This window comes from Coffea arabica, chromosome 3c (assembly GCF_036785885.1).
Source record: "Coffea arabica cultivar ET-39 chromosome 3c, Coffea Arabica ET-39 HiFi, whole genome shotgun sequence".
NCBI classification, from domain to species: domain Eukaryota; kingdom Viridiplantae; phylum Streptophyta; class Magnoliopsida; order Gentianales; family Rubiaceae; genus Coffea; species Coffea arabica.
This window is the reverse complement of record NC_092314.1, coordinates 32,173,896-32,318,074: the sequence shown is the minus strand read 5'-3', so window position 1 is coordinate 32,318,074 and position 144,179 is coordinate 32,173,896. Positions and strand designations below refer to the sequence as shown.

At 36.1% G+C, this 144,179-nt stretch overlaps 6 protein-coding genes and 2 long non-coding RNA genes across 14 annotated transcripts; 6 read left to right on the top strand and 2 right to left on the bottom strand.

Annotated features, from left to right (window-relative positions):
- Nucleotides 1-7,152: 7,152 nt before the first annotated feature.
- Nucleotides 7,153-7,572, top strand: LOC140037908 (uncharacterized). The gene has a single exon (XM_072083073.1). The coding sequence runs from the start codon at nt 7,153-7,155 to the stop codon at nt 7,570-7,572; it is 420 nt and encodes a 139-aa protein (XP_071939174.1).
- Nucleotides 7,573-15,868: 8,296 nt separating this feature from the next.
- On the top strand, nt 15,869-17,999 carry LOC113733722 (uncharacterized). 2 transcript variants are annotated; one of them, XR_003459123.2, is made up of 2 exons: nt 15,869-17,040; nt 17,712-17,999. It is a non-coding gene; the product is annotated as an uncharacterized lncRNA (long non-coding RNA). The 2 variants fall into 2 exon arrangements; XR_011841668.1 differs by having other exon boundaries at nt 17,698-17,999.
- Nucleotides 18,000-19,364: 1,365 nt separating this feature from the next.
- On the top strand, nt 19,365-20,072 carry LOC113735813 (E3 ubiquitin-protein ligase MPSR1-like). The gene has a single exon (XM_027262796.1). The coding sequence runs from the start codon at nt 19,365-19,367 to the stop codon at nt 20,070-20,072; it is 708 nt and encodes a 235-aa protein (XP_027118597.1).
- A 994-nt stretch (nt 20,073-21,066) lies between these two features.
- LOC113733776 (early nodulin-like protein 4) lies at nt 21,067-22,257 on the top strand. Of its 2 annotated transcripts, XM_027259955.2 has the most exons (3): nt 21,067-21,404; nt 21,530-21,739; nt 21,878-22,257. In XM_027259955.2, the coding sequence occupies exons 1-3, from the start codon at nt 21,224-21,226 to the stop codon at nt 22,018-22,020; spliced, it is 534 nt and encodes a 177-aa protein (XP_027115756.1). In that variant the 5' UTR covers nt 21,067-21,223; the 3' UTR covers nt 22,021-22,257. The 2 variants fall into 2 exon arrangements, with proteins under 2 accessions (XP_027115756.1, XP_027115755.1); XM_027259954.2 differs by having other exon boundaries at nt 21,530-22,257.
- A 15,002-nt stretch (nt 22,258-37,259) lies between these two features.
- On the top strand, nt 37,260-40,227 carry LOC113734343 (ABC transporter G family member STR-like). The gene is made up of 4 exons (XM_027260855.2): nt 37,260-37,764; nt 37,856-38,035; nt 38,108-38,376; nt 38,478-40,227. Exons 1-4 carry the CDS (start codon nt 37,405-37,407, stop codon nt 40,114-40,116), a joined length of 2,448 nt encoding a protein of 815 aa, XP_027116656.1. The 5' UTR covers nt 37,260-37,404; the 3' UTR covers nt 40,117-40,227.
- A 736-nt stretch (nt 40,228-40,963) lies between these two features.
- Nucleotides 40,964-77,269, bottom strand: LOC140037907 (zinc finger BED domain-containing protein RICESLEEPER 1-like). Its single transcript, XM_072083072.1, has 4 exons — nt 76,740-77,269; nt 75,311-75,895; nt 41,184-41,557; nt 40,964-41,070 (listed from the first exon to the last, which is right to left on the bottom strand). The coding sequence occupies exons 1-4, from the start codon at nt 77,267-77,269 to the stop codon at nt 40,964-40,966; spliced, it is 1,596 nt and encodes a 531-aa protein (XP_071939173.1).
- A 163-nt stretch (nt 77,270-77,432) lies between these two features.
- LOC140038109 (uncharacterized) lies at nt 77,433-79,012 on the bottom strand. Its single transcript, XR_011841919.1, has 2 exons — nt 78,973-79,012; nt 77,433-78,010 (listed from the first exon to the last, which is right to left on the bottom strand). It is a non-coding gene; the product is annotated as an uncharacterized lncRNA (long non-coding RNA).
- A 1,002-nt stretch (nt 79,013-80,014) lies between these two features.
- LOC113735814 (histone-lysine N-methyltransferase ASHH1-like) lies at nt 80,015-99,246 on the top strand. Of its 5 annotated transcripts, none has more exons than XM_072082551.1 (10): nt 80,015-80,299; nt 86,590-86,654; nt 87,048-87,204; nt 88,861-88,947; nt 89,326-89,410; nt 89,488-89,581; nt 89,729-89,927; nt 93,778-93,812; nt 97,221-97,839; nt 98,830-99,246. In XM_072082551.1, the coding sequence occupies exons 3-10, from the start codon at nt 87,145-87,147 to the stop codon at nt 99,082-99,084; spliced, it is 1,434 nt and encodes a 477-aa protein (XP_071938652.1). In that variant the 5' UTR covers nt 80,015-80,299; nt 86,590-86,654; nt 87,048-87,144; the 3' UTR covers nt 99,085-99,246. The 5 variants fall into 5 exon arrangements, with proteins under 5 accessions (XP_071938652.1, XP_071938653.1, XP_071938650.1 ...); XM_072082549.1 differs by lacking the exon at nt 80,015-80,299 and adding an exon at nt 84,753-85,272; XM_072082552.1 differs by lacking the exon at nt 86,590-86,654.
- Nucleotides 99,247-144,179: the final 44,933 nt, after the last annotated feature.

Sequence of the window (144,179 nt, the reverse complement as noted above, 5' to 3'; positions counted from 1 at the left end):
GGTGTAGTTTAAGACGGTGAAAATATTAATCATGGCCTCTAACTATTGTTCGGCTATTTCCGGATCAGATCCTCCAAGAAATTTCGGAGGAGTAAACTTCTGAAACCTCTCAAGAGCCTTATCTTCTCCGATTTCAGGGTTCCGGGGTTGATTCACGGCCATTTGGCCTTGTTGATCCACTAGTCTTGCCAAGATATCTGTCATTTGTTGCATTACCGTTGCTATTGGGTCTTCGGCTTCAACCCTCGTTCCTTGCTCTTGTGCAGATGTTGTTTCTCTTTCTTCTCTTGACTCTTGAGCTCGTTCATTCCCACGGCCACGTCCATGTCCACAGCTACGTCTCCCATCCATATATATGTTTTCCCTCTCTTTTCTTTTCCCCCAAAAGGTAATTTAGTAAATCAACACGATAAGGTTACTAAAGTAACTATTGAGGGCACCAAATATTCAAATAAACATATACCCATATAACACGCCATACCAAGATGACGGATAAGCAAATACACAAATACATATCAAGTTGGACAGATAACCATGTACATACAGGTATACTAACGTCATGTAGTAACAATATACAGGTATATCAAAAGGAAAAGGTGAAGTCGTCCCAGTATCAGCCCGTCCGGTCTCTCACGTCACTTACTATCCCAACTAGATGTCCCTGATCTCTTGTGCTCATTCTAGTCAGACAAAGCCTGTTCATGTTCCCAAAATGTAAGTCTCAAGTATTTAGCAGCACCTCAACTATAGAGTACTCAGGCACGAGAATCCGAAATAAGATAATTCATATCTCGAGCTGCAGTCCCAAGAGTAAACTATCTACAATCGGAATTCCTACCTGACATACCTATCTATGGTCCTCAGATACCATTAGAAAGATTTAAGGCCTATAACATTCACAATTCATAGCTTCACTTAGTCCCTCATACTTATTCACCACTTAGTCCAGGGTCACTCCACGTAGAAACCACGCGAAGCAACTATAAATTTTATCCCTCAATCGCTTAACTTTCAAGTCCAATCAAATCCCACAGTCCGGTATCCTAATCTTTAATTTAGGATACACTACAGAGATCTGAAACCTAAGCTCTGATACCACTTGTAACGACCCCACCTCCCCCTAAGGCGTACCAGAGGGTTCGGCGGGCCGCCTGCCCAGCTCTCGCCGGGACTCAGTCGTTCTTTAATCAAATCCAGAACAAATCACAAGAATAAATAGGGCAGCAATCCAAACTTAAAGTGGAACTTATATACATCGCTATCTCAAAAGGAAGTACAACCATCAAATGTACAAAGCTTCTCACTTCACCATACAACTAGCCCGTGCCAAGCACTAGGGCGAGAACCATTACAAAAGAAACAAAAGACCTAGACTAGGCTAGTCTATGCTCTCATCCTGCTCGCCGTCCCCTGTTAAGGAAAACAAAACTAAAGGGGTGAGCTAAAAGCTCAGTGAGATTCCAAACAGATAATCAAACAATCAAACAATCAATTCAATACATTAAACATGGAGTATCAATAATTTAAAAAACATTTACAATGGAAAGCAATAGTAACATTCATTAAAAGGATACGGCTCACAAGGAGCAATTCGTTCATTCGTTCATTCGTTCATATAACAAATTGGGTAGAAATTCATCAAGCCCTAGTTCATCATATAAATTGGGGAAAACTTCCAAATTCATCACACCCACTTGCATAATCATGAAATCAAGCCAAAACTTAAGCTAAAACACATCTTAAAGCAAGATTCAAAGCAACAAAGATCATGATCAAATGTTGGTACCTCAAAAGCAAGGCTTGGTAGAGTGATCCTTCACCCCCTTTGATATTTCTTGGTTCTTCAAGCTTCCCAACTCACACTTAGTACTTTAATCGGTTTAGAATTGGATTTCTTACTTGGGTTGAAGCAAATCAAGAAGGAAATTTTGTTTATCTTGCTCTCCTTTTCTCTCTCCCTTAGCTCGGCACTTAGCAAGAAAAAATGAGGGAAGATGGAGCTTAGTTATCTTATAGGAAGACAAGAAGATTAGAGCTAATTGTGACCACAATTTTTGACCAACACTTGGCCTAATCTTGACCACAAAATTTTTCTCTTTCTTTCCCTTGCATATGAGCCACAATTTCGGTCAAGCTTGCTGCCAAGAGAGAAGATATTTTGCTCAAGTTCAATAAATTTGTTTGGTGAGAAAAATGGTGGTCAAGTGGTGCGTTCAATCGGTAGTGCGCAGGACCGGCCGGTTCGCGCCGTTTTTCTTAAAAACTCACGTACTAGGGTTTTTACTTCCCATTCACTAACCTTATATCATTGCTACCAATCACATATTATTTCTCACTTAAAAGTCACTTTTAATCCTCAAATTTAATCCTTACTCTGTACCAAAAATTCATCCGGCGAAAAATCGCGAAAACCCTAATTTTGCTCCAAACTTGAAACCGAAACGTAAAACCCTATTTTCTAGGTTTACTTACACTTATTGTGAAATAATTGGGTAGTGGGCTTTGACAAATAATAATTTTCAAATAAAAGGGTATTTTTGAGAAAAATACCAGAAATTTGCGAGTCCTCACATCAATGATCCAAATTATTGTTGTTATCATCGCCTGATTGGCCACCCTCTCACTAAATGCTTTGTCTTTAAAGACAAAATTATGGAATTAGCCCGTCAAGGAAAAATCCTTCTCGAGGAGGATAAAGTATCAAAAAATTAAACAACAATAATGTTTGGATCTGTGTGTTGTTCGATAGAAGTTCTATCCACATCAAACAGTGTTTTGTCTGTAAAAAGAGAGTTTGAAAAATCTTCAATTGAAAATATTATTGAAGATGATAATTAAGGATGGACTTTAGTCACTCGAAAGGGAGCTCGCAAGCCAAAGATAAAGAAGTATATCTTTTCAAAAAGCATTCGTTCGACAAAAGTTAAAGTGACAATGAAACAAGAAGTGCAATAACGAAACAAAAGGGAGTGGTCACGACACCAATTCCCTCAAATCTTCAACTCCTTCGAGAGGTCAGACAACCTGTGGCACTGAGAGAATTTATGCCCAAGGGGTATTTAAGTGACGATGATGATAATTCTATTTCTTGTAATGTCGTCAAAGTTGAAAATCCTCAAGTCGTACAAATTAGCACTGAATTTGAGAAAAAACTCAAAATCAATGATAAATCACTGGTGGATTGTGCAATGACTATCATTTTTTATGATGACGATTTAACAATTTATTTCAAAATCCACAATCGACCTTTGTTTGTTAGTGCATATGTCCGAGAACAGAAAATAAATCGGATACTCATCGACGGGGAATCTGCTGTCAATATCATGTTCGTACGTGCTATGAAAGAACTAGAAATCTTAAGCGATGAGCTCTCCCAAAACCGCCTCATGATCTAAGAATTTAACTAAGGGGGCAAAGAGCAATTGGCCTCATAAGATTTGAATTGTTCATTGGTGAGTTGTCTTCAAGTGCGTTATTTCATATTATTGAAGTCAAAACCTCTTATAACATGCTCTTGGGAAGACTCTGGACTCATGAGAATGAAATTATACCATCTACTCTTCATCAATGTTTCAAATATTGTCCAGACGATATTGTTAAGAAAGTTACTGCATATGATAAACCTTTCACTGAGTCCGAAACTCACTTTGTCGATGTCAAATTTTATCTTCAAAAAGAAGCGAAAAGAAAAGAATCAGCAAGGGAAGAAATTTCAGATTTCAAAGTGCTTATTTTGTGTTATATTCCAAAATCAAAGAGAGAAGAAGGTCAGTCTTCTTTTATCAGAAATGACACATTAAATGTTCTGCTCATCAAAATAGAGCCTGTTAAAAGTGAGAAAGTGAACTTGCAAGGGTTTGTCCGTCCCAAAGAAGAACTTGCAGTGGAACATTATTCACTATCAACTAATCGGACTCAAGAAGATTTTGATCCAAACGCATATAGACTTCTTGTTAAGGCGGGTTATAACCCAAATGAGAAAAATACATTGGGCAAACTCCTTTCTAAAATGACTGACGAGAAAACTCATGGATTGACATCTATGCAGAAAATGTTGAGAGAAAGAGACTATAATGTTGAAAGTTCATCGATAGGTCTTGATTATCAACAGCCTTCTCCTGTTCGTATAATGATTAAAAGGGCAAGTTGTAACTATGTGAACGAAGAAATGGAGGTCACAAGCCGAAAGAGGTCTGTTTTCGATAGATTGGAAAATAAGGCAAAACGTACTTCTGTATTTGATAGATTTGGTCCACAATTGAAGAATTTGAAACTGCCCATCTATGAGAGATTAGACAGTAAAAAACAAGAGTACCAAGTTGTCAAGAAAGAAAATCTTACTCCAATGAAGAAGAATGGTCCGAAAAAATGAGTTTTCAATTTCTTTATCCATTATGGAAACTTGTTTAAGTAAGGATCGAAACCAAATTTGAAGAATAGGGTCAAGAAAGTATTGTTTCTTGCCATCATATTACAATCAATGATCCTGAAGAAGAAGAAGAAGATGCGGATGACGCTCCCTCTGAATTTGAACAAGGAGTAAAACATACAGTCGATATGTTAAAAGAGATTTACTTTGGTACAAGCGACGACCCTCGCCCAATTTACATAAGTTCTTATATGACTCCTGAAGAAGAGAAAGAGTATGTTGATTTGCTACTCAAATTCAAAGATGTCTTTGCCTGAAATTACTCAGAAATGTCTGGTTTAGATCCAAAGATCGTTGTTCATAATTTGTCTGTTAAGCGAAAAATAAAACCTGTCAAGCAAACTCAAAGACGCTTTCGACCCGAATTAGTTCCTTTGATAGAAAATGAGATAAATAGATTGATTGACACTGAATTCATACGAGAAGTGAAATATCCAACATGAGTTTCAAGTCTCATCCCTGTGAGGAAGAAGAATGAGCAAATTCGAATTTGTGTTGATTTTTGAGACTTCAATGAAACTTGCCCGAAAGACGATTTTTCACTCCATATCACAGAATTGACAGTAGATGCTACAACAAGACATGAAATACTATCTTTTCTCGATGGATCTTCTGACTATAATCAAATACGCATGGCAGCCAAAGATGAGAAGCTCACTGCCTTTCGCACTCCTAAGGAAATTTATTACTATAAAGTGATGCCGTTTGGCTTGAAAAATACTGCAGCGACATATCAAAGGGCAATGTAAAGAATTTTTGATGATATGCTCCATAGAAATGTGAAGTGCTATATTGACGATCTTGTGGTGAAATCAAAGAAGTGAGAAAATTATATTTAAGACCTTCGAAGAGTTTTTCAATGCTTTCGGAGATACCAACTAAAAATGAATCCTTTGAAGTGCGCATTCGGAGTCACTTATGGCAAGTTTTTCGGTTTCATCGTTTATCAACGGGAAATAAAGGTTGATCAATCTAAAATTGATGCCATTACAAACATGCCTGAACTGCGAAATATCCATAAATTGAAGAGCCTTCAAGAAAAATTGGTTTACATCCCAAGGTTTATCTCTAATTTGGCCGGATGATGCCAACTCTTCAGTCGATTGATGAAAAAAAAAGGTACTCTTTGAGTGGGATGAAGCATGTAGAAATGATTTTACAAGCATTAAAACGTATCTCATGAATCCCCCTGTGTTAGTTGCGCCAACTCCAGGCAAACCATTGATCCTCTATATTTTCGCACAAGAACGGTCGGTTGGAGTCTTACTTGCTCAGGAAAATGATGAAGGTAAGGAGAATACGCTGTATTACATGAGTCAGATGATGACATCTAACGAGTTGAATTATTCACCCATCGAGAAGTTGTGTTTGGCTCTTATATTTGCCCTTCAGAAGTTGAAGCATTGTTTTCAAGCACACACTGTGCGACTCATATCCAAGTCTAATCCCATTAAATATGTCATGGTAAAACCTGTACTGTCTGACTGACTTGCGAGATGGTACCTTCAATTTCAACAATTCGAAATTATTTATGTACCTGCGAAGGATGTCAAAGGACAGGTATTGGCAGACTTTTTAGTTGATCATCCCATGCCTGCCGAGTGAGAGTTGACTGATGAACTCCCCGATGAAAAAGTGTTTATGGTAGAATCTCTATGGTTAATGTATTTCGATGGGCCTGCTCACCGTGATGGAGCTGGTACGGGAGTCATCTTTTATACCCCTCAAGCAGACAAATTATCGTATTTTTTCACTTTAACACGTTGGTGTTCAAATAATGTGGCCAAATATCAGGCATTAATTTTCGGTTTTGAAACGGCTGTAGACATGAAACAGTTGCATCTTAGGGTCTATGATGATTCTAAATTAGTGGTAAATCAATTTTTGGGTATTTATGATGTCAAAAAACCTGAATTGATTCCATATTATAAGTATGCAAGACAACTCATGAGATATTTAGACAATGTCACTATAGAATATATCCCTCGAAAATTCAACTAATAAGCTGACTCTTTGGCAAGATTGGCGTCCATGATCATTCTACCTTCTTATCGAAATCAAATTTCAATATGTCAAAATTGGGTCATACCTCCGATGTTCGATGAAGAATATAATGGTGGAAAAGAAAATACTTATCATATTTTTGTCCATGAGATTGAAAAGGAGGATTAGCGTCATCTCATCATTGATTACCTTAATCATGGAAGGTTACCAGAAGATCCCAAAAAAAGGGTGATACACGCCGACGAGCGCCACGTTTCATTTATTATAAAGGGACGCTTTATCGAAGATCGTTTGATGTAATATTCCTACGTTGTCTACGAGAGGACGAAGCTATGCAAGCAATGGAGGAAGCTCACTCTGGGATATGCAGTGCTCATCAATCTGGCCCTAAATTACACTTTCGCATCAAGCGAATGGAATACTACTGGCCAACGATGGTAAAAGACTGCATTGATTTTGCTAGAAGATGTCAGCCTTATCAATTTCATGGTAATTTCATCCATCAACCTCCTAAACCATTGCACCTAACTGTGACTTCTTGGCTATTTGATGTTTGGGGTTTGGATATAGTTGGACTGCTTCTAAAATCTTCTAGTGAGCACATTTTTAATCGGTATGGAGTTCCACGTTATATCATCACCGATAATGGTAAACCTTTTTACAATATAGTAATAAATAAGTTTTGCGAAAAGTTTCATTTCAAATAATACAACTCTTCCATGTACTATGCTACTCTAAATGGACTCGCTGAAACATTCAACAAGACATTATATAATCTGTTGAAGAAAATCGTGAATAAATCGAAAAATGATTGGCATATTCGAATTGGAGAAACTCTTTGGGCATACAGAACTACTTTTCAAACTCCCATGCAAGCAACCCCATACGCGCTTGTTTACGGTGTTGAAGCTGTTCTTCCACTTAAGTGTCAAATACCTTCGCTAAAAATTACGATTCAAGAAGGGCTCACTGAAAAAGATAATGTTCGTCTTCGTCTTGAGGGGTTAGAAGCACTAGACGAAAAGAGGTTGGAATTTCAACAACAGATTGAGTGCTATCAAGCTTGCCTTTCAAAAGCATTCAATAAGTATGTTCGACCTCGCTCTTTCCAAATTGGAGAGTTACTACTCATTGTTTAAAGACCGATCATCCTCACTCATGGTGGACAAAGGAAGTTTACTCCTAAGTGAGATGGTCCATATGTTATCCGAGAAGTATATACAAATGGTTCATATAAATTAGTTGCTGATGATGGATTAAGGTTCGACCCCATCAACGGCAAATATCTAAAAAGGTACTATGCATAATTGGAACAGCATGTTGCTCCTGGCCCGCATGAATTAAAACTGTGGATGAAAACCACCAATAGTATAGTATATAGTTAAACTGTTGAAACACTCCACCAAATCTAAGGTGGTAAACAAATAGATACTCCTGACCCGCATAAGGTTAAAGTGTGAATGGTAGGAATTACGTGTGATTTGATTCCCTTGTTGAGATACGTAGGCAATTTGGAGGGCAATTTCTAAGTTTAGTTACACCACTCCAAACCAAATCCTTTCCCTTTTTCTTTTTTTTCTTCTTCTTCTTGAAAAAAATCTTCTCTTTCTTAAAAAATAAAATGCTACATTTGAGTTCTTTTAACTTTAAAAAAACTTGAAGATAAGGAACGAAACGCATTTTACCATTTATAGAAAATTTCATTACATGAAAAAAAAATGAAGAAAAATTCAGAAAAAAAACATGGTGAAAAGTCTAAATATCAAATGTGTAATCCACTATAGCTATTTTATATGATTCAAGTGCAGACTTCATGTCTTTAAGTTCCTTCACTACGTCATCAGTTAAGATGCTAGCATTTTCAATAGAGAAGAGCTCATTATGTGCTTGGTTTTTCTCAGTCTGCATCTCTTTAAAGGTTTCATGCTTTTGATTGATGGTTGAACTGATTTCCATGCCTTGTTTTTCCAATCAATAAGTTCCTGTTGCAGAACTTTCTTCCTATATTCAATAGATTGCAACTTTTCTTCCAAATTTTGCAAATGCCAAGTTAGTTCTTCCTTTGCCTTGGCTCTTCCGAGTTGGACGGTCACTTTGGAATGGAGTTTTGTATGTGTTTCTCTACTCATCTTTTTCCGTGATGAAGATGCCAAAATATCGTACGTCTCTGCTTTGGCAAACAATTCTATCAAGTAGTCTTTTAAAGGGAAACCATTGGTGGGATCCGTCCTTGTGATTTCTACAATAATTACCTCTGCACATTCTTTTAAAGAAGAGATTTGCTTAATAGAAATATCAAGAATTTGTCCGCGAAAATCCATCCACAAACTCTACAAGTACTTCATTCGATGCGCCTGGATCAATTTTTAGCCATGAAATTCTGAGACCAATGCTACCTTAGGTCTTTTCCGGATCTCGTGCGAACTAGTCAGCTCCTTCTTATGCATTGATGAGATACCTCCACTGGGGGCAAGTTGTTTTGGAATGCTGATAACGATTTCGCCACTTTTCTTGTTTGAAATTATATCATCAGTTTCAAGTTCAATTGGTGAATTGGTACTAATATTTTCTTAACGGAATTCAAGAAATGGGGATTGAAAAAAAGAAAAAAGGGGAAAAAGTTACGAAATTTTTTTTTGAAAAAAAGAGGAAAAAAAAGAAAGAAAAAAAGGTTACAAAAAAAAAGAAAAAAAAGGAGAGATGATTACCTTAAGTGGCGACACTCCAACCGACGGTGGTGTAAAGGAAACCTCCTCCAAATCAGAAGATGCCCTCTTCTTTGATCGGTTCCAATGACGATCTTGACTACTACTGCCGCTTGTCAATAAGCGGGTTTCTCCTTGGGTAGATTCGGTGCCTTAGACTTGAGCTCCTTCCTTTTCAATAGCCTTGATAGAATCGTAATCATCCAACATTTCAATTTCAATGCCTTCTCCCATGGAAGTCATGGTTAAAGATTTTGGAATGGTGGATGGCGCATTCTTTACTGGAGTCGCTAGATTCGTCTCTTTGAGAGCTCGTTGAGAATTCTTTAAAAACTTATTTTTGTGACAACACTTTTCAGGCGAGTGCCTGTCATTTTGCCTTCCTGCAAGATAGATGCAGTAAAACCTGTTACAGTCTCTATAGCTCCATTGTGATGTATCGGCTCATTGATAGAAGTAACATTGCCCTTCTTCGATGACTGTTGGGGGATCTTAACCGTGAATTTAAAGGAAGTTGAAAAGACGCTATTTGACCGTGTTGACCACCAGGCATCATAGTTTTTGATGATCAATGGATGCTTTCTATGCGTAGGTATAGTCATCTGAGATTGCGTCTGCGTGCGAACTGAGGAATCCCATAATTGAATAGTCTCATCCAAAGTATAAGTGTGAATGATCTCTTTCAAGTTATTTGGAATATCCTAACAGAAACTGAATTGTCTGCTAAACCTACAAGGATTATATTTTTCAATAATGAAAATATTATTCTTATATAGAGTTAAGTAGCAAGAGTGTTGACTAATAAAGTAGATCGTGAGTCTTGATGATAAGGATCCATCATCGATCAACACTTTTTTTTCATTCTCAGTCCAGCATAGTTTGGAAAGCATCAAAGGATTCACTTCTTTGAAGATTTTCTCGGCTTCTGATTTACCATAAAATATTGCCATTTTCTCACCGCTAAATCTAGTCATGCGCGCGTGGTGGCTACTCACTTGATTATTCCCATAATATACGTCAAAGTATTGGCCAATCCAAGTATAGACATAATGGATTAGAAAAGTTACCCTACATTCTCCAAGGTTAGAGGCGTAGACAATCTCTCTCAACCCATGATATATGCTCGCAAGAACGGGAATCATGAGGCAAAATTTCTTTCCTGTGGCTATTAGGCATGCAACTTTGAAGACACTTGGGCGAATGCGATCGAACTTTTTGCTTGGCGGAAGAAACTTGCACATCCAACACGCTATGAATGCTGCAATATAGGTTTCATTTCTTAAAAACCCTGGGACATCCAATGTGTCAAAAGGGACGTTGAAGTCCTTTGTATCAGCAAGGTTATGCGGCTTTACGCTTCCAGAAGGGTTGTAGGTCATTTTTGGCTTAGATGTAGTCTTCCTTCTATTCGCCCTATTTGGAGAAGCCCTATGTCTAGCTTCTTCTTTGAACCAGAAGCGGATCCAATCTTTCATTTATACTCCTTGGTCATTCGTCCAAATGTGGTAATAAGCTGAAAAGAGATGCTTGCAACTCTCGGGGAGAAGTGGCTTCCCTTCTTTGTCACAAGTGAGAAGTTCCTACGCTGAAGGAACAATTTCATCAAAGAATGAGCTATCGATCAAAAGATCACCAAGTCGATAAAGGTTCCAAAGTGCGATCGCCAACTCCCCAATGGGCGTATGGAGTGTATTTGTCGAGGGACACCAATATTTGAAGAAAACTCGCAAGATACTTTCACAGCGGTCGTAGGAAAATCTCAACGCGTAGACGGCTTCAAATATGCCAGCACGCGTGAGTACCTCTTTATGCCTTCCAAGAATGTCCTTGACCTATTCCCAATAATAAGAAGTGAAGCACGTCTCGCCCAAGAAAGACGAAGGAATCTTCCATGTAGTTTTGTCAATATTAAATCCCACGAACGGAAGCGTGAATTTAGCTATTTCTGGATTGAGGACCACTCCTTCCCTTGACGTAGTGGAGAAAGTCGATGGTGCTACAACTTCTTTAGTCCACTTGTTAGTCCAATCTTCAAGATGAAAGCATCCTTCAAGGGGTATAAAGGGCATAGCAAAGGCTCCGATTGCTGGCTTATTCATATGTAATGATAAACTTTTCGATTGAGGTCCTCCCCTCTCATCTGTCAGTTAAATATGTGGCAATGGCGTGGTGTAGTCCTTAATTTGCATGCTTGCTGAGATTTTGTAAAAAAAGATGTTAGATGAGGAAGGGAAATTCTTACAAAATTTTGATAATTAAATTACCTAATTGGTTGCCCTTTTCTCAAGTCCCCGAAATTATTTCAAACCCCGCTTCAAGCACGATTTTGGTTATCTACAAAGAAGCAAGTTAACAAAGTTTAGATTGAAATCATGTATGATAGGAATATTTGGGATGCAAAAAACTGGTACGAAAATTGAGATTAAATTTTCAGCCATGAGGAATAGCTCAAATATCATGCTTGGCGTTATTTTAGTAGATAAATCCAAAGGCTAGGCTGTCTTGTAACATGTCGGGGATACAAGTCTAAAGCACATGTTGAGTAGACAAACAATTTCCAAGAACTGATCATATTCAAAGCTTCTAATGATGAAGCATGTAAAAGCCTTGGCCAAAACTTCTTGTAACAATTAAATGTTGCGAGCCAAAACAAAAAGAAAACAAAAAAAGGGCTTGAAGTACCTAGCAAGCGAAAAGAAAGTATTTATTGGACTACAACTAGCGGATGATGATTGTCCCTTGCGGCAACGGCCACTTGATGATGCAGCTGAAGAAAGAAATAAACTCGTTCAAGAGTTTGTGACCTAGACACATCTATTTATGGGGGAAAGTTTGATGTGGATCCGAGCCAAAAAGAAAGTCCTCTTCCATACGAATTTGGAAGAAAGTTGATTCCTTATTGGAATGACTTTATTGATCCGAAATCGATTTGTTAAAGGTCTCGCGAACTACTTAGTAATAGCCGGCTAAGTAGTTTGCTATGGCGAAGAATTCCAATTTGGCTTGGAATTGAGCAATCATAGCTGATGTAGGAAAAGACTTGTGGGCCACGAGAGAGTCATATTGGAAATTGAAGTCATTGGCCTTGGAATATAGCCACGAGAGAATCATCGCTACTTCATTGGACTTGTAATATAGCCATGGTATAGATATTGCATGGAAAGGTTTTGGTCTTGGAAATTTAAACCATTGGCCTCACCAAACTATGCATACATTTAATGTATAGCAGTGATGAATTGGGAAGTCCTTTGCATGGCCATTCTATATCCATTCGAAAGCCACGGTCAGGTGATTTGTAAAACTTCAAGTTTTAGTCCATTTTCTTTAGAATTCCAATGGCATTCAAATCCAATTGAAGGAAAAAAAAAGTTGAAGCTTGTTAGTTCAAATCTTGCTTCGGTCTTCAGCAATCACGAACAAGTTTTGAGGGGGCATTTGTAGACAATGGAATTTTAATTAAATTCTAAAAATTACCATTGATCTATAAATTATTTTTATAGCTTATTTTTATCCAATTGGATATTGTCATATGTCATGTATACTAGGAAAAATTGATTATTAAATGGTCAATTATATTTCGCCACGTGTCAAGTTGAAGTGTTCCAAATCAATTCAAATTGCAAGGATATCTCCACCAACTAAATCATATCATGTCACATGTCTATATGACTTGACAGAATTTTGGATAGATACCTAAATACTTATTTCTTATTAAAGAGATAATATTTAGAGTTGTTTAATCCATATATATTTCTTATATACTGCAATAGCTTGTCTAGGCAAACGGCACCACGTCACGTGTCCCCACGAGTTTGGCCAATCGAGGAATTATTTATCTCTTTATTAATAAATATAAAATGAAGAGATAATATTTAATTAGCACAGTCCTAATATGACTGCACGTCTTGCAAGACAAGTAGAGTGGTGTACATGTTTTCAACCTCTACCTCATACTACAACTATAAATAAGAGTCTCTTTACCAGGTTAGGGGACATACCAAGAGGCATCTCAGACGCACAAGTATTGAAGCTCCAAGCTACGAAGGTCTGGGTCTTCAAGTTCTTCAAGTCTTCCATATATCAAGGCTTAAGCCCTCAAATATTTTCAAGTTCTTCAAATCTTCCATATCAAGATTTGAAGGAGTCGGTGGTTGATCCAAGAACAAGCTGCGAAACCCTTGGATTGGCGTTCGAGGAGAAGAATAGAAGGAAGTTCTCTATAAGTTCGAGAAAATCCTAGAGATTGTACCCATATATTTTTCTAAATTTATATATTACATATTTGTCATATATTTCTTTTTTCTTGCCGTTTTATAGACTTGAAATTTTAATTGCGTACACTACTTAATCATGTACTTTCCTGGCAACTGGCAAGTAAATGAAACTTGGTGTAGTTTCCTCTGCCATTATATGTTCAATCCTAATATAAACGAATTAAAGTGTAATCGCTTATCTGTAGTGTGATCTAGATCATCCTCATCCTCTTTATTTTCATCATCCTTCTCAGTTTCTTCTTCTTCTTTTTCAAGTTCAACAATTCTGGAGAATATACGAGCATATTCATCATCTTAATTTCCAGTTCTGGTAGTTTCAGCCTTTGATGAACTGGGAAAATCAGCTTTTGTTTCACATGAAAATATTCAAGGATTAACAAAAATTTGTCGACGTTATAATGCCAGTTGCAATACAATTTTTGTTTACCAAAAGTTAACTAACTTAAAAGAAGGCAAAAACTTTTCATGAATGGGAAGCGCTTTGGGAAGAAAACTAATTATGAAGGTTAAAATAGCGACAACATTCAAAAGAAGGAAAGGCAAATCTACACGGTTCTATAGCAGAATTGGCATTGAAAATGCTGCTAATCAGCATCTGCACCAAAGCTCCTAAAAGTAATTTGGACCTGGGACCTCATTCCGTTAAACTGGTATGATGATGAAGAAATTATCCATCACTCCCTCCATGACATTTTATATGGTTTGCTATGGCCAAAATCTCACAACTTTTTCTAAACAATGTCTGACCAAACAAAATATTGAAACATTGACCAGATCACCCTGCAATTTGACTAGACAAAGGAAATTAGTTTTTCAACACAAAATTAGTCTTTTGATATGAATAACTGGCATCCAACTAATCCAACTAAGCTTTTCTTTTCTCCATGAAAAGATGATTATTCGCTGTCATCCAAGAAGCTTGCTTATTCATACATGGAGTCTCTAAATATCTCGTGTCTATAATTTGTATGATGAAATAGATCAGCCATGGTTTACAAAAGTTGTTCTTCCTGATCAACAAACATGTCTACAAAAAACTTGAGATCTTCACAGATTTTATCCAAGCTTTGGCACTCTCATGTCTAGAACTTTTAAAAACTTTAATTAAAAAAGAAAAATCTAGACGAAACATCCTTTGAACATGTTTTCAACAATTAGAATCATGAGAGAAACAAATTAAAATTTTTCAGAACTATTACATTTGAAAGAAACATTAAACTCACTACCAAGCTCAAAGCAGACTATAATCTTTATTGACAAGCTAAAAGGAAGAAGACCTGCCTGCTTTAGATACGTCAGCCATAGGATTTTCCTTCACATAGTCTTCAACTATTTCTACAAGATCATCCTGTCACATGAGCTGTGGTGATATCATTTGGCAAAAATTGATGGTTAGTAGAATTATGTTTGTAATTTCTTTTTTTTTTATTTGGTATCAATACCCATTTTCCACGAACTACTTGTCTAGGGGTGCAAACGAGCCGAGCTCGAGCCGAGCTTTGGCTAAACGAGCCGAGCTCGAGTTAATTTTGTGAAGCTCGAGCTCGAGTCAAATTCGAGTCGAGCTTAAAAAATAAAAAAATAATTATTATTATTTTATTTTTTTTAAAAAATAAATATTTATTTTTAAAAATGAATAAAATAATAATTTTTTTAACAAATAATAAAATATTAGGGATATATATGTAATTTTACTATTAAATAAAAAATAAAAAATAAATATATAATTGAGCTCGCGAGCCGCTCGCGAGCCAACGAGTTTAATGTTTTTGAACTCGAGCTCGAGCTCGAGATCGACTTAATTGGCTCGAGCTCGACTCGAACTCGATATTGACGAGCTCGAGTCGAGCTCGTATTCGAGCCGCTCGCGATCCGATCGCGAGCGGCTCGATTCGCGAAACACCCCGATCGCGAGCGGCTCGATTCGCGAAACACCCCTATACTTGTCTAACAATAAGACTTTTCTCTCACCTGGCAAACAAATTTGTTGTCATCCTAAACTAGTCGTGTAAAGGTCCACTTCTGCTCCTTATCCGGAAATAATAAATCCATCATTAATGTCATTAATAAATTCCAATTAATAAGAGTTGAAACATAATATTGCAATAGGCTCCAGTACAAAACATCACATTTGGGATTTATCCACATCTTTCCCCAAAAAAAGGGAAAATGAAGGAATGGTACTTTTGCAATTTCCTCGAGTCAATAGGGTAAATCTGTAGGGTACATCTACTTCTTCTAATGCACATTTAGAAGTCTTCGTTGATTATCTTCAAAAAAAAAAAAAAAAAAAAAGGAAGAAGGCTTTGTTTTGAAGTATTATTTTAAATAATTATTTGAAATAATTATTTTAACACTTTTTATGATATAATATATGTGAGATAAAAAAGTAAATTAAAAAAAATATGTTTATCATGCATGCAAAAAAAATTTTTGAAAAAATTTGATATCCGAACGCAGCCATAAACCATTATTCTACTCGAAGAACGAGAGAAACCTTTCCCCTAGGCTACATACCAGGTTTTGACCCTCATCGCTTTCTATCCAATTTATAGAAAAATTGAAATCATAGAAATTGAAAAGGAAAATGCCAGTATGAAAAGACTCCATCTTTGGCCTAAAAATCCTATCTTGCTTTTCTCCCTCCTCCACTTCTTCTTCATCATCATTATCTTCAGCTTCAGGTCCCAAAAGGGTCTCAGGTGGACTCTTGGTGTTAAAGGCGCAAAAGCTGGTGAGAAAGTGAACATTTGGGGGGGGGGGGGGGGTTCCTAGGATTTATGGAAGTCAAAATTGTGGGAAATTGAAGAAAAAGATGAAGAAGAAGAGGATGATGCAGATGGGTTGGTGTTGCAGGGCTTAAGGGTCTCCTTGAAAGTGCTCAAAGACATGGAAAATTGGAGATTGAGATCAAAATCTTGAATGTTTCTGCAACAATTTTGGTTAAAATTCTGGAGTTTTTTTTTTTTTTTTTTGTTTCTGTTTTTGTGAAAACTTTCAAATGTTTCTGGGGTGTTTTCAAAATATATAACTTGTTTCCGGTAACTGACAAACCGCCTGGCGCCTATTTTGGAGTTTGGAATTTTAATTTCTTTTCTTTTTATTTTTTCTTAAAACTGAGAGATTTTAGAGTCTTCTGTTTTGCTGTGTTTTCAGACTCGGACCGGACCGGCCGGTCGAACCGGGAACCGGCCAGGCATCCGGTCCGAGCTAGTTAAAAAACTCGGGTATTAAAAACTCGGTCAAACCCGGTCATAGACCGGGTTTGACCGGTGAACCGGATAATTTGATCAAACCCGGTTTTTTTTTTTTGCCCTTTCTGCCTTTTTTTTTTCAGTCAAAAGTTGGACTGACCAACTAAAAAAGAGACGAAATTATCAAAAGTTGGGGTCAGCTCCTCTGCTTCTCTTTCCGTACTTTTCTTCCTTTCTTCTTCAGCTCCAATAACCCTAAAATCTAAAAGCCTCCACCGCTGGCATTTGAGATTCACCGATCGTCGCTTAATCAAGGTTGCCGTTAGTCACTTGTCCTTCAATCTCTAGCCTCCACTGCCGCAACACCACCAGTTTCTTCAGATTTCAAGGTTCAATCAAGTAATTAACACGCTGGTGAACCGAAGCTAAATCTGGTAATTTTTATAATCTAAAGCAGTCGTGAAGATGGCTAATTCATTATGTTGAAGTTGACCTGTGACTAAATTTTCAGTATTTTTTTTATTTATTATGCTGGGCATTTGGGATTTGGATATTATGGGTGAGAATATCACGTCCTTATTAGAGAATCTGGAAATTTGAATTTGATTGTCTCTTCTTGTTTTCAAGTTTCTTCCATTGATGATTGGTTACTTTTCTTTGTCTGTTCCATCTGGGTTAACCATTTACTGGTTATAATTCGCACAACCATGCTTATATGTCCCTTCACGTTTCTCTGTTATAGCATCAGTACCAGTGCAAACTGGTTGGATACACTGGATCAAGAATTTTTAAGTTGATAATGATCACACAGTCCAAGCGAATAGTTATCTTTTCGTTTTGAGAATACACTGGATCAAAAGTTAATAATGTCTGTTACATGAATGAGTCTCTTCTGTAGTTTTGTTGACCAACTTATGTGTTTCCTACCTCAAAGGCCGATGGATACAATTATCAGCCGTACTAGTACCATGGACATAAATGGTAGAATAATATGCTACAACCATTTAATGCAGTTTTTAATGTCCTGTGGTCCAATAAAGCAGCAGTTTTAGTGTAATTTCCTACCTCAATGTCTCTTCAGTCTTCTGTAGTTTTTAATGTGCAGCTTGATGATGAGGATGATCTTGATGACATCGATATCGAAAGTTATGAAATTGGAGAAAAGGGTGATGAAGATGAAGATGAAGATGAAGATGAAGATGAAGATGAAGATGAAGAATGGCTTAGATAGTTCTTTGGTTTAGAAATTGAACGTGTTATTTTATTTATTTTATTTAGATTGATATTTATCAAGCATTTGAACATGAGCTTGTTACCTTATTTGGATTGCTATTTGTCAGGGATTAAACATGTATGGGATCTCTATTTTATAAATTTTGTGAGTTTGGATGAATTTGGTGAATTGGATATAAATTTAGATGATTGGGTTCTTTGGTTATATTTTGTAAATTTGATTTGCAGGAATATATATATATATATATAATCTATATATGATGTATATATGACGTCATCCGGTTCGACCCCTATTGACCCCGGTCGAACCCATTGACCCCTGACCCCTGAGCTCGGCCGAGTCGATTCCCGGGCCGAGTCTGAAAACATAGCTGTTTTGGGCTCCCTCAATTTCCTGAGGAAAAAAAAATGAAAAGGTTTCTGAAGAAATTGATTTTCTGATTGGACTACATAGATTTTGTGTCCCTTATAATTCGATTCGCTATAAACAAACCGTGCTTTTAACAAACCGATTTGCTAAGGATTTGATTCAAATTTGATTTTTAATGTATTCAAGTTCTAATTCGAGTAAGAATTAGAATTCATTTATAGTATTAAGTAAGAATTAGGATTCATTTATAGTATTGAATAGAATTTGAACTTGTAGATATTCGACTCATTAAGGCTTGATTCGATTAGAATAATTTTTAATATTTTATATGAAATTGTATATTTATTATTTTATTATATATAATGTATTAGCCATGATTTAATATTAAATATTGAAGAATTAAATAAATTTTCAAGCTCTCGATCGATTTTGAACCGACCAAATATTAAATCTAAATTAAACGGTAAAAAATTCAATTCGATTCGATTATAACCCTGTACAGAGAGTATTGATTTTCATCTTGGAGGGAAGTGTAGGAAGACTTGGAAGATGCTTTGGAGCATAAGAACTTTAATCTTTGGGTCCAAAATTCTATTACTCCCCTAAAAATCAAAACAACCACTTCCAATGATATGCAAAAAATAAATAAAAAATTGCCAATCATACATGTTTGCAAATTTTATGGAAATTTTCAAAGTAATAGACTACATAGATCATCCTAGACAATTCCTAAGATTTTAACTTTTAAGTGGCTGAGAAGCAGAAAGATATTTTGCTACTTTTCTCTTGGGTTGAATGAATGCTGGTTAATGTGGTGAGGAATGATACCATAGCATCTTTGAAATCTAACTCTGTAAGGGGATATCATATGTTCATATATGTTAAATATCCCAATTTGTAAACTCATCCAAGATTTGATCGACTCTTAAACTAATTACTATCCTAATAAAATTCAAGATAAGATTCAAAAACAATATCTTGTTCCTATTTTACCGGAAGTAAGAGTCCTGGTCCTTGTAGAATTTGAAAACTGGTTTAAAACATACATAAATATAACTAAAACCCTCAAACCCTCAAACGCCGAAGCTACGCAATAACCTTATTTCTCTTCGTTAAGTTCTCTCTTTCCTTATTCTTCTCAAAAACTAATCAACTATGGAGTGTGATCAAGAGACTCCAGTTGACGATTTTTGTCATGCATGGGAAGGTAGCTACTTAGACATCCCTCAAGTTGAATTGAAACCTTACGATCAATTCTACATTCAATTCAAAATTGAGTTCACATATGTGATGGCAATGGAGGAAGAAGAACAAGAGGAAGATGATAAGCCTGATTATCTATCTAGTAACCTGCAAAGCATAAATTTTTGTCATCAATTTTGGGAACGTTGTGAAAAATTATCATGTAACAACTTGACTTGGGACACCATCCATAGGATGCTATCAAGATTAGGAGTTCCAACACATAAACAACCTTTTATCATACAAAAAATCTCGGGATGTGCAGATGAAATTGCTAGCAAAGTCGAAAATAGAACACGAAAAGTGTTACCGATGATTGTCTCGATTGGAGTGGTTGTGGATAATACACGAGAAGAACATCTTTTGGCAATGAGAGAATCAAGGGAAGCTGAGTTGAGAATAAACCCTGCGAGCAAAGAAGCAGTTGAAGCTTTAGAGAAAGTCAAGGTTAAAGATTGTGAAATTGGAGCTAGCCACTGTATGATATGTATGGAGAAACTTGAGGAGGGTTGTGAAGCTACAAGAATGCCATGTTTGCATGTTTATCATGGGAGTTGCATAGTGAATTGGCTTGGAGTAAGTAATGTTTGTCCACTTTGTCGATATCAATTGCCCAACTAGGTCAGTTTATTAGCTTAGTTTATTAGTGAGGGTCAATTGGAAGGCATAGTCTAAATTTATTTGTGTTTTTGTCTATGTAAAAAGTCCAACTCATGTATATTTTGCTTTTTCCTTTTATTACCTTTTCTACTGTAAACCCTAACTTCCAGCCTATATATGTATAGTTTGGGACTATCTTTCTATTGTTCAGGAGTAATGGAAGGTAATAAAAAAACTAATATCTTTTCGAGTGTTCATCTTTGTAATTATTATAACAAAACTTATGGCCTAATCCGATAATTGATTACAATCATATTCTATCATGGTTGCGTTGCAAACCTAACCCAAAAAGAACCTGTGAAGGGTGGCCACTCTAGTTTGGACAATAACATCATACTATGACATTTGAAATTCTAATTCCTTTATTCTTACAACCTAAGGGCTATTCTTTTTTTTTTTTTTTTTTGAAACTTGCTTTTCCTATTATTTGCTCATATTCTTCAGACACGTTTCATGTTGGCTAAGGTAAAACTATTTAAGGTTCCAGCAATGATCAAGAAATTATATTGTGGACTTTAATTTGAATCATTTTGTCATTTTTGCTTGTGCTTCTAAGACAGTAATATGGGCCACGAAATTGAAATTAATCCTCAAAATATGTAAAGTGGGCCATCACACCACTTGGACTCTGAAAAGGTGAAGTACAATTAAAAGTCCAGCTTTGGTTCTAATTTATTTCTCTGTCTTTCTTGGAAAAACATTCAAAAATTGGTTCAAAATCGAGCTTTGCTTTGAATTACTTATGACCGTTAAATCTCTCAGATTATGCCAAATGTAATCACTTGCCAAAAATTGCTTACTCATAGTAACGCCAAATTTTGCATTGAAGACTCACACATTTTATTTTCATCACATAATTGATAATACAACGGTAATCTCATTCAAGTTGATAATAAATACCCCACTTTTCTCATTTCTTCCTCCCTAAATTCATCCTAAAATTTCTCAATTTTTCTCTCCAGTCTTCAGTCTTTAGCCATCTTTCTCTCTCTCTTTTTTTGCTAGTGCAAAATACTCGTTTCCATTGCCAACTTGATCATATTCCATAGATCACTACTAAAAGAAACTTAGATATTTCTCAAATTTCCAATAAATCTATCCCTCTAAAACTTATGGAATTTGGTCAACGAATAGCCTTCACCATTTTCTTGGTGACTTTTCTAGGATTTTTTCTCTCCATATCTCAATCTTACACCTTCTATGTTGGTGGCAGGGAGGGTTGGGTCTTAAAACCCAAAGAAGATTACAATCAGTGGGCAGGAAGAAATCGATTTCAGATTAATGACACCCTCAGTATTAAAACCCTTTTTGCTTGTTCATGATTAATCATTGGCCATCTACATATTTCTGCATGCAAAATCTTTTGGTTTTTCATCAAAAATTTTAGCCCTTTAATAATGTTTTCTTTTTTCTTGCAGTTTTTAGATACAAGAAAGGCTATGATGATGTTCTGGAAGTAGATAAAGATGATTACTACAACTGTAACAAGGAAAACCCCTTTTTAGCTCTCAAAGATGGGGAATCAGTGTTCAAGTTTAACAGGTCCGGTCCATTCTTTTTCATTAGTGGTTATGCAGATAATTGCCAGAAGGGTCAGAGGCTTATCATTGTCGTGTTGCATCCAAGAGGTAATCCTACCAATGCTCCATCACCAGTTGCGGCCAATCCTCCCTCTCCTTCTCCTTCTCCTTCTCCCTCTCCATCTCCAGCTCCAATTTTCGCCCTGACTTCTTCACCAGTTAAGCCTAACACTCCTCCTCCTGCAGCCGCGAGTCCCCCTTCGCCAGTGATCGTTCAGCCCTTTGCTCCTGCACCGTCTCCATCTGCCGCATTAACTACTTTTGGTGGCTCAATTGGTTCTTTGTTGGGAATAAGCCTCTTCTTGGCCATATTTGCTTTTGGCTACTGATTTCGCGTAGATCATCTGCATCTTGTATTGCAGAAAAGTAGATTATTTGTAATTTATTACGATTATTGTCCATTTTAAGTTGTTTTTAGGCTATTTCTATTCCTATATGACATTAGTGTTATTGTGTTCTTTCATCTATATATGTGAAAATGTAATTAATTCCTCTATTTACTTTAACGTGTCAAAATGTGAATTTGCCGTGTATGCAATGAAGTAATGAACATTTGTTTTTATTGAGGATTGGGATGAAGATTTTGTTTCACGTGTGGACAAAAGAAATTCATCAGTTGGTTGAAAAAGATGATATTGACTATTAATGAGTGGATTTTTTTTGGAGGTTGTATGAAGGTAATTGATTTTGGAATTGTGTGGAGAATCCAGATGCAATGGATGAAAATATATCTTCAAATTTATAAATACTTGAAAAATTTAGAAAATATTGGACTTCACCAGGAATAAAATCAAATCTAACTTTTCAGTAAAATAAATAAATAAATAAAATTGCAATGAATAAATAAAAGGTATGTGTACAAGATTTAAAAACAAAGTCTACTATTACCAATGCACATGTATGAATTACTCCGGTTACAATAAATCTTTTATATCAATAAGACAAAAAATGTATCCCCCTGTTATGTTAGGCTATGAGTGAGCATGGATGAAGTTTCACACCTCATGTGCTACAATCAATTATTTTCTTCTTTAAGTAAGAAATACGAGTTGTGTTTTAAAAAAAATATAACATCTTCTGCTTCTTCTTTTTCATTTCTGTTAAGAAAAAAAGTCAAAGCATGTAAGCAATATGTCTTTTGATTGCCAAATTGAATTAGTTTTAAAGTTTGACAGCTATGTCTTTCCAAAAACTGACATTCAAACTTCTTATTTAGTTTTCTACACTCCAATTTACTCACTAAAACTATAGTTTTCAAAGACTATTAGAGACTTATTGGGGAGCACAAATATCACTTCCCTTCTTTCCAAATCCTTCGTGAAACCAGGGCCTGTTTGAAACCTGAGTTTTTTGGGAGTTTGTCTAAAACTTTACTGTAGTGCACTGTAGAAGTTTTTGAAAAAATTTTGTTGAAGTTTTTGTAAGGTGAAAATTTTTTTGTAGAAGATTTTGTAAAAATTTTTGTAAGGTGAAAAACTTTTTTTCCTTTTCTTTTTTTTTTCTTTCTTTTTCTCTTTCTCTTTCTTTTTCTCTTTCTTTTTCTTTTTCTTTCTTTCCTTTTTCTTTTCTTTCCTCTCCTTTTTCTTCTTCTTCTTCTTCCTTCCCCCTCCCCTTCCCCGTTACCTCTGCCTCCCACCTCCAGGACCTCCACTAGCACCACCAGATCCCTCTCCCTCCCTCGCCACCCCCAAACTTTTCCACCATCACTTTCCTCTCCCCTCTGCCCGCCACCCCTCTCTCTCCCTCCCCCGCCACCCCCTCTGTCCACCATCCCCTTCCTCCCCTCTCCCCCGCCACCCCCCTCTGCCCCCTACCCATTAGGCCCGCCACCCCTCTCTGTCCCTCCCCCGCCACCCTCTCTGCCCACCATCCCTTTCCTCCCCTCTCCCCTGCCACCCTCCTCTACCCGCCAGTGTCACCGCCTGCATCATCTCCATCCGGAAGCCCAGCGAATTCTCCAGTTCCGATCACTGCAGAGGTTTCATCCGCCGGTGCTAGTGTTCCTTCCACTTCCTTCCATTTTCTATGTCTTCCTCTTCCAACGACAACAGCCGTGTGGTATAGGGCAGAGCGTGGTGGAGGGGATGGAAGTGCAATTGCCGGAGTTCTGACTATTGTAGCGCCTAGGAAATGGAGAATCGCTCAACAAGCTTCTCATTGCTCCACAATGATACTTACTCCGGTGAATTGCTTGGTCGATTTAGGACAGCTTTCTGTGCTTTGAAAGAAAAACCGGGAAGAGTTTTGTGTGCTTTTTGTGAATTGAAAGGGAAAAAACCAGCTTGGACGACGTCGTCTTGTTAAAATGTTTCAGAAAGGGACATTTAAATTTTGGGAGAAGTTTTTGGGTTCCTGTAGCACAAGTTGTTAAAAAACTAGTATAATATAAATTTGCTCAAAAACTAGGCTTCCAAACAGGCCCCAAATCATTTCTTAAACAGGTTTGAAGTCAACTTCACTCTTTCAGATTATGTATAAAGAAGCTTTATAGAACTTGAGAGAGTTTTGTATTCTTTTTGGATAATTAAGGATGGAATCCACTATATACTCCTTTTATATGACGAGATTGAGCATATTCAATATGTTCTTATCCAAATATGAGCATTCACTTCATATCCAGAAAAACAATTACAATCATGTGGTTGGTGTTATTAAACATGGATCTGCAACAAAGAGACATATTTACTGACGTAAAACGAGAGAAAACATATTGTGCAATTTGTAGAGATACAAACTCGTTCGTTATCTCCACCTTCGACTTGAAAAGTTTCAGAATTCTGATTAATCCAAAATGCAGAAATCAAGAAGAAATGTGGAGATTTAATAAGGGAATGGCCAAAATAATCATAAACAGAAAGCATTGCAATAACTTTCCTGGTATTTATGACAATTTCGCCTAACAGTCCTCTTATTTTGAATGTAACACTTCCTTCCCCAGTTTTTATTGTTTGGGTAACAAAACCTCATAAATAGCACAACTTTCAAATGGAATTCCCAAACTACTTTTTTTTTTTTGGTGAAAAAGAAAAGAAAGAAAGGAAATAGAACCAATACGACCACCAACACCACGCTGCACCACTATGCCATGTTTACTACCACCACAATAATAAAAAACAAGCAAACCAAAAAAAAAAGTAATGAATAAATAAAGTATTAACATGGACTTTTTTGGGCTGAAGATTAGCCTTTATGTTAATCAGACAAAAAAAATTACACAAGGATGTAAAGTGGCTTATTAAATTAAAGTACATCAAGGATCACTATAACAACGTACCACAAAAAAAAAACAAAGGAAAAACAAGGTGACCCGTTTCCATTTCCTTTTTCTTTAATTGTATTAGGTCCTCTCATTTGGTTTGTGAATTGAGTTTTAGATAGGGGCGAATGAGTTCATTTGGTAGCAATAGGGAGGTAAACGCAATATTTGAAATAAGAGAGTAATTAAATAAAATTGTCACAAATCTCAATGAAAGTTTCTAAAATTATTGCTAATTAATAAGCTATAGAAATCCCTCTTACCTTGACCAATTTTTTTCATATCTTTAATCAAAATTTCATCTAGCCAAAAAAAAGGAAAAATATAATAAATAACAAATTCAGAAATAGATCTTCACAACATATCAAAAGATAGCTAGCTTGCTCTTAATTTTCACAGCATTATGATCATTCAGTGTTTCTTGGACATCTTGTAATATCAGTACAACCCCTGGTGTATGGATTAGCTGGTCCATGATAATCACAATTGTAATAGGAATGCCCTCTACGGTTACATGGAATGCTGTCCCTCCTCATTGCAGCATAGCAAATAAACTGTTGAACTTGTGCTAAACCTTTTCGACTGTTATCAGACTCCATGATCACCATTTCTTCCCTGTCAATATTCTTGCATTTTCTATGATCTCCACCTATAAATCCCTCACACTTTTGACCAAATGTGCTTGTAAGATGATTAGCAAAATTCTTAAGTAGTTAAATATCGGTGTGCGCAAAGCGTGCAAATGATGAGTTAAATAGCATGACTAGTTGACGAAACAGAATCACTCCATGAATATTGATGGGATATTTATGGCTGGAGAGGGCCATTTGTTTCGGATGAGTGGGAAAAGAGACGGTACTGGGGAGAGTGAGTTGGAGGAAGTCAAGAAATTAGTCGACAAATACTGAGCTAGGAGAAATAAAAGGGGAAGGCTGGAAATCTAGTTTTGTTTGCTATAATACTATACATTATTTTGGGTTTTGACGAAATGGGGGAGCTATTCTTACGGGAATTTAAAACTATTCAAACTTGAGAATCCGATCCTTTCTCAAGCGGATATATAGAATTTAGAGCTGTTATTGGATTGGCCAATAATAGTAAAATACTTGGATATAATAGCATAACTGACATTTAAAAGAGAAAACAACATAAGAGAAATTCTTCGAAAGCACAAAAAATTCATCTTGGTTGAACTTGAGCATAAACCAATAACAACATTGTTACATAGAAAACAAAAAGCAAAAGAAAACACAATAAATTTATTAGAAAACTACAAAGTTGTTTCGAAATTGGTCAGACAACATCATTGATAAATCATTAATCCGACATATTATGATCATTGATCATATCCTTCAAGCCTCCTCATGGCCCTTAGATATGAAACGAGCAAACTTCTTCAGCCAGACTGCAATATACACTAGGGTTGCAGCTCCAAAAAGAGTAACAAGAACGATGTACAAAGTTGTTCTATAAGACTCGTGAGCAGCAATTTCAATCAAGAACCATATTTCTACTGCTGCCATTATTGCAGCACCCAATAAAGTTATGAGTTGCCAAATTAAAGCCCTATAATGCCTTTGTCTTGGACTTGGCTCCAGCGTTTCGCTTGAAGTTATCTGCAGACTCATCTTCTCCTTCTGCAAAATCGATTCAACGGAATAATTAACGACTTAACGAGGGTTGTATAGAAATATGAAGGCTTTTTCGATTTTTATAAGAGAAGATCCATCGGATTTGGTAAATTTAATTTAGTGTTAGGTTTCCATGTTTTCCCTCAAAAAGGGATACGAAAAGATTCTGTTAGATTTTTAAACTATAAGTATTACTCATAACTGGTGGGTAATTAATTGATTGATTTAGCATAGTTCCCATTCCATTACTTGCAGTGGCAATCATTCCTTATTTTGCTTAATAAGTGAATCAATTAGAAATATTTTGTGTGTAAATGAGAATTACTTTATTGAATTCATCATCTTCTAAACCTTCTATAAATCAGAATTTCGGAATCTTTGATATCAAATTTAATAAGCTATAAATATTACGCGAATTTGCAGAATTCTTTGAAGAGGACATAAAATTTTGTTAGACAACGATTCCAGAAGCTAATTTGCCAATGTTCTTTTTTTCGGCATGGCACTTGGTCTATATTATGATGTAAGTAGTAAAAATTCCTGCTAGGTGAAGCTAACAATTAATATGGAGAACATATGCATGTTTATTAATTTTAACATTTCCCACATACCTGAAGAAAAATGCTAGCTTTTTACGTGTGAAATGACGACAGGATGACCAGTTGTCCATTTGCATGCTTAGTTAATTGGTAGGAGTGCATTATGGGTTACTGTAATTTAAACGAGTTTGTGAATCTGGTGCATGCATACACAATGAGATAGCCATTGCAAATTCCAACCGTCGCCCTCCCCTCCCTCCCCCCCCCCCCCCCCCCCCACAAAAGGAAAAAAAAAAAGAAGAAAGAAAAAAAAGTGTAATCGTCTTTTTAAATTCGCATAAAAAACCTCAAAGATTAGATCAATTGTTTATAAGGTCAATATCTAATCTTGAAGGAACATTGACTATTGAATGTACAAGGAAATTGGAGCTTTATTGTATCTTGATTAGGTATTTGGTCATTGCATGCAGACATTTCTTGGAACAATAATGGCCATCCTTGATGTGCACAAAAGAAATTCTTGCTTGGTTATCTAGACGTCACAGCTTTCCCATCTTCTGGATTCCCTCAACATATTTTTTCAGTCTTGCGCATTACGTGTTTAAATCTTGGGCAAATTACACTTTATTCTCCTATGATTTAGTATTTTTTTATATATAATCTCTCTATAGTTTCAAAAGCTATACATAATCCCCTCATAATTTGGATTAAAATATCAAAGTAACGGAATTGACAATCCGTAATGGAGTCATCTAAAATATAAAAAATACCCCTATATAAAGTTGAAAATTATTTATTAACTACAGGGGGTTATGCTTATATTTTAAAAACTATAAAAGAATTATATGATAAAGTATTTAATCATAAGGGGGTTATATGGTAAAGTATTAAACCATATGGAGTTTGTGTGTCATATATATTATGTTTATATATTTTGGTCACTTCAGCTATTTTAATTTTTAAATAAGGGTAATTTTGACATTTCAAAGATTTCATTATAGATGTTCATTTCCGTTACTTTGACATTTTAATCCAAACCATGAAGAGTTATGTATAGCTTTTGAAATTATGGGAGGTTATGTACAAAAATACTAAATTATAGGGGGTAAAGTGTAATTTGCCCTTAAATCTTCATATAATCTCAACGCATTTCACATTTTACTATCTATTACCTCCTCAAATTCTTCTATCTTCATTCTTGATAGAGGTGTCCCATTTTTTAAACTGTTTTATGACAACTTATTGCAAGTTTAAATTTTTTTGACTGGATCAGGCTAAAGTTCTACAAAAAGTTTAATTAGTGGATGATGTTATAGAGTTTTCTTTGAAAGGCTTGGAGCGAGTTAGTGACTTATTATGGGATAAATTATGTAACTATCTTTGTTTTCTTTAATAAGTATATGGTTGTGAAGTTTGAATTAGCCAAATTATACATGGCTATTCATAAATCTTGGAAAGACTGAGGCCGTTTAGATCTGAATTAATGACTTCCATGTAGGAAAATCTATTTGGTTTTATTGGCCACGCGGCCAATGAGAATGTGACCAAAATTGCATATTTTAGGTTGTTTTAACATTCATCTAATCATATAAAGTTTTGGGATTGCTATTGCACAGGCCCTTGCAAACTTGTTATAGATGGGAAAAAAAAGAAACAAAAGTTTTGTTTCTGCTTCTTGCAAATGTGAAAATGTGAAAAGTTTTGTTTCAGGTTCTTGCAAATGCGAAAATGATTTCATAGCCAAATAGGCATGAAATATGCAGTAAATCTACTGCATAATTGTATTGAATATGCTTCTTGTGGATATAGTAGCATTCTGATTGAAACTTGAGAAGCTGAATCAACATCAATGTCCATTGCAGAGAAGCCAGCATGAGTAGTTTCCCACAGGCGGAAGTGTTTGAAGTACCAGCAGAAGTGTTTGAAGCTGCATATTGGCTAAGAGTTCAAAGCAACTCTTTGAAGCAAAAAAAAGGCTTTAGTGTCAGAACTATCTCTGCAATTTTATAAACTTGGATGGCTTTCAGGTACTGGAGGTAGTGTAACCCTGAAAGTCCATGAGCATAATGTCCCCAGACAGAATCAATTCATAGTCATGTTACCTCCAAGTTTTCTCTCCCTTCCTCTGTCTCTATCTGCTGCTCTCTCCCTCCTGTTTTCTGCTAATACGATATAATGCATCGTAGGTGTACAGAAGGATAGGATGTCGCCAGAGGACATGTATGTTCTTTCTTCTGGTGGATCTATTTTGTCTCCGCCGCCTACCAAGACATATCCTCATAACCCTCCAAAATGTACCGACTGTGCTCCTCTATTTCTCAAGGTACATCAGTTCTAGCTTGGTCATTTGTTGTTACCCCAATACATTTTAATTACCCTCGATAACTTCTTGATTCATCATTTTTCCAAGTATGTTACCCTGACTTCTTGTGTTCTATAGGTTTATGAAATGTGTAACGTACGCAGGAGCTGTGATTCACAGTCATGGATTGGATGCTTGCCTTGTAACGATGATTAATTCTTCGTCGAACGAGTTCCGCGTAATTTTCTTTCTCCCAAAACATTTCTAATTGAAAGACAACTGCATCGACCTTGCCTTCTTATTATCTTAAATTTGGTTCTGTTGATTGTACATCTGGAATTGTTGGGATACAGATCAGAAACATGGAGATGATAAAGGGTATTCAAGGGCATGGTTAGCGTACTGCAGTACTCAAGGCCATCTAGTCAAGGTGCAAACTGGCTTTCACTGTTTTCACCAATCTTCCAGTCTATGATTCTAAGTTGTATAGAACTACAATATTTCGACTTCAAAAAAGACGTGCTATTTTGGGTCTGCATCTTCCAAGAGGGCTGCATGTCTGCTTTTTCCATTAGCATTGTGTAGTAGTAATTTCGCACTTCTGGCTTGTACTTAACTGCATTTGGGACTTTGTAATTTGTTGCACTTTTTTCTTTGAACAACATTTCTTCCCATTCTCTGATAAATTCTAGTTCTGCATTTTCTATTAGTGCTACTGCAATAATAATTTTTACACTTCTGGCTTGCATTTAATGGCACTGAATACTCTCAATTTGTTGAAATTTGTCTCTTTAAACACCATTTCTTCCTATTCTCTAATTGTTAATCGCTTTGCCAGGCTATATGCTACCACTATCTCGCTGCGGCTGTTAAGTTTCATCAGCTGGGCCTTCCCTATTGACCTTAGATGCACGTCTCATATTTCTTCCACCATTATTTCCTTTCTGATAATCGTATTTTGGACTTCGAAGTGATGTATGCTATGACATGGTGAAGGTAGTGTTCTGGTACAAAAATTTGTGGGCATACAGGTAATTGAGTGCGGGGCATTTGATTCTCCAACTCTATCGCAATTGTCATCATCCTTTTGTTCATGATCATCAGGTATCTAAATCTCTAACTGGGTTTATGAATCTGCTTTAGAGAGGTGGAACATTACCACCAGAAGGGTAAAAAAGAATTTGGAGTAATAGGTCAATATAAGACCATATACATGAGTTGTCACTCTTCACATATTGTGTACCATCCATCAACGTACTTTCCCAGTTAAGCAGATTGAAATAGACCTGTATAAGCAAGATAGTAAATCAAATTTACACTTTAGCATTATACTAGTGGTTAAAATAGATTAACATCCACAACCACTAGCAATGAATTTTCCTTATCTTAATTGTTTCCGGCACATAATTTTACAATTTCAAGAAAAATCGTGAAATTGAATTTAATTGATATCTAATATACATAATTAGGGATGGCAATGGGGACGGGTGCGCGCAGGTGCCTGCCCTGCGGGGGAGTAATGGAGCGGGGGCAGGGACCGGGGGGGGACAATACTCCTTGCCCGTCCTCCGTTTCAATTTATTAATATAAATAAATGTAATATATTATATAATCTAATAATAATAAATTTAGAATATTTGATAACTAAACATAACTTTTATCTCATTTCTATCTAAATTCCTAGTTGATATTTGGCACAAGCATGTTACGCATTCTATGAGTATTTCAAAATGTTATCTATATAATTCAATTGAGTTTCTTAATTTTTTTGGTGTTTTATGTCAACACTTTTCTTGTTTCATTTTTTTCAACCCCGTATTTTATTTTATTTTTTGAATTCAACTTTGATATATTGAATAAAAACTTCTAGGAAAAAAAAATCAAATTACCACCCACGGGCATTCGTGGGGGAAGTGGGAAGGGACGGGGACGGGGGAGTCTTTCGGCAACGGGCTAGGGGACGGAGGAGGGATCCCCCAAACCCGCTCCCGTTGCCATCCCTATACAGAATCCTCGAAACCCGCCCCATTGCCATCCCTATATAAAATGAAGAATGAAGTACTACAATAAATAAATCCGCTAGCATGGGATATTCAATTTGCTCCTAACAAATAGGCTAGATGGCACCATTGGTTGTGCTTGAAAGCAGCATTTCCTCTATAACCAAACAAACCAAAAATCCAGGCCACTTTTTGAGTCCATTATTAATATAAAAAGGGCCCAAAATGTTGCTTCCCTGTCATCCTCCAATCTCTTCTTGCTTGCCTCCAAGTTTCTCTCCGAATTGTAGTCTACATTGCCAAATTCCGGGGAGAATAAACTCCCAACTCCTTCACCAAGGTTTCATGCACATTCATGAAGAAATCAATCTCCTGCTTAGTTCTTTTGTCCCTGGCTTGCATTGCCTCCTTTGGCACCACCTCTAATGGACAATCCGATGGCTGCAAAATATATGATATCACTCATCCCATAAAGAATAATATGCCTACTTTTGATGGAGGCTAAGTAGGTGCTAGAGATGTGATAATAGAAAATGAAGGGAAAGTTATCCTTACTGGTAGCATCACCGTGGGCACTCATCTTGGAACTCATGTTGATGCCCCTGCACACATTTTCCCGGACTTGTTACGATAGCCAAGATTCACAGTTGATGCCCTCGACCTCAAAACCCTCATGGGTTCGGTCCTGGTTGTCGAGACGCCTAAAGACAAGAACATAACTTGTGAAGTTATGTAGTCTCTGCAAATTCCTCCAGGGACAAAAAGAGTGATTTTTAAGACATCAAACACTGATAATCGCCTCATGGATAAAGGCTTCTTTGTACCTAGTTATACTGGATTTACAGCAACAGGGGCACAATGGTTGGTACTGAATACTAATATCACATTTGTTGGGATTGATTACATGTCTGTTGCAGTGTATGATGAAGTTGTCCGGGTTCATACAACCTTGTTGAGCAGCCACAAGATTATCCCTGTTGAAAATTTGAAGCTTGATGATATTGCTCCAGGGAACTACAATGTTCTTTGTTTTCCTTTAAAGGTAATTGCTGAGGCCGGACCAGTCAGGTGCATTCTCTTGGATACAGCATGTCAATGAAACTGTGATTTTGTCCCCTTACCTTCTTTTACTTTTGATTGTTTCTTTTGTCTTCATTTTGTTTTCTATGTCTTACTTTTGTTTTTATTGTTATTCTGGTTGGGAAATGATGATTGATGGATGCGAAAAGTGTTGCACATGAGTTAATGTTTTATGTGATCGTCTATTTGGAGGATCAGGTAAGTTTACTTCCTCAAAATCAAAATTAAAATAGTTTTGAACGTTAAAAATAAGTTCTTACCCTATGATCAGGGTTACAAGCTAGTTTTATAACATAATCTTGAAAAATGGATATTATCATAAATTACTTTTGTGTTTTATGTATAGATTTTTTTATTTAGATTTTGCATGAGTGCTTATCCATTTTAAAAAACCTTTTCTTTTCCCTTATTTATTTTTCGCCATTCTTATAATCAAGTATTGTTGTTTGGAATAATTTCGTTTTCTGAAAGCTGCTCTAAGAAATGATATATGAGACACAGCCTGGTTTTTGACATAGATAAATTTGAATAGGATAAAGGTTTGATAACCTCGCAAGGAAGATTAAAATCTTTACATATAAATGTCTCCTGCTTAGGATGGAGTTGCAAGCTAGTTTATATGTATGTCCATTTGTGCAGTAGAGAAGCAGCAAAAGAGATTTATATAACACATCATTCCCAATCTCCTCACTATATTTACTCGTATGTGTTTTTTTTTTTGGTTCTTACCAATTCTACCCAAGAAAACTACTGCCAATGGTTTTGTGCTTGCCTACATAAAATAAAACACCACCAAAAAATAGAGGAATTAGACTATAAAAATTTCATTAAAACAGATGACAAAGTGCTGTTAAGCCAGCCCCTTTTTTATTTTCAAGAGAACAAAACCAAAATTTTTAATGAGATAGTAGGAAATCGTCCAGCATAATTTGCTTGACAGCAAAATGAGTTGAAGAATTCCATTAAGATGATGAAGTAGGCAACCCATGCTAAGGCTGAAGGAAGTCCACGACAGTGGAACTCTATTTTCCTCATAAATAGTTTAATTTAGTTGTGATTAAATCAAGAGAAAAAATGAGGAGTGACGTGATATTGGCACGGCTCAATCAAACCATTGAATCAAGTGAAATACTTAAAAGTAAAGTGTGATTGAACCGTGCCAACATCTCGGACAGCATTGTGTTTCAGCTGATGAAGCTGTTGATAGAGGGATTGAAGCTTTATGGGAAGATGCAACTCTTAAAATGTTTGCCAAAGTTGATGGTTTAGGCTTTTGCTCAAGTCCATATGGTGAGAAAAAAAGTGTGGAGGTGGAAGAATCCTTGGCCAATAAGACGTGAAGAATGTTACAAGAAAGTGTTTGCCAATTTTTGGAGAGGTTATCTAGGCAAAGCCGGCCATTCTAGGAAGACAAAAGAAGCAATGTATAGACGACAATTAGGAAAAGCATTTAGGTTTTTGTTATCTTGATTATGATTTGAACATAATATAATTCATAAATGCTAGCTGCCATTAGCTTACAAATCAAGAAACATTAATTTCATTCAGAAATCATTTGGCATAGAACTAATAAGATGATGTTGTTTCCAATGTTACTTTGAAATTATTATGTCTAACGAAATCCGTCATGATGAACTTGTTATATGCTCAATTCAGAGTTTGAAAATTGTACAATATTATTCTCATATTAATAGCCAAATAAAACATGGGATCTTTTGTAATTATCCGAGAAATCACGAAGTATTGTTATGTGGTAACCAGTATTTGCTTGTATATACCAAGAATACGTCAATGAAATGACGACAAATTATCCCATTAGAAACCACGTCTTAGTCTTAATCTAATCATTACATATATGCCCAACAAAGTATACGGTCTCTCCCCATAGCTCTTTATATTTTTTTTCCATTTAGTTATATGATAAATTTAGTTTCTCTAAGATCCCATAATGAGAATTTTCTCTCTCCTTAGATTTTTTGTGAGATTTTTTTGTTAAATTTGTGTTTCTCATAACTCTTTTAACAGATTTGGATTTTTTTCACATTTATCTAGTTTGATTTGAACTTCATCTTCGGTTGGAACTAGAATATATTAAATCAGTCCTTTTGAAAATACACACAGATCTTGGAATTGCAAATATTTATGTAAAGATTACCCTTGTCTAAAAACTAAAATAACTAAAGTGGCCAACATATACAAATTTAATATGCATTATACTTGAACTCCTTATGGTTAGTACTTTTTTACATAACCCAGTTATGGTGTTTAATATTTATAGATAACCACCCTTGTGGTTAATAAATAATTTACCTCTTGATTTAGGATTATTTTTGATATTTTAGTCAGCTTCATTATGGAAAGAAAATTTCGTCATGTTGACATCTTAATTCAAATCTTGAAATGATTATATATAACTTTTGAAATCATAGGAAACTTGTGTACAAAAATTTTAAACCCCGAGGGTAAAATGTAATTTAAACTAAAGGAAATTATCTTCGTTGCCAAAAAAAGGGAACATACACGGCCAACTGTTGCTTGGAGGTTGGAAGTGGAAACTGTATTTCTGGTAAATAGATTGACCACAGTCTGTTCAAGATAATTTTAAATTAAAAAAGCAAGGAATGCTGATGCCGTTGGCTTAATTATCATAGCTGAGGAATTGCTTGTTCAAGGATTAGATTATTTGCTGCCCTGATACTTTGGAACCCATGGATCGTATTAATTAACTTGCTATAAACGTTGTAACCCGGTCCTAAATTTGCAGTTAAATTTGCAAGACAATTAGCACTCACAGTTCACATATTTGTCTACATTTTAAAAAAGTTATCCCCCCACCCCTACCAAAAAAAAATAGTTGTCCCAAAACAAACAATATGGACATCAGACAACTCATGAGTATTTGGTCTTGATCATAGTTATTAAAACCAACCCGGACATCAACCCAGCAAGAGGACCGGGTTGACGGGTCAGTGGTTCAACCGGTGGGTCACGAGTTGAACCGTTGGGTCACAATATATAATAAAAAATATATATAATATAATTAAATAAACATGTAAATTATAATATAAGTATAGAAATTCTTAAATCTCAACAAGTTATAACCTGTTCATAGTTCATAGTTCATAATTCATTTCACACACATAATCCATAACCATATGTGATCAACAATTCATGAATTCAAACTAAAATCAGTAAATTACACAAATATAAATGATAAATATAAGTATCAAACCATGAAACTAATATATCAATGACGGGTTCGAGGCAAGTGATTAAATACAGGTAATGAATTTAACCATGTTGAAATTAAATTCTCAGAAGCAAAGAGTATTAAATGGCACTGGACATATATGTAACTACACATGTTGAAGTTGGATGCAAAGGAAGAAGAAATAAATAATCACCCAAAAAGAAAGAAGAAACAAAATATTGCCTGCGGTCAGAGAATTCGGAGAGACTTGACTCCTTAAGAGAATAGGGAGAGAGAGGAACAAACTCCACAAGAGGATTGAGAGGAAGAAAGCTTCCTGGAAGCGGCAACTTCGGTGGAAGCGACAGCTTCGGTAGCAGCGGCAGCTTCCGTGGCAGCGGCAGCGGCAGCGGCAGTGGCAGCCTCGAGTACCTGGAGCTTCGGTGGCAGCAGCAGCTTCAGTAGCAACGGCAGCGGCAGCTTCAGTAGCAACGGCGGCTTCCTTGAAGAACTTCGAACTTCCAAGTTCCAATTGCTTGCCTCAAACTCTCAGAGTAACTAGCAAAGCAAAGGAAAGAAAAATTGATCAAACTTGCCAGTGCCGACAAAACAACGGCTGAATGCCTAAATGCTCAAAAAGTTCTCAATTTGTTCTCGCTTCTCAGAGAAACAAAGAAGAAAACAATTCCTAATGCCTAAATCCCCAATGACGGCCAAATGCCCGATTCCCTCTTCATTCTTCAATTTTTCATTTTTTCTGATTTTCTCTTTTATTTGGCTAAAAAGACGATAATGCCCATGTAGTATGAATGGTCAAAATAAAAAAATTGGATAAAACGGTAACTTCAAAAAAATTACCAAAATCCACCGGGTTTATCAATAACCGCCGGTTCTAGCAGTTCTATAGTTAAACCGTCCGGGTCGAACAAGTCTAGGCGGGTTCTTTGCAACTCCGATTTAACTAGAAAACCAGCCCGATTTTATGACCGGTCCGACCGTCGGACCGGACCGGGTTTAATAACTGTGGTATTGATTCGATTCTGAAACCCTCTCATAAATCTCCCTAAATAAAAAAAATAAAAAAGTAAAAATAAAAATTTGGTCCCTAGATGCCCTTTTGCTACTACTTTTCCTTCCCCAATTTGCAAAAGTTAAATTTGCGCATTGATTTCATCTATATTCATATTGCAATGGGAATATCTTTTACTCACAAAATTTTCACCAAAAATCTTTTTTCTCTTAAATAGTACGTCTCTAGTTTTCTTTGGTTCTATCCACGGTACATATGGCTTGTTTGTACAAAATGCTAAGAATTGTTAGACAGCTTTATATCAGATTTTGATTACCAAATATATTAGCGCAACCAAATGTAGATGGAATTATGGAGAACTGCCTTTACACCACGAAACAAGAATTGTACGAGAAGCTTTCGGTATGATCAAAGCTTTCAACGACAAATCCAAAGTACAGGGAGCAGTTAACAAAAGCATCATCTTCGATCCGCATTGCTGTCCCATCTGTGTAATGGCTTTCCTCAAATCCTTCATTACTACCCAAAACAGGTCTTTGGTTTCAACTGTCCCATTTTGTCCCACTCCCATTTCTTGCCTCCCCACCATTTATACTCTCAGCACTGTGGTTCCACCTTAGCTCTCTCTAAACTTGGTAGAACTTTGGTAAGCTAGCCAAGAGAGGAGAGCAACAGATTGGACAGAATGGCGAAGTTCAAAAGAACGGACCCGAACAGAAGCCTAGAAACCTTGCTGGACATGGATAAAAGCGCCCAGCTGATCAACAAGAATGTGGTCAAGCAACCAACAAGGAAGCTGATACCCGGACAAGGCCTTGAATTCAACAACCTCTCGTACAGTGTCATGAAGAAGCAGAAGAAAGATGGTGTTTGGATAACTAAAGAAGCCTATCTTCTTAATGATATCTCTGGTCAGGCCATGAGGGGTGAAATCATGGCCATTATGGGGCCTAGTGGTGCTGGAAAGTCCACTATTCTTGATGCTTTGGCTGGTCGAATTGCTCAAGGGAGTCTTGAAGGATCCGTTAGGATTGATGGAAAGCCAGTAAGTCTGCAATCTTCACTTACCCTAGTATGTCCCATTTGTTTCTTGTGTACAAACCAGCAATTAGAGCTTAATTATACTTGATCTGCAGGTAACAACTAGCTATATGAAGATGGTTTCTTCTTATGTGATGCAAGATGACCAGCTCTTTCCAATGCTGACAGTCTTTGAGACATTCATGTTTGCAGCTGAAGTCAGGCTTCCACCTTCCATATCTCGGTCTGAAAAGAAGAAAAGAGTCTATGACCTCCTTGATCAGTTAGGCTTGACGGTATAAACCACCACCCTTCTTCTTCCCACCTTCAATATTCTGAAATTCTTACCACTGTTTTGGGCAATGCAGAGTACTGCACATACTTACATTGGTGACGAAGGAAGGAGAGGAGTATCAGGCGGAGAACGACGAAGGGTGTCCATCGGCATTGACATAATTCATAAACCATCACTTCTGTTTCTGGATGAACCTACTTCTGGTTTGGATTCAACTAGTGCCTTCAGTGTTGTAGAAAAGGTCAAAGACATTGCACGAGGTGGAAGTATTGTTCTCATGACCATCCACCAGCCTTCCTTTAGAATCCAAATGCTTCTGGACTGCATCACAGTCCTGGCAAGGTAATAAAGAAGTACTGATCAATGGTCAAAAGTAAAACACATAATAAATGGAAATTCGAATATGCTAAAAACAGAAACTGACAATGGAGTTTGTACAACAGGGGAAGGCTGATATATTTAGGAAGCCCGACCACTTTAGGTGCCCATCTTGCTGGATTTGGAAGACAAGTTCCAGAAAGCGAGAACAGCTTGGAGTACCTCCTAGATGTGATCAAAGAGTATGATCAGTCAAACGTTGGCCTTGATCCTCTGGTACTCTATCAAAGGGATGGCATCAAGCCTGATGTGGTGGCTAGAACCCCAATTCCAAAGACACCAAAAGCTCTGAAAACACCTACTAATCCCTATGGGAAGAAGACTCCTGGCCCCAAGCACATCAGCCTTCGTAGCAACCAGTTTTCCTCCGGAAATTTGACATCTCGAGGAGATCCTGCAAGCTTTCAATCTTATGACGATGATGATTACGAAGATGATTTTCATAGCTCCCTTGAACGCAAGATTAACCACACGCCAATGAATATGCACAGTGGTATATATAACCCACGTTTGGCTTCTCAGTTCTACAAAGATTTCTCAGTTTGGCTCTACCATGGCGTCACGGGGACCCCCGGTCGTGCACCATCATGGACGCCTGCACGAACCCCTGGATGGACTCCAGCAAAGACACCTCTTTCTGGTACAAGAAGCCAAGTTTCAAGCCGATATCCAACACCTCAGCAAACGCCTATGCAAACCAAGCCTCCTGTTGTCATGAGTCCATCACAAGACTCTTATATTCCATCTTACCAAGAATTTGCAGAGGAAATGCTTGACGAGCCTGAGCATAGGAACAAATTCGCGAATCCATGGCTGCGTGAGGTTGCAGTCCTTTCATGGCGTACTGCGCTCAATGTTGTTCGTACTCCAGAGCTCTTCCTTTCCAGGGAGATAGTTTTGACAGTTATGGCTTTTGTTCTATCTACCCTCTTTAAGAAGCTTCATGATCTCCGTTTCACAACCATTAACCGGCTTCTTAATTTCTACATCTTTGCAGTGTCATTAGTCTTCTTTTCTTCCAATGATGCTGTTCCCACTTTCATCCAAGAGCGATTCATCTTCATCCGAGAGACTTCCCACAATGCTTATCGTGCTTCTACCTATGTCATCTCCTCCCTCATTGTTTATCTTCCCTTCTTTGCTGTTCAAGGCTTCACCTTTGCAGTCATTACTAAGTATATGCTTCATCTCAGAAGCAATATCATAAACTTCTGGTTGATTCTTTATGCTTCACTGATAACTACCAATGCTTATGTGATGCTAGTCAGTGCAGTAGTTCCGAGCTATATCACTGGATACGCAATTGTGATAGCTACAACAGCTTTATTCTTCTTAACTTGCGGTTTCTTCCTGAAGGCATCCCAAATACCAAAGTACTGGATATGGCTGCATTACATATCTGCAATCAAGTACCCTTTTGAAGCATTGCTGATAAATGAATTCAAAGGAAATGAACATTGTTATACTGGGGAACCTACTGAGCTGTCACCGGGACCTTTAGGGGAAGTGAAGATCAGCAAGCTGCATAATACATCGTTGCCATCCCAAAACTGCACATTAATTGGCGAAGATATCTTGTTCACCATGGGTATTGACCTGGAGAACATTTGGTACAACATTGCAATTTTACTGGCATGGGGAGTACTCTACCGCTTCTTCTTCTACTTGGTTCTCAGATTTTACTCCAAGAATGAGAGAAAATGAAAGTTCTCGATTGTTGTATTTAACCTTTATAGTCATATTAAATGTCTAAATTCATCCTTACGTAGACTAATAGTGGTTCAATAAAAAATACCGTTATTTGGTTCCAAAACATTCTCAAGTGTGTGTTCCCCTGTTTCCGAGATCAATCTTCTTAAGATGTCCTAGTTGAAAGGAAACAAATAAGAAACATACAATACAAGGGAAGTGATATGAATCTCGACCCACCAAGAAGAATCAAGAACAAGAATCACAAGTCCGGATCTAGATTTAGGTTCAATGTTTGGGATAGAAGTTCTTTACCAATCTTAGACCGCTCAAGAAAGATTAAGAAGGGTAGAACGATGCCATAATCAAATGTGTTACTCAATTCATAAGTCGATATTCACCTTAGGATAGCTCTAAGATGTTCAAAAATAGTTTTCACAAGCCAAAAGAATTGTTTCACTCAAGAAACTAATGTTGGGAGAATTCTCTCTCTAATAATTGTTGTTCACAATGTATAAGTAAGGCTACTTATAGCCAAAAGACCTAAACTAACCCAAATCCGAATCGGACATAGAATACAACACTTATACCCTTAAACTACTATTCTAATGGCACAATTAGCTAATTAGCTTGCCATTTATTGCTAATAACTAATAATTAAGTAGTTAAGCCAAAACCTAGTAAATTGAACGAAAACAAGAAAACTACTAAAAATTAATCCGATGAGAAATCACGGCCAGTTTCCTTGGCAGATTCTCCCGTGGTTTAGTGGTGGAATGTTGACAAAAGGAAAATGAAGATGAAACGAAACATTGGACCAGATTGGCCACCTGATCCGCGAACGGATCTAGGCATGGATCCATCACGGCTCTTCTTCTTCCACACGAATCAATGTAATTACCCTCCATTTCTCAGTTCCAACTCCGTCTATGTGTTTATAGGGTCCAACGTGATCTTGACTGACACAAACTAAAGCCATCGAAGAGTGTTTAAACTTCTTAGCACACAAATGAGTGACTGGACCAACTGAAACTTTGACAGGGTCAACGCATGTAGAAACTTGAATCTCTTGGACAGCTTACAATCCTTCATCATTCCCTCCTCTTGAGAAAGATTTATCCTCAAATTGATATCATTGTCTGCAAGGAAAGCACTCAAATCAGAGACGTTAAAAGTTGTACTCACATTGTACTCACCAAGTAGGTCAAGTCGATAGGCATTGTCATTTATCCTTTCCAACACTTGAAAAGGACCATCTCCATGAGAAGACAACTTGTTTAGTCGTTTTGCTAGAAACCTGTCCTTGTGAAAGTGCAACCATACCCAATCACCAGGTTCAAAGACAACTTTCTTACAACCTTTGTTGGCTTGTTGCACGTATTGGGCGGTTCTCCTCTCAATGTTGGCTCGAACCTTTTCATGCAAAGCTTGAACATACTCAGCTTTCTTTTGCCGCCTAAGTTCACACGTTCAGACATAGCTAATGGGAACAAATCCAAAGGGGTCAAAGGGTTAAATCCATACACAACTTCAAAAGGTGAGAATTGTGTAGCACTATGCATTACCCTATTATATGCAAATTCTACATGTGGGAAACATTCTTCCCAAGAACAAAGATTCTTTTTAATTATTGCTCATAAAAGAGTAGACAAGGTTTTATTGACTACTTCCATTTGTCTATCAGTCTAGGACAATTGTGTCTGATAGAAATGTCAAGTTCTTAAACTACTTTTAGAAGTCTTTATATTCCAAGTCATTCCCAAAACCATTTCATACTGCTAGATATTGACACAAAATATCTAAAGTTGACACTACTCTTATATATGACCGTTTACCAATAATACTTAGACAAGGCTTCATATTTATGACTTCTAAATGGTTTTGGGAATATAAAACCCTTTATATTTACCAATAATACGTAGGCAACACAAATAAAGCTAACCTAGAACAAAGTCCATTGAGATGTCAACCCAAGGTTGTGTAGGTATAGGAAGTGGAGTGTACAATCCAAATGGATTAACCTTTGATTTGGCACGATGGCAAACTCCACAACATTCTACCATACACTCGACATCCCTTATCATATGCGAGCAATGGAAGTGTTCCTGCAAAACAGCTAAAGTCTTGGCAACATCAAAGTACTTTGTTAGTCCACCTCTATGTGACTTCTTAATTGTATAACTTATAAAGGTAAAACAAATAACCTTCATGCACATAAAACTTGCCTTGGGCAGCTATGATACATGATTTGTAGATTTCTCCAAAGTCAAAATCATTAAGAGACAATTTTTTCATTAGATTTCTCCAAGCAACTTAGTATCTAAGGCGGTTAGTAAAGAGTGTCTACGTGATAAAATATCAACAACAACACTAGTTTTACCTGACTTGTATTTGATGATGTATTTGTCTCAACGAAGGCAACCCAGCAAGCATGTCTCTTACTCAACTTAATCTGTCCTTTCAAATGCTTGAAAGATTCATTATTACTGTTGATGATGAACTTCTTAGCTCTCAAATAATGTTGCCAAGTCTAATACTCGAAATATGGCATATAACTCCTTGTCATATGTGAAATAATTAAGAGCAGCCCCATTTAGTTTTCATTGAAATAGGCAATTGGCCTTCCTTCTTGCATCAACATGGCTCCCACTCCAAAACCTGATGCATCACATTCAATTTCAAAAGTTAAATCAAAGTTAAGCAATGCTAAGAGTGGTGCATGTGTGAGTTTGTGTTTAATCAATTGGAAAGCCTTATCTTGCTCATCTCCCTAAGCAAACTTTCCATCCTTCTTAAGCACAGCTGTCAAAGGTGCAACAATTGTGCTAAAGTTCTTGACAAATCTCCTATAGAAACTTGTCAAACCATGGAAACTCCGCACATCTCCTATGGACTTAGGAGTCGGCTAGCTTTCTATAACTTTGATCTTGTCTTCATTAACATGTATACCCTATTCACTAATCACATATCCTAAGAACACAAGACGGTTAGTACAAAAAATATTCCTTTTAAGATTAGCCAACAACCTTTCCCATCTTAACACTACAAAAACAGCTTTGAGATGTTCAACATGTTCCTTTTGACTCTTACTATAGATCAAAATGTCATCAAAATAAACTACAATAAATTTACACAAGAAAGGCCTTAAAACATGGTTCATCAATCTCATAAATGTGCTTGGTGCATTAGCGAAACCAAAAGGCATAACTAACCATTCATATAAATCATGTTTAGTCTTAAAAGCAGTTTTTCACTCATCACCCTCTTTCATTCTAATCTGGTGGTATCCACTTTTAAGATCAATTTTGATGAAAATAATGGTACCATACAATTCATCTATCATATCATCTAACCTAGAGATAGGATGATGATACTTTATCATTATGGCATTGACTGCTCGACAGTCACTGCACATTCTCCATCCACTATATTTCTTAGGAACAAGGATAAGTGGTACGGCACATGGATTGAGGCTTTCTCACACCCATCCTTTCCTTAGCAATTCGTCCACGTGCCTTTGCAACTCCTTGGTCTTCTTAGGTCCTATTCGATGGGCAGGCATGCTGGGTAAAGGTGCTCCAGGAACCAAGTTAATTTGATGTTCAATGTCCCGTATGCGTAGTAGTCCATTCAATATTTCCTTCGAAAAAACATCTTGAAATTCTTACAAATAGATGAAATACTAACAAATAAAGTAATAGTAGATTTATTAGAAACATCCAACTCTTCCTTGTACACAAGTACAAGTAAGGGTTGGTTACACCCTATAGCTCTTCTCACATCATTGACTTTTGCTAGAAGATTATGTTTTCTTTCTTTCTTTTTTCCTACCGCCGTGCTCTCAAGTGCCTTTTTCTCCTCACCATTCTCGGCCTCTCTCTCTTTCTTTTCTCTCTCAATTTTCTCTTTGTTTCTTCTCTCACAATCTATGTCATATTCCTTTTGTAGCCTCACTTCATCTTCATAAACCTATATAGGGTGATGGAAACAAAGGTAATCTTTCTATTACAATGCATGAAGAAATATTTGTTGGCTTTTCCCTTCAAAATTGACAGCTTTATCAAAATGCCACGGACATCCCAAAATCACATGACTAGCTTGCATTTGTACTATATCAGATAATACTTCATCTTCATATTTACCAAATGTGGAGTGACACCTTCACTTGCCTATACGCATGTACATTACAACCTTTATTGAGCTATTGTAGTCGGTGTGGCTAGGGATGTTTTGTAGTGGGAAGTTCCAACCTTTCAACCATGAGCAGACTAGAAATGTTGGTACAACTTCTACTATCAATAATCAAACTACACACCTTATTTGTGATATGGCAAGGAGTGTAGAATAGATTATCCCTTTGCACGTCCTCTTCATCCTTGTCTCGGGCAGCTAGTACATTTCAAACAACCAAACAACGCACGTCCTCATTCGTAGGCATTACTTCTTCTTCCTTTTCAATTTAAAATGGCATGCCCTAATATTCAGTTTCATTACTTGTTATTGCCTCCCCATTCGATGCTATGATCATGGCATTGAAATGCTATATGACCAACTCCATGACACTTGAACATTTGTTGCTCGATTGCACGGCATAGGATCTTCTTGACCATCCTTAGTTTCGAATTTAGGTGCTGGTTTTGGAGCATTGGATCTCAAGTTTATTGACTAAGAAGGAACTGTAGATTTATCCTCCCTTCTTAGCTGGGAATTTCACCAATTTCTAATTTGATAGTTAGTGTTTGGGTGAGTTTAGCCCTCCTCTTGAGGCACTTTTCCACTTTCACAACTTTATCCAACATCTCGTTCATATCCATGTAATGTTGGACTTCAACCATTTCAGTAATATTGGGTCTCATGCCATTCAAAAATCTTGTCATTATCACTTCCAAGTCTTCTTGCAAGTTGGCATTCATCATGGTTATCTCCATCTCTTTATAATAGTCTTCCACTGACATGTTCCTTTAAGTGAATGTTTGCAGCCGATGGTGTAAATCACGATGGTAATAATTAGGTATGAACCTTTTCCTCATTAACCCTTGCAATTTATCTCAAGTTCCCACTGCACATTCATGATTTCATCTCCTACTTAAGCACAATTGATCCCATCAAATCATGGCATAATCCATGAATTCAATTGCTGTAAGTTTTATTTTTTTCTTCTCCAAGTAGTTTTTGCATTCAAAAATCATCTCTATCTTTTTTTCCCACTCCAAATAAGCTTTTGGATTGGATTTTTCTTGAAATAAAGGAATTTCGAACTTTATACCCTGAATAAGATGGTCGCCTCTCCTATTATTGTTTCGGGTAGCCTTAGGCCATCTTTCTTCCTCCTTAAATTTATCATTCGATGCTTCAATTTCATCCCTGTTATCCCTTCCACGGCTTGATCCACTTCTATTGTAGGAGTTCTCAAGGTGATCTATCTGTTCATGCAATGGCTCAAGTTCCAATCTCATCAATCGTCGAAACTCACTCATCATGGCTTTCATAGAGAGTTTAAGGTCAGCAATATGTGATTCCTCTCTGTTTGACGTGTTAAAGAACCTACAAAAATAGTAAGCAAAGAAACAAATATATATTTCCTCGCACACTCCCTTAGTGTTTACTCTCAAGACTCATGCTTTCACTCAGTCACTTCAATGAACTCACAATCAGGTTCTAATAGTTGCTATCCTTGAATAAACTAAGCTTCCCACTAGGTAATTTTCAACCCACCAATCACAAACACCAAATTGTAGCAATTAGAAGTTTCGAACTTAGTAGCAAAATGAGAACACTGATGTGGTCATGATGGATTGGAAAATTTTCAAAATTTTGAACACTAAATATGCTGGAAATTTCATGTGAATTTTCAGAAATTGAGACTCAAGAAATCGGATCAAATAGATTTAGCAACAAGTTCGAATTGTTTCCTAATTTGCAAAGCTGAATTTGCTTGAACTTGGAATGATCAAAATTTTCTGGTTTGCTGTCCATTTCCTTGCTGAACAAGGATTTGGGAGGTGGTTAGTTGGTTTCCAAGTGGAATTTGGACAACAAAAATCGTTTATAACAGTCACACAAGCGAATTCGATTTTGATTTGGAAACCTAGTTATGTGTGGCTTTTTCTTCTTACACTTGCACATGCCTTTTGGTTCTTACTTCCAAAACTGAATTTCAGGTTTGTTGCTAACAAATTCAAGAACGAATCAAGGCTGTTTGAACTTTTTTTTTTCACTTAGCCTCGGTTCTAGGGTTTTGCACAAGAATTGGTTTTGATTTCAAGAAGATGGCAGATCTGTTCAAGATTCCCAAAACCACCAATAAAGATTTCAAGAACTTCAAGAATTCCAAACTTTTGTTTCAAGAAATTCAAGAAATCTTCAAGAAAATTTTCAGACAACAAGGAATTTCTTCAAGAAACTTCTAAGACTTCAAGAATCAAGCACAAATAACATTTGCAAATCAAGAAACAATCAAGAACTCAACTTCTTGAAGAAACCCTAGGTAAGTACTTTGGATTTCTCGAGAAAGATTCATGAATAGAACAAAAACACACGATTGATTTTTTTTTTTTAACTATACTCAAAACTAGAAAACAAGACACGAATCAAGGAACACCCAACTCAATAGAAAACAGCAAATACTTAACAACACAACAGAAAAAAAAACACCCAACTCAACAAAACTTAAGGACGACTCAAGAACCCTAGGAATTAACAAGAACAAAGGATATGATGTTGATAACTTGCAACTAGTTCTTAATATTGACTGATACAAATCTCAACCATCTAAAAAAAATCAAGAACAAGAATTACAAGCCCGGATCTAGATTTAGATTCAACATTTGGGATGAAGTTCTTAATCAATCTTGGACCGCTCAGGAAAGATTGAGAAGGGTAGAATGATGCCACAATCAAGTTGATTGATAAGTCAATGTTCACCTTAGCATAGCTCTAAGATGTTCAAAGATAGCTTTCATAAGTCAAAAGAATTGTTGTCAAAAGAATTGTTTTACTCAAGAAACTATTACAGGGAAAATTCTCTCTCTAATAATTGTTGTTTACAACGCATAACTAAGGCTATTTATAGCCAAAAGACCGAAACTAACCCAAATCCAAATCGAACATGGAATACATCACTTATTTCCTAAGCTACTATTCTAGTGGCACAAATAGCTAATTTAGGTTGCCATTTATTGCTAATAACTCATAATTAATTAGTTAAGCAAAAATGTAACAAATTGAATGAAAATAAGAAAACTACTAAAAATTGATTTGATGAGAAACCACGGCCGATTTTCCTGGCAGATTCTCTCACAGTTTAGTGGTAGACCATCGACTAAAGGAAAACAAAGAGAAACAAAGCATTGGACTAGATCCACAACCCAATCCGCAGATAGATCCAGGCACGGATCCATCACGACTCTTCTTGTTCCAGGTGAATCAATGTAGTAACCCTCAATTTCTCAGTTTAGTGGTAGAATGTCGACCAAAGGAAAACGAAGAGAAATGAAGCATTGGACTAGATCCACAACCCAATCCGCAGATGGATCCAGGCATGGATCCACCACGACTCCTTCTTCCACGCGAATCAATGTAGTAACCCTCCATTTCTCAGTACCAACTTCTTCTATGTGTTTGTAGGGTCCAACATGATCTTGAACGACACGAACTAAAGCCATCAAAGAGTCTTTAAACTTCTTAGCACATGAATTAGTGACCAGGTCAACTAGAACTTTGACAGGATCAACACGTGTAGAAACTTAAATCTCTTGGACAGCTTCCGGTCCTTCATTAAGAAGTGAAAAATAAAATTTGTTTCCAATCCCATGAATCTACTTGAAAGATCTTATGACTAGTGTAGAAGTTAAGAGATGATTATTTCAAGGAGAAATAATTTCTTTATGAGATTTATAGAATGTCTATCACCTCCAAGATTGTAGCCACCAATAAGCTCTCCATATGGAAGTCCACACCACCACTTTATCAATGGAAACCACCCAAGGTTGAAAGCTCTTATATAAAATGAGTGCTAGTTTAAATAATGACCTTCAGTTGTTTTTTAGCCTAGGGAGAGTGCTGATTTTTTCTTTCTCACAAGACAAGGAGAGAGAGTATATAACACAAATTGCCAATAAGAAGTATTTGTAGTGAACAACTAAAACCTTCATAGGGTAAGTAATAACACTATAACTCTTTGAAGTTTTTTTTCTCTACAAAAATGACCTCTTAAGTATCATATGCTTAGCTTATTAAGTCCTGCTTAATATCATTTTAATCCTTCAATAAGGACAGTATTTTTATATGATGCTATAGGTTCTCATTGAACTTGGCAATGAATATGAATTATAACACTCTTGATTCAATTGGGTAAAATAAATTAAATTTCTTTTAATTTATAATTCAACTAATTACTTGATTCATATACATAGATCATCATTAACAGCTAGCAATGTGTGATGACCACTCAAGTCAAGTGATTTGACTATGCCTTTTCATGAATTAGTTTCCATGTAACTAATATCCATTCACTGCAAATATATCCCATTTAGCATAGAAGAGCTTATTTGATAGTGCTATCCTTTTTTTGTTTTATGCTATTTATTACTTCCTTGTTTCCTAAATATAACTCCTTATAGTTGAAATTGGAAACATGCCTTTCAATTTTACTTCCACTCTGCACTGACATTCATTGAGTTGTCATTTTTTACAAGTGGCTATAGGAGTATCTCTCCTATATTGAATCATCATTTATTGATCACCCACCATCCTTCCGTGTTTTATATAATACCCAATATCTAAAATATAATTATTCAATGATTAATAATATTAGATAGAGTCAAAATACAATAATCCATATTCAAAATATTATTGTGATCTCAAGTCTAAAGATCACTTACACTTATTGTCACATAGAGAAATTTTTCACTCACACCATGAAATTCTCAATTAGTCAATCTAATATACTTGTCATTTACAAGTGTTCGTATATTAGTTCAGATGTTCCCACATCATAGTCAATGAGATTTACTACTTCTTACGAAAAAAAAATTTAGTATATGCTAAACTATCCATATTAGTGATGCTCCTTTCTCACTAACATTATGGCTAGGGATATTTAAGGATAATAACCATAGGGATCAAAAGAATCTCATCATTATAATTCTTATGATTTCTTCTCAAGATTATTAATTCTAAGGGTTTTATTATTTAAATTGCAGTAAAATAACAACAAGAATAAATAGTAAAAATTGCCATAAATTAATCTGGATAAATACAAATGTGTTTTTAAAGTCTCAAATTAATTAGATTTAGAGCATAATACTAACAAACTCCCACTTGTACTAAATCCAATCACTTATGCACTTTAGACCAAATGAATTTACATGACATTCATGTTTTTTCTGTAATAATGCTTTAGTTAACAGATCACCAATGTTATCATCTGTAGGGATCTTTCTATCTCCGTATCATTTGTTTCAATGATATCTCTAATCAAATGGAAACTTGTCAGTATATATTTGGATCATTGATGAGATCTTAGCTCCTTTACATGCGCAATTGCTCCATTATTATTATAATACAAAACTATTAGATTTGTGATGGAGAGAATCACATCTTGTTTAGAAATAAACAATTTTGTATATATAGTTTCATTAACAGCTTTCGAACTAGCAATATATTTTGCTTCTATTATAGAATCAGTAGTAGTGTCTTATTTAGAACTATTCCAAATAATTGCATCTTTATTTAAGAGTAAAATAATATCCAAATTGTGATTTACTGTCATCTTTATTAGTTTGAAAACTAGCATTCATATATCCCTGAATCTCTAAAGTAAACTTTATATAAACTAAAACAAATCCTTGGTCCTTCTCAAGTACTTAACGATACTTTTAACAGCAGTCTAATGACTCTCATTGAGATTGACTCGGTATCTGCTCATAACACTTAAAGCATAGGAGATAGAACATAGCATCACACACATTATAAAATTAATAGGTAAGGCATATGGGATCTTTTTCATGTTATTCTTTTTGGTATCTATATTAGGAAACATGTTTTTGAAAAGGTGTATTCCATGGCTGATTAGTAAATAACCTCTCTTAGATTAATCCATGCTAAACCTCTTTAGCACTCTATCTATATGTAGATTGTGGAAGACAAAACAACATCCTTGATCTGTTTCTATAAATATATAGACTGTCTCTTCCAAATCTTTCATAGAGAATTTCTTTGATAACCATAACTTTACTGATTAGAGTATAGGTATGTTGTTTCTTTAGTAATATATCATCAATATATAGTACTAGAAAAATTCTTGCCCTCCTACTAAACTTCTTGTATGCACAAGGTGCATCTTCATTTTTAAGATAACCAAACTATTTCATTGGCCTATCAAAACAAATATTTCAACTCATTTGTACTTGTTTAAATCCATAAATTGATTTTTCAAATTTGCACACTTCATTTACTTGTTTAGTGTAAAACTATCTGATTGTGTCATGTACATATTCTCAATTAACTTTTCATTACAGAATGTAATTCTTTACATCCATTTATCATATCTCAGAGCCATAATGTGCTATTATACCAAGTACAATCCTAATGGATTTAAGCATAGTGACCGGTGAAAAGGTTTATTCAAAATCAACACCTTGTCCTTGCTTGTAATCTTTCGCTACTAATGTAACTTTATAGCTAATTACATTATCACCCATGTTTGTTTTCTTTTTGAAGACCCATTTTCATGCAATTGGATTTACCCCTTCAAATGGATCAATTAAGATTGAAACCTTATTCTTGTACATGAATTTCATTTCGTGATTCATGGCCTCAAGTCATTTGTCTTTATCTACACTAGACAAAACATCTTCATAAGAAATAGGTTTATCATCTTCTATGATTAACACATCATCATGCTCACTTAGAAAAAATTCATATCATTTGGAAGCATGATGTGTCCTGCTAGATCTATGAAGTACTTATGTATTTTGAACTTCTAGTTGTACCTCATCAACATGAGATAAAAGCTTTTGTTCCTTTGGTTGAACTATACACATTTGTGCATCTTGAATTTCTTCAAATTCTATTTCGGTTCCACTACCTTCTTCTACAATAAACTCTTTTCTCTAGAAAGATGGTGTGTTTTGAGGCAAATACCTTGTGTTCAATGGGATTATAGAAATAGTATTCACAAATTCATCTTGGATATCCCACAAATATGCATTTATCGAATTTAGCTCCAAGTTTCTTTGATTACACCCATTTCACATTAGTAGAGTAGCCCCAAATCTTTATGTATTTCGGATTGGTTTCTTACTTTTTTATATTTCACATGGAGTTATATCAATCACTTTTGTTGGAACATAGTTTAAAATATAGGAGGTAGTTTCTAGAACATACAATGATTTGGAAAGTTCCACGTGACTTATCATTGACCTCACCACACATCTAATAAAGTGCAGTTTCTTCTCTCTGGTATACAATTAAATTTTGGAGTGTGAAGAGGAGTTCTTTGTAGGAAAATTTCATTTTCCTTTAGATAATTTTGAAATTCATTGCTCAAGTATTTACCACCTAGATTTGATTGAAGTATTTTAATACTTTTGTCTAGTTGTTTCTCAACTTTATTCTTATACCATTTGAACTTTTTAAAGGTTTTGGACTTGTACTTCATTAAGTACACATAACTGTATCTAGGATAGTCATCCGTAAAAGTGATGGAGCATGAGTAATCGCTCATAGCAGTACTTGACATGGGTCCACATACATCACTATGTATTATTTCAAACAATTCATTAGACCTATCTCCTTTTCCACCAAAAGGAGTTTTGATCATCTTTTGAAGTAAGCAAGGTTCGTATATCTTATATGATTCATAATCACATGAGTTCAAATAGCCATTTTTATGTAAATTAAAAATGGGATTCTTATTTACATGACCAAATCTATAATGTCAAATGTATGAAAATTTCACATTATATATTTTGTGTTTCTTGTCATTTATATTGAGAATAAGATCATTAGTAATCAAAATATAATGACCATAAATGCATGGAACAATACTATATAATATTCCATTAAGAGAAAAAGAACAACAATTACTCTTTTATGTAATGGAAAAACTTTTTAAATCCAAAAGAGAAATAGAAATGATGTTTCTAGTATATGCCACTTGGTAAAGGAAGATAGCAAGTTTCTACGGCTAGTGTAGCAACTCTTACTCCTTTTGTCAATGAAATATTTTGTCTCAATTCCTACATATTATTACAAATATGGAATGATGATCCGGTATCTAAAAATTAAGAACTAGATTTGAAAGTAGATAATATTTCAATCATAAATGTACCTGAAGTAGAAACATCAACATGCTTCTTTTGCTTCAATGAGTTAAGATATAACTTATAGTTCCCTTTCCAGTGGCTATTTTTGCCACAACAGAATTGACCTTCTTAAGGTTAGTTTTAGACATTTTCTTGATTTTAGAAGAGTTAACAAGCATTGTCACCCCTGTTTTTTTTTTAATATTCTCTCCTTCGCAATTTTTAGTATATTGATCAATTCTATGAGAGGAACCTCCGTTTTTCTCATATTGAACTTCATCACAAATTGAGAAATGCTTTCCAAAAGAGATTAGAGAATTAAGTTAAAATTTAATTCAGTGGTCCATGTTAAAACCTGAATTATTCAATTTATTGATAAGATCAAACATCATTATGTTATGATTAACAACAAAATATCATTCAGCTATTTTGCATTTGACTAACTCTTTAGAGACATTATATCGCTCAGTGTGAGATTGCTCCTCAAAGAACTTCTTGAGGTGCTTAATCATAAAGTAGGCATCTAATTTTTCATATTACTTCTGAAACTCTGAATTCATAGATACTAACATTATGTACTAAGTCAGATCATAGGACCTCTTTTGTTTTTTATAAGCACTTATGGTTGCTTTAGATGCACCCTTTTACTTTTAACAATTACAACTCCTATAATTCCTAAATAATTGGATTATCAACTCTTGACTTGCACATCTAATGTGTCTTCCAACTCTTGTCTCTAAAATCTATGACCTTGAGTTAGCCCAACAAATCACAAATTTTAGTTGAACCATGACCCATTATTCCAAAATCTTATTTCATAGCAAAACTTTCTCAAAATGGACAACAACCTTGAGTTAGTCCAACAAGTTGTAATCAATCAAGAAAACAGTACTTGCCATAATAATAGGAGACAACTTTTTAACAACTCTTATTAATGTGACTTAATATTAATTTGAGAGATTTTCTTGTTTGATTAATAGGACTCATCTTTAGCATGCATCCAGTTTATTAGGTTATACAACATAAAACAAAGTAGACATGTTAAATTAATGAACATGGATGATTATAGACTTTATCTAAACTAATTTCCTTGAGTCAATAGGAAACTAGATAGTTGAATCCTAAGGGTAATCTCCAACGCTTTAAGATCCGCTTCTATGATTGCTCCTTGACGCCTCCTTCCAAACTTGCATTATGTGATGACCCCACCTCCCCCTAATGCGAACCCAAGGATTTGGTGAAGTGCCTATCCAACTCTCGTCAGGACTCACTCGTATATTTTCTTGAAATAGTATTTCAGGCCTCTAGATTAACATAAAAATTTCCATTCATCCAAGAATTTTAACTTAATTTACAACCTAAGAGTGAAACATAGAATTTCATTACCAAATCTCCAAAATACATTTCATCTACAAAAGTACAAGTACATGAAGATTATACACATTATTTCTGTGACAGCCCCACCTCACCCTAAGGCGAACCAAAGAGTTCGGCGGACCGCCTGCCCAACTCTCGCCAGGACTACGGAGTTGAATCACACAAATCCGATATAGCGCACAACGAATCCCTAAGAGAACAATCAATCGATGACTTCTAAGTTGAGAAACATGAGTTCTATACCATAAGGTACAATGGTACTTCGATCAAACGCCCCAACAGAAATGAAAATGAAGACAAAAATGCAAATGAAAAGCGGACACATCACAATCCGACCAAGGTATGGCCAGATTTCCGGCCAGATCGCTGGCCGGATATGAGGCAGTGAGTAACCCAAAAATTTTCCAAAACCCCTGCTAATCCGGCCAGATATCCAGCTAAGAACTACCCGGATACATGGCCGGATTTGGTGAACAGTTCCAGCCAGAATTTTCTTTCCTTGTTCAAATGCCGCGCTCGTCTGATCGTCCAATAGTTACAAGTAGCATCTCAACAAACGCAAAGGTACCATATCCAATGAATACACTTAATGTACATGATAAAACACTTATATACATACATTGCAAACTTTACAATTAAAAACGTGATACTTAATTAAAAGACAATTAGGGTTTTGATTACACAAGAGCTAACAAAAGAACGTCTACACTAGCTCAACCCTTTTCTCAAAATCACGGTTCAAAGTGTGGTTCCTTGTAAGGAAAACAAAGATAATGAGGAGGGGGCGAGTTTACGCTCAATGAGGTACCAAACATATAGCAATAAAATCATGACATTTCACATTTAACCAATCAGATACACATGCCAGATATAAGGTAAAGCAGTTAGACACAGTGATTCAAATAAGAAGGATACAGGTGGCTCTCAGGAACCAGATTTCCGTTGCAGTACTTGATCCAAACCCATTGACTCTCCGTCAACGTATATAGAACCAACATGTCCGTAGACCCCACTTTACGCCGAATCCCATCCAGCAAACATACCCCTTACCGGGTCCGAACACCTCAACAGAAACAGAAGTGGTAATACTCGAGTATACCAAAATCAAGGGTCTCAATACCCAAAGATTCCTAGAACAGACTACTGTGGTTCGTTATCGAATCGACCAGGCCCTTGCCGGCTCGACTCGAGTAATTTAGCCACAGGATTTGAGCTCAGAGGTCACAGAAAGGTCGTTGGATATAATCTTCCAAACAACGTCAGAACAGATATAGATACAGATAACAGATTCAAATTCACACAGTAAATAGGCATCCAGACAGACAAAAGAATGAGTGTGATGAAGTACACCCTCGTCTCAAACAGAATAAACAGATAATACAGTCATTCATATCATAGATTGCATGTACAGGAACCAAGTTAAGCAACAATGAAGGGAGTGGTACACTCACCAGTTCAAGTAAAACAAATTCAAACGTTCCCCCCGAAGTACTTCCTGGATCACCAGCACGTCCTAAAATGATCAAAGTAAAACAATTATAGTTCCTATGGGAACGACATTCACAAATGAAACTCAGCTATGAGTCATATGCCTAACCAAACGAACTACGAATGCAAGGGTGCAAAAGCGTGATTTTGGAACGAAAAGATAACGAGAGGACCTAGGGCTTGAACGACCCAAAAGCCCTTCATTTCTACCAAAAGGCAACTTAAATTTAAAGGAACCAAACGGCCTAGAAAATTGGACAGCATCTCTCCTAAATTTGCTTACTTTTCCAGCCATCATGGCTTCATTTTTCCTCAAATCAGCCCCAATGTCACACACCAAATAATCTCATTTCAATAGCCGTTCAATAGGCTCAATGTCGTACAAGTACAAAATCAAGCTAGGAAAATGTCCGGAAATGAAGTTTAAACTATAAAACAAAAGACAGATTTGACGTCGCTTAGCGTATCGGACACAACCGAAGCTACGCTTATCGAATTAGTGTGGAATTTATACTATTTCTAAGCTAAGATAAAGGGCTACATCTTTGATGAAGACCACTCAGTCCAGTTCATAGTGTAACCAGATCAAAATTTCAAATTACAGAACCAGAGTCTCACAATCAGGCTAGTTAACTGCACGATGCTTAAACGACAATAACTCACGCTACCGAAGTCCAATTGAGGCGTTGTTAGGGCCGTTGGAAAGCTAAGACATAGAACTACAACTTCTATGTTTTGGCCAAATGCTAATTCAGTACGGATCAGGGTGAACAGATGCGGTAAGATTGGTGAAATGTCAACACTGTCCACAGAGCTCTACCTATGGCAGTTAGGGGTATTTCTATCTTTTCACATGCTACAGTGCTCGGATTGAACTAAAATTTTACAGGTAGCTATAAAACATCATTTTCTACAATGTTCATGTTTTAACCTAAGGCTGATTCGACCTCCATCATGGCCGAACAGAACCAGGAAGAACAAGGTAAGATAAAACCCTAAACTGGAATTTCCGCACCAAACCAGAAATTTTCTGCAACCAATCATATCCAACATATACAAGCTCCATTTTACACTATAACAAGCCATCAATCCATGACTAAACAATAATTATTATATACTAATCAGAAAAATCACCAATAAATAAAAAATCTATCAAAACTCCATTTTCAACCATAAAACCTACCACAAATCAATATATTTAGCCACTAAAGCCACTAATTTAACATTATCAAGAACAAAGGAAGAATTTCTTTCACCTTGTAAACTCAAGAAAAATAGCAACTTAGGTCTTCCCTTTTCAAAACAACTCCACCACCTTCTTTAATCCTACCTAGCAAAGGATTTTTATGGAGTGATTTCAAGTTTTGGTAGTTGAATCACAAGATTTGTGCAAGAATGGAAGAAATAGTTGAAGCTTTTTCTTCTTTTCTCTCCTTAAGAGGTTCGGCCAAGGGGTTGGAAATAAAGATGATTTTTGGGTCAAAATTGAAGGTTTAGTAAAGGTAAGAAAGTTAGGCAAGTCCGACTTCCAATAGTTTTGTGACAAGTGGTCCTTTAGGGTTTCAATCCTATCCTTTTGTCTACCAATGGTAATTTATCTAGCTAACCTCTAATTGTATCCTAGCACCTTGTGAAATAATATCACTTGACACAAAACTCCAATAAGTTGTCAAAAATATATCGTATTTACTGCACTAGCGGGTCCCACGTCAATAATACACTTCAAACTTATCATGAACTAACTTAAACTAGGAAAATGATTTAAAAACTCTATTCACTTATAAAATCTCTGGAAAAATCGAAATAGTAGGGTATAATGAAGAAAAATGCAGGCGAGAAAATAAAATAAATAATATATAAAATTAGGAAAATTTACGGGTCCTCACAATTTCACGCTTACTTGCTCTGGGCTCCACTCCTTTACGGAAAACAAAATTAAAGGAATGAGTTAAAAGCCTAGTGAGGTTCTCAAACAAGCAGTCAAGTAGGTAAAGCATGGAAATATTACATTTAACATTTCACACACCTTGCACAATAATAAGCAGTCATTCAAGAAACAAACATTCAATCATTGTAAGGATACGTGCTCACTTGGAGCCATTCATTTAGTCATTCAGTCGCCGTCCATTTCCCTTATTCCTCCGACATTTGAAACATTTAAAAGTGAAAACTTCTTCAATGTTCATTTCATTCATTCATTCAGTCATTCATTTCAATCATTGAATTGTATTCACTAGCCAGTACTCTACCCGATTTCGTGGTTATACTCGAGTATACCAAACACTGTCCCAGGGTTACTAGCCGCCCGACCGAGTCCACTTCTGGCTCGAGTCGACTGGCAATAAAGGGCAAGGGCCTAGTTCAGCCAAAGGCTTACATTCATGCACAAGTAACATTCAATTATTTGATCATTGAAAATTCACATTCACTTAGATTGAGTGCGATAAAGTACACACTCAACCATTGAAAATCCATTTAACAATCACTGAAAAGCATTTAACATTCAAGCAAACATTCACAACATTGCACATAGTCATTGGTAGCACAACATGCAAGGAACACTCACCAATCAATCGAAATCTTTCACTTCAACCCTGGTTCGTCCTCCTGAACTCTCTCGAGTCCTGTGGTCATATACTTTATTAAAAAACTAACAATACAAAACCAAAATACATGAAGAAATTGAGGTTTCAAAACTTCATTTAGAAAATGAATCAATTTACAAGTTTTATGCCCATATAATTTATCAAAAATATAACATTTTTTTGTTCAAATCAAGGGGAAAACCTCATGTGCATACTAAATCAATGTTTCAAAAGTCATTTGGAGCACAAGAGTATCAATTATAATCAAACATTTGAGAAAATTAGAACAAGACTTTCAAAGTGCAAAATTGGAAATTGTCCGACTAGAAAATGATTTGCAGAAACTCATTTCTTTTCATTTAAATCTCGTCTTGGCTCAAAACTAACACACATGAAAAGAAATGGATTGTAACGAGTATTTTGGGTAAAATCATATGCAAGAGGAAAACAAAAATACTCTAGATTCATACCTCAACCCTCGCTTGTTAATATCAAAGGAAGATCATGTAAATAAAACTTATATAAATAGACCTCATGGCTTAGTAACCCTATGCAAGATACGTGCTCGCTCCTTTTGTTTTTGGAAAGAAAATGAGTAGAATATTTTAAATTTAAAACTTGACCTACGCAACTAAACATCATGTTTAAAATGGTCATCACATTCACCATGCAAAATGTATGAATTTTGGCAAAATTTCAGGTCATATACCACCACTAGAGTGGACTCAAGCATCCCTAAGCAAACTAAGTCCAAATCATCCAAAAATCACATTTCTGCATTCACTTTCACTCACTTACACTATAAGAAAAGAAACGGGCAGCATTTCTCCTATTTTTCCTTACATTTTTCCTCCAATTTCAAATCCAACTTTCATAGCCAAACAGCCCCAAACAAGTCCACAAGTGATAAGGTACAAGAGGTTCTTATTCTAAGCCACAAAACCAACTAAAGTAGGCATGTACCAAGCATATCTTCAACATATATCTAAGCTGAAAATTTGAACCCTAAGTTGGAATTTAACACCAAGAGCTAGAAATCCTTCAAGTGAAGCCAAAAATACATGTACAAGATAGAAAATCCTCGTGGCAGCCCAAAATTCATAGCAAGCTGGAAAATAATAATTCAAGGCTGGAAATTTCGAATGAAAGCTGGAAATTAACACTAAAGTTGGAAATTTGAATATAGAAGCTAGATAACTTCATACCAAAGCTAAAATTTCATATCCAACCTCATATCAAAACTAAACCATTCATATCAAGGCTAACCAATACATTCCAAAACTGAAAATTGCAACCTACTAAGTAAAACCATGAAATCTTCCGTAAAACTTCCATATTCAAGTAATATATCCATTAAAATGCAAGATTAAAGGAAAAAAGTAGTTCCTTGTCAAGAGTACCTTCAATCCCTAAGGAGAGTAGCAAACCACAGCTTTCTTTTCCCCAAAATAACTCCATACCAACCTCCTTCCTTCCTTGTTGCAACTTTCTATGGATGGATTTAGGGTTTGAGGTTGATTTTCCCACAAAATCTTGCTAGAAATCAAGATGAAACTTGAATAAATTTTCCCTCTTTTCTTCCCTTAGAAGTTCGGCTAAAGGAGCCAGGAAAATGATGGATTTTTCTTCAATTTTTCAAGATAAAGGCAAAGGCTAGTCTTGGTCAATGGGTCTTGGTCAAGGTGCTCTAGATAATTGACAAGTAGCATCACATGGTTCAAACCTATCTTTTTGTCTCTTGATTTATATCTAATGATTTATCTAACTTGTGTTCCTCCAATTCACTCTTAACATTTCTAATTACATACTACCTCTAATAGCACACTTGTTCTCGTCCACCAAAAATAACACATACATCTCACTGGTCGGTCAAACTACCTTAATACTCTAAAAAATTTAACATGCACTAAAATATAAAAGGGTAATAATATAAATCTTGATTCAACTAATAAAATCACCATAAAATTAAGGCAAGTAAAATAAAATAAAAGAAAATATAAATTAAAATTAAAATTTCCAAAAATAAGAGAAAATATAAAATAATTTTTTCGGGTCCTCACACATTACATGTTTGTAATTCTATCTAAACAATTTTAGAAAATTCACCTAATATAATCCTTACATAAGCCAAAGCCTAAATTCTTTCTAATCTATATATACAATACGTATAATAGTGAAAGAAACCTCGAGTTACATTCAAGAGATATTAGGTGATAAGAGAATTACATTGAGAATTTATAGAAAGGCATGGCATACAAGCCATATTTAATAAGTACCAATTATAAACATTCAACCATACAATCACATTGTTATTAGTCCATGATTATCCATTGTGCAATCATAAAATTCATCAAAATAAATGAAAGTATAAAAACTAGAGTCCAGCCATGAAGTTATAGTCCTTTGTCTCATAACCTCCCCACACCGACTACTTCTCCGATTTAGTCTCCACCTCTCTCTTTCTATCTCTATCTCTACTTCTTTGTCAAAACTTCTTCTACCTCCTTAAAAAGATGAAGTAACATTTTCTTTAGAAAGGAACAATGATGATAGCTTAATTTCTCTAGTTTTTTTTATAAATAATGGTAGAATCTTTCCAAACAACACAACCAAACCATTTACTCTTCACTTAAATACCTACACCTAGGGATGCAACTTCTTGCTTTGCCCTCCTTCTGACAAAAATAGAGAAAACTGTAATTACTTCTCTTTATAATTGTCACCTCCCATCACCAGAATTGGTAAATTGGCCAAGAAGTCAAAATATTAGAGGGTAATGATAATTTATTTAATCTTTTAGGTGACAATTCATTTAATTTTTATGTATGTATTGCCAAACTTCATCCAAAAGAACCACAAGTACACCTACAAATTATAGGCTATACAACACACCTTATTAGGGTTACAATACCCGTCAATCTTAGTCAATCAAGAGCTCTACAACCTACCATAGTAAATCCCTAATTTGAAACCCTAAAACTGAAATTTTTCGCATAAACTGAAATTTTCAGCAAACAACTACAATCAACACACAAAAGCTCCATTTTACACAATATAAAGTTATCATTCTGTAGTCAACCATTCATCATCATATAAAACCAGAAAAATCACCAATAAAATCTGAAATTTATCTAACTCTACCTCAAATCATGAAATCTTCCACAAAATAGCATATCTAACCACTACAAACCACTAATTTACCATTATTAGGAACAAAGAGAGAATTTCTTGACAAAGTACCTTAGAACCACAAGAGATAAGGTAGCTTAGGGTTTCTCCTTCAAAAACCACTCCACCAACACATTTAATCCTCCTTAGATAACACTTGCATGGAAGGATTTGCGATTTAATCGGTTGGAATTCAAGATTTGGACAAGAAAATGGATGAAGAAGTTGAAGTTTTCCCTCTCTTTTCTCCCTCTATGGTTCGGCCAAGATGCAAGAAAAATGAGGAAATTTTTGGTCAATTTTGCAGTTAGTAAAGGTGGAAGAAAGTTAGTCAAAATCCAACCTCCATTGAATACATGACACGTGGTACCTTTTATGTTTAAACCTATTTTCTTGTCTCTCCATGGTTAATCCATTTAGGTAACCTCTAATTATCTCCTAACACCTAGTAACTTAATCCCTTAATGCAAAACTTAACCTAATTGGTCGAATTTATCGCACTTAACGCACTAGCGGGTCCCACGTCCAATATACACTCCTAATATCTCATGAACTAACTTATATTAGAAAAATAATTTAAAACTATATTTACTTATAAAAATATCTGTAAATTTAGTATAATAAGGAAAATATAGAAAACGTGTGCAAAGAAATACAATAATGCCTAGAAATAAAGAAAATTTCCAGGTTCTCACATTGCCACTTGTCTCAATCTTGGCCATTCTTTCTTTAAACTTTGCCAAATAAGGTTGCTACCCTCCAAATATTTTAAATGTCTAATTAACACCCTTAAACTAGCATAAAAAGCCTCAAACACAATTAGAAGGATATTTGGTCCTAATGCATATAGTGAAATAAAATGATACCACTTCAAGGAGATGTTACAATTCATGTAGAATGCAATGCAAGGAAATGTTATAATTTATGTAGTCTTAGCGCAATGCAAGTAATTGAGGAGAATTTGTATTTTTAAGTGAGGGTTCTCACACAAACTACTTAATCATGACCTCCCTGAACTTTGCAATCATTTTTGAATTATTTCCTATAAAAATCAAATCATTTACATATAAGTATACAACAAGAATGTCACCGTGGACAGAACATTTGATATATAAAGTGTGCTCTTACGGATATATCTGAAAACCAATAGCAAGAAAATATGAGTCAATCCTGATATACCATATCTTCAGGGCTTGTTTCAATCTATACAGGACCCTCTTTAACTTATACATTTTATTTTCTTGATCGCTTCTAACAAATCCTACAGAATGCTCTACGTATATTTCTTCATTCAGAACTCTATACAGGAAATCTGATTTGACATCTATTTAATAAAGTTTTCAATTGTTTTTGCAATTAGAGAAATTATCATATGGACTGTGTTAAACTTGGCAAAAAGTACAAACACTTCAAAATATTTAATTCCAGGTTTCTGCTTGTATCTCTTCACTACTAGTTTGATCTTGTATGTATCAATTTCTTCATTCTATTTGAACTTAGTCTTTGACACCCACTTCACTTCAATAGACTTTTTGCTAGTTGGAAGAGAAATAAGCTCCTATATGTCATTCTTTTCAATGGCATGATTTTCGTCCTCCATTTCTTTTATCCAACGATCATCATAGGCTGCTTCCTCATACACTACTAGATCAAAATTTGCAAACAAAGAAAAATTAATAACATCTTCATCAGAAGGAACATTGTCTTGAGAAATCACATAATTCTGCATATAAGTTGGCATATATCGCTGATGTTGTAGACATCCTATTTAACTCAACTTGTGGACCTTGAACAATAGGTGATAGCTAAAAATCATAATTAGTCATCTTTTTCTGATAATTCAAAGTCATCTCTGCTATTTTGGGATCTTTAATAGACCAATTTCAAATGCCTCTTCCGTAAAAAGTCACGTTTCTACTCATTATCACATTTTCTGTCACAGAATTGTATAATTTGTAAATTCAAAAAATGTCACCGTAACTAATAAATACACACTTCTCCCCCTTATCGTCAAGTTTCTTCCTCAATTGATCAGGAATATGAGGGTATCAACTGATCAGGAATGTAAGAATAGGTAATGCACCTAAATAATCTGAAATAGCCAACAAATGGTCTTCTACCACTCCAAATTTCTTTTGGAGTTTTTTCAAGGATAAGTTTGGTAGAGCGCCTATTCAACAAATAAATTGCACAAAAAACTATCTCTACTCAAAAAGATTTTGGCATATTTTTTCGTTTCAAAATATATGTCAACATATCCATATTGTTCTATTTTTCCTCTTAGTCACGCTATTTTATTGTGGAAGATACTTGGTAGTCAACTGATGTTGAATACCATTTTTCTCAAGAAAATCATCACACACTACATATTCTCGATCGCTATTAGTTCTCAAAATTTTAATTTGATAGTCACTTTGCTTCTCAATAAAAGTCTTAAAAATTTTAAAAGTCTCACATGCATCAGATTTCTGCTTCAAAAAATGCTTCCAAACCTTTTGACTAAAATCATCAATAAAGGTAATGAAATACCTACAATCACCATTAGAAGGAAATTCCCCTGTGCACAAATCTAAATGAATAATTTTCAGTATTCTTTTGGCCCTCTAGGATTTACCAATATGAAAAACAACCCTGTATTGCTTTTTCAAAACACAAATATCACAAATTTGTCAGGATTTTTTATACCAAACAGCCCACTAATCATTCTTCTACTAGCCAAAAATTTCAAACTGTCAAAATTTAAGTGACCAAATTGCATATGTCACAGCCAATTATTATCATCTATCATTATACTCAAAAAAGAAAAATATTCAATATTCAAAGTCAATGAAAATAAGTGATTTAGAGTCATTAACACGCTGGAAATCATTCCAATATTTTTATCAAAATAGTGCAAGTAGTATTCCTAACACAAATGTCATATTTCTTCTCTAACAATTGGCCCATGCTCAATAAATTATAATGTAGCACATGAACATAGAAAACTTCAGAAATAAAATTAGCAAATCCATTTTTCAAGCTAATAGAGATTTTCTTCTTACCAAATACCTGTAAAACAATGTTATTTTTAAATTTCACTTTATCATAGATAGATTAATCAAGCTTCATAAAATAATCTTTCTTGCTAGACATATGAATTCTATAACTTGTATCCAAGTACTACTTAATTCTATCACCCATAGCGTTATTAGCTAATAATAAAGTTTGAATTTTTATTATTATCTTGAATCTGATTGTCAACAACATTAGTTTGAAAATTCCGTTTTATATTCTCTGTAGATCTACATTCAAATTATCTATGGCAAAATTTTCACAATTATACCATTGAATCTTTTGTCCAAACTTACTATATCTGCCTCTACCAGGACAATTTCTAAAATTAAAATTGTTACCTCTATTATGTCGAAGGATTTGATACACCTCCTCTGCCTCTATTGTTGTAGCTACTACCACCTCTATTGTTGTAGCTCGGATTTCTCTAATTGGATTGACCTTGCTCCTTAACTTTATTATTGTCTTTCAAATTCAATTGCATCTACAATGCTTTCTCTATCACATCCTTATTCGGAGTATCTTCTAATTTTCCTATTAATTCTTTGTTTATGTAGAATTAATGACCCCTATATAAATCTTCAATACTCAAAATTTTCAAATCTTTTTGTCTCTTGAATCATAGCTACACATGATTAAACTTCATAGGTATGGTGTTGAGAATTTTCTCAACAAATATTCTATTAGGAGATTCATATTGGATGAGTTCTATCTCATTTTTAACATATGACAAATGAGAAAAATATGGCTCAATAAATTCAGACTCTCGATTGTCATCAGTTCAAATTTTTGCTTCAACATCATCAAATTATTTTGTTGAACTCTATCAATTCCTTTGTACGTCTTTTCCAAAATATCCCAAGCTTCTTTGCCATATTTGCTATAGCAATTTTTCTAAAAACTGACATAACAATTGCCTAATAAAGTTGTGACAATTTTAGACTTTTTTATCTTATCCGCTTTACTAGTATCCTGAGCAAGTGAATTCTAATATGTCGATATAACCTACATACCTTTAGATGGCTTATCATTTGTTTTTACCAAAAATTGAACTTTATCTTCATTTTGAGTTTTTAGGATAGAAAAAAACAATATAGGGATTAAGATTTGCCATACTTCAATCTATCATAGCTCTAGTAGTACTCTGATGGACCCAAATCATAACAAATACAAACCCATAGGAAAATATTCAATAAAACGATTATAGAGGCAAAAGAATTTCTTCTATTACTTGAAACAAGGCTACAGCCACTTTTACAAAATATGCAAAGAAATGAAACTAATAACAGAGACAATTCTTAACAAAACCCTGAGGTTAACTAAATAAAGCCCTATGCAACTTACTTATCCCATATGAACTATTACTGACTATTACATTTGTTAGATTAAATCTCATATGATTAGACCCAAACTCTAAAGAATACAACTAATATTTCTAACAAATATACTAATGACATGTGGCCATAGCATAACAAATTAATTAGTAGTGGCTTGGTTTAACTATCTTCTAACAGTGAGCCAATGAGATTGGAAAAATAAGAATCTAATTGTTATTTTCGCACAACCGGATTTAGCTTTATTTGTTGATGGATTTTTTTTTGGTTCATTCTATTTTTTGTTGAAATTGATGTTCTGTGCTTGTATATTCAATCTAGATGCTTATTTTTCTACTACTTCTATGGGGTTTTGATAGTTCTTTGCTGGATAATTTTGGAAGAATTTTGCTTGAATTTAAGTATTCCTATGTTGGAGTTTGGTTATTTTGTGGGGTCAATTGTTAGGTTTCATTATCTTAAGTTCCATACAAGATTAAACCTTTGAAGCTTAATACTAGCATTTGCAGCTTTTGTGCTTCTTTGCCCAGAAGAAAAAAAAAAACTTTTGTGCTTCAATTGCTATTAGTCATGGTATTGGTGTTAACTAGGAAAGGGGGAAGGAAGATTTTGAAGAGTTTTGATGGGCATTTTGGAGAATCTATCATAACTTTGTGATGACATCATTCAAACTTAAGAGATCAAAATTAGTTTGCTAACGGCAAGTGCGTTTTTGATATGAAGTTTTGAATTTCAGGGAGCTTTTTGTAGTTTGGTTGAACATGAAGGTCTAAATTGAAATTTGGCCAAACCCTCGAGGGAGGTAAATATAATTAACCCTCTATTTTAATAATTTTGTTATAGTGACTAGTGCTGTTAATCGAGTCGAATCGAGCCGAGTATCTGAACGCCGAGCTCGACTCGTGACGAATTCGAGCTAGGTTCGAGCTTGCTCGACAGCGCAGATGAGCCATGATATGCACTCGAACTCGACTCAAAAAATGGAATTGCGACTCGAACTCGAGCTCGATCTCGACTCGTTTATCACAAACGATCCAGGCTCGGATGAGCTCGAGCTCAAAATATCTATCCGAGCTCGAGGCTCGAGTTCGGGGCTCGAGGCTCGATTTTGAGGCTCGATTTCAAAATATTTGTCCAACAATCAGTTATTACGAAGTCCTGCTCCAGCATAGTTCCATTTAATACATCCAAAAATTTGTCCAGCATTAGGCTATCCAAAATCAAAAAAATTACTAGGATTGGCAAGCAATGCCATTCTCATTCAAGAATACACAAACTCTAACCACATTTCATCCGAGACAACATATAAAACCATAACATCCATACAACCCAAACTCTAGGAATAAAAGTCAACAAATACACAAACTACAGCCTAATTCCATACGAGACGACATCCATAAGAGCCAATATATCATAACAAGTTTTGTCCAGCCAAATAAACACACAAACTACAGCCAAATAACTATGTAAAACACTGCTACATAGCTAAAAAGTTGTCCAACTTTAGAAACCACAAGACAAAGTACAGCAACCCCTTTAGAAATCACAAGAAAAAGTACATTTCACAAGTCCAGCTTTACAAAGAATAAGAAACAGCATCACATATTCTAGAAAATAGCCTTCAAATGTCTGGAAGATCAATTTCTTCAATTGTAGATGATTCGAGAATATCGAGTGTGTGAGGACTCGCAAATTTCTTGTATTTTTCTCAAAAATACCCTTTTATTTGAAAATTATTGTTTGTCAAAGCCCACTACCCAATTATTTCACAATAAGTGTAAGTAAACCTAGAAAATAGGGTTTTACGCTTCGGTTTCAAGTTTGGAGCAAAATTAGGGTTTTCGCGATTTTTCGCCGGATGAATTTTCGGTACAGAGTAAGGATTAAATTTGAGGATTAAAAGTGACTTTTAAGTGAGAAATAATATGTGATTGGTAGCAATGATATAAGGTTAGTGAATGGGAAGTAAAAACCCTAGTACGTGAGTTTTTAAGAAAAACGGCGCGAACCGGCGGGTCCCGCGCACTACTGATTGAACGCACCACTTGACCACCATTTTTCTCACCAAATAAATTTATTGAACTTGAGCAAAATATCTTCTCTCTTGGCAGCAAGGTTGACCGAAAATTAGTGGCTAAAATGACAAGGAAAGAAAGAAAAAAAAAGAAAGGTGGTGGTGGCGACAAGTGTCGCCACCATAGAGCTTCTTAATTAAGACCAAGACCATCTATTTAAACACCAAAACTTAGCAACTTTCTTCTTCATTTTGTTGCTGCTGGCCAAGAGGAGCAAGAAGAAAAACAACAAGGGGAAAACATTCCATTTCATCTTCAATCCAACAACCAAGTGAGAAATCAAACAAAACAAACCGATTAAACTTGTCCTTGAGTGATTAGTTAGTGACTTGTGGTGTGATTTTTGAAAGAGAAAGCTTGGGCTACTCTTAGTGAACTCTAGTCAAGGTAAGAAAGCTTATCTCTCCAAGTTTTACTTTCAATCTTGTTAAATTAAGCTTAGCAACTTGATTTTGTGGTGGAATCATGGATATTATCTTGTTTTGGAAGTTTTCTCCAATTTATATGATGAACTAGGACTTGATGAATTTCTGCCCAATTTGTTGTATGAAGTATATATGTTGAAATTAAGGTTATAAGAGAGGCTTTGGTAGTGATTAGACCAAGAAATTAAGGAAAGTTCCACTAAAAACTAGAAATTCCAGAATCTGGAAATTTTTCCCAACATTCTGTCCGAATTTGAATCCCTATGTTAGAGGCCGAATTGGCCTTAGGTCAAAAAAGGAAAGTTGTAGATAATGGTATTTTATAGGTGACTACCAAATTTCAGCTCAATCTGAGCAATGTAGGATGTGAAAAGTCCAAAATATCCTTACTATTTTAAGTATTTCCCAAGCAGTCCGCGTGATCAGTTAAGTCCAGTTTATCACATTTTTCGACTAGTATTCATTCTGATTTAGCTTTTTGCCAAAACATGAAAGTTGTAGTATTCTGAATTAGCTTTCAAATGCCTCTAAGAACATCTGATTCGGACTTGTGTACTCTGAGATATGTCTATTACAGTGTTCTGCGTTTAAACAACCGACGAATTGATTTCTGGTTTAGTAATTTGAGAATTTGACTAAGTTACATTAGGAACTGGACTAAGTGACCTTCATGAATGTTGTAGCTCCATGTCTTAGATTCGAAACGGCATAGGTTTCGTTTCAATCCGATAAGCGTAGCTTCGGATATGTTATTTCCGCATTCGTACGTCAAATCTGTCTTGTGCTGAGTTGAATTTCTGCACTTGTGATTGTTGTAATTCTTATTCTTATGATATTGTGAGCCTATGGAACGGCTCTTGACTTGAATTGCTTATGTGTGATGTTGGGTTGTGGTTGAGAAAAAATAATGAAGCCAAAATAGCTGGAAAATTAGGTAAACACAAAGGGCATGCTGCCCAAATTTTCGCTCGAGAGCTAGGTTTCTATTTGAACTTGTATACTTTTGTTTGGCCAATACCATGACCGGTTTTCCATTTTAAAACATGATTTTTCATCCTGGGGTTCAAACAACCCTCTTCTTACTTGAAAGTCATCTTTACACGTTTTATTCCTAATTAGTCGGGTTTCTTTGTTTCCCTTAAATGTTTTGCTCGATAAACTGTAATATGTTCTCTTGTTCAACCTTAGGTTTCATTGGTGACTAAGGGTAATATCCGGAAGGATATTTTGCACGTTATTTTGCATATCTAGGTGAGTGTTCTTTATTTGACTTTATGGCTTGTTGTTATCATTTGCTAATGTGTTAATTGCTTTTAATGATTTCCAAAACGAGCTTTCTAAGCGAGTGTGTACTTTATCGCACTCGACCTAAATAACTGTGCAATTTTCAAGAATTTAATGATTGAAATGTTACTTGCGCATGAATGTAAGCCTTTTGGGCTGAACTGGCCATTGCCCCTTGTTACCGGTCGTCTCGAGCCAGAAGCGGATTCGGTCGGGCGATTAGGGACTTGGGTGAACGTTTGGTATACTCGAGTATTACCCTGTAGGTTGGTGGAGACTGGCCAACGGCCAGGACGGGGGTGAATGAATGAATGAACGAACGAACGAACGAACGAGGGTTTATTGATAAACGAAAAATGCATTTTCAAATGATTGGAGGAATAAGGGGAAATGTCAGGAGAACGGATGAACGAATGAATGAATTGCTCCTTGTGAGCCGTATCCTTTTAATGAATGTTACTATTGCTTTCCATTGTAAATGTTTCTTGAATTATTGATACTCCATGTTTAATGTATTGATTTGATTGTTTGATTGTTTGATTATCTGTTTGGAACCTCACTGAGTTTTTAGCTCATCCCTTTAGTTTTGTTTTCCTTAACAGGGGACGGCGAGCAGGATGAGAGCATAGACTAGCCTAGTCTAGGTCTTTTGTTTCTTTTGTAATGGTTCTCGCCCTAGTGCTTGGCACAGGCTAGTTGTATGGTGAAGTGAGAACCTTTGTACATTTGATGGTTGTACTTCCTTTTGAGATAGCAATGTATATAAGTTCCACTTTAAGTTTGGATTGCTGCCCTATTTATTCTTGTGATTTGTTCTGGATTTGATTAAAGAACGACTGAGTCCCGGCGAGAGTTGGGCAGGCGGCCCGCCGAACCCTCTGGTACGCCTTAGGGGGAGGTGGGGTCGTTACAAGTGGTATCAGAGCTTAGGCTTCAGATCTCTGTAGTGTATCCTAGATTAAAGATTAGGATACCGGACTGTGGGATTTGATTGGACTTGAAAGTTAAGCGATTGAGGGATAAAATTTATAGTTGTTTCGCGTGGTTTCTACGTGGAGTGACCCTGGACTAAGTGGTGAATAAGTATGAGGGACTAAGTGAAGCTATGAATTGCGAATGTTATAGGCCTTAAATCTTTCTAATGGTATCTGAGGACCATAGATAGGTATGTCAGGTAGGAATTCCGATTGTAGATAGTTTACTCTTGGGACTGCAGCTCGAGATGTGAATTATCTTTTTTCAGATTCTCGTGCCTGAATACTCTATAGTTGAGGTGCTGCTAAATACTTGAGACTTACATTTTGGGAACATGAACAGGCTTTGTCTGACTAGAATGAGCACAAGAGATCAGGGACATCTAGTTTGGATAGTAAGTGACGTGAGAGACCGGACGGGCTGATACTGGGACGACTTCACCTTTTCCTTTTGATTTACCTGTATATTGTTATTACATGACGTTAGTATACCTGTATGTACATGGTTATCTGTCCAACTTGATATGTATTTGTGTATTTGCTTATCCGTCATCTTGGTATGGCGTGTTATGTGGGTATATGTTTATTTGAATATTTGGTGCCCTCAATAGTTACTTTAGCAACCTTATCGTGTTGATTTACTAAATTACCTTTTGGGGAAAAAGAAAAGAGAGGGAAAACATATATATGGACGGGAGACGTAGCCGTGGACGTGGACGTGGCCGTGGGAATGAACGAGCTCAAAAGCCAAGAGAGGAAAGAGAAACAACATCTGCACAAGAGCAAGGAACGAGGGTTGAAGCGGAAGACCAAATGGCAACAGTAATGCAACAAATGACAGATATCTTGGCAGGACTGGTGGATCAACAAGGTCAAATGGCCGTGAATCAACCCTGGAACCCTGAAATCAGAGAAGATAAGGCTCTTGAGAGGTTTCAAAAGTTTACTCCTCCGAAATTTCTTGGAGGATCTGATCCGGATATAGCCGAGCAATGGTTAGAGGCCATGATTAATATTTTCACCGTCTTGAACTACACCGAGCAAAGACAAGTAAACTTTGCGGTGTTCCAATTTGAAGGATCGGCCCGAGCGTGGTGGAACGTTATTAAAGCAAAATGGGAAAGAGAACAGACCATATGGACATGGACGAATTTCATAAGGGAATTTAACGAGAAATACCTCCCTCCTTTAGTTCAAGAGAGGAGAGAGGAAGAGTTTATTGGACTACGCCAGGGAACGCTAAGTGTGGCCGAATATGAAACAAAATTTACGAAACTATCCAAGTTTGCTTCTGAATTGGTGGCCACAGAGCGGCGAAGAGTAAGACGGTTTATACAGGGATTAAATTTGGAACTCCAAGAAGCATTAGCGGCAGTACAAGTGAATACGTTTACGGAGGCCCTTGAGAAAGTTCAAAGAATCGAGACTGCAAAGGCACAGATAAAAACTTTCCAGACCCAGAAAATGAGTGCATCGAGTAGTGTAGCGGAGGAATTAAGTGAAGCGAGAGTCCCTTCCAAAGTACAAAAAGTGAACTTTTTGTCCCACCCACCATGGACATTAGGGGCGATAGGTGAAGGATCTACAAAAGAAAGCCAAATCAGATTTGGGAAAAATTTTCAAGAAAGCCAAAAGATGGCTTCTCACGTGGTCTGTGGGTACTGTGGAAAGGCAAATCATGTCGAAAGCGATTGTTGGAGAAGGGGGCGGAAATGTTTAATCTGCGGAAGTGGCGATCATCAAGTTAGCAACTGTCCGAGGAGACAGTCACGTGAAAGCAATACTCTGCAACTGGATGGAGCTAAATCACAAGTGAATGAAGGAGGGAAACGAACTAGCAGACCGGCAAAGGTTTATGCTTTAGACAACCGACAAGTTCCAGACTCGTCTGAGGCAACTGAAGGTAAAATTTCGAGGACGAAATTTTTTTAAGGGGGAGAGAATGTGAGGACTCGCAAATTTCTTGTATTTTTCTCAAAAATACCCTTTTATTTGAAAATTATTGTTTGTCAAAGCCCACTACCCAATTATTTCACAATAAGTGTAAGTAAACCTAGAAAATAGGGTTTTACGCTTCGGTTTCAAGTTTGGAGCAAAATTAGGGTTTTCGCGATTTTTCGCCGGATGAATTTTCGGTACAGAGTAAGGATTAAATTTGAGGATTAAAAGTGACTTTTAAGTGAGAAATAATATGTGATTGGTAGCAATGATATAAGGTTAGTGAATGGGAAGTAAAAACCCTAGTACGTGAGTTTTTAAGAAAAACGGCGCGAACCGGCGGGTCCCGCGCACTACTGATTGAACGCACCACTTGACCACCATTTTTCTCACCAAATAAATTTATTGAACTTGAGCAAAATATCTTCTCTCTTGGCAGCAAGGTTGACCGAAAATTAGTGGCTAAAATGACAAGGAAAGAAAGAAAAAAAAAGAAAGGTGGTGGTGGCGACAAGTGTCGCCACCATAGAGCTTCTTAATTAAGACCAAGACCATCTATTTAAACACCAAAACTTAGCAACTTTCTTCTTCATTTTGTTGCTGCTGGCCAAGAGGAGCAAGAAGAAAAACAACAAGGGGAAAACATTCCATTTCATCTTCAATCCAACAACCAAGTGAGAAATCAAACAAAACAAACCGATTAAACTTGTCCTTGAGTGATTAGTTAGTGACTTGTGGTGTGATTTTTGAAAGAGAAAGCTTGGGCTACTCTTAGTGAACTCTAGTCAAGGTAAGAAAGCTTATCTCTCCAAGTTTTACTTTCAATCTTGTTAAATTAAGCTTAGCAACTTGATTTTGTGGTGGAATCATGGATATTATCTTGTTTTGGAAGTTTTCTCCAATTTATATGATAAACTAGGGCTTGATGAATTTCTGCCCAATTTGTTGTATGAAGTATATATGTTGAAATTAAGGTTATAAGAGAGGCTTTGGTAGTGATTAGACCAAGAAATTAAGGAAAGTTCCACTAAAAACTAGAAATTCCAGAATCTGGAAATTTTTCCCAACATTCTGTCCGAATTTGAATGCCTATGTTAGAGGCCGAATTGGCCTTAGGTCAAAGAAGGAAATTTGTATAGAATGGTATTTTATAGGTGACTACAAAATTTCAGCTCAATCGGAGCAACGTAGGATGTGAAAAGTCCAAAATACCCTTACTATTTTAAGTATTTCCCAAGCAGTCCGTGTGATCAGTTAAGTCCAGTTTATCACGTTTTTCGACTAGGATTCATTCTGATTTAGCTTTTTACCAAAACATGAAAGTTGTAGTATTCTGAATTATCTTTCAAATGCCTCTAAGAACATCTGATTCGGACTTGTGTACTCTGAGATATGTCTATTACAGTGTTCTGCGTTTAAACAACCGACGAATTGGTTTCTGGTTTAGTAATTTGAGAATTTGACTAAGTTACATTAGGAACTGGACTAAGTGACCTTCATGAATGTTGTAGCTCCGTGTCTTAGATTCGAAACGGCATAGGTTTCGTCTCAATCCGATAAGCGTAGCTTCGGATATGTTATTTCCGCATTCGTACGTCAAATCTGTCTTGTGCTGAGTTGAATTTCTGCACTTGTGATTGTTGTAATTCTTATTCTTATGATATTGTGAGCCTATGGAACGGCTCTTGACTTGAATTGCTTATGTGTGATGTTGGGTTGTGGTTGAGAAAAAATAATGAAGCCAAAATAGCTGAAAAATTAGGTAAACACAAAGGGCATGCTGCCCAAATTTTCGCTCGAGGGCTAGGTTTCTATTTGAACTTGTATACTTTTGTTTGGCCAATACCATGACCGGTTTTCCATTTTAAAACATGATTTTTCATCCTGGGGTTCAAACAACCCTCTTCTTACTTGAAAGTCATCTTTACACGTTTTATTCCTAATTAGTCGGGTTTCTTTGTTTCCCTTAAATGTTTTGCTCGATAAACTGTAATATGTTCTCTTGTTCAACCTTGGTTTCATTGGTGATTAAGGGTAATATCCGGAAGGATATTTTGCACGTTATTTTGCATATCTAGGTGAGTGTTCCTTATTTGACTTTATGGCTTGTTGTTATCATTTGCTAATGTGTTAATTGCTTTTAATGATTTCCAAAACGAGCTTTCTAAGCGAGTGTGTACTTTATCGCACTCGACCTAAATAACTGTGCAATTTTCAAGGATTTAATGATTGAAATGTTACTTGCGCATGAATGTAAGCCTTTTGGGCTGAACTGTCCATTGCCCCTTGTTACCGGTCGTCTCGAGCCAGAAGCGGACTCGGTCGGGCGATTAGGGACTTGGGTGAACGTTTGGTATACTCGAGTATTACCCTGTAGGTTGGTGGAGATTGGCCAACGGCCAGGACGGGGGTGAATGAATGAATGAACGAACGAACGAACGAACGAGGGTTTATTGATAAACGAAAAATGCATTTTCAAATGATTGGAGGAATAAGGGAAAATGTCAGGAGAACGGATGAACGAATGAACGAATTGCTCCTTGTGAGCCGTATCCTTTTAATGAATGTTACTATTGCTTTCCATTGTAAATGTTTCTTGAATTATTGATACTCCATGTTTAATGTATTGATTTGATTGTTTGATTATCTGTTTGGAACCTCACTGAGTTTTTAGCTCACCCCTTTAGTTTTATTTTCCTTAACAGGGGACGGCGAGCAGGATGAGAGCATAGACTAGCCTAGTCTAGGTCTTTTGTTTCTTTTGTAATGGTTCTCGCCCTAGTGCTTGGCACGGGCTAGTTGTATGGTGAAGTGAGAACCTTTGTACATTTGATGGTTGTACTTCCTTTTGAGATAGCAATGTATATAAGTTCCACTTTAAGTTTGGATTGCTGCCCTATTTATTCTTGTGATTTGTTCTGGATTTGATTAAAGAACGACTGAGTCCCGGCGAGAGTTGGGCAGGTGGCCCGCCAAACCCTCTAGTACGCCTTAGGGGGAGGTGGGGTCGTTACAGAGTGGTTCCTACAAAACTAAAACAATAAAGTTACAACTCCTAACAAGATAAAATAAGCTGCCAAAATAAACTAGTAGAAGATATATTTTATTTACACGCTTGATGTTTTTTAACCCATTAAGATTTTGAATCCAATTATTCCCACAAAGTAGCATTTGCACCGTTTCAACAGATATAGAAGCACACCTATCATCGATTATTCTACCACCAGCACTGAAAGTATATTTGGACGCCACAGTTGTAACTGGAATAGCGAGTACATCACTTGCCAATCTTGACGATATAGGAAACCTCCACCTTTCCCTTTTCCACCAACCCAGGACATCAAGATTTGCATTTGCATCACAAACATACCTGCCCTCTTCCAAAAAGACATCTAAATCTGATTTTTCAGGGGGAGCCTTGTCAATTTCACTAACAATCATCTGAAATTTTTCTTTCCCAGTTAAAACATTAACTCCAAGCTTTTTAGCAGCCCCTTGGGTAGATTTACTTGAAATTTTTGCATGTTTTCGTTTTCCAGCTTCCCTTTGTGGTTCCTCACTATGAGATGAGATGTGAGCATCCACATATTCATTATAGAGGTCATAAAGAATGCATCTAATCTCATCAATGTACCTAGGGGCTTCACCTTCTCCATAAATAACTGGGAAAGTATGATTAACAAGGACCATTTTGTACCTCGGATCAAGAATAGCACCCAAAGACATCAAGACATTGCTTTCACCCCAATACTTGTCAAATTTTTGTGCCATACTCTCAGCCATAAACCTAATATGATCAGAGAAATCGAGAGCTTTTTCATTTAACAGTTCTTTAATCCTAGGGGTGGCAATTCGGGTCCAAATTAGGTTGGCGACCCAACCCCATCAGAAAATCTGTTGACCCGAACCTGAAAATTTCAGGTTGACGGGTTGGCCAGTCGACCCGAAATGACCCGAAACTTAATTTGAATTTATTAATTTATCACTGTAATTTCTAATAAAATTAACTTCTCACAAAACTAATTACATAATCAAGTAATAAAAATTTAAATAAATAATTCCAAACCAAATCTAAAATAAATTAAACACCGTAAAAGTGTTTTATCCCAAATAAAATATAAAATAAATTAAAACAGTATAAAAGTAAAAAATAATATAATATATTATTTGTCCAAATATAATAATTTCAACTTCACACAAATTAAATAAATTTATTTAGGATTAAGTAATTAATGCCTTTGAAAAAAAGAATAACTTAGTTTAGTTAGATAAAATTATTTTTATGTTTATTAAATTATTTTTAATTCGTAAATGGGTCATATCGGGTCACTACGGGTTGACCCAAAATCAACATGTTTTCTTTTCGGGTTCATCAGATTCAACTCGATTCTGACCCGAATTCCCGAAACTTCAATCCAAACCCATTAATGTCGTGTTAGGTTCGTGTCGTGTTTTCAAGTCGTGTCGAAAATTGCCACCCCTATTTAATCCTATACAACTCTACAAGAAAAATGTTAGCTGTTGGGTAATCGGATCCAGAAATAATATTGGCGATCTCATAAAAAATACCCAAAAATTTACAAATTTCTTCAACTTTCATCCACTCGTGCTCACTTGGGGCATAGTGAAACCCAGGATCAATGTCCCCATGCCTGGGAAATACATCCCTAAACTCTAGAGCCGAAGCCAACATCAAATAAGTGCTGTTCCACCTAGTTGGGCAGTCCAAAATGAGCTTTTTAGAAGGCAATTGAAGCTGTTTTTTTATTTTGGCAAATTCATTGAGATGAGACTCTGAATTTTTCAAATATTTAATCCCTTCTCGAACAACATCAATCACATCAACAATTTGATTAAGCCCATCTTGAACAAGCAAATTAAGTATATGGGCACAACACCTAACATGAAAAATTTTTCCTCCAATGCTCAACCTTTTTCTTAGGGAGAAATCCTCTTTAACTCTCCTAATGCATACATCATTATAAGAAGCATTGTCCACAGTGATAGTAGAAACCTTATTCTCAATCCCCCACTCAAGAAAACACTTACTCAAAGCATCGGCAATAATTACCCCCGTGTGAGGAGGTGGGACATTACAAAAATTTAGAACCCGTTTTTGCAACACCCAATCACTATCAACAAAATGCCCTGTCACAGCCATGTATTGAATTTTTTGGACCAGATTTCCACAAATCTGTGGTTATACTAACCCTATTGGTACCTTTTAATATATTTCTAAGCCTTCTCTTTTCAAGCATGTAAGCAGTCACACAATCTTCCTTTACTGTTTGCCGGTTAATCTTTTTATAAAATGGAGATGTAGCTTTCATGAACTTGTTAAAAACAACATGGTCCAACATAGAGAAAGGATACTCATGCACAAAAATCATATGAGCTGCTAACTCTCGTACTTTAGCATGATCTTAGGAGAAATTAGTTATAGAAGTTATACCATCCGAGGGTCCTTCAGTAAAGGATAACACTTGCTGCCTCTTTCGATTTTCCTCCCCAACAGCCAGCCTCTTTTGTAGGCAATTTTTGAGGTGACGCTTGTGTTGAGAAGTAGCTCCAGATGGACTTTTGGCAAATAGTTCTTTGCAGTGATTGCACTGCACTTTCAATGTTCCATCAGGCTGTTTTACTACTATCATATCCTCCCATATTGTTGACTTCTTTTTCCGTTGCTTTTTTTCAAACGGATTTGCTCCTTCAACAGGACCTTTTTCCCCTGTTTCTGCTCCTTCATTCAGCTGCTCTAAGTTATCTAAGTCCAGCTCTTCTTCACTCATCTCATTAGCATTAGACTCCACCTCAAGTTCTTGTTCTACAGCTTCATTTCCAACCTCCATAATAGGACTTGTTGACGATCCTTGGTGTGAATGAAATGGAGGACTGTACATACCTATTATTTAAAAGGGAAAATATACTTGAGTCAAATCCATAAGGAACATATGCAGGAATATATGCAGTCAAGTCCATATGATATTTAATAACTATTTTCAGCTTGCTTTTCGCCATTTCTACAAATGCATTTATCTAAATTAGCAACAAAACCTGAAGTACCTTCACCCAAGGTAGTGAAGGGTAGGACCCAAATAACACTCTACCAGTAAGTAGTAACCACAATCATTTGGGGTTCAATCAGGACAAAAAGAGATTAGACATGGTGGATCCTATATATATAAAGCGTTGAAAGTACCCGAAATCATCTCATGGCCAAAACAAAAGCAAGTATGTACTAGTACTTTATAAGTCTAGCTTGCTACATCAAAAAACAAAAAAACCCAGATAATATTGATAATTCTTTCATTAACGTTCGTTCATTGAGCAATGCGTTAATTTTGCAGCAGTAATTACTAAGTCCAAATGCAAAATTCTAACAAAACAAACCAACTAAAGAGAAAACAAGGAGAAGTCAGAAAAATCATATATATATATATATATATATATATATATATATATATCAACGGTAATTTATGTCAGACCACCACCAAAATGTGCATCCTGAACAAATGACAAAAAAAGTTTAGTTCCAACTCCAAGTGTGTTGTCCCCTGGCCTAAACAGAGGAGGTAGAGTGCCACCAGCATGTATAAGTAGGCGTTATTAACAACGACAATTAATGGGAACATTCTCAGTAAAAAACAAGTCAAATATTCTGAATCAAAAAACCCCCCTCCCTCCGTCCTCCAATTTGGTGTTAGAGACAGACTGACTGACAAGCATCGTCCTTGATCCTACAACAAATAATAATAACGAAGGGGGGCCAGGCAACGAAAACATAATAATAATATTATTCTCTCCGAGTTGGATTGGATATCTTTTAGTACCTTATTAGTCACTCACTAAAAATTAAACACTTACCAGAAATCACGATGGATTAGAGAAACCAGTCAAATTGGACTGGTTTTGGCTGTTGTAGTGGACCGGCTGTTAATGGAAGAAAACAGAGGTGCTGGCTGTGGGCTGCAGTGGAGAGGCAGAGCTTGTTGTGGGTTGCGGCTGTGGGCTGCGGGTATCTAAACGTCAGGCTGCGGTGGAGAGCTGTGGTGGAGAGGCAGAGGTTGCTGTGGGTTGTGGCTGTCGGCTGCGAGTTGCGGCTGTGGGTTGCGGTGGAGAGGCTGCGGTGGAGAGGGAGGTTGCTGGCCGTGGGGTTGCTGGCTGTGGAGTGCGGCGGAGAGGAAGGTTACTGGCTGTGGGGTGCGGCGGGAGACGAAGGGGTGCGGCTGTGGGTTGCGGGGGAGAGGGAGGTTGCTGGCAGTGGCTGTTGAGTGCGGCGGAGAGGAAGGTTGCTGGCTATGGGGTGCGGTGGAGAGGAAGGGGTGCGGCTGTGGGTTGCGGAGGAGAGTGCGACTGTGGGTTGGGACTTGGGAGGTTGCTGAAATGAAACGATGCAATATCGAACCCTAGTCCAAATTTCTTCTCTTTGACTGCTAAAATGACAAAAATGCCCTTCTTTGTCGAGTTCAATCGAGCTACTCGATAAAGAAGCGAATTCGAGCTTACTCGGCTCGATAACTAAACGAGTATTTTTGTCGAGCCTTAAGGAGTTTTCGAGCTGCTCGTCTGGCTTAACAGCTCTAATAGTGACCCACTCCTTTTTTACGAATGTAGTAAAATTTAAACCCTTATTTTGAATAATCAATCATCCTACCACTAAAATTTTTTCACATTTTGCATTTAAGCATCATATTCCTCTTATGCCAATTTTATAACTACCCTCACTATTATGGCAAATTAATTAGGCAAAGAAATTTAGAAGAGAAAATATCAAATTACATACAAAATGGTTGTTCTAATAAGTACTTTTTTTTTTTTGCAATTAAACAATCCTTCCATTTTAAAAGATTATTTGTCACTTAAATAGCCCACCCAGCCTTAGGAAAGGTGCCCGAAATTATCCCTTTCCATTTTACTCACTATTTTCCAATTACCAAACAGGGCCCAAAAGTACAAACAGGCGCCAACTTGCTGAGAATTTCACCCTCTTTTTCTTCTGACAGAGTCCTTCACCCCTTCGTTCCAACCTCCATATGTTGCTCTCGCAAATGGCAACCGTTTGCAGAAAAACCACAGCTCGTAAAAAAAAGGAAAAATAAAAGGAATAATAGAAAAAAAAGTAAAAAACAGCGGAGTGAGCTTCTGTTTGAGCAGCCGCAAACCCTAGTCTCTCCTCTCACTGACTTCGAAGGTACCGCTTTCAGATATACGTGCATATAATTTTTTTCATTTGATAACTGTTTGTTATACTTTTAAGTATAATTTGATTCATAATTCTTATTTAGTTTTGCTTCATCATACTTGAATAGCTGTAAAATTATTGAGCCCGAGGGCATGTGTGTTTATGCGTTTCTAGTGTGTGTGTGTTTTTTTTTTTTTTTTTTGGGTTTTATTGTTAGTACTTTTTTGGGAACAGAAAGTGTTTAGATGTTTGATTTACCAGGTTAGCAAGCTGCTGACTGCCGTCTGAGAAGGCCATGTAGAATTTGGAATGTTGGATATGAAGTTTGTAATCCTAGGTTGGAGTTAGATAGGTTATGTGTAGTTTACGTATGTATGAATTCATGTAAAATTTTCATAAATTATTGGCAGTTTCTTTAGGTATTCAATGCGTAGACTTCCTTTTTATTTGTTGTTTAAACTAAACTTTGATGGAATTTCAGACATTGGGTAGTTTCTATGGAGATATATCTTCTATTTACACATTGACTAGATAGAAAAGGTTGTTGAACTTGATTATTGGTTACATTTATCCCTTCTTGTTGGGACAAATACATGCATGGCAAGCAATGGGTAATTAGTTTTGTGGTTTGCGTGGATGTGAACTACATACCTAAGTTGTCCTTTTATTAATTCTGTTGGCGCTCATTTGTTGGTCAAATGTGGTTGGTTGAAGTAGAAGTTCATTAATTCATTGGTTAGAATATCCTTAACTTGGAAACATAATGTGGGACGAACTTCAATATTTGGTCTAGACCCCACACATGCATTGGCACTATGATTTATGGTGCATTTTGCCTTTGCTGCTATGGATTATCATGGGACTAATTTAGTGTTTTTATTGATTTTGTGGAAAGGATCTCGATATGGTGTCATGCTAGCCATGATTTTATCTTCTTCGTCCAAACTTGGAGAAAAAATTTGATTCTATGCAAACTTAGAACTGTTTTGTGATTTTATCATATGTGCAATGGCTTTTCAAATAGCAGATGATACATATTTAAGATAGCTTTCTCCTTGATGAAGTTTCAAAATGCAGGTTCCCTGTTATGTCTTTGAGTTATCCAATCTACTGCTTCAAAATTGAATAAGTAATCATTTATTTCTTTAAAGTTATGTTTGGCTAACTATAGAAAGAGTTTATATAACTGTCAGCAGAAAGAGGAATGAAAATATTATAACTAAATTAAATCTTCTTGTCTATTAATCTTGAAATTACCTGTAGTATAGAGTGGATGGATGTTTTAGCTAAGTGGCCAATTGTTATGAGTTACTCGAGATTCTTCTTATGTATATTGACATCTTCAGTTCTTGACACGTTCACAAATTTTCAAGTTAGCAATCAAATTAATCGGTTGATCATAACATTTTTTTTGGTGTGTAAATGTCAATGGTAACATTTATATCAGTTTAAAAAGGAGAATGTATAGAAACTTAGATGAGCCAAGATGAATAGGCATGAAGCCCATTGGTTGGGAAACAAGATAAATTGTGATTGGTAATCAGATTGCAGCTTGAGTTTGTTTCCCTCTTACATGTCCATGCCAAATTAAATAACGTTTTGCGTTTTCTGGTGGACAACTCAGTCAAATTTCATGTTTAAATGAACATAAACGCAGTTAGTCTACATCATGCTTTTGGAGCCTTGCTTCCATGCTAATCAGTTTAAGTGAATAAAAAATCATCTCATAACGGGAATGGAATTTAATTTTGGATTGTATTTTGAGGAAACTGACTAACCGATCAGCATGAAAGTTTTAGAAGATGAGCTGCCCATTTCCCCAAATATGATGAAGATGAAGAAGATTATTCTTCTTTGGAGAATCCTGTTGTCCCTAAACTTGCTTTTAACTTCTTGAACACTCCTATTTTTTAGTAAGGGCAAATAGCAAGCATGGAATGAGGTTGTTTTGGATATTCGTTAATTGAATATCTAAATGTGAATCCTAATTATGATATTTGCTTTGAGTTCCTGGTACATGGTGATTTACCTTATCAATCATGCCATCCCAGTTGGATATTTCTTCTGCTTGCCGCTGCTATTAATGCAGTGGAAGCAAAAAGTAAACTTTTTCCCTCCTAGACAAGAAAATGTTGATTCAGATGCCCTCATGTGTTTCTTTTGATTTCCCTTCTCAGAGAAAAATTTTAGTCAAGTTTAGACCACACCTGTTGGAAAAGAAGTTAGTGAATTAATTGCGTCCTTAAGAATTGTTTCTCAAATGAAAAGCAGATATGACCAAGGTGTAGTGGATCAAATGCCACGTGAGGTATTTTGAATAAGAAGCGGATGATCTCATATGAATAATGAACTGCCATCAGGTAGATGGCTAGTTTGAGGTTGAGTTTCAATAAAAAAAATCTGGGATAATATTCTTGAAATGTGATTTATTTGTCAAATTTTATGAAATTTGATATCCATTAACATTTACAGGTTTGAAACAGTTTTAGATTCTTTTCCAATCCTTGAATTAATTACTTAAGATGTTCATGCATGTGAACAGAGCAATAAGGAAAGAAGGAATGGGGTTGCTGAATATCATCAATCTTTTATTTCTTCATGAGATGAGGTCGACCATTAGAGCTTTTAACTATGTGAATTTAGCCGAATACTTGGTGTTCAGGCTCTGTTTGTATATTATATGAATAGGGTTCGAGTTCAGATCAAATATTAACGAATTATAAGTGTTGCTCGAATTTGATTCGTTTATTTGTATAAATATTTGAATTTTAAATATTTGAATTCAAGTTCGAGTTCAAGCTCGAATTTGAATTTGGAGATGATTTAATTATATTTTTAATAATTAATACTTCATTTAGAATAAGTTTAATTGTATTTCTTGGTTTTAATAAACTAAATAAGACTAATTTATGAATAATTACTTTTCTAGGTAAAATATAACATATATTTAATCATATTAAATGTATCTATATTTTTATTTATTTATATTTATTATTATATAGGCGTTCACAAACTATTTGACTAGTTCAAGAACAGCTTCGTGTTCGGCTCGATTATTAAACGAGCCTAATATTGTGTTCAAACTCGATTCGTTTATTAAACGATCATCGTTTTTCAAACTCGAATGAGCCGAATACGAACATGTTTGCGAACAGCTTGGTTACTTAAAAGCTCTATCGACCATAGAAAGTAAATAGTCTACACAACTTTGTCAATTTTTCTTTAGGGCCTTCTAGAAAGCACAATCATTAACAGCTTACCAACTTTTTTTTTTCACCAGTCATTTTTTTACTCACTGGTGCAAATGTTGACTTAATTAAATACTGTATTTTCCTCCGTTTCCACATGCAGCAAAATAACTGAACTTCATTACAACGCCCTTTTTTTAGAGCCTAGACACTGCTAAGGACCGTGTCTTGGCCCTGGCTGGCCCTGATTTTAACACCTGTTGGTTTTGAAACAAATTAGACTACTTCCTTGTCTACGGGCCTTTAAACAGTGACATTTTTTGCCTGTCATTCACATTATTTTTCTTCAAACTACTATAAGAGTAATTCTGCATGTCATTAGGTTTGTGAATATTCTCTTGGCTAAAGCATTATTTTTTCTGTTTTATTTACTAAAACTGTTTGGTCTCAAGGTTAGCACTTCCATCCGAGTACACACTAGTTGTGCTGTCTTAAGTCTCTGAAGTGGTTTCTGAATTTGACCTTGATTTATCTACCATAGTTATTAAAGGCGTGTCATGGAGATAGTAAGGGGCAATTTTTGCACATGATTTTGATATAGGAATTTGTTAGAAAGCTCACCTCTTTTGGGCTTGGGAGAAGGGGCACAAGGCTCTTGGGAGCACACTTTTTCATTTTTTTTGGTTGAGTCTTTAATTTAGAGTTGACTCATTGAGATGATCATTCAAAATCATTAGAAGTTTCTTAATATTATCTACTTTTGATCATGTTGTTTTGGGTTGATGGTTCATTCTTAGTTGTGACTATGATGGTGTGTTAAATATGTTTATGACGTGTGTATCTATGACTCTTATATGAATGTGCTTAGTGTTTAGGGGATGGTTATTGATGCTTTATTTTCTATATTCTTATTGTGAATGACTGAATATTACATATGCTGTTGTGTTTTTTTTGGTGCATTTGTTAGTTAACCTTTGTTCCTAGATGCGCCTTGTGGCTCAAATAATTAATATATCCAGAATTAGATCAAAGAGGGGCGTTGCCAGTGTCTTTGATTTGATCGTTTCCATGTAGTCCATTTATGTTGCATTCGAGATAATAATTTAATATGTAAGGAAACACTTATATGAGTGCAAGTATTCTCTGTGTATGATATATATATATATATATATATATATATATATACATACATACATCCATACATATGTGTGTGCGCGCGCGCACTATAAATGTGTATAAATATGTGTATGTATGTTATGTATGTATATTGTTGCTCGGGAGTAGATTTGTGTTGGAAAGGTAGGTAGTAAATGCTAAACCAAGTGGATTCAGAAAGCAATACTTGGAACATATTTCTTTTCCAGTTACGCAATAGAAATGTTTCAAAAGAATCTTTTGGCATGCATATTCTTCTTATCCACGACAAACTTCTTGCCATATAGGTCTCCGCTCAGTCTTCACTCACTCTAATGCATTGATATGTTCGCCCTCTTACTTCTCATAGTGCAATTCTGCCACCTGTCCTGTCTTTTTCTTGGGAAGTTGTGAAAATGATTCAGTCAAATAGTTTGATTTTCACAGTGCCACAGGGAGATTTTGCAACTTTTTATCTGCTTTACCCAGCAAACTTCATATTTTTTCTACCTTTCCTAAGTAATGCTTCTTAATTTATGAGAGATTAGTGTTCTTTTAGCTTTCTTAATGGAGAAACAAAATCTAAAGGAACTTTTTAGGGAAATTTACAGATCTCCTCCTTCCAACACTTCAATTCGATCTAGGAGGCGTCACAAGAAGGTCTCTCCTATTCTTAATTCTTGCATCTGTCTTTCTTGGCATTTTGTTTTAGAATAGTTTTTTTTCCCTGATTGATGAGGATATGGTGCGTGATATACTTTAGTTTGTTTATCATCTATTAGATTCATTAGGAATTGAAACATTTTTTCTCAATTAGCCATGCCCACCTCTAACCCTTGGACTTAAGTGGTATCTATTGATGTGATGCAGAAGAACGGCTTTAATTTTTATATCTGCTCTTGTTTGTACAATTCTGAGGATAACTAATTTTAACGGTTACAAAAATTGAATTCTTAAAAATAGTTAATCTTGGAATTGAGAGTTAGAATTCGTTCAAGATTTTAGGATGCTAATGGACCTTGTCAAAGATAATCAGGATTCTGCAATTTTGCAGACTAATTGCCTGATAGCCTTTTAGTTTTGGCATAGAAAGAAATGGTGAATGTATGGACCATCTAGAGTAAAAAATATTTCTTTCTTGGAAAAAGTAGAACTAGTAAATTTGTTGTCTTGACTTTTCTTCCAATGTGCTAATATGGTTTATTTGGTATTTGTTTCCATAGTTCTGATGGGTATGTAAGGTTTTCTTTTTAACAAAATAAGAAATTCTCTTAATTTTGGTGGTATGTAAGAAAATACTACCATTTTACTTGATATGCTGGTTCTTGTTTGGTTGATTTTTTGTATGTGAAATTGAGTTTAAATTTTGCTCTTAAATACAGTGCTGTTAGACGTTTTGCTTCAAATCTTGTTGTGGTGTGATGTAATTCCTAGTTCAACTACTATGAGGTGCGAAGGTTACTAATAGAGAACAACGTAAGGTCATTAAAGATATATTGAAGTTTAAAATAGTTTTCGAGTTCCAATTAGGTTTTGAGTAGATTTGCAGCATATGTGATAGTTGGAATTACTGCACCGACTGTCAACACAAAATCTGCTCTTTTTAATTTTTTTAATTTCTAAAATTTACTGTTGCATGAAAGTTTTGTCAGACACAGATTGGTTGGTTGAAGCCATGTTTTAACTCTTGCTTTATCGCTGCCCTCTATCTTTTTGGAACCTAATCTACACCTTTTAAGCAAATTACTAGGATAGTGCGTCTATTACTTTTTGTCTCAAGAAGTCTTTTTAGACTTCAAATAATTGGTTTCAATTGCATTTAAGGTCTGTTTGTTATATAGCTCATGCCTTGAAAAAAAAGTTTATGTCATGAGCAAGCCACTAATTAACGTTCTCTAGTTTCGTGGTGATTGTTCATGACTATAATATCCAAATTGTCATATTTTAAACATTTAATAAGTGAATGTTGTTTTGTAGGTTGAACTTCCAGAGGGACTATCATCATTCACCCATATTTACCAAAATGATTTTGTTGGCCGAAAGTAAGATTTCACATTGTCTGTGCTTCTCGCTAAGTTATATTTACTTTGTTGAACTGAGTGGTAAATTTAGTCCTTCTCTACTCTGCTCCTCCTTATGGTATGTGATTGCTTGTATGGTTTTTCCTTAGGTTACAGAGACTTTGCTTCTATAATTAGTTTGACTTCTGGACTTCTTCAATGGGCAAAATTAGGGACGCAAAGAAAACTTGTCAAAATTTCATTTTACCAATCTTAATTTTCAAATTAACGCAACTTTGCAGCCATGTACCATTTAAGTCTTAAAGGATGGATGAATATAATGAAGTAGCTTTTGGATTTTAGCTGAATGTTTATTACTGCTTGTAATTAGTTGCGATGGAAATGACATACTAAAGTATCGTCTTCTGCTCTCAGACCAAAGAAGGTGAAGGATGATGATGTGGCCATTTGTTTCTGTAAATATGATCCCAATAACCCTGAAAGTGCTTGTGGAGATGGGTGCTTGAACGTCATGACCAGCACGGAATGTATACGTGGGTATTGCCCATGTCAGGACTATTGCAAGAATCAGGTGAGTTTTGCTGGTTGAGTTATCTATTGTGACAATTTCCACATAGGGTACTGTGACCTTTGTCTTAGTTGTTCAGTGGAAAAAGAGATTTGGAAAGAAAGGGAAACAGGACTGAGACTATGAATAATTTTTTAACCTAAGATGATGATTAAGCTGCTATAGATATGCTACATGACTGCTGATATGGCTTTTGGGTCCAAATAATTATTTTGTTGCTGACTCTGATTACATGTTAGTCTTCCCAGTTGACATATCTCTGATGGGCATAGGTCCCATGATGATGTGGAAGAGGACTTTGGATCTGTTGATCACTGAGTCTGCACTCTGATATGAGGTGGACCTATTTTTGGTTGCTGTTGAACCCTTGCCCTCAAGCAACCACATTAGAAGTAGCGTTAGTATCCTTGCTTCATGTATTAGGTAGGAAGCCATTTTCTTTACATGGTAAATTGTTGAATAGCCCCTACCGCTTCAAAAGTTCTCAAATTGATTCCCATGTATTCAAAATGAATTCGGTCCTGATGTGTATTAATTCTACTACAATTTGGTCCCCCATTTGGTTGGGGTAATTTTTTCAGCGTCTGGAGAGAAGGATTTAGTACTCACAGTGGGGCTAATACTCACAGTGGGGCATAAAGGTTATTTGGTACTATGGAAATGACCAACTGATTACTGTGGAATTTCCACAGTTTACCTGATTTGTAAACTTTGCAAATGGGGTTTAACATGCAGAGTTTGGTATCCTGGATAGTGGTTGCTGAAGAGTATGGGGATTGAGGATAAAGGTGTTACGCTCGTGTGACGTTATTTCACTATATTATTTGTTAATTGTGTAAGGGAGAGAGGAAGAGATCTCAGTTGGAAGTCTATTAGGTGTATTGGATTAGTGAGCTTGTTGTTTTGTGGTTTAGATTGCCAGTTTAGATTCCGTTTGTTTGCTGATAACTTGAGAAAATGACATCCAAATGCAATGACTTTCTAATTACCTGATTTAAAGCCAAAATTTTCTAGGCTATTGGGTTCATCACATTTTGAGTTTGGAGTGAATGACAAAAGAAGAAAGTTTCTGCAATGAGTTCGGTCTTTATTGTGTATAAAAAAAGTAAATAAATGCATCCAATTTGCTTGATTCCTACTCAAGTGAGCATAGACCCGATGAAATACCAAATGTATTTTCATAACCTTATTATCCTCATTTGGCCTTCTTAAAGATGCTTGTGGATACAATTGGTATTCTTTACTTGCAACAAATGCAGTGTTAGATGCTTCATTGTAGACATCCACTAGCAGACAAGGCATCTTTTGGATTCATTAGAGAGGTAAGAAAAGGCAACAGCCACCTACAGATGATCTAATGTGCTTTTGATTCCCAATGGGTTATGTCAGTTTAAGTTGCTCACTTTGTTTGGTCAAATGTTCTTGACTATTTGTCCAAAGGGGAAGAAAATAACTGCTGACATGAGTTTTAACTCTTGATTATTTGTTGTCTGCTAGAATGCATGATGCATGTATAGAACATAGAGACATGGGATCTTAACCGGAAGTTTGTGATGTATTAAAATCTTTTAGAATGTCACCTGATTGAGATTTTTTGCATGTATATTTTTGTGGAGGATATATTAAGATTTGTTTTTTTTTTTTTACAACTCTTGACAGAGATTTCAAAATTGTGAATATGCCAAAACCAAGTTGTTGCAAACTGAAGGGCATGGATGGGGTCTTTTAGCTGATGAAGATATTAAGGTTCTGCAACATATACACCTTTTGCCTAATTCAATTGTTCAAATTTTCTTGTTTAAAACTAATTACATCAGTAAGAGACTAAGATTGATATTGACAGAAAGTTATGAAACATGTAACAATGTTCCCTAGCAACTTTATCCTCTTAGCACATATATGCTCATTAGCATGGCATTCCTGCAGTTGCTTGTCCAGTATTTCTAGTAGAAATGTATCAGCAATTTTATGATTTTAATGATGTTCTAGTTTAATGGAGATTAATTGCTGCTTTTGTTAACCTTTTGATCTCACATTCAATCGTACTACTATTGTTGTTACTTGATCCACTTACGCTCACGACATGCTTTTATTGACCATTTTCCCCTGAAATTGCATGTTTAGGCTGGACAATTCATTATTGAATATTGTGGAGAGGTTATCTCGTTGGAAGAAGCCAAGCATAGATCACAAAGTTACGAAGCACAAGGTGAATTAAAACTTTCTGCATACATGCTGTTATCCAACTGCTCTGACTAACTGTACATTTTTAATGACTTGATGTAGGTCTTAAGGATGCATATATAATTTCTCTAAATTCTAATTATTTCATTGATGCTACAAAGAGGGGGAGCCTTGCCAGGTTTATAAATCATTCATGGTGAGTCTTTTAGATGTATAAATGGATATAATCTGTCCATGTTAAATGCATTTTCAGTTTCAAGTAACAATGTGGTTGAGATCCTGTGTCTTAACTCATCTGGGAATCTAGAAATGCAATTTATACTTTTTACACTTGAAATTGTAGTCTACCTAATTGCGAGACAAGGAAATGGACTGTGTTGGGGGAAACACGAGTGGGGATCTTTGCAAAGGTAGACATATCATCTGGAACAGAGCTGTCATACAATTACAACTTTGAGTGGTATGGTGGTGCCACTGTTTGCTGTCTGTGTAGGGCTGCTAATTGTTGTCTATTTCTGGCCGCAAAATCTCAGGGTTTTCAGGTGATATTTTTTAGGCAATTGCTTTATTCGTTTGAAAAATTTACGGTTTTAATTTTGATTAGAATTATTTTAGTAGATTAAGGTGTTATTTGCACTTTGTTGTACACAATTGCAGACGCTGATGTGCTAAACACTTAAATGGTTTTTTAAATCACTTGATTAGTATATTCATGAAAACCCATCCCTGGGCCTAGCAGTTGGGGAACAGGGAGTGATAGGGGAGGCATGGGAGGGTAAAGAAAAATTAAAAATTAAAACATTCACGAAAACCCTCTTTTTTCGGGGGAGTAAGATGTTTTGTGTTTGCATATATAGTAAAGCTAACTCTGTGGAGGGAGAAGCTGAATTTAATCAAAATCAGTTATTTCTTGTGGGGTTTTTCTCCTACTATCAAGCACTACATGGATCAAGTTTCTTGAATGAAGTAAGGGCTAATGCCTATGAACAATGTAATCTAGTTAATCGAAGATTCAAATGGTATTACATTACAGCTATGAGTCACATTGTTATCCGTGTTGACAACCTAGTTTGGTTACCTGAGCAGCAAATTTCTTCTTGCACTTATTCTTGAAATTTGTGGCACTTCAAGTTTATCTACATGTCTGTCATTGTTAGCCCCTTGTAAGTATTTCACATTGATCATCCATTGGCCATGCCTAGCTTATTAGTGTTTGACTTTTTGTTCTTTGAGAAACAAATTTTACTCGTTGAAATGAAACGTGGAGGGAAAGTTATTAATTGTTAAATAGTTGACGCAACACGAACACTTGGTGGGCACAACAACTTTGTAGAAAAGCCCAAATATCGCATTTGACCCGAAGTTAAAATAGCAACTAGGAATAGGATGAGAAAATATGCTTAAGAAGATGAAAATCTGATTAGTAATTCTAGAAATCACTCCTAGGAATCTTCAGGCATCACACCTAAAGTTAGGACGTATTCACACAACCCTAAGAAAAGAGGATCAGAAAATATAGGATTCAAACCAACTTCCAAGTTGGTTCCTTGTCATCAAAAGCATGCCAAATCAATACTTGTCATAAAATTTTTCCACTTGTTTGTGTTCAGTAATCTTTGATGTAGGAATAACATCAGAAATTACTATTTTTATCTCTCTACTACTATCTTTCATATCTGCCATTATAATTCACACAAGAAAGAACTAAAAGTGACTCAATAGGGTCACGTCAAAAGATAAACTAATAACAGAGTCTAAAGCTCTGATACCATGGAAACTAAGAAAAAGGGAGAGAAAATACTATTCTTCATATTTTTTTGGACTACACAATGTACAAATATATATATACACAAGTGTAACCTAATTTAGATCCTAAAATCATGCTAATCTAAATCAATCTATTACCTAATTAATATCTGATACTATAATCAAAACAAATTTAATCTAATCTTTCCTAATATCTACAATATCAAATCTTTCTATAATATCAGATCGCATATCTTCAACACAAATCATCACACATTAAGTCATGCCAAATCAGTCAAATAATCAGCACCTTCATCCTCCTCGACCTCTAGATTTTTCTTATCTCCGAAATCAACGCCAATATGCAAGTTTCTCTTGTTCGGGCACTCCTATGCCATGTGTCCCTTGAAACCACATTTGAAACATCCATCTTTGTTCTTGTTTCTTTCATCGATTGTGGAAGCCTTAGTTTTTGTCTCTGCAGGCTTGGAAGTTGCTTAAGTTGCTGCTGATTTACATGGCTTGCCATTATCCTTTTGGTACTACCTCCCCACCTTGAGTATTGAACCTCTTAAATAGTGGCTGCTGCAGGCTCTTTTCAAATCTAAGAGCTGCTTGGAATGCATTATCAATTGTGTAGATATCACGTCCCATCAATTCTTTGCGAATTTTAGGTCTCAAACCCAACTTAAATCTGGATAAAAGCTTGTGCTGAACTTTCTGTTCCTCCCTAGCAAATTTTTAGCTCTTCAAACTTGTTCATATACTCAGCAGCTGTCATTCCTCCTTGGCTTAAATTATTCATATCATTGAAAAGATCAGTTGCATAATGTAGAGGCACATACTCTCTTCAAACGCAGCTTCATCTCTTCCCCCGTCAAGTCTAGTAGTCCAGCAAGTCGAAGATCATGCTCGACTCCTGTCCACCACACTTGGGCTTGTCCAACAAGTTTCATGATAGCAAACTTAACTTTTCTCTCATTAGTCGTATCATACCAATCAAAATGGTGTTCCAAAGTAGCAAGCCAATCAGAGAAAACCTTAGGATCAATTCTTCCATCGAAATCAAGAATATCAACTCTTAGCTTTTTTTGTGATGTCTCCTGCAAAATCATAAGTCTTGTCTCCCTTCCCTTGCTGATGAACAATCTCATCAGCCATGTCAAGAAGAGAAGCTCATGGCCTTCCAAAAGATTGATTCACTCTATTTTCACCACCACCAGATTGATTCCCAGTTGTGTCTTCGGGCTGTTCGGGATGCTTTGGTTCCTTTCCATTGATTTTGATCCTAGATCCGGACCCACCGTTGCCTCTAGATTCCGGAATTTGCTGGTGTACAGTATTTTGTCTTCTAACACAGAAACCCTCTCCAAGAAAAGATTAATGATGTTATCCCGTTCCTTGTCTGTGTATCGACCCCTAAAATTCAACCCACTTCTTGTCGTCATGGGAAAGCCTTGATCCGGTTACCAAAAGACTGATGCAGCACGAACACTTGGTGGGCACAACAGCTTTGTAGAAAAGCCCAAATATCAAATTTGACCCGAAGTTAAAACAGCAACCAGGAATAGAATGAGAAAATATGCTTAAGAAGATGAAAATCTGATTAGTAATTCTAGGAATCACTCCTAGGAATCTTTAGGCATCATATCTAAAGTTAGGATGTATTCACACAACCCTAAGAAAAGAGGTTGAGCCTACGGGAAAATTTTATTAACGATATAAATCTGACTTCACTTTGTGGAGAAGTGGTTATTTATAGATGTTAGAACAAAGCCAACTCCAATCCTAATTAGGACTTCTAACTAGAATAGAATTCTAGTAGAAAGCTAGAAAGCTAAGCTTTCTTATTTCCCATATCAACTAAAATACTAATTATCAATAATAATTACTAAACAGAAAATTACCATAAACATAAAATTCCTACAGCTAACAAAATTACTAAAATACCCCTGCTGGTGAAAATCAGAAAACAAACTCCATGGGATTCAAACCAACTCCCAAGTTGGTTCCTTGTCATAAAAAACATGCCAAATCAATGCTTGGGCTTTCGACACATCCTTCCCACACCTCCTATAAACCTTAGTGGATTTTTGCCACTTACTCTATCAATAGTACAACGTCTCACTGATTTCCTGATTATGCCGCTGTGCTTAAATTGAGGGAATAGATAAGAGACTATTGAGGAAGCAAACATGTGGAGAATGGAGTAGTTGAAACCTTCTAAATAAAATCTAAAGAAGTTGTAGACATGTTACTAACATTATGATTGCTTTGGCTTTTATGAAGTAATAACATCACATGTATTGAAAAAGAAAAAGATCCTAACTCAATTGCACTTCCATTTTTCAGTTGAATACCATATTCCATCCTTGTCTATTTCCTTCTGAAAAATGGTTACAAAGTTCTTAGTCTTTGCAGGCCTTCCTTTTAGCTAGTCAATCTCGAGATGCTTCAATTTCTAGATTAAATTGATTCAATATTAATTGGAATGGTTGTTCTTTTCTGAAACCTGGTTGCTTTTTGAAATTCATTAATTTCTTCCTCTATTTCCTTTTGACATTTTATCTCCTTGTCCGACGAAAATTTTAATTATATCAAAACTTTTGTGTTTCGCTCATTTGCTGTTATCTCATCATGTTGCAGGAATATAACCGTGTGTGGGAAGAGGGAGATGACAGGTAATTTTTCTCTGCATGCTGTAGATTTGCTTTTCAACTTGGGAAATTACCTTTCCCTTGATGAGAACATTTGATGATTGTTAATTAACTGATGTTCATTTACTATGGGAGATTTGAAGGGTTAGTAACAGAACTTTTGTACCTCAGGGCAACTACAAAGTGTCTGTGGCCTTTAGAAATTCTACTGTCTGATATTTGGGAATTAGTTTCCGGACAAATTGAATTTTTATATATAGGGTAAGGACAAAGTACTTTAGCCATAAGATCTCACATGAAAGTGTTTTAAACGACTAAAAATAAGAAATCCACCCAACAGATTCTAATTACATCTTACAGCCTTACAGCTGCAAGGCATTCTTTGTCTTCCAGATGCATGCCTCAAAATTTGGCCAATGGGCTACCACTTAGTCAAATGCTTTACCAAGTTACTGCTGCGCAAATATGTGCTTTGCAATCTCTCTCTCTCATCCTCTTATTTTTGTAGCAGAGATTAGAATCCAACGCCTTGCCAGAATTCATACATCTTCTTTTCTTATACACGTCTAATGAAGTTACAAGTTTTTGCTCTTAGATTCGATGCTTTTGCATTTGCCTGTCTTTTTTTCTCAGGAATAGGATGGTGATTATGATTATTGCAACTGGTAATTGTCTTCAAATATCTTTTCTTCTATTAATTGTTAAGAAAAGGGTTGAAGTGCGTTAATACTTGCTTGGATAAAAGCTACTTGTATTTGTTCAGATACATACATTCCAAATCCAGATCATTTGGATATGGAGATGGGTTTTCTTATTTCATATTTGTCAGATAATATGACTCTGTTTGATTGATATTGAATGGCAATCTGGATCTGCCTCTCTATCTCATTTTTATCCGATTGTTTTGCAACCTTATATTATTGAATGCTCAGGTTTAATATATCAAAACTCTTGGAAGTTTCAGTGGCAACAGTGCATGCCTGTGCCTCTATCATTTGGTTTATTTTAGCATCTTCATTTGTAAGTAGTTGGTATTTTCCTTCTGGCAATCAAAGTGCTAGTTTCATATCACCTAATAGGAGTTGATTGACCTCAATATACGGGATTTCAATCAAATTTGAACAAGTTTAGATGTTTTAATTCGACTTGTGAAAAAATGTAGTCATTGCAGTCTAATCCTCCATGTGCTAGCCAACTGAAGTTGGGCTAGGTAGGAGGGAGAATAATTGAGGGATATCGAGAAGAGGAGTAACAAGTGGTGCTGAAAGTGAAAGAAAATAAGGTGGAGCCAAGCCAAAGAAAAGAAGAAGGAAGATGTAGACACAACCGTCTGGTGAAGGGAAAAAGAATAAGAAGCTGGGGTGGTCTGTATTTTAGTCTTACAGTCGAGGTCATTGACCTTAACCATGAAGTCAAGATCTCTGATCTCAACTTTAAAAATTGAGAGCACTAACCTTCACTTTTAATTGATCTTTTCCTGCCGCATGAATCACAGACCAGATCTCAACTTTAAAAATTGAGAGCACTAACCTTCACTTTTAATTGATCTTTTCCTGCCGCATGAATCACAGACCAAACTTGTGGACGTCAATGTCGATTTTGAAGTTGCGATTACTAATATCAAGTTACCACATTCCAGGAATTTAATTTAGTGTATTGATACCTGTTTTAATTCTTTCAGAAACCCTGATATACAGGTCAATCACCACTCTTTTACTGGAGTTATTCTGCTAATATAAAAGAGAGGCATATGGCAGAAAAGCTTAGTCTGATGATGGCCTCTAGTGTTTCTCAATTCACTCAGTAGTCGTGAGAGTCTCCATAAAAAATTGTTATTAGCAGTTGACCGTCATTAGGTGTTTTAGTCTGGTTCAATGAATAGTTTGCACATCGGAATATTTATTATTGTTGTTTCAGAAAGATGGATCTGCAGCGGTAATTGATGAATTGATTTCGGCTTTTTAGCTAGAATTTTTAAGTATGAAATCTGAATCATCTGAAAGATATGTGAATTTTTAAGTATAGAATTTTTAGGCGTCAATTATTCGTTAAAGGGTAGTAACTCCTCTTTCACTCTGCAGTGTTAACTGTTTTTCCACCACCTCACTTTTCTTGAGAAGAGCTTCTTTGTGCTTACTTTGCTTGGATTGTGCTTACTTTGCTTGGATTGTAATCACTTTTTGAAGTCAATTAGTATGGTAGAGGGATATACTTTTACATGGACTGTGACAATATCTTTTTTCGGCAATATGTCAAAGGACATGAAACATTTTCATGTGGTGCTTCATGATTCTAAAGAATAGAACTGATTAAAAAATTCCAGGAGCAGAGATTGATTTTGAAGGATAAATGAAGATATATTCAGAAAATTGGGTGAAGGGAAACCAAGAAATCATTCCCAGGGTTTACGGGGAATCTAACCTGCTGAAGTAAAGAATCACTTCTTACATTGGTATTGCACCGAGTCTGGAATTGAATGTTATTTCTGCTGAAAGTTCTAAAATGAATTGCATCTCCTTGTCTAGAAGATTAAATTGTATTTGACCACTAGTTATTCCTCCAGTAATATCAGCTTGGTTACTCAATTCAAAGCGCTTCCCAACTGAGTAGTTGACTAGAAGAGTCCTTATCATGCAGATGAACTTCCAACAAGATGAACCAAATCCTTCTAGTCAAACACTTCCAAATCAAATCTGTGTGTTTTACTCAGTTGTCTAGAAGTTTGGTTGAGAAAATAGTTTGGCTGGCTTATATAGGGCTTTTGATTTTGGCTGATTTAGTCAATGCAATTTCACTCTAGTAGTTAAAAAAGAGAATTCCAACAATTACTTTTGCCTTTCTGAAGAGCTGATATATCGTTAGGGCTCAGAATGAGTTAGGGCTCAGAATGAGTGATTGTTTGGTTGTCGAGTATGGTTTTGCCAGTGTTTGCCAATTGCTTTTTCTTTGCCTTTTACCAGCAGAATCTCATAAACAGCATGATTATACTGTTTGCTATGGGTGCCCCATAATCCATCTTTTCTTTTGTCAATCTATCAGTACACTTGGTGCCAAAATGTTTGCAGAGAGTTAATCTGCACAGGAACATGCCAGCTAATTGAAATTGTTTCATCCACAATGATCATCTCTGATTGCTTTTTTTTTTTTCTTGTTCTAAAATTAATAGGTTAGATACAGCCATTTAAGGCTCCTTATTTCACAGCTGAAGTGCTTGTTTTTTTCTCAGTTCTGTGTACCTGTTTGAATTGCATAATTGGATATTTTACTCTGGTTTTGAAACTACTTCTGGCAGTGTACAATGTACTTTATGCTTCCCTTTTATCTGTCACAATTCCTTTTCTGTGACAGCTGCAGTCAGGAATTTTTCCTTTGTAATAGTCGTTTTGGTTTTTGGATATGATATATAATGTTGCTGTTTCTATGCTGGTACAGAGTTGAGAAGGTTCCACTTTATGACTCTGCTAAAGATGAGCCCTTTTCACGCATCCCTGAAACCATTAGCCCTTTCAAATTTGATTCTTTGGATGGTCTGGCAACTGATTACTCTCATAAAATGGAAGTTGGCGATGTGCTTGAATGGAAGTTGGATTCCTCTAATACTGTCATGCCACACAATTCAGCTCAAGTTGATGGCATGACAATGAATACCGAGAAAGTAGAAGTCTTGGAGAGTGGAAAATCAAAGGAACAAGATATGCAACAGGCTGTTTATCAGATGAGTGCAGTCTTATCTGGACTTCGAATTGATAGTGCTTCTCGAAATTTTGATGTCGGATCAGGCTCATCTTCAAAGAAGAAATCAGACCGTTTATCAAAGCAAAAGAAAAGCTCTACTGGGGGAAAGCAATCCAATACAAAAAATATTGCTGATCTGTTTCAATCAAAGGAGGAAGCGCAAGAAGATGTTGGATCAAGTTCGTCTTCAAAGAAGAAATCAGAGCGTTTACCGAAGCAAAAGAAAAGATCTAGTGGGGGAAAGCAATCCAATACAAAAAATATTGCTGATTTGTTTCCATCAAAGGAAGCACAGAAAGAAGTGCACAAATATGAGGTACAAATAATCTTTCTCACAGTTTTTGTGAGCCTTAAAATATTCCCTGTATCTATATCTGTTACTAGCTAGCTTATCTCTCTCTCTCTCTCTCTCTCTCTCTGCACACATTGGCGTCCTATTCGTATGTCATATAATTGAACCTTATCTTGTTTTTGTCCAAGACAATCATGTGAATTATATGGGGCATGGTGGTGTTCCAGTATTTTGTTCTCGCGCGCACGACACACATACGCTCACTCTTTCTTTCTCATGAAATGAGAGGCACTTGGGCTTCCCATCAGTTTATAAGCTTGTCTTGTTTTACTAAGGACAATCATGTATGCTGTATGGCGCATGGCGGTATTTCAGTATCTTGTATCATTGCTGAATGCTGCATTTAATGTTATTCATCTTTTTGCTACAGTCAATATGCTTGCAGTTAAGTGAAAGTTTTTTTAAGTGGTGTGGAAGCTTATTACTAAAACAAGGAATGAAAATAATGCTTATTTAGAATGTGTTGGGCTATTCAATCTGATTGATTCTTTGTTGAGTTTTGAAGGTACTGTTAAGCATATGAATTAGTCTCTTTACCATCACTAAGGAAGGCGAAATATTTGTAGTTTGTATGTTTATGCTTAATTCTAGTATTGCTCATTGAAGCAACCGCACTCTTCTTCTTGTTCCTTTGTTGTTCCTTTTCTTTTTGGGTGTTTGCCTTCTTTCTTTTCGCGTTTTGTTTGGTTGATGCTTCCTTGAAATGTGTCTCTGTTGTCTAGACAAATAAGCAATTTGTCCTTACCATCACAACAACTGATTAAACTTTTATTATGTTTGTCAAAACCTATTTTCTTAATCTTCCACCAATGATAATCCTTCTAGTGCTTATGCTTGTGTATTTTGTCGAATCATTTGCATCGATATTCTTTTTCCTCTTGGTTTTTTTGCTAACGCATTATCCTGATTCTCAAATAATCCTTGCCATATTTATCATATTTTTATGATTTTCAGGAAATTAAGAACCAAGCTGCTGCCAATCTCAGATCCGTATATGATGAAATACGTCCTGCCATCAAAACGCATGGGAGGGACAGCCAGGACTGTGTTCCTCCTAGTGTGGAAACTAAGTGGGTTGGAGCGCACTGCGCGAAATATAAAGCTGATCTTAACTTTAGTGTTTCTGTCATAAAGAACTTTCTCGATATTGCTCAAAAGGGTGGTAGTGGACCAAAGGCTTCAGGAAGTGGACTCTCTCTGAAAGAATGAAGCGTTGTTGTGCGGGCGCTAAAGAATGCATTGGAAACATATCTAAATTTATTAAAAAAAAAAAAGTGGGGACCATTTGGGATTTGAATTCTGTAATATTTTAAGTATTTTGAAGTTTGAGGAGTTATATCTGTGGATTTAAATAAGAAGGTATTTTGAGAATTTGGTTATTTATAGTATAATAATGTTATAAGTTTAGTTTGGTTAGCATTCCTTCTGTTGGCTTTGAGTTATTTTGTTAGTGTTTTTTTATGTTATCTGCTCTCTGGTCAAAATTATGTTGCAAATACGTTAAGTAACTAGGCATAATTGGTACCAAATGATAAATATTTGACTGATGGTTATTGGCAAAAATTTGATCTGTCATTAGTATTTGATAGCAATTTGGCCTACGGCGACTTAGTCGTGGTTAAGAGTGAAGGAATTGCACTAGTTGTGCTGGTAAGAAAACAAATTGAAAGTCTGATTGACATTGTTTATGATGTCACATGTATATAAATATTTAAAATAATGAAAATATCATAGAAAATACTTTTAATGATTTAGTTACTATTATCAATAATAATATGGATAGATTAATTAAAATCATCTCAAAAATATTTGAAAGACTAGGACGAAGAATGGACCAATTAACCTCAATATATAGAAATATAAAAATTGTGCTAACACCGTGCACCCTAGAAATCAAGGGAAGTTATCTAGTAAAATCGAAATCAATCCAAGGGAGCATTGCAAGACAATTATTCTCCTGGGTGAGAGAGAATATGATAGTCCTTCTAATGTTGTGCTATAGAGAAAAGAAAAAACGAAGAGCAAGAGAGTTTGATTGATGATCAAAGGGTAAGTGTAAGAGAAAAAGGCAATGAGAAAATTGTAAATGAAATAGAATTAACATCTAAAACTAATGTAGCCATACCTCTCATACCATTCCCTCAAAGACTCAAGCAAAATCGATTGGAAAAGGAGTTTGAAAAGTTTGTTAAAATGTTTAAACAATTGTATATTAACATTCCTTTTGCAAATACTATTTCTCAAATTCCATCTTAATGCCAAGTTCCTTAAGCAAATCATGTCAAAGAAAAGTCATTTAAAAGATCACAAAATGATAGCATTGATAGAGGAATGTAGTGCATTGATTCAAAAAAAACTCCCTCCAAAGTTAAAAAATTCGGACAGTTTTTCAATTTCTTGCACCATTAACATTAACTTTTCAAATGCATTATGTAATTTAGGTGCAAGTGTTTCATTAATTCTTCTATGCATTGTTCAAAAACTTGGTTTAGGTGAACTTAAGAGGACTAGAATTTCTTTGCAATTAGCGGATAGGTCAATTAAATATCCTCTTGGTGCGCTTGAGAATGTGCTTAAAAAAGTCAAGAATTTCATAATTTTGGTTGATTTTATTGTTGTTGATATGGAAGAGGATGTTAATATGCTAATTATACTTGGTAGACCTTTCTTAATTACGACCGGTGCTATTATTGATGTTAAACAAGGGAAGTTTAAATTCAAAATAGGAGAAAATGAAATTGAATTTAATTTGCATGAACTTGAGAAAATTCCTTCATTTACTAATTGTGTTTATGCAATTGATGTGATTGAGAATCTAACTCAAGATATGAGTCGGATTAAGCAAGAGTCCGATCCTCCTAAAGTTTGTTTGTTTGATGCTATTTTTCAAGAAGATGATTTGGAGATTTTGTAAATAACTAATTAATTTCTTGAACTTTCGAGTGCCTTATAAAGAGGAAATCATTACAAAAGTTTAGGAAAAGGAAAGGACTACCACCGCTGTCAAATGAGTAAATACCAATTCTTGACATTAAAGTAGTGCCCGATCATCTAAGGTATGCAGTTTCTGGCGAAAATAATGCATTACTGGTAATAGTAAGTGCTTTTCTTGATAATGTGCAATTGGACAAGTTGTTACAAATTTTAAGGAGGTACAAATCGACAAGTGGTTGGACCATTTCCGACCTCAAGAACATAACTATTTGCATGCATAGGATTCTTTTGGAAGAGAAATGCTAAGTCGGTGGTGGAAATTCAAAGGCGTTTGAATCCAAATGATTAGCATTTCTTTTACTTATTTTTAGTTAGGTTTTAGGGTGAGTTTTTGGTGTGTTTTAAGTTAAAATGGAAGAATTAATTTCTTTTATAAGTTACTTTTCATACAAGTAGTGTTTATTAACCAAAACATGCAAAAGTGTGGGTTAATATGCAAATTTGGGTTGTTTTTGTAGATTTTGGTATCCTTTAAATTGATTCAAATCAAGAAGAGATTGATAGTTTTGACATACCTTGGCATTTTGGCTATATCTTGAATTACAAGTATCGGATTGAGATATTTCTTAAATCATTTTGAAGATAAAACATAGCTCTATAATTCTTGTGAAGATATCAAAATCCAGTTCATTAATTTCCATGGTCAAAAGGCCAAAATATAGTCAGGAGAAATTTCTATCAAAAGCTGAAACAGGACATTGACCATTCAAGGATATTTTGGTCATTTATCATGTGAGAACTCGAGAAATTTATGTGTACACTTCGAATTTATTTCATTACATTTAATTTGTTATTAGAAATATTATATATAACAAATAAATGGTTAAATTAAATGCATAATTGAATTCCTATAAAATTGAAAATTTACGAAAAATTATAGTGATAAAGATAAAATATATATATAATAATAAACAAAATAATAGAATGGTGTAGAAAAATTTTAGGGATCAAATAAACATATGATAGACATATTGCAAATTGTGACATTTGAATTTATTATACAGTTAAATAAGTACATGTCTAATTACTTTCTTTAAAACCAAACGTGTGAAAATCTATTAGATTAATGTAAGCAAATTTCCAAGAAAATACATATAAAGTTACAAATTAATGTAGGAACTAATAAACTATAGCCTTAATAGGTAAATAAGTTAAAGTCAAAAGATGAATTTACCCTTGGAACCTAAGTAATTAACCATGCAGCCAAGCAAACTAAACTATCAGCAATTTTACAATAGGAACCGAGGGAAGGAAGAACATTTAGAGAGTCTGGAACCGAATGGAAACAAGGCAATCATCTGCCAAGTCTAAGCGGTGGAAACGGTGGAAAGGAGAAAACAAGTAGAAATTAGATACTAGGTTGGGTGGTGAATAACACCTGCTAAGACAGCTGCCAATTATTTGCTAAGTTATGTGAGGAGAAATTCGAACCAAACCTAGAAGCCACAGCAATTGTTCACATTGGCACTGAGAATGAGGTCAAGAAGACATAAATCAGCATTCATTTGGACAAAAGCAGAAAAGGAGATGATTAAGGGTTTGACTATGTGTCAAGGTGTACAGATGGTTGGAAGCAGTCTCGTTTGCAGCAGCAGAAATTCTATCTTTGTACACTCTAATGGGAGTTCGACCAAAGAATGCCGTTTGTCATGAAATGTTACAAAAATGCATGGCCTGAGCCTACAACAAGAAGTTTCATCAGCATACATTTTGAGGAAGGCGGCAAAGCACTCAAGCAAACTTTGCCAATACAAAACGAAGGCAGCGGAAAATTTGCTCAAAATCAGAAGGGGCTGTTCATTGTCCAAAAGGTATTATCTAGCAGAACACTTATTTTGGCAGAAATGGATAGGCAAATATTCCCTCAACCCATCAACTCAGACATGTGCAAGAAGATTTTCATTTGATCATGCAAATTTTCTTTAGAAATTCATGCAAATGGCGAAATGCAAGTCAGGCCATTTTCTTTTACATTTAAAGCATTTTATCCCTACTTGTCCCCTTTGAGCCATCAGAATTGACAAATTTTCGTTTGGCAGCCCTTGAGAATTGCAAACCCCACACTGGGGCAAATTCATTTTGAAAAGAGATTATCAGAAAGAAAAGGAAAACCCCACACTGGGGCAAATTTATTTTGAAAAAGAGATGAAAAAAAAGAACCCCACACTGGGGCAAATTTAGTTTTTGAAGGAAAATGCAAAAGTGAGGAAAATGTAATGAAAAATACAAAGAGAAAGAATTCAATCAAACTGGGGCAAATTTTCCTCAGTTTCATTCAAAATTGGAGATGATTTCAAATGATACAATCTCAGGTTATTTCACCTCTCATAAGAACAAGTTGCTTTCAAGCCTCAACTTTTCTTGAAAAACACTCCACCTGACCTCATTACAAAGCCCAAAGTCCTGGCTTTCGTCATTTGTTGTATTTCTATTAGGAAATTTGTCAATCAACTGGCAAGTGATGCCCATAATGCCTTCGCCTAATCTCACAAGGGAAGTGCATTTTACTGATGCCAAAAATCTTTAACTCATAATTTCTGAGTCAATCATGGTCGAGATGTTTCATTGTTCTTTAGGTGAAAACCCGAAAGGGCGCCTCGAAAAAAAGAAGAAAGAAAAAACAAAGAAAAAGAGAAAAAGAAAAAAAAAAGAAAAGGAAGAAAAGAAAAGAAAAGGAAAAAACAAAATAAAAGGGGTGGGACAACCTTGGTGAAAACCCGAAAGGGCGTCAAGGTAGGGTTCTGCAGCGAGCGAACACGAGGAGGAACAACTGGTGACTTGGTTCATTGGGATTTCTCCTCATTTTTGTCATACTTCTGCCAATATTGAATTCCAGAACAAAGATATACAGAGAATTGAATATGACATCTGTTGGCTGAAAGCTGCGTCACTTTGTAAAACATCTTTTCTGCAAAATACATTCTTATGAAACTCATTTTTCTCAATTGCTTGTATTCATGATATTTTTAAGCACAGTTGTTTGTGTTTGCATTCTTTTACACATTCATTTCTGCATGACATGTGAAATTACTTTCTTTTAGTCATCGAATTTTGGCAAATAACAACCCCCATGGTTTATCCAAAGCATACTTGGATTCAGTCATCTTTCGGAAATGGTTGAGATTCAGCAAAACTGATTACACAAGTTTCACAACATGGCAAAATGCATACCCGGTCAGTCTGGGAAAAGTAGAAACGTTTGGAAGCGACAAATCGAACTAAGTCAGATGCCGCAGCAAAAGTTGGCAAAGGCATCAAAAGACTCATGTTTACACGATTCTCAAGGCAAACCGGATCGAATGATGGTGGCAAATCCATTATTTCTTCTTTTCTTGCAGGAACGTTGCATTTACAAACAAAAACAACCACACTTCTTTTCGCACCTAAATCGACGTCAGAAAAAGCTCCCCAGTAAGCAAAGACGAAGTGATAATTTGGCAAAGCTTGATCATAAGAAATAACATCAACTATCGCTTCAGCTACAGAGATCAAAATCTCCCTCTTGGTACAAAAGTTTGAACTACTCCCAGGTAAAAACTCAATTCATTGTTTAAATTTCCCCAGTGAAATCCCGTTTTACATTTCTGTCTCGGGTCAGTCCCGATTTTTAATTTCTATCCCGTGGGTCTATCTCATTTACATTTCTGTCCGGGTCTATCCCGTGGGTCTATCCCATTTACATTTCCGTCCGGGTCTATCCCGTGGGTCTATCCCATTTACATTTCTGTTCGGATCTATCCCGTGGGTCTATCCCATTTACATTTTCGTCCGGGTCTATCCCATTTACATTTCTGTCCTGGTCTATCCTGTTCGGATCAGTCCCGTTTTAAATTCCTGTTCGGGTCAGTCCCGTTTTAAAATTCCTGTTCGGGTCAGTCCCGTTTTAAATTCCTGTTCGGGTCAGTTCCATTTTAAAATTTCTGTTCGGGTCAGTCCCGTTTAAATTCCTGTTCGGGTCAGTCCCGTTTAAATTCCTGTTCGGGTCAGTGCTGTTTAAATTTCTTGTTCGGGTCAGTACCATTTTAAATTCCTGTTTGGGTCAATCCCATTTCAACATTTTGATAAAGAGATCAGTCCTCGTTTCAAGGGCGGCAATCGTTGGAGTCATTCGCAGCCGAATAATGCAGGTAAGTATTTGATGTCTACTTTTTTGTCTCAAGTTTTTCCAAAACTCAGACAAAGAGGGCAAACTGTAGACACCAAAATTTTAGTGTAATTTGCATTTACTATTTTGTCTTAATTTTTATTTGTCGTGTTAGTTTTATTCACTTTTTAGTTTTTAGTTTTTTAGTTTTTATTTTATTATTTTTATTTTTAAGTTTTAACATAGAATTTCTTGAAAAGAAAAGAAAAGCATTCAAAAAATATGCTTTAGTTGTTTTTTTATTTAAATTCAATGTTTTCTTGAAAAAAAAAAAGAAAAAAAAGGACAATGTGCCGTGCATGCAGCGGCGGCAAAAGAGGATGTCATTTTTACGGAGAGATTGCTGGAAGATCGAAGGGCTGGAAATCTTGATAGAAACCAATCCCTTATCCTCACCTTTGAGGTGAGGGTTTAGGGATTGGGGGTTCCTATAAAAAGGATGGCCGCAGCCAGGAGAGAGAGGACAGAGAGGTTGACGGCTGAGAGGGGGCTGGGAGTTTAGCTGAAAGAAAAAGGTGCCGAGAGGATTTATGAGGGGATAACAACTGATGAAGGTTGGATGGCTAGAAAAAAAAACGCAGCTTTGAGGGAGTGGCTAGAAAAGAGAGAAAACTGAAGGAGAGAGGGGGAGCTATGGGGAAGAATCTGGGCTGATGGCTAAGCAAAAAGGTCTGGAGTTTAGCTGAAAAGAAAATCTGAAAGGGAGAGCGGACGGTGGGCTAGATAAAAAACAGTAGCGAAAAAAAAAGAAAACGCTAGAGGGCTTGAAGACTGAGAAAGCTTGAAGGAGGAGGAGAACCAAAAAGGTCACGGCTGGGCAAAGCTTTGAGGTCTCTGGTCAAATCAAAAAGAACGAAGGGGGTTGCTACTCAAGTTTTTGTTTTGCCGATAAAATCCATCAGAAAAACAGCGCCGTAAGGTTACTTCTTAGCTTTATCCTATGGACAATCTTTGTTACTAAGTCTGTGCCTATGAAAATCAGGGGTTTACTTGATGTTTCTGATTGTTCCTTTTGATGTTGAGTCCGTGAGTATGGAAAAGCCTGGTTTACGGTAGCTATTTCCTTACCGTTAGTTGTAAAGCTGCGATTTTTTGTTCCTAGGTTATGTGATATACTCTGTTGGGTTCCAAATCTGTTCGACGTTGTTATTTTGTTCCTGGGCTGCATTTTAGTAGCAAGATCCTACCTTTGAAAAGAAAGGGCATTTATATGGCATGTTCCGTTTCCATTTTGAATCTGTTTTGGCTTGTCGGATGTTGGAGTCTTGTTCTGGTTTTGTTGCTGAAGTTTCGATTGTTTAAAGTGTTTGATTCATTTGTTAAGAAGTTTTGAGCCATGGTTGGTTCGGAGTTTTGAATGAATTCGTGTTGAATGTTTATAGACAACTACATCAGAAAACCATGAAAGCTATGCCGCAAGCTCTTGCGAAGTTGCAGATGGTTGAAAGTTTCCAAAAATCTGCATCATTTCCTCCTATGTTTTTGCCTGTTTGGACGTTGAAGTTATGCGTCTTGTTGCTTAGTCTCAAGTTATGATTTTTGGTGAAAAATTTTTGAGCAAAGCTGCAACTGGAAAATGCAGAAATGTTTTTCAATATTTGCGACTCATCTTTCTCTTGTTATTCATTTATTCCAGTAGCTGTTTCCTTGTATTTCTATGGAGTTTTGAGGATTGCTCAAGAGCTTATTTTTGAGAGATTTTGGTTTGGCTACCATGAAGTCAGATTTTAATTGTTGTTTTCCTTTCATGACACAAAGCATATGTGTGTTTGGGAATTAAGTGATAAAAAACATCAGTTTCATTTACCTTGTTTCGGGTTTGCTTCGTGGGAAAATTTGGTCGGAGTTTATCATGCAGGTAGATCATTTTTGATGCACTTTGAGTCTGAAAATTTTATTGGTCCTCGCATTTGATGCTTGAATGAATGGGGCTGAACTTGTTTCGGCTGAATGAAGGAAGTTGCAGAAACTTTCATTATAACATTTGCATGAAAGGTTGCTGGAATCTACATTATTTCATCTTAAGTTGTTGGCTTGTTGAATTATGTGGTGATCTTTAGTTTAATGTTGATGGCTTTGTTTGATAGGATGAGATGTTAGTTGCATATTAGGATTATATTCGAGAAGCTTAGCATGTTGCAGATGGAAAGAACCAGCAAAAACAAAAAGAGCTTCGTTGCATGCATGGATAATTTCTGAAAAATCACATTTTTGACCCCTCAAGTTTCCCCTTATGCCACTATGACCCGGAAAATTGGGAAAACTAATCAATTTGGTCCCTGTGATTTTTGCAGCAATGCTACAAAGACCCAATTACGTTCCAATCTCTTGCAATTAAGTCCTAAGTTGATTGCAATTTGAACTATTATTTGATCTTGTCCTTTACTTGTGGACCTTTGAGTTCTTAAATATTTCGATTGGACTCGAATGATTGACTAATTCTTTCAATTGGGTCTTTGTCTGTTTTAAACCTTTGAGTATAGGTTGTTTAGTCTATTTGGGTGTTTTAAGTGCTTCAATTTCGTGTTATTTTTATTCCATGTATTTAATTGGTAATTAAATTGGTGCATTAATCCCTTGTTTTGGTGGTTTTAGCCCAAGTTATCCCTTTTTTTGGTGACTCTAACCCAAGTTAAGTCTTATTCACTTTACTAACATCACAAACGGGGAGGTATAACTTCTTTTATCCTTTTTTTGTCTCTCCTATGTGATCCAACGTGCTAAGTGAGAATTGCATGTCTACTTTGCTTTACTAGCCTTTCCTTAATTCCCTTAATTTATTTCATTTACTTTTACTTTTATTAAGTTATTCTTTTATGGGGTATGTGTACACCTCTTGGCTTGTAATAGATAGGGCTTGGAGAGCATTTTTATTCATTTTTCCCCCTTTCCCATTTGTTTTAGTTAGCCAATGTAATAGGTTCATTAGCTTGATTGCTTGCTTTTGTTGCTACGTGTTAAGTTGCTTTATTAGGCTCATGCATTTAGTCGAGCATGCTAAGTGTTATGTGCTACGTGTTTATAGGTGATTGGCATGTCTACTTGTTTTCTATAGTCATAGATGAATATGATGGATGAATGCACGTCACCACACTAGTCCAACGCTAGTTGTGGCTCATTGTCCCGTTTTCCACTAGTCCAACGCTAGTAGGAATTCATAGATATGGGCTAGTCCAATGCTAGACCCTTAGGGATCTCCCTCGCAAGTTCATAATCGCATGTCTCACTACATTTCATGCATTTTTCTTAGTTTTCTAGCATTTGGCATGCTCCTCCAATCCTTTCCCCTTCATTTTAGATTTTTGCATCCTCATGCTAGTTATAGGGTCCATTTGCTTGAGAGTCTCCTTTCGGTAAGGAAAACGAGCAAGTGTGGCTACAAAATAGCCTTAGCACGCTAGTTTTTTCTTCTAATCAAAGGGAAAATTAAAATTACAAAGTTAGGAGTCATTTCCGTACCCGACTTGATGCATTCCTCTAGGTTCATACACTCTCATCATATCACTTCCTCACCTTCTTTATTCACATTCTTTCACTACTTATATTTTTCTCAATCCACATGCCATGTTCGCACATTTTTCTTCTTTTCCTATCACTTATTTATTCTTTACCTCACAAATGGCACCCAATTACACTTATATGCATTTACTACCATTATACTATATTTTCATCCACTTGCACACAAACACCGTTTATTTTCTCAATTGGCACACATGCACTTTTTTTTACACTTGCACACATGCACTCTTCTTACATTTCACACTTGCACTCATATTTGGGTCTTCATTTGCATTACCTGTGATCTCCATGAGAGTTTTCTTTTTTGGCCATCACAACTCAATGTGAGACCACGAGGCCTCATAAGAGATATTTTAGATTTAGGATTGCATTTTTCTTTCCTTTTCATATCCATTAGTCACATCCAACATGCAACGCATATTTTGGATAGAAGAATTAGGAAAAGTGGGGCTAAGTCACGCAACTAACTTGGGTTAGGGTAAGGAAGTGCCTTAGGCTTTGCCTTTGCCTTCTTCCTTATCAAATGTGACCCCCGATCCCTTTCTTTGGTTACGAAGATCTCAAAGTTCTTTAAAAGGGTTTGTTTACTTTTTTGTTCAAAAACAAAAATCATTTTTGGGTGACTTGATACACCCTAACTCTATACCAAGTGGCGACTCCATTTTTCATCAAAAAAACCTTTTTTGAACTTTATTTGGCCAAACCGTCGCATTTCACAATCTCGCGGCCTTTTTTTTCACTTTCACACACGTTCACATACATATCTCCCACACTACACTCACACACCATCAAAAAGTGGGGCGCGACACCTGTTCATGTATCCTATTTGGTTTGGAAATATTTCTCCGAGGTATGGTGATATATATATTCGATTGGATGCTGGTTGGATGGTGACGTGGCAGTCACTATTCATTTGCGATTTTAATTTTCGTTTCCCATTTTGTGGTTTTAGATCGCTTGAGCGGGCTAATATTTTCTGGAACATTTTAGATTATGTATAACCATCTTAGCAGTCCTGGCGAGAGTTGGGTAGGCAGTCCGCTAACCCCTTTGGTACGCCCCAGGGGAAGATGGGGCTGTCACATCAAGCATTTCTTTCCCTTTACCCAGCATGCATCCTCAGTATGATTTATTTTCCCACGGTAACGACAAGTTAATTGAGGAGCTTCTATTAGATTTTTTAGAGACACTTCTTCTTGTCGTCCTTTTCCTACCTGACTTTCTCTTGTCAAATTTCCCTCATATTGTCCTTGGATCCATAGTGTGTAAGGTGGAAGGTTTAGTCTTCTACTTTTGGAAGGTGGTACGGTGTCCTTAAGTTCCTCAAACTCACTACTTGGCGCGCTTTTTTTCGTGCTTGGAATACTTTTATTTGCGCCCTTGCAATTTCAACCCTTTGGACTTTCTCAAGAACTTCTGTGAATGTAGTGATTTGAGCCGCCGCAAGAGCTTCCTGGATTTCCATATTTAATCCCTGTACAAACCGCCTTACTCTTCTTTGCTCCGTAGTTAGTAATTCAGTGGCAAATTTAGATAACTTAGTGAATTGAATTTCATATTCTGACACAGTCAAGACTCCTGGATGTAACCTTATGAATTCGTCCTCCATTTTCTCTTAGACTAAGGGCGGAAGGTATTTCTCATTAAATTTTCGTATGAAATTTATCCAAGTCCACGATATTTGTTCCCTCTCCCACTTAACCCTAATCACGTTCCACCAAGCATGGGTTGGCCCTTAAAATTGAAATATCGCAAATGTCACATGTCTCTCCTCTAGATAATTTAGCGCAGTAAATATATTAATCATTTGTTCCAACCAAGTCTCGGCTACCTCTGGATTAGATCCTCCAAGAAACTTACAAGGTGAAAATTTCTGAAAATGCTCTAGGACCCCATCCTCTCCTCTCTCAGCTTCCTTGGGTTGGTTAACAGGTGCTCGCCCTTGTTGTTTCACCAAACGCGCCAAAATATCGGTCATTCATTGTATGGCAATCGCTACCTGATCCCCTGCTTCGGCCTGTAGTTCATGTTGTTGTTTCGGCCTGTAGTTCATGTTGTTGTTTAGCTGCCACTTCTCTTTCTTCTCTTGGTTCTTGAACTTGTCTAGCCTCACATCCACGAGTAACCCCTCGTCCTCAACTTCTTCGTCCCTCCATACCTTTTTTTTATAAACTATAAATGTGTATGAGTAAAAATAGATCGGCTATATGTATAAAATAAGAAGAAAACAACATAGGTCGAAAATGAGAAAACACCCTTAGAATATATAACACAACAAATTCACAAACTAGATCACAAAAATATTGTACATATCATCCTAGCAAAACCAAGTTCACAAAGCATGTCTAGTGCACTATACATATTAGTCCGCAACAAAGCAACACATGCATACATGTAGAACAAAACAAGAGACAACGGTTTCCCAATTTCTCTAAGGATAGATTGTAAACCCAAGTTCATATGTCGAAAAAAGTTCAAAAGATCCCTACTTAAACAATCGCTCTAAGAATTATATCTAGTTCCTTACAAATGCAAATGAATATCAAAACACTAAAGGATACCTTAATGATCTTCCAAAGTCAAAGTCAGTCCCATAGGTATCAACTAGTATTGTTGTTCAAGAAACTGACCCATTACTATTCAAATCAATCCTGCACAATTCTCTTCTCTTCTCGCCAATCCAATATAAAAACCCTCAAACATCAAATCTTACTATCCATCAGGAACACAGATGCTTAATATTGCAATTAAACTTCACAATATCCCATAGTCCGGTATCTTAAACTTTAACTTTAGGATACATTACAAAGATCTGAAACCTAAACCCTGATACCAACTGTGACGAGCTCCACCTCCCCTCTTGGGCGTACTCAAGGGTTTGGTGGATCGCCTGCCCAACTCTCACCAGGACGCACTAACTTACTCAATCAACTCTCAAGAGCAAGTAAATATGTGCCAATCAAACTTAACATATATATAAACATTAACACAGATATACAATCCTCAAGGTTAAGTACAAAAGTTCAGGATCCAACCAATTACTAATACTATCACTATTACACAACAAAAGTTTTAGTCGAAAGTTTAGTCTTCCTTTAATCACCTGTCCTTACTCAAGAACCCTGTAAGGAAAACAAAAACTAAAGGAATGAGTTAAAACTCAGTGAGGTTCCCATACACATAACCAAGCAATTGAAACAAGGATATTATTCATTTAATAACAATCAATCGAGAAAACGTTCATAATATAAAAACAATGATAATACACTCATTAAAATGATACATGCTCATGTAGAGCCATTCGTTCAATCATTCATTCATTCAGCCAGTCATTCTCTTTCATTCAATCATTCATTTCTTCCCTTATAACTTCAATATTCCAATTCATTCATTTCATTTCCCGTCACTAGCCAAATCACTAGCCAGCTCTCCACTAAATTTCGTGGTCATACTCGAGTATACCAAACATTATTCCAAGGTCACCAGTCGCCCGACCGAATCTATTTCTGCCTCGAGTCAACTGGCAACGAAAGGTAAGGGCCTAATTCAGCCAATGCGGTACCATACAGCCCACATATCTTACATTCATGCACAAGTAATGCTCAATCAGTTAATCATTTGAAAATTCACTTTCACTTAGGTCAAGTGTGATAAAGTACGCACTCGACTATTGAAAATCCATTTAACAGTCATTGGAAGGCATTCAACACTCAATCGAAGATTCACAACAAGTACATAGTTATTTAATACACAAACATGCAAGAAACACTCACCGTAAACAAGTCACGTTTTATCAAAAATTCAATTCAGGACCGACACCTTGACCACTCTCAAAATCTGTAGTCAAATATTGCCCACAAAGAGCCAATCATACACGAGTGCAAGTTGCATAACTTATATTTCTATATCAAAGAAAAAAAGCATGAAAAGTATAGTAAGTCATATAGGCAAAGTGCACGCATAATTTGTAAAAGAAATCGATCAAAAATGGTTAAGTTCAAAGACAATATGTACAACTAAAAATCAATTTTTGAATACTTGTTTAGAATGTTAGAAATCAGGTTTAGAACACTTGAGAAGTACATGTTAAGTTGGACCAAGGAAACGGAAAACAAGAGAAAGGCAACGAGAAACAATGAAGATGGCAACTTTGCCATCCTTTGGTATTTTGATCATAACTGATGCTACACTCATCAGATTGAGGCAAATTTTATGGAGTTTCGAAGCTAAGACATAGATCTATATTTCCTATGAGGACATCAACACCCAGTTCTCAGATTTTCAAGGTAAAAAATGGACGGTTAGAGGTACATGAAAAACAGGTCAGGAAAATTAGAGTTTTTTGTCCAATCAAGAGTGCTCTGGCCAAATCATAAGTTAAATGATCCAATTGATCTGAAATTTTGCAGGTAAAAATTTAACTCAAATCCCTATAACTTTCATGTTTTGTACAAAACCTTATTTAGTCTAAAACATGGAGAAATTTACAGTCCAAATTGATTCCAAAAATAGGGCAGAACTGAAATTCAAGGAAGAAATTCACTTATTGAAGTTGTAAACATGCATATTAAAACTCAACCACCTTTCTAATATGCTTGGACAACCTATATCAAAGTTACAAACATAACAAAGGCTGAAATCCCACTTCTTAAGCTAAAATTTGTATATAACCATCACTACTTGCGATTAAAAGCTAGAAATTCCACGTTAACACTAAACTAGCTTCTACTAATCATATAAATGCCAAATCAAAGATGAAATAACATATATAAAATGTGAGAACCCTCACTTTAAACCATAACTTTCCTTAATTACATGCATTATTCTAAGACCTAGACTGCTTATTATATGCCATTGTATTATATTTTCTATGTGTTACAACATTTCCCATGCATTACATTTCATTTCCTTTTACATAAAGTAAAACATTTTCTTGAGATGGTTTTAAATAATTCACCACTTACATTTTGCCAAGTGATATTTATTTGTGGTAGGGACTTTATATGAGAGATTAGAGGTGTTAAATAGGCATTGGTACATTTGGAAGGGTTGAAACATCATTAATAAAAGAATTAAGAGAAGTTTTGGACAAGAAGTGGGCTATGTGGCAAAACCCTAGCCAAGTATTTTGTTTGACCAAAGGTTAGAAGACAATTTAAACTAGACTTGGCCATTTTTTTTCTTATAGTGGCCGAACTCCTTGAGGCTTGTCAAGGAAGGGAGAGAACTCCACATTCTTGCTTTCTAACCCTAGTTGATCAAGAGCAAAAACTAAAAGAGAAAGATCTTGAGTTAGTGAGAAACTTTCCTCTAACCCTAGTGCTTGATTCAAGATTGAAACTTTCATTTTGGTGGATTGATTTGGTGGTTCAAGCTTCTTACAAGAGAGGTAAATATTCTTTAACTGATAGTTTTATGGTGTTTTATCATGTACTTTAAGTCTTAATGGCAAACTACAAGTTGTTTTGGTTGAGATTTGGGGTTAATCTCTTGAATTAAACAAGTAGTAGTTGAGTTAGTTAGTATGCCTACCAAGTATTTAATGAAATGTTTGAACCTTGTTCATGGTTGTTTATGAAGTATTAACATGTTTTAAATCTCTTTTGAGTTAGATTTAACACTTGATATGTTGTTTAAGTGAAAATCATTAGGGGATGAAGGTTGGATGAATAAAGGAAATTGTGAACTGTTTTCATCTCCTTGGCTGACCGGTATGAGAAGGAAGGGTTTCTTCTTGATCTTTGTGGTTTCATTGTACCCTAATCAAGCCTAATAAACATGGCTAGACATTGGTTAAGCTCATGTGTGAGTTGGTATGAAATTTAAGCAAGTTAAGTGGTTGGTTGGACCACTAGTGGATTGTTTTGGGTTCTCTTGATGACTAGACTGTTATGGTCATTCTTAATCATGTTGTTGTATTACATTTTGAACTCCAATGGTACTAGGTGACTTAAATCCCTGTATATGAACATTTTGAGACTGATTTGGGTAAGTTTAAACCAAAACAAATGAAGATAACATCAAGAACTTGTGTATCTTTGCTAGGGTTTAAGGCTGATCCAGAGTTCAAAACTCAGCCAACTTGTCCAAGCTACTGGTACTGATAGGAGACGAATTAGAGTGTGTATTTGATACCACTAGAAAGCCCTTTGAGTCTAGTTTCCAGCGCCACTGACGGCACCTGATTTCGACCTTCCTACAGTGAGATATAGCCATTTTCCCAAAACTGCGCGGGCGCGACTGTTTTACCCGTGAAGAACATTTTGAGCTTGAATGAAACTTTTCTTTGCCCAACTTTCATGCACTTGTTAAACTTGTTTTCTCATGAACTTTTACGGCATTTTGGGCCAAGTTTGCATGATGAATTGAATGGTTTTAACCACTCACTTAGTCTCTTAATGAGCCTAAAATTGAGTAGAAAATGAACCTAATTTGTTAACGATTTCACTCGTTAACCTAGAATTGGAAAACGAAGGTGGTCGTAACCGAGATACTTGACGTTTGACTACTGTATTGCTTGACAGATGAGTGTTCCACTGCCTGCTACCTGTTATGTGAAATATTTGAATACTTGAAATACTTGATTTGCGACTGCTTGAGCCAAACACTGTTTTGATAAATATAGAGGCGAGGGTGTACTTTATCACATTCGTTCTCTGGCCTGTGTAATTGGTTTACTGTATGAACCTGAATTAGTTGATCCTGTATGCGGACTCATATGTTTATGTGCATGTGAATTGAGGTCCTCTTATGAGGTATAGCCGTTGTGCTAGTCTGTTGTGTTGTCTAGCACTGCCAGGGACAAAATTTTTGACTTGGGGCTCAGTTATATCCTAAAATTTTGGTATATTCGAGTATTACCATTCCTATTCCTGTTTGACGTTCAGGCGCGGTAGGAGGTTGACTAGTGAACGGAGATCAGTGAAAATGGTGTTCTACGGACTTTATATTCTGTGAAGACAAATGTTGACGGAGAGTCAACGGATGCGGTTATGATCAAGTTCAAGTGGTTTCTGACTTTTGAAAGCCACCTGTATCATTGAATTGAACTGTGATTAAATTGTTATCATACTGTATGGTCTCTACTTGATTATATTATGATCTCTACTTGATCATATTATGCCCTTATTTGGCTATATGCTTACTTGTTTACTTGGAACCTCACTGGACTTTAACTCACTCCACTCCCTTTGTTTTCCTTAATAGATTGGGGATGGACTAACGGTCAAGAGCTTTCTTAGCTTTACTTTGCTTGAACTTATAACTCTTTTGTTAAGGCAACTTTACTTTTGACTCTTGTAAGTTTGGCTTCATAAGTTCGCATTATGTTGCATATTTGTAGTATGGAGTGGTAAGTGTGACTTTTTGCTGGACATTTTAAGTTTGGAAAGTTGGTTTGACGATTATGTGTCATTAGGGTTTGTACGCTTAAATTTGAAATTATTTCACCAGTTATTTTGAGTTATTAGTTCTTTGTTCGACTGAGTCCCGGCGAGAGTTGGGCATGCACCTGCTGATACCCTAGGGTTTGCCCTAGGGAGAGGTGGGGCTGTCACAGGTGGTATTAGAGCTTAGGTTTGAATTGGTCTGGGCAAGTTAGGAATTTTTGACTTGAGAATTATATTTAATTATTTCCCCTTAAGAGTACTTAAGTTTTATCTACACTTTGTGTAGGATGGACGGATCTAGTGGCCCTAGTGATAGACCGTCTAGCGAGACGCCCCGTAAGGACTTATTGATGATTAGATACCAGACCAGACCCGGAGGAGTTAGAGCCTATTGGAGCCCATCTGACCGCTATAGGCGTTGCGAGTGTCGGCATATTTACACTTATTCTAATGAAGTAGTTCTGGCCATTGTGAAGGAGCGAAAGGTTTTAGCGAAAGACAATACTAGGCTTGGAGTTGAAGTGAATTACCTGAAGAAAACTATTAAAATGCAAGTCGAGCGGATTAAGAAGTTTGAGTATGATGTGATCAAGGGCCGAGAAAGGGTTGGTGAGCTATGCACGCAGCTTGGAAAAGCTCAAGAGCACATGGTCAAGAGGGTCAGGAAAGTGAGGAATAGAGCAGAGTCCATTTTGAATATTTGTGATGATCTTCTGGGAGAAGTGAGCGATGAGACTTCTCACATTGGAGATAACATAGGAGCTGAACCTGCACAGAGCGAGGGGTCAGCCAATCCCGCCGCGGATTAGGCCTTCACTATTAGGTTACTATTGTGGATGATTTTGACTACTGTGCATAGAAAAGATAAGGGATGTGGCGACTCGGTGGTTGTACAGCTTTCTTTTGCCTACTTATACTAGGGTTTCGCTTGATATGACTGTATGACTGTACCTGTACTTTTGAGGCTAGTACTTGATACTTTTGGTCTTGTTATCTTGTAAACAACTGCTATGAGTCTTTGAATGTATAATACTGTGACTTTGACTTTGACTGTGACTGTGACAACTGTGACTTTGACTGTTATTTTGACTGTGACTGTGACTTTTGATGAGAACATGAAGATTTGCATGGATTCCTTTCATTTTACAAGTCTTCACATTCTAATGATGGTTGATGGTGCAATCGGGCTCGAGAATCATTGAAGATCCAAATTTTCCAAATTTTAATTAGCTTCCAAATCTTGATTGGTATCTTGATTGATATCTTGATTGATTTTCAAATTGAGAGTTAAGTAAGTTGTTTGAATTAGGGAATAAAGGCTAAGGTCATGTTGACCATAGTTAAGCCAATTTGAATTAGTTAGTTTCCTATTCTAGTTGAATTAGAGTTTTAGGAAAGCAGTTAATTGCTTCCAAATTTGTTTAGGAAGTTGTGTCAAGTTTAGAAGTCAAGTCAAATAAGGAAACTTGTATTGTTTCCAATTTAGATTAGGGTTTTGAGTCTTGCAAGGCTATAAATAGCCAACTTTATTTAACTATTGAAGAAGACGATTATGAGATGAATAAAAATTGAGAGTTTTCTCTTTCTTGTTCCTTTGGGAGCGTTCCTTGATACAAAGTGAGTTGTATCTCCTTTGTTCAAGTTTCGGCTTATCAATTCAAGACCATGTTGAATTGTGGCGCCTTCTACACTTGCCTGAGGTTCACTAATTCGTTTGGTTACGGGTTGAGATAATATCAACAAGTTCGTAGTCACGGGGATTAGAGGGGTCGTAAGGTCTTTCCATCTTTGTATCCATAACCTGGTCAAGATAGATCCTTCCGCTGCCTGATCGATTCGGTTCTTCAAGACAGGTTCTTGTTGGGTCGAGTTCGTATCATCTGGTATCAGAGCTTCGGCTCTTGATTCAGGTTAATATCCTTTTTTCTTTTCTTATTTGTCTATTTTTTTTTTCTTTCTATCGAAACCCTAGCCGCCTTTCAATTTTAAAAGAAAAAAATTTTTTTGATTCTTGTTTTTTTTTTTTTTTATTATTTTATCACTTGAGTCTAACCTACCCCCTTGATTGATCGAGGATGGAATTTCTTGGTGTGATTACGTTCTTGAAAATAGATTTTTCAAGGGTTTAACTCCCATTAAATTTCTTCCAAGTGAAGTCCTAACCTTGCATCGAGTCGTCAAAAGCAAAAAAAAAAAAAAAAAAAAAAAAAAACTGTTCACAGCGGTACTGTTCATCAGAACTGTTCACACTGTAGCAGTACTGTTCATCACCGCAACTGTAGCAGTACTGTTTATCGTACTGAGACGGATCTAGACGAACACCAAGTTGAGTGGATTTGCGGAACTTTGACCCTGCTAGAATCACGAGCCACGAACTAAGGAGAATCCTTAACCCAAGACTAGCCAGTTTAGTGAACCAAAGTATATTTAGAAGAACGCCACAATCAAGGAGACTACTTGATTGATAAGTTCGATGAACAACTTGAGATTAATTCTCAAGTATTCAAAGGAAATTCCCTTGAAGCAAGAGAGAGTGAATAAACTCACAATTATGTTATAAAATCTGAATTCTGTCCCCTAATGAATGAAAACCTAGGCTATATATAGCCTTACAAGACAAAACCCTAACTCGGCTAGGCTAGGCCTTTGGCCCGATTCCACTACTCAAATCCACTATCTAATGGTCAGCTTATAATTGATCCAATGAAGGCTTTAAGCTGGTCCAACATAACCCAATAAAAGCTAATTAACCAACTTAAGTTATAGTGAGCCTAGACTCTATAAATCGGATCCAACTCAATATGAGGTCTTGGACCGAATTTATTCCTAGCAAATAAAATAGAAATCTAGAAAATAAACTACTAACTATTACTAAAAGATTCAATCTCTTGCAGCCCAAAACATGGCCCATAAGCGGCCCATATTTCGTATCATTCCCCTCCTCTTGAAAAAGATTTGTCCTCAAATCGTGTTTGGAAATGAATAGTACTACAAGAATTGGCAGTATGAAACTTCAAATCTCCACATATTGGCTCTCTTAGAATGAATGATACTTGCATACGTCATGATTATTGTAATTCGGTGCACATGTCTCTTGGTCAGCTTGAAAATGCTCACAATCTGCCATGGGAAACTCAAGGCTTGAATCCAACCACTCCAAAGTTCTCTAAGCAGTCCTGTGTCATGAATGGTCGACTTTGGACCTACACAATAAATCACACGATTAGCATTTGTAGGTATAAAATCACTTGATAGCTTACCATTCACATTCACAAGATAAGGATCTTCATAGTGATGCTCAATCAGGTTAGAAAAGTCCCGGACATGATTTTGCAAAGTTACAAAATTCATTGCAAGTGGTTGTTGGTATGGCCTATCTTGCACAAATGGAGTAAGATTGAGATAGGCAGCTTCTGAACCTTCAAATTGAGGAATAAAATCAGGTTGTAAGGAATCAGAATTTGGACCAATGAGGAAAGGATTGTCACCAACAAAATAAGAAGGAAATGTATAACAAGTTTCAAGTGTAGAAACTCCCTTTGAAACTTCATTATTCCTCCCAACAAGCAAATCAGGCTCATGGTTGACGTTGAACATCAGTGGATGACAAAGAGAGACAACACTTAAGGTGCAAACTCCATGAAAAGTTTGATATTCACCAATGGATTTAGGCATAGAACATGCCAAGATCAACTCAATTTTTCCTTGCTTAACCTGCATAAAAGTAGAAACACTAAACAAAGTAGAGTCAAGATCGTTAGAAAAAACATATGGTCTCACATCCTTTCTCACAATCAACTTACTCTTAGAATTTTTAATCTCTTGTTCATGCTCAGTAGCTGACTTTTTCCCCTCATTATTCTCAACCTCTTTCTCCTTTTCAACTCCCTCGAATTTTAGCTCTTCAGTCACAATTCTCTCCTCCAGCTCTTTCTTCATACTATAACGCTCATGCTCACTCTTCATGTATGTTAGATCAATACAAAGTTGCTTAGAGTTAAGCGACACAAGCCTGGTACGACGGCCATTAAATGTGAAGGAATACTTATTAGTATATCCATCATATTTGACTTCTCGATTAAACATCCACCATTGTCCCAACAGTACATGCGTCACTTGAATGGGAACCACATCACACAACACCTCATCCACGTATTGACCAATACGAAAAGGAACAAGTGTGTGCTTAGTAATCCAAATATCACCACTATCACTTTGCAACTTGTAAGGTCGAAGATGATCAATGGTTGGAAGATTCAATTTCTCAACCAAGACAGTACTTGCGAGATTAACCTCACAACCCTTATCAATGGCTAAGCTGCAAACTTTATCCTTGATATGGCAACGTGTATAAAACCAATCATTTTTTTGAGCTTTGATGATTTCCAATTGCTCAGTTATCTCACGCAATGCCACAGTATTTACTTCTTTAGGCACAAGATGGTGAAGCTCCAGTTGAGCATTCGTTTGACTCATACTTTTATTACCTGCAAAACTCAACAAAAATTAGTAGAACAGTCCTCACTCGCTCCCTTAAGTGTTTCACTCCTCTCGTGTTTTCACTCAAGTGTGTATGGCACTCTAATGCTCTCACCAATTCACTTCTCAAACCACTTGTTTGTTTCCTTTGAAGAAATCAGAAATTTTCTCAAGGAAGTTCAATCAAACTTTAATCAATATAGCTCCCAATTGTATCAAAGGAACAAGGAAACAAAAAGTAGAAATGGAAAGCTCAAGTAATGAATAAGGAATGGAAGAGGAAAAAATTGATGTACAAAGAAAAAGAAAGTCCAAGTACGATGATGGAGTTCCCAAGTGCTTTACTTAATTGCCCAATTGATTTTTGGAAACAAGTTAGGTGTTGGACTTATTTGAAAATTTCCTTAAAGTCGGCTAACCAAACAGAATTATTACCAAAATTTTTCCAGATTCCCTCTCCAAAAACCTTCCTAAAGTCGGCTATAACAAATCAGAATTGTTCCCAAAAAAATTCCAGATTTCCTTCTCTTTTGAAACCTTCCAAAGTCGGCTGCAAAACAGAATTTGGTAGCTAAAAAAATTTCCAGATTTCTGCTCCTTTTAAACCTTCCAAAGTCGGCTGCAAAACAGAATTTGGTAGCTTAAAAATTTCCAGATTTCTGCTCCTTTTAAACCTTCCAAAGTCGGCTGCAAAACAGAATTTGGTAGCTTCCTAACCGCTGAAAATTTCCAGATTTGTTACCTTATCAAATCAGAATTGCTTCCACGAAAAAAATTCCAGATTTCTTGTCTTCTTGAAGCCTTCAAAAAGTCGACTATCCCTCACTAAAATTTCCTCTCTCCAGCCGCCCTTAGCTTGCCAACAATTCGGCCTTTCTCTTTCAAGACGCAACGCACAATTCTGTTCTCTCTTCCTTAGACAAGGCCACGGCAGTTTTGTTTCTTGTTTCAAGGAAATGGCTTCTCAAGACAACGAGAGTATTGTCACTCAAGAGTCCCCCAAGCGGCTTGCTCAAGAAATTCCCAAGAGATTTACTCCTAAACCAAGGAAGCCCTGTATGGATGCAAGAACGTACAAGAAACTTTTTATACGAAGGCAAGTGCAAGTTTTTAAGGCCCAAGATAATCAAGAACCTCAAGCAAGGGTTGTTCAAGTGATCAAGACGCAAGGTGTTTGAGACTTTCAAGAAGAGGTGGGACAGAATTTTTGAGTTTCTTTTCTTTTTTTTTTTCTTTTTTTTTCCTGGTGTAGTTTCTGGTTTGGTTTGGAACAAGGAGTAACAAGACAGCTTGGTCAATAAAATTTCGGCTTCTTTCTTTGTTGCTTGCTACCCGAATGCCTTTTCTCTTTTCTTCTTTTTTTTTTTTGACTCTAAAACACACGATTACTTGGCTGTTTTTGGGTAAAATTCCAGAATGTTAATGTCAAACCAATGTTCTCCTTCAATCCTCCAACAACTATCAAGACATGTATCAAAGTTTCAAGACTTCAAGATTAGTTTCAAGAAACTCAAGAAACCCTAGATTATTGTAGTCCCTCTTCAAGATTCCAACCCCAAACAAGTTTAACCACAAAAATCAGTTTAGGAAATTAATGAAAACAACTTGGTGGAATAAACTAAAGTTTGGACAGATTTGGCAAGAAACTTGCGCCCAAGGAAACCCTAGTTGCAAGTGAAAACCCTAGCCGTCGCAAATTTTTTTTTTTTTTAATAATAATCGGACTTGACACAAAGAAAGACACGACCAGATTTGAAGACAAATACTAGAAAACTTACGAAGAAAGAAAAGGAGAAAAACAAAGAACCTCAACAGGATATACTTGATGTCGTCGACTAGCTCTGATACCAACTGAAGTGAGACGGATCTAGACGAACACCAAGTTGAGTGGATTTGCGGAACTTTGACCCTGCTAGAATCACGAGCCACGAACTAAGGAGAATCCTTAACCCAAGACTAGCCAGTTTAGTGAACCAAAGTATATTTAGAAGAACGCCACAATCAAGGAGACTACTTGATTGATAAGTTCGATGAACAACTTGAGATTAATTCTCAAGTATTCAAAGGAAATTCCCTTGAAGCAAGAGAGAGTGAATAAACTCACAATTATGTTATAAAATCTGAATTCTGTCCCCTAATGAATGAAAACCTAGGCTATATATAGCCTTACAAGACAAAACCCTAACTCGACTAGGCTAGGCCTTTGGCCCGATTCCACTACTCAAATCCACTATCTAATGGTCAGCTTATAATTGATCCAATGAAGGCTTTAAGCTGGCCCAACATAACCCAATAAAAGCTAATTAACCAACTTAAGTTATAGTGAGCCTAGACTCTATAAATCGGATCCAACTCAATATGAGGTCTTGGACCGAATTTATTCCTAGCAAATAAAATAGAAATCTAGAAAATAAACTACTAACTATTACTAAAAGATTCAATCTCTTGCAGCCCAAAACATGGCCCATAAGCGGCCCATATTTCGTATCAACTTTGACCTTGACTTTGACTATGACTGTGACTTTGACCTTGACCTTGACTTTGTTTTGGCATTGGCCTTTAACTGCTTTGCATTTTCACTTACTTATCGTGACTCCGATTGCATTTTTATTTATTTTTAAATATGAATGAGTGTCTGGTACAATACCCATACTTGCTTACCCCGTTAGTTATAATACTTGGATCTAAACTAGTGAGTAATAATGGAGACTAGACGACAACGTGGTCGGGACCGTGGGCCTGGATCTAGGTAGGCCCAAAACCAAGAGAAGGAACAAGGTTCTGTGGCAAACTAAAACTAGGGACCCAGAGGTGAAGAATGAGACTAGGTAGCTACAGTTATCAATCGTATGACTGATTTACTGACCTGTTTGGTTGACCAGTAAGGTTAAGTACTTGGTAACCAACAAAGGGACCCTAAGTAGGTGAAGATAGGGCCCTGGAACGGTTCCAAAAGTTCGCTCTGTTATTCTTGATTTTGATGATCACAAAGCACTTTGAAATGTTTATCTAATTCTCTTCAAATATAAGTGTTTTGCTTTTAAGAGAATCAGGTACAAAGGTGTCAAGGAAAGAAAATCAACAAAAAGAAGAAGCAAAAATAGGGCACTCATGTCGGACGTCCTAAAGGAAACTGTCGGACGTCCGAAAGAATGAAGAACATCAAGAAGGAAACTCTGTCGGACGCTCGTAAGGAAGCATCGGACGTCCGGGAGAATCGGACGCACGCTTCGGACGCACATCGATCGCATCGAACGTCCGAGAAATTCTGCAAAGTTTTGATGACTCTCTGACGACATTCGGACGCAGATGCTGTCGGACGATAATATCCCATCGGACGTCCGAACGACAACTTGGCCGATTTTCGGACGATGGGATCAGACGGTGATTCATCTATCGAACGTCCGACAGCCCCAACGGCTAGCTAACTCTTCATCTGCTTACTATCCTTTGGAAGCATTATTGAAACCCATTTTTGGTCCCCTTTAAATCAAACGATTCTAAACCAGTGAGTGACTTTTGCACACTTTGTTTACAAGATCTCAAGAGATATTTTAGCTAGAAAATAGTCTCCAAAGCTAGATTTGTTCTCCAAATAGTGTGAATTTCTTGTGAGCATTTCTCTTGTGGATGAAAGTTTCATTAGTGTAGCTTTGTTGAGGGTTATCTGAGTGATTGTAAAACTTCTTAACTTGACTAAGTGAGGCTTAGGGCAAGGAGAAAGTGCTCCCTCCACTGTACATCTAGTTGATCATCTTTCATCAAAGAGAAGTTGCTCAACCTAGTGATTGGTCTTCAAGTTTGAGAAAAACTTGGTAGACAATCGGTTTGATATTCTATCTTATTTTTTTTGTTTAATAAAATTCTCATTACTTATCTATACTTGTTTTTCTAATCAACATTGCTCTCTTTTTCTAATCTACTTGGTTGATCATTACTAGAAAAGAAGGTAAATTTTTATTAAAGAAAAAGTGCATAAATTTGATTAAAATTTTAATCAACCTAATTCACCCCCCCTCTTGGGTTGTCTTTGGGTCTTACAATTGGTATCAGAGTTTGGTCTCCTAGAGATTAAACTCAAACGGCTTGGAGTAAAGATGACAACCAGTCATGCTATATTTGTTGAGGGGCAATCTGTTACTAGGCCTCCCATGTTTAGTGGCTCCAATTATGTTAGCCGAAAAGAAAGGATGATTATCTTTTTGCAATCTATTGATATTGAGTTATGGTTTATTGTGAGTGAAGGATCACATGAAGCTAACTTTCTTGATGCAGATACAGGTTTGCATCGGCCAAAAACGAGAGCTGAAATGAATGCTCAAGATAGGACTAATCTCACATTGAATGCCAAAGCCATGAATGTTCTTTGTAGTGCCCTAATTTCAAATGAATCAATTAGAGTAAAAGGCTGTAAATCGGCCAAAGAAATGTGGGATAAGCTAAGAGAAATCCATGAGGGTGGTGACAGCGTGAGAGAACAGAAAAAGGCTATGTTGGTCACAAAGTATGAATCATTTAAAATTGAACCTCTTGAGGATATTGACAAAATGTATTGCAAGTTCAATGACTTGATCAAAGATCTCGAGGTGTTGGGCAAAGAGTACACCTTGGGAGAGAAGAACAGGAAAATTCTCAATGCATTAGGCAAAGAATGGGAAAATAAAGTGACGGCAATAGAGGAGGCTAAGGATTTAAATTCTGTGCCTATTGAATCTCTCATTAACTCACTAACCTCTTATGAGTTAAAATTGAAATCTAAAGTGCAGGAGGAAGAGGATGCTAGAGCAAAGAGAAACATTGCTCTAAAGACTACTCAAGGTGAAGATGATCCAGCTCACTTGGATGATGAAGACTCGGATGGTGATGATAATGATCTTGCTCTCATCACAAGAGGCTTCAAAAGAATCTTGAGAAAAAGGAAGTTTAAAAGGGGAGGATCTAGCAATCAATTCCAGAATCAGTCTTCAAACGCAAGGAACAAGGGAAAACAAGAATTCAACAAGAAACAATTGGACAAATGCTACGGGTGTGGACAGCCTGAACAGTACGTAAACGAATGCTCTCTAAAGAAAAAGGAAGATGGAAAAGCTAATCGAAAGCCAAGGTTCAACAACTTCCAGATTACATGGAATGAATGCAACTCCGAAGGCGAAGTTGAAGAAGAAGAAGAATCAGCTCAAATGGCCTTCATGACTATTGGAGATAATGAGGTAACTTCCATACGCTCTCAATCTGATAGTGATGATGAAGATGATGATGATCTTGAATCCTTTGTTGAAAAATTGCATAATGCCTTGAAGGAATCTTGTGATAAAAACAAGCAGTTAAAACAGAAAATTGTCTTTCTCATTCAAGAAAATGCAAGTCTTTTTCAACAAAATAAACAACTAAAAGCTGACAATGAGTGTCTTGTAAGAGTCAGATTTGATGTTCAAAATGAACTTGATAGAAAGACAAGTGTTTGTAAAATGCTAAAGGAAAGACATGGGGATTTGAATAAAAGAATGGACAAGCTGGATGAGACCTTAAAAGCTAGAAAATAAGACTATCTCAAAAGGACCATGTCAACCACCTGTCTTACTAATCAGAAAGAACATTAACACACATAAAAAATGCACATGGTTTCACAACACATAGAAAGAGTGGATTGAGATTTATCAAACCATTACATGTTGAAAACTCTTCCATTATGTGTAATTTTTGCGGTCAAAGAGGACATTTAAAAGGAGATTGTTATGTGAAAAGAAATCTGAACAGAGGAATGAGATGCATGTGGTTAGTTAGTCACAATGCTAACTATTGAGAACCCAAAAATATCAATGATGCTTTAAAGGATGAAAACTGAATTTTGGCAATGCAAGAGGAACTTAATCAATTTGAGAGAAATAAGGTTTGGACACTTGTTGATAGACCTCAAAATCAACCTATCATTGGAATGAAGTGGATATCTAGAAATAAGTTGGATGATATAGGTGTAGTTGTAAGAAATAAAGTCAGATTAGTTGCTAAAGGATGTGCACAAGAAGAAGGAATTGATTTTGACGAAACATTTGCTCCCGTAACTAGATTAGAATCGATTAGAATGCTTCTTCCTTTTGCTTGCTTTAAAGGTTTCAAATTGTTTCAAATGGATGCTAAAAGTGCCTTCTTAAATGGTTTTATTGATCAAGAAATATATGTGGATCAACCCCCCGGTTTTGAAAATACAAAATTTACAAGTCATGTGTTTAAACTATCAAAAGTATTATATGGTTTAAAACAGGCTCCATGAGCTTGGTATGAAAGATTGAGTGGTTTCTTGATTGAAAATGGTTTCAAAAGAGGTATTGTGGACACCACACTTTTTATTAAGCAAGTGTTGAATGATCTTCTTATTGTGCAAATATATGTAGATGATATTATTTTTGGTGCTACTAATGAGTATCTATGCAAGGATTTTTCCACCATTATGCAAAGTGAATTTGAAATGAGTATGATGGGAGAGTTAAAATTCTTTCTTGGACTTCAAATACATCAAGCCCTAGAGGGAATTTTTATAAATCAAGCAAAATACGCCATAGAATTGCTGAAAAGGTTTGGCATGGAGGACTCAAAGTAAGTTGGAACTCCAATGTGCACTTCTACAAAATTTGACAAAGATGAAGAAGGTAATTATGTGGATGAAAAGCACTATAGAGGTATGATTGGAAGCCTACTCTATTTAACCGCAAGTAGACCCGATATTATGTTTGTTGTTTGCTTGTGTGCTAGATTTCAATCTTGTCCAAAAGAATCACATTTGAACGCAATTAAAAAGATTTTTAGGTATTTGAAAGATACATTAAACTATGGTCTTTGGTATGCTAGATCTTGTGAATTTGCTCTATATGGATATTCGGATGCGGATTTTGGTGGTTGTCGTGTGGATAGAAAAAGTACTAGTGAAACTTGTCACTTTCTTGGTAATTGCTTAGTTTCTTGGTTTAGCAAAAAATAAAATGGAATCTCTTTGTCCACAACCGAAGCGGAATATATTGCCGCTAGTGCATGTTGTGCTCAACCTTTATGGATGAAACATACCTTGAATGATTTTGGATTGTTATATTATTGCATGCCTATATTCTGTGATAATACCAGTGCTATAAATTTAACCAAAAATCCAATTCAACATTCTAAGACAAAACATATAGACATAAAGCATCACTTTATTCGCAATCTTGTTCAAAAAAGGTGAAGTTTGTGTGAATTATGTTTGCTCTAAAGATCAAATTGCTGATATTTTTACAAAAGTTTTGCCATTGGATCAATTCATTCATCTAAGATCAAAATTAGGGATAATAAAAAAAATCATCTTAAAAATTTTTTCTGTTCAAAACTTTCGGACGTCCTAAAGTAGATGAACGGACGTCCGATGATGTTCTTCAGCTATTTTCCCAGAAAACATCTGTGCGAACAAAACCGTCGGACGCACGACTACGTTCGGCCGTCCGACAGTGCAACGGTACCCTTTTTAAAGTGACTTCCCTCCTCATTTGTTCAGAACTCTCCTCTTCTCTTCTCACTCGGACGGAAACCTATATCCTTCTCACACTCAATTCATACTTTTCTGAAGCACTCATTTCAAAATTGACTCAACCAAAAACTTCTCCTGATCATTGTGAGTTCAATTTTCGGATCTTTTCACCAAATCTCATCACATTTCGAAAGATCCCAAATTTTCCTCAAAACCCTACTTTCTCATAACCGCTCTGCTCAATCATCTTCAAAGGTTCTTTAACCCAAAATTCTTGTGTGAGTTACTCCCATACCACTGTGTGCATCATTCGCATCATACTTCTCACACATTTCATACAATGGTGAATTTAAGAGGAGGAAAAGTCCCTGCCGGACGCAAGCACACACTCAGGGATGAAGATGTGGATTCTCCTAGGGTCATAAGATCATTCAAATGCTTCAAAAGGGGAGCAGTAAAGACTCAAACTTTCCGGCCTTCCGCTCAGCCTGAATCCGGACAAGGAACTTCATCTCAACAGCCTTCCCAATCAACCACAGTCTCCCCATTCTTTGATGCTGCTGCCAAAGAAAAACATTCCTTGATAACCCAGAAAGGTTTTATTCCTCAACGAACCATAAATCTTTCTGAATTCCGCAAGATTGGTTTAGAGTCAATTCTTAATCTCTTTGAATTCCAGAAATGGTCACATATCATTTCCATGCCTAACGTTTATTACCCTGAAATGCTATATCAATTCTTTGCCAATCTTAGGAAAGGCACAGACCACACTGAAATTATGTCCAGGGTAAATGGAGTAGACTTAGTATTTGATCCTGAGATTGTGAATTCTGTTTTAAATACTGCTATTGAACGTGGATGGAAAAGTAAAATTACAAATTTCTTTTCTTATGAAGAGCATCCCACTGCTGATAATCACTTTGATGGTGCTAAAATGCTGTCCTATTTTAAAAAGAAGTTTTCTGCCCCTGCTGATGCAAAACTAAATGACCTTACTCCTGTGAATCTCATTGCTTTCTCAATCATTTCAAATTTGCTTGTGCCTACAGATGGTCATAGGACAGATGCAAATAAAATGGAGCTGTATCTTTTCTATTGTTTTCGAGAAAAAATTCGCATTGATTTTGGCTTTGTCATGTGCAAGTTTTTACTTCGCTATGCCACTGATTCTCGTAGAAAACTGTCCTATGGAAAATTTCTTCTGAAAATTTTTGAGTTTTACAAAGTACCCATCCTTGGTGTTTGTCCCAAAGAAACGTCTTCTTCTGCCTTTACTAAGGCTTATTTTGAGCGCAAAAATCTTGTCTTTGTGGATAATTGTGGGCGTATAAGGGGGTCACTTCTAATGAACCTAGATCTAAGGTTGCACATGATCCACTTCACACTTCATCCTCTGTTGCACTAACCTCTATTCATCCTAGAAAGACTGCCACTAAGGTATATTCTTCTTCAAATTCTGAGATGGTTGAGCTCCTTCGAGACCTTAAGCAACATGTTCTGCTTCTTGAACACGGTCTCATGCTCACCATGTTATCCCAGCAACAAGCTGACTTCCTAGATAAAAAGAGTCTTCTTTTTCCCCCACCTGTGGTTGAGAAAGTCCCTCCTGGCAAGGAGCCACGCTCCAATGATCTAAGTTCATCAGCCCCTGTTCGCTCTATGAGTCCTGCTCCTATCGACCTCACCTCTACTCCTGTGGCACCACATGATCCTTCCACATCTGATAAAGGCAAGAAATCAGTTGGTGAAGTTGCTGAAGATGATGAGGACACTGAGGAGGAGGATCTCTCTCAGTATCAGCTTACTCGAAGGACGCCTGGATCCTCTTAACTTATCATTTAGGATCACTAGTCCTATTAGGATCATTTGCATTATGTTTGACTATTTTTATTTGCTAAATGTTAGATAGTTGCCTTGAACTCTTTTTATCTATTGAATTCTGGTGTTTGGTATCATTTGGTGTTTTGTAATGTCCAAAACTGGACATATGTTTGTAATGTTTGTGAATGGTTGAATCTTTACATTTTGCTTGGTTGAATGGTTGGAAATATGGATGTAATGCTCGTAAGATCATTTTGCTATGAATGGTTGGATATATGGTCGAATCTTTGTTACTAGTTCTCCAAATGTCTCTTTACATTTTGAATTTTGTGATGACAAAAAGGGGAAGAGATTGTGTAGATATGAAAACGGACAATATGAATAATAAGTAGCCAAGTGAGGGGGAGTTTTTAAGTTTTTGTTCCAAATCTGTGTAGTAGCCAAGTGAGGGGGAGTTTTTAAGCTTTTGTTCTACGATTGACTAAGAAAGGGGGAGCCTATTTGTAATCATCAAATTTCATTTCAAACCATTGTTTTGTCATCATCAAAAAGGGGGAGAATGTTATTCTTAATTTTGATGATCACAAAGCACTTTGAAATGTTTATCTAATTCTCTTCAAATATAAGTGTTTTGCTTTTAAGAGAATCAGGTACAAAGGTATCAAGGAAAGAAAATCAACCAAAAAAAGAAGCAAAAACAGGGCACTCATGTCGGACGTCCTAAAGGAAGCTGTCGGACGTCCGAAAGAATGAAGAACATCAAGAAGGAAACTCTGTCGGACGCTCGTAAGGAAGCATCGGACGTCCGGGAGGATCGGATGCACGCTTCGGACGCACATCGATCGCATCGGACGTCCGAGAAATTCTGCAAAGTTTTGATGACTCTCTAACGACGTTCGGACGCAGATGCTGTCGGATGATAATATCCCATCGAACGTCCGAACGACAACTTGGCTGATTTTCAGACGATGGGATCGGACGGTGATTCATCTGTCGGACGTCCGACGGCCCCAATGGCTAGCTGACTCTTCATCTGCCTATTATCCGTTGGAAACATTATTGAAACCCATTTTTGGTCCCCTTTAAATACAAACTATTCTGAACCAGTGAGTGACTTTTGCACACTTTGTTTACAAGATCTCAAGAGATATTTTAGCTAGAAAATAGTCTCCAAAGCTAGATTTATTCTCCAAGTGGTGTGAATTTCTTGTGAGCATTTCTCTTGTGGTTGAAAGTTTCATTAGTGTAGTTTTGTTGAGGGTTATCTGAGTGATTGTAAAACTTCTTAGCTTGACTAAATGAGGCTTAGGGCAAGGAGGAAGTGCTCCCTCCATTGTACATCTAGTTGATCATCTTTCATCAAAGAGAAGTTACTCAACCTAGTGATTGGTCTTCAAGTTTGAGGAAAGCTTGGTAGACAATCGATTTGATATTCTATCTTATTCTTTTTGTTTAATAAAATTCTCATTGCTTATCTATACTTGTTTTTCTAATCAACATTGCTCTCTTCTTCTAATCTACTTGGTTGATCATTACTAGAAAAGAAGGTAAATTTTTATTAAAGAAAAAGTGCATAAATTTGATTAAAATTTTAATCAACCTAATTCACCCCCCTCTTAGGTTGTCTTTGGGCCTTACACGCTCCTTCTAAATTTCTTGGAGGACCAGATCCCGAAACTACCAAGAACTGGTTTGAAAAAAATGGAAAATATTTTTGCTGCTTCGTGTGGTCCTTGCCCGGAGTGAGTTTGGGGTCAAGTGGTGTTATTGTCCCGATTATGTGAGTAAGTGGAAGGACTAGGTGCTCTTCTTGGACTTAAGCTATGAATCATGACTATTATAAGCGTAAACCCTTTATCATGATACTTGGGGAAAATAGATATGTATGTCAGATAGGAATCTCTAATATGGGTGATCTACTCTTGGGACCAGCCGGCTCGAGTTATGAATTACCTTATTGTGGATTCTTGTACTTGAATACCAAAAAGTGGAGAGCACTAGAATAAGGGTTTGTATCTTGATTGCACTTGAGATAACTTTTAATGGCAAAAGTCAAGGAGCGAAAGATTCTAATAGTTGACGTAGTAATGGGACTGATTGAGGGAATGGATTTTAGGAGGTTATTATGGACTAATCTAGTCATGGTCTAGTTAGGGTTTCTATAGACGGTGGCTAGATTGTAGTGTACGTCGTCAAATTTGCACTGAAAATCTATTTTCTTCTCCTATGACTGTGAGGACCTGATAATTGTTTATTGGATTGGAAGACGGTATTAACTGCAACTATATAGGTATTTCTACCTCTCTTGTAATATCTAATACATGTAGCTTGGTTCTCGATGAACTACCCTTACCTATATTTTCTTGACACCTATCCACTAATGTTAAAGTATGGATTTGGCTTGATTATTACCGTGTTGAGATTGAGAGTTTTCGAATTATGTATGGTGGTTTGAGGAAAATAATTGGGTTCTATACCTATATCCAAAAGCTTGAGATGGGGTGTGAAACTTTTGAGATACGAAGTATACTTTAGGATTTCATTATGTATATAAGTAGTAAGAATACTTCTTGTGTTAAAATCCCTGAATAAGAATAAGTGCCATAGTATTTTGAGATATTGCCCTACCTGTATTCTACTTTCTTGTCTATCTCATTTGAGAATAGCTAAGTTTAATTCCTCATGGTTGGATTGGAAGTGAATGGACTTAAAAGTTATATGACTAGAATTTTCAATCATAATTAGTTACTTATTCCACTCATTTGATTTTCCTGACAAGCTATCATTGAGTTAAGCGAATCGGCGAGATGACGAATTTGACTGATCTGCATAAGAAAATAGAGATTATTCGAAAAGAAATAGAGTTCTAAAAGAGATTAACTGAGAACTGGGAAGGACGATTGGAACAAGAATACTTGGAGAAAATTGAACTACTGCACTAGAACATAGAATTGAGAAGAAATGCGAAGAGATTCGAGAAGAGGTACGGAATAAGTTTTAATTAGTACATTTGCCTAGTCGAATAGCATCTCAAAACATTCATAGTCAAGTTAGCCCTTAGTGAGGTCTTGCCTGAAATAGTTGTAATCATTGGATTTTGCACAGTAAAATTTTATGTAGTAAGCTGTATTCCTGTTAGGAACAGTAGACTTGGTACATGCTATTTTAATAAGTGCTATTAAATATTGGTGGTTGAGTAGTATTGGATCTTTGTCCATGAGTCTATTACTATAATTTAGTTTTTAAGTTAAGTAAAGATTTTTCGTTTGTCGTTCAAAAGGAATAAATTATTCAACGTACAGTGTATGGATTTAAGAGTTAGCAAAAATAGTAACCAAGTTTTAAATCTTCTTTTTTTATTGAAATTAAAGTTTGTGTCACATTCTTCACCTTGACTAAATAAAAAATTTGACCAAATTGTTTTTATTTTTCCTCTGGCTTGGCCGAACAAAGGGAGAAGAAAAACCAAAGATAGACCTTCAACTCTAACCTCAATTTTGTGCTTGAATCTTGAGTTTCAACCAACTAATTTGCAAACTACTCCATAGAAATTATAACTAAGGTAGATTTCAAGGTGTTGGTGGAGTGATTTTTGGAGGAACAAGTCCTAAGTTTCCATCTTTCTTGATGTTACAAGGTAACTTTGGCTAACAACTTTCCTCTACTCCCAATATATGTAAACTAGTGGATTAATGTTGTAATTTTGGTAGTTTTATGGAAAATTTCATAGGTTGAAGTAGTGTTGTGGTAATTTTCAGTTTTATGGTGAATTTTCTACCACACATCATGCTTAAGTGTTGGCCATGGTCTGATAGCTTTGGTATGTGAAATATCTAGCTTTTATATACTAGTTTGACTTGCCTAAAGAAAATTTCAGTTTGTGAGTAGGAATTTCAGCTCAGGGTTTCATTTTCTAACTTGAGTAAGTGACGGTTGTATGCTTGATTTAGTGAATTGTTGGCTTGGTATGTATATACACTTGAGTTGAAGCTGTTTTGTGGGAAGAATGAAACCTTGAATTGGCTGAACACAAAGGAAGTGCCGCTAAAAATTTGTCTGCATTAGCGGGGATCCTCGTACATGGTGAATAACCAAATTTCAATTGAAATGAAATCTTTAGGATAAATCAATGCAATTTAGGAGGAATCAATGAAAGGACATCAATTCAAATCCTGGATTTTCGAATTGAGAGAGATATTGAGAGAGATCAAGAATTCTCACTATTTCTTAGATTCATGGACCCAATTCAATTCAGTGGGATCTTTCATTCATATTTTTTTCCACCAAGAACATTTTATAAAACTCTTTGACCCCGAATTTGGGGAACCTTGGGCAGTTTTAGGAAACCTGTTATATCTTGATGAAAAAAAAAGAATTGATTTCTGTTTGTTGTATTTGAAACTAGATTCAGAGTACTATCAACTGTGAAAATTTCAGCATTTTGCTCAATTTTCATGAATATCTGTGATTTTGCAAAATTAACTGAAACTGCATATCTGTTCTGTCTTTTATTCGGTGAAACAGAAAATTTAGGCTGGAATTTGATTGACTTGTGGATACGATCTTACAATGGCACCTTTTAGAAAGTTGTAACCCTTTAAATCTATTTTCTAACGGTATAAAGTTTATAAATTTTGGACTTAAGAAACTTGAGGTATAATTTTTCAAATGGTATCGCGCAAAACTAGAAAATTTTTGTTTTCCTAAGACTGTTCGTAGTTTCATTTCACTACTTGCGATTAAAAGCTAGAAATTCCACGTTAACACTAAACTAGCTTCTACTAATCATGTAAATGCCAAATCAAAGATGAAATAACTTATATAAAATGTGAGAACCCTCACTTTAAACTATAACTTTCCTTAATTACATGCATTATTCTAAGACCTAGACCGCTTATTATATGCCATTGTATTATATTCCCTATGTGTTACAACATTTTCCATGCATTATATTTCATTTCCTTTTACTTGAAGTAAAACATTTTCTTGAGTTGGTTTTAAATAATTCACCACTTACATTTTGCCAAGTGATATTTATTTGTGGTAGGGACTTTATATGAGAGATTAGAGGTGTTAAATAGGCATTGGTACATTTGGAAGGGTTAAAACACCATTAGTAAAAAAATTAAGAGAAGTTTTGGACAAGAAATGGGCTATGTGGCAAAACCCTAACCAAGTATTTTGTTTGACCAAATGTTAGAAGACAATTTAAACTAAACTTGGCCATTTTTTTTCTTATAGTGGCCGAACTCCTTGAGCCTTGTCAAGGAAGAGAGAAAACTCCATATTCTTGCTTTCTAATCCTAGTTGATCAAGAGCAAAAACCAAAAGAGAAAGATCTTGAGTTAGTGAGAAACTTTCCTCCAACCCTAGTGCTTGAATCAAGTTTGAAACTTTCATTTTGGTGGATTGATTTGGTGGTTCAAGCTTCTTACAAGAGAGGTAAATATTCTTTAAATGATAGTTTTATGGTGTTTTATCATGTACTTTAAGTTTTAATGGCAAACTACAAGTTGTTTTGATTGAGATTTGTGGTTAATCTCTTGAATTAAACAAGTAGTAGTTGAGTTAGTTAGTATGCCTACCAAGTGTTTGATGAAATGTTTGAACCTTGTTCATGGTTGTTTATGAAGTATTAACATGTTTTAAACCTCTTTTGAGTTAGATTTAACACTTGATATGTTGTTTAAGTGAAAATCATTAGGGGATGAAGGTTGGATGAATAGAGGAAATTGTGGACTGTTTTCATCTCCTTGGCTGACCGGTATGAGAAGGAAGGGTTTCCTCTTGATCTTTGTGGTTTCATCGTACCCTAATCAAGCCTAATAAACATGGCTAGACATTGGTTAAGCTCATGTGTGAGTTGGTATGAAATTAAGCGAGTTAAGTGGTTGGTTGGACCACTAGTTGATTGTTTTGGGTTCTCTTGATGACTAGACTGTTATGGTCATTCTTAATCATGTTGTTATATTACATTTTGAACTCCAATGGTACTATGTGACTTAAATCCCTGTATATGAACATTAGAGGACTGATTTGGGTGATTTTGAACCAAAACAAATGAAAGTAACATCAAGAACTTGTGTATCTTTGTTAGGGTTTAAGGCTGATCCAGAGTTGGAAAATCAGCCAACTTGTCTGAGCTACTGGTACTGATAGGAGACGAATTAGAGTGTGTATTTGGTACGGAACCGAACGAGATAATATCTCATAGTGAAATCTGTTAACTCAAAAGGAATCCTCTTCTCTTATTCAATTTCTATCACCCTTCTGTACGGAATCTTTCGAGATTGGATGTCATGAGTGGGGATAGATAGATACCGGCGTCAAGCATTCGTGGAATCTCCTTTTCCCCTGCATTCGTAAGAAAAAACTCTCTCTGGTTTACCTTGGTGCTCTCACTTCTCTTGTTTCGACACCCTTGTTTTTAAGGTGCTATTGGGAAATACGCCTGTACACATTGATGCGGTCAGTAATCCCTTTGAAGTGGAGGAGGCGTATTTCACAGATGCTGGTTTTTATAGAGATTTCAATTTGACAGAGCTTCAAGCAGGTTGACTTCGGGCTTGCTAGAATCGGTTCTTACAGAAGAAGCTCGTTCGTGAGTCATGGGTATGGCTTCCGACTGAACAAGCAAAAGAAGGATGTCTCGGGGAGGCATCCGATTGAAGCGATAAGGAAAGCAACGGCTAACCGATCTCCAGTACTCAACTTTGGCATTCAAGCCTGAGTCCTTTGACCTTCTTTCTTGAATGTTCTGGAAGAAGGGAATCCCCTAAAGAGAACTTCTTTGCTTGCAAAGGAAGCAGGGGATATTTATTCCATTTACATCTTTTTGGTATTGTTTTTAAAAAGTTACTACCTCAGAAAACCCTTTGAGTCTAGTTTCCAACGCCATTGACGGCACCTGATTCCGACCTTCCTACAATGAGATATAGCCGTTTTCTCAAAACTGCGCAGACACGACTGTTTTACCCGTGAAGAACATTTTGAGCTTGAATCCAACTTTTATGCACTTGTTAAACTTGTTTTCTCATGAACTTTTACTGCATTTTGGGCCACGTTTGCATGATGAATTGAATGATTTTAACCACTCATTTGGTCTCTTAATGAGCCTAAAATTGAGTGGGAAATGAACCTAATTTGTTAACAATTTCACTCGTTGCCCTAAGATTAGGAAACGAAGATGGTCGTAACCAAGATACTTGACGTTTGACTACTGTATTGCTTGACAGGTGAGTGTTCCACTACCTGCTACCTGTTATGTGAAATATCTGAATACTTGAAATACTTGATTTGCGACTACTTGAGCCAAACACTATTTTGATAAATATGGAGGCAAGGGTGTACTTTATCGCATTCGTTCTTTGGCCTGTGTAATTGGTTTACTGTATGAACCTGAATTAGTTGATCTTGTATGCGGACTCGCATGTTTATGTGCATGTGAATTGAGGTCCTCTGGTGGGGTATAGCCGTTGTGCTAGCCTGTTGTGTTGTCCAGCACCGCCAGGGATGAAATCCTGAATTGAGGCCCTCTTGTGAGGTATAGTCGCTGTGCTAGCCTGTTGTGTTGTCCAGCATCGCCAGGGACGAAATTCTCGACTTGGGACTCAGTTATATCCTAAAATTCTGGTATACTCGAGTATTACCATTCCTGTTCCTGTTTGACATTCGGGCCCGATAAGGGATTGACTAGTGGACGGAGATCGGTGAAAGTGGTGTTCTACGGACTTTATATTCTGTGAAAACAAATGTTGACGGAGAGTCAACGGATGCGGTTATGATCAAGCTCAAGTGGTTTCTGGCTTTTGAAAGCCACCCGTATCATTGAATTGAACTGTGATTAAATTGTTATCATACGGTATGGTCTCTACTTGATTATATTATGATCTTTACTTGATCATATTATGCCCTTATTTGGCTATATGCTTACTTGTTTACTTGAAACCTCACTGGGTTTTAACTCATCCCACACCCTTTGTTTTCCTTAATAGATCGGGGATGGACTAACGGTCAAGAGCTTTCTTAGCTTTATTTTGCTTGAACTTGTAACCCTTTTGTTAAGGCGACTTTACTTTTGAGTCTTGTAAGTTTGGATTCATAAGTTCGCTTTATGTTACGTAATTGTAGTATGGAGTGGTAAGTGTGCCTTTTAGCTGGACATTTTAAGTTTGGAAAGTTGGCTTGACGATTATGTGCCATTAGGGTTTGTACGCTTAAATTTGAAGTTATTTCACCAGTTATTTTGAGTTATTAGTTCTTTGATCGACTGAGTTCTGACGAGAGTTGGGCAGGTAGCCCGCTGATACCCTAGGGTTCGCCCTAGGGAGAGGTGGGGCTGTCACATAAAATCTGGAAAATATCAATAAAACTGAAATTTATCATCTCCAATGCTAAAATCGCAAGAATCTCTGTAAAATCAATCAAAATCAAGTTATCCAACAACATTTAAAGTACAAAAGGAGTTTCTAATGATTATACCTTAAAACACCTTGAAAACAAGCAAAGCAAACCCTATTTTTTCTCAAAACACTCCACCCTTAGGTTGCTATCACCTTAGATGCTAAGTTAATCGGGGTAGGTTTTAGTAATTGGAAGAAATCTCTCAAGATTTGGTGAAGGAAATCAAAGAAAAAATGGAGTTTTCTCTCTTGGTCATGCTCCTCTTGAGGTTCAGCCACCTTGAGAAAGAATGAAGGGTCTTTTGTGCTCCAAATGAAGTGATAAAGATGAAGACTTAAGTGCTCCAAGACTAAAAGAAAACGCGACACGTGGCACTACTTTGACTAATGCTTATCTCTTGATCATTTTTCTTAGTTTCTAATCACTCATCTATGTGGTATTCCTCTTGCTCACTTTTAATACTTCTAGGCATATATTCCTTGGTATATAACATCCATTCATGTCCACTAAATTTAATACATACTTACTAGTGAGCCACACTACCAAAATGCACTATAACTAAACACGCACCACAATATAAAAACAAACAATTAAAATTTAACTCAACCATAAAAATACCTTAAAAATTAAAGGATTTAAACTAGAGTAAGTCAAAATATAATTTATCGCACACAAAATGGAAAAAGAATTTAATTTTTTTTTTCAAAATCTCACAAAAAATGCACTCAATAAATCACCATTTTCACTTATTTTTCTTGTCAGTATTTACCATTGAATTATCCAAAACCTTGTTTAGACTCATTTCTATGTATTAAAATCAGCCAAAAATCCCTTTCAACTCATTAAAGGTAAGGTTTCTTAAGCTGTAATTTGCTCAATTGGGAGTTGTTTTAAGTAAAATTTTTGGGGCATTTGGCATCATTTACATCATTAAATATCACTCTACTTGATTGAGGTAAATTTCTTCATCAAATCCTTGTATTTTAGAAGTTGGTATTTTTTATTTTTTTAAACTTTCTGACATCTTCTATTATACAAATTTTAATGAGGTTTATTGATGTTTGTCACTTCCAAAATGCTTAATAGAATTGTTTAAACATGCTTTAATGTTTAAATATGGTAACGTGATACTAGGTTATTTATTGAAAATTTCAAGTTGCTATATTTGCATTAATTTGAAGAATGAAATTTTGAATGTTGATAGGCTTATTTGAAAATGTTAATTAGTTACAATGTGACTTGTTAAAGATGAGTATTTGATTACATTACTTACAAGTTGACATTTGTGAATAATTATGGATTGTTGGAGAAGAAATTGGCACATTTTGTTACATGAGTAGTTGAGTTATTTTAGGATGATTAGTGAGTTTAATTATGTTAATTCTCCATGATAAACATTATTAGATGATATTTTGTTGATAGATATAGAATTTAACAGTTTTGGTAAAACTAATGATTAATTAATTGCCTAGGTTTAAAAGAACTAATTCTTGGTGCAATTTAATTAATCAAAATTGTTCATTGATGACATGATGATTTTGTATAATGAGATAATGACTGCCTAGAATAGTACATTTGTTTCTATTAGGAACTCATTTAAGGTGAATTATTCCTTAAATTGTGAAATAAATTCTACTAGTACTTTATATCCTCCTTGTTAAATTATGATAGAAAAGCAATTATTTGTGAATCATCATCATCTGAAGAAGAAGTATATGAAGAATATGTTCCTTCTCCATCTCCACCACCAAGAACTCGATCAACAAGAAGTTCTACTAGTCAGCAAATTCCTCCAAATTATGATCCAAATCGGTTTACCTCAAAGGGAAACCAAGAATGATTTGAGGCAAATGAGCAAAGAGATTTCATTTATGAAATGCACGAAGCCCTGGTAGTAGAAGCTAAATTTAAAAATATTGAGGCTTTTGACATTCTTGGTTGGGCTCCAATATTATCTCTTTCGGATCATGTATATCCAACTTTGGTCAAGGAGTTCTATGACACTATAGTGAACAAAGGTGGGCACAGTGGAGAGGTCACCAAATCTTATGTCCGTGGTAAGCGATTGATAATCACTCGCGATACATTAGTGGCTTATCTTGGATGTGATGATGAAGGTCCAAGCATTGACTTGAAAAGGAGTTTAACTCATAGGATGAACATTGGGATCCTGCTTTAGCCATGAAGCACTTTGATCAAATTTTGGATTATAGTAGAACTTTCCAAAGATCTACACTCAAGGCTAGTGCTTTCAAAATGTGCCTATGACGACTTGAAAATTTGTTATATTTTCTTATAATTCCCTCTTATTTTGAATAAATTATTTTATAATTCCTTTATTACTAATTTTATTCCCTCCATAGTTGAAATATATAATAGAATCGAGAGTTTTACTTTTACTTTTATAGTTAGAGCAAACTAAGGTTTTTGCGTATTTTGGTAGTGTGATCATTTGGTGAGATGTGTGTACTAAATTTGGTGGATAAGAGCAAGTATTAAGTAAGAAAAAGTGTGTGATTAGAAGTGTTAATAATAAGTTAGTAAATCATAAGTTAAAACACAAGTACGAGAGAGTTAAGGAAAATAGGGTTGAACCAACGTGCACCGTTTGTTACCGATTGAATACACCACTTGATCGATACTTTCTTATCCTAATCTCCTTGTTTTTATTTCATTTAATTTTTTCTAAATTAATTCTTAAGTCAGCCACCATTATTGACCAAAGAAGAGGGAGAAAAGAAAAAAAATAAGAAACCATCTTGTGGTGCCAAGTGTCGAAAATCCATGGAAGTTTGAAAAAGCTAATTTCTTTCCTTCTTATCTTCCATTTTGGCTCATTTTCTTCTTCCTTTCTTCATGCTTGGCCGAAACTCTTGGAGAGAAAAACAAGAGAGGAGAAACCTTCCATTTCCACATTGATCTTGCTTGTTTGAGTTGAAACCACAAAAATAAACGGATTAAACCTTCACCTTGGTGCTAAGGAAGCTTGTTATGGAGTTGTTTGGAGAGGAAAGCTTTTGTTGTTCACTTTTTTCAAGTGTTTTGGAAGGTATAAGCCTAGAACTCCTTTTTATCTTTCTTAATCTAGCTAAATATGTTATAGAAGCTTTTAATCTTGGCATATGATGGATGATTTCTAGTTTTTGGTGGTGTAGTGAAATTTTCAGTTAGGGTTTTATATTTTTCACCTTTCATTATGTTGTTTAACTAGCCAATGTTGGTATTGAGGTTGGATATGGAATTTGTGAGGTGATTAGTGGCATGATTGTGACTTTTTAGCGTTAAAAGATGAATTTCCAGCTTTGATAAGAAAATTCCAGCATTTAGTGGTGAATTTTAGTCACTTTCCTGAGCTTGCTGGTAGTTGTAGGAGATGAACTAGAACCTGATTTTTATACCATTGGAAACCTCTATGAATCTAGTTTTAAGCACCGCTGACGGAGCTCAATTTCGATTTTTCTACACCAAGTTATAGCCATTTTACCAAAACTGTTCAGTTACCCTATTTTGGCTCCGACAGAATTTTTATGTTTCTATTTTTGCCAATTTCGACCTTGATAATGTCTGAACTGTTTGATGCCTCCATCAAAGTTGTAGGCCTACATCTTAGCTTCGAAATGCCATCAAATTTACCTTGATCCGATAGACCTAGCTATAGTTATGACCAAAACACCGAAGGATGACAAATCTGTCACTTATAATTTCTTCTTTAAATTGGTTTCTAGTCTTGATATCCATGGTAATAAGTTTATTATTTAGTTTGTTTGGTTGGTTTGGAGGCCTTGAATAGATGTATGTTGTTGGTTATCACTTGTGGTTAGATTGGAGGTTTGTTGGCTTGTGAATCCAAGTTGTACTTGGATGGGAAAAGTAAGAAAATAGGGGAAATGCTGCCCAAATTTTCGTCCGAAGGATAAGCGAGTAAACTTGAAACTTGAGTGACGATTTGAGGTCGAAGTAAATTTGGATTGTCTATGGTATTCAAGTTTCCGTTAATAAAGGTATACAAGCTGAAATTTTGTCAAAACTCGTACCCTTTAAAAGGTGAAAGTAGCGACCACTAGAAAGACATTTTCCTCGTCTTTTAGACCAAGTTCCAAATTTAAACGTTTTAATTGCTTCTTTATCGAAACTAAACAAGCGAGCATGAATTTTTTAGAGTGTGATAAGTGAAATGAATACTACTTCAACAAGTTTCATTTATTTGCTTTTCGTTAAGCGAAACTATTATATTTTGAACCCTATTTGCTTTCAAACTGTTAAACGGTATTTTATCGCAAATTTGGACTCCAACCAGTGAGTTGAACTTGAGCGTGGTTTTGAAAAGCAATAACTCATTGGTGAGTGTTTCCAAGTGCATGATTGAACTTGATATTTGAAAGAAATTCTGGACTTGATTGAACGGGCAAGGGTGTATTTTATCACACTTGCCCTAATGTGATTTCTTACTATTTACTGGTTATAATTGACTTGATATACATGTTTACAACTTGAATACTACTTGAGATCTTGTACTTGACTTGTAAGTGCTGAGCGGTAGCATGTACCACACTCAATCCGAGTGGGAGGTGCCTCTCATCCCATCCCACTTCTTGGATCCATACCCTATTGGTTAGTTAGTCGAATCGAGTCAGTATGGGCTTGGTCGAGAAAACTGGCGAACCATAGGTACTACTATTTATTGTTTATTGTATAATCCTTTGGATTAGGTCCACTGGATTTGGTATACTCGAGTATTACCACCACTATTATTTTGAAGTTCGGGTCCAGTAGGGGGTTGACTGATAAATGGAGACTGGAGATAAGTGGTGATCTACTGGACTGATTACTCTACTTGAACGTTGACAGAGTGTCAATAGTTTCGAATCAAGTAATGTAACGAGAATTTGGCTCTTGAGAATCATCTGTATCCTTATACTTGGAAATGATTGTTATTTGTCGTGTTATTGTTCCTTTTATGAACTTTTACGCTCGCTCATTTTAAAATTTCAAGTTTTACATGTGACCAACTTGCTACTTGGGTCTACATTAAGTTTTGAAACTCCACTGAGTTTTGGCTTACTCTATTAGCTTTTGTTTTCCTTACAGGGGGGTACGAGTGAGAGCGTGAAGCTGGCACAAACTAGCATTGTCTAGTTTTTGAATTTTGGCGATTGTACTCGCGCTAGTGCTCGATTAGGGTTGAATTTATGTGAAACTTAAATCTTTTGTTATATTTGGGATTGTATGAATGTTTGAGATAGAGTTGAATGTAATTGTACGTTCTAACCTTGGGAACTGTTATTTCAGTTACTCTTGAGATTGTAACTTGTTTCATTGAAGTGAGTGAGTAGTCTTGGCAAGAGTTGGGCAGGTGGTTCTCTAAATCTTGGGGTACGCCCTAGGGGGAGGTGAGGTCGTCACAGTGCCATCGACTAATTTTATACTTGTTTTCAAGAAATGTGATCCTAAAGAAGAGTAGTCTTAATGAAGTCCGAAATAGCGATCTGTACTTTTGGTACTGAATGTTCCACAATTGGACTTCTCTATATGCTCAGATTCCACTCCCAATTATAATTATTAGCTATATGAGGATGGTTGTGAGACATCATACTACCAAGTCGGTTCCTTTTTATTTTTTTCTTTGTTTATTGCTTGTGTTTGGTAGAATGTAACTTTCGTTCTTGCTTTAGATATCTTGTGATTGTAAAAGTATATTTAATTAACCTATATTGTATAATTATTTCAACTTCTAAATTATTTTTTTCAATAATGAACCAAAGCACATTAATGTCACCTATTGGTCAACTAAACATCGTATGGGTTAGGTGTTTTTTGGGTTATTTTTCGAAAATATTATTGTAATAGTGTATGTTGAAAACTTTGTCCTATAGATGGTTCATATGGATTTGGTTCTTTTTGAAATATACTTTGGGGTGTTTTAGAATTTAAAATCTTATGCAGATATTTTTAATAAATTTGTTAAAAATAAGCCACCAATCTTCTCTCCTCCTCCCTCCACCACTGTCATCCTTCTCCCTTCTCCACCACCAACACTGCTATCCCTTTCTCCTTCCTCTTCCCT

Bases quoted from the DNA above. Each gene is read 5' to 3' on its own strand.
- LOC140037908 (XM_072083073.1), top strand. From the start codon at position 7,153: ATGTACTATGCTACTCTAAATGGACTCGCTGAAACATTCAACAAGACA.
- LOC113735813 (XM_027262796.1), top strand. From the start codon at position 19,365: ATGGAGTGTGATCAAGAGACTCCAGTTGACGATTTTTGTCATGCATGG.
- LOC113733776 (XM_027259954.2), top strand. From the start codon at position 21,224: ATGGAATTTGGTCAACGAATAGCCTTCACCATTTTCTTGGTGACTTTT. The intron at 21,405-21,529 runs GTATTAAAACCC...TTTTTCTTGCAG, and splicing joins TCAGATTAATGACACCCTCA to TTTTTAGATACAAGAAAGGC.
- LOC113734343 (XM_027260855.2), top strand. From the start codon at position 37,405: ATGGCGAAGTTCAAAAGAACGGACCCGAACAGAAGCCTAGAAACCTTG. The intron at 37,765-37,855 runs GTAAGTCTGCAA...CTTGATCTGCAG, and splicing joins TTAGGATTGATGGAAAGCCA to GTAACAACTAGCTATATGAA. The intron at 38,377-38,477 runs GTAATAAAGAAG...TTTGTACAACAG, and splicing joins TGCATCACAGTCCTGGCAAG to GGGAAGGCTGATATATTTAG.
- LOC140037907 (XM_072083072.1), bottom strand. From the start codon at position 77,269: ATGGCTGTGACAGGGCATTTTGTTGATAGTGATTGGGTGTTGCAAAAA. The intron at 75,896-76,739 runs GTTTCACTATGC...TGATCATATTAG, and splicing joins CATGGGGACATTGATCCTGG to GTTTATGGCTGAGAGTATGG. The intron at 41,558-75,310 runs GTGTGCTTCTAT...GTGTGAACTTAG, and splicing joins GGTAGAATAATCGATGATAG to GCGGCAAAAGAAAGCTGAGT.
- LOC113735814 (XM_072082549.1), top strand. From the start codon at position 85,180: ATGGAGAAACAAAATCTAAAGGAACTTTTTAGGGAAATTTACAGATCT. The intron at 89,582-89,728 runs GTGAGTCTTTTA...TTGAAATTGTAG, and splicing joins AGGTTTATAAATCATTCATG to TCTACCTAATTGCGAGACAA. The intron at 97,840-98,829 runs GTACAAATAATC...TATGATTTTCAG, and splicing joins AAGAAGTGCACAAATATGAG to GAAATTAAGAACCAAGCTGC.